Genomic DNA, 116,270 nt, shown 5'->3' with positions numbered 1-116,270 from the left:
CTTTGGACTTCAGGACTTGCCAAAGACTTGGAGATTTTTTTTTCTGTGAAGGGGTTGACAGCTCTTTCTTCATCCTGACATTCTAGAAATCAGGAAAACTAATTAGAGAACATCTACAGTAGCTTACCAGGGCTTCCCGTGCGCACAGCATCTTAGTATTTTATTTCAAAAAAGGAAATTGACTCTATGGACAGCACTTTTATCATTGATTTGGAGAAGACATCAGCTGTTCCCTTCCCCCATCCAAAACAAAAATGTTAGTGACAGAGCTGTTTACCTACCTGTACATGTAGTTTCTGACAGATGATGTTGCAGTCCGGTGTTTGTTCCCTCACTGTCTAATTTAATCTCAAGAAATTAAAGAAGATGAAAGACAAAGGCGTGCTGGCACTTCTTCGTTCATTGTCAGAGATAATGAAGGGGCAACCTGAGCATTGCTGTTTAACCTGATTGCTTTTTGTCGAAGGGGTGACATTTAATGTTGGAAGTGGGGGGGGGCTGTTTTCCGTGCGGAATGCTCCGGAGAACCAAACCGTAAGACGTGCATCAGTCAGTTTGTCAAACTATAAGTACTGGTACATGTATACATGTGTACCAATAGTTCCCGCTGTAAGCACAAAATAAAATTCTTCTGAATGAGTCTGATTCTGTTGCAATCGTGGACCCTTTGTAAACTACTCTTGCCACAAGCAAGTAGGCACAAAGCACCTTGCACAAAGCACCTTGCCAATCACTTTAGTCACAAGCAATGTAATGTTCTTGTGCCGACAAGTGATGAATAATTTTCTGCACACTTTATTACAGCCTGCAACCTTGACATTTCAAACAATCTGTTTTTAATTGGCCTGAAACATCACTGCTTTTTGTCGTTTTCATGAAAATCAAGGGTGACAAACTCTTTGGAGACCACAAAATGTAGAGCTGTAGCACTGTCAGTGAATGTATTGATTTTTTTTTCTCACACTTTATTGCAGCATGTAAGCTTGACAGTATTTTGAACAAATGAATTTTAAAAAGACTCCAGTTATCTTTTTGCCATTCTTATGCAAAACTTATCAACTTATGACATAAATTGGCATTCTGGATTATTTTGCCTCCTTTTTGCCATGGAAAAAAAGGAATAACATTGGCTGCATGAGGCCATGGGGATTTTGGGAAATAAACATTTATTGAGAGGAAAAATCCACTAAAGAAGTCTTGACATTATCCTGATCCCCCTTGGCAAATCTGCTGGAAAGTTTCCCTGTGTCTCTCGATGTGAGATACCGGTAGCCTCATGGCAGAGTCTGTGAAATTTCAAAGGATGCCAAGCTTGTGTGAATAAATAATGGCTAGGGTAGGTGATGCCTTCCTCATTCCTTTACTCTGCAGAGTGTTGATTTTGAAGGAATTGAGAGTGCTGCGGATGTGGCAGATGTACCAGTAATGGACCTTTCCCATGAAATATGCAAATAAGACAGGTGCTTGCGCATTACTACCACTGGTTGGCAAAGTTGCTTAAATCTATGAGGTAACAATACAAATCTCCATGCGCGCATCACTAAATTGCCGTTTCTGTGCTAGTATACATGTAGTTTGACATAAATACCAAACTTAAAGACAAGGAATTGTTACTTTCCAACTTCAGGACACTGAAAACTTCACTTAGTTTCGAGAAAAGCGTGCTCAAGTATGGGGCAAAGGCTGTACTACGGTTTTGATTGTCCTTCGACCCTCCAAGTTATGGTTTCTAGCAGTTCGCCTACACTGCTGACTGTGTTGACGGCTGCACTTGCCGACCAGTGGCAGTAGCGCGCATCCGCCCGTCTAATTTGCATATTTCATGGGAAAGGTCCATTCTGCACAACTGATGACTCTGAGATTGCACTTGGGAAAAAACTAGTTGGGAGCTAATTGGAACCTTCCTTTGTCTTTAATCCAAGAGCATAAAGGCCTCATGCCCATACTTTCATCCTTTTTCTCACTGTCCAAGTGTACCTGTACACTGCACCTATACTTATGAGGGGACAGAGGGAATGCCTTAAAGAGGACAGAAAATGACTGGTTTAAGAGAGGAGATGAAGGTTTGCCACAAGTCAACCAATTCTTTTAGGAATGTCATTCACTCACCCAAGAGAGCTTTACATGTACATGTACATGGTGCTACACAAACTTCATGGCTGGTACACTACATCCACCATACAAACTGTCCTTTATATTTGCTTTCAAGTACAGCCACATGTACCTGTCCATGTGCACATTCAGTACTGTGCTCTGGCATGGAGAACTCTCTGTACAAAGTACAGTCGCTGAATGTGGCTTCTCCATCTGACAGGGAACCGACTCCCCGTTCCTGCACTCCTTTCTCTCAATCTCATCCCCTGCAGTCTCTCAGCCCCATTTCACTGGTACCCAGAGGTCAGTGCTCACACAAGAAATGGTAAATGTTTTTCGCATGATGTTCATTTGTTGTAACACTTTGGTCACTATGGACAGTGTTTGTATTGGAAGAGACACCTTTTAATTTATGGACTGCAGTGGCATCTCGCTCGCGCTCTAATGTCGTACGCATTTGCACACTCAATCTAAGTTGCTCACTATTTAGCAAGTCACTATTCTGTGCTCGTCAAACAGGCATTTAATGTGCACAGACAGCCTGAGCATAAGTGCTCTACAGACCCCGTGCATGTACATGTAGGGGGAGAGCCTTTTTACAGGTTCCTGTGTTGAACAGGAATCAATTCCACACTTCAAAGAAAATTTAGTTTTGCCTTTCCAAAAATGCTCCTTAAAAACGTGTGGACACCAAAAATCATAAAAAATTTACTGACGTCCATACAGAAACCCACTAGTACACGTTTGTCTATGTTAGCAGTACCAGTAGGGAATAGAGGCACATGGATTCCATACACAGTCCCATTATTAATGTACTGGTATTTTATTTTGGTTGACCTTTCTGCTTTCGTTATCAAAGAGGATAGGAATGATTTGGAACTTGTTCTAAGCATTATCAGTTTGATGCTCTGGCACAGGCCAATTCCCATTAGCCTGTTTACATGCGAAGTATGTGGACACAATAGCAGGCCACCTCTGGTTTTGGTAAAAATGTTTTGTGTCACACAAGATTTACCCACATTAGATTGTACCCTACTATCATGTCATATTTCAAATAGGCTAATACACAGCCCTGTGTAGGAGGCCTCTGGGGCAGTGGTGGCTTCTGTAAGTCCCCAGCTCCAACAGCTTCAAGAATAAGGTGCCTCAATGTTTTCAGCTTTAATTTCTACCTTAATGGGAAAAACTGGTGAATATTGGTGCGCATTCAGGTGAAAAGTGGTCCGTGTACTAAATACATATACACTTATGTAAGTGTAAATTATGGAAGGGCCAGTTAAAGGGACATATGTTATTTGTGAGGGAAATTTACATGTACATTGCATTTCTGTAGGTTTGCTGGCAGTCTCATCTTGCCAAACAGGCAAACAGGCACTTGCACATGTAGTGCTTATAACAGGGAAGTACATGTATGTTACATGACCAACATTAAATTTACCTGAGCCAATACATTACTTAGAAGCCTCATATGTGTATTGTCGTTATTCTTACTTGTTCAAGACAGAAAGCAAGCCCCCTAAAGTGCTATTTTTTTCTGGAATTTTTTTTGGTATATTCATGGCATGGAGCCACAGAGAAATGTTTCAAACCTGTCTTTGGCACTTTGATATCAGATGAGTGCCCCTGGCCCATTTTGTGTCTGGCTACATAGACGCCGGATGAGAATTTGTTGCTTGGATTATTACTTCTGACCGTTTGAATTTGCCGAGCCTAACCTAACGGGCTTCATGCGCTTCGACTGTAGTTCAAGATTGGTGGATGACCTAATGGGCTTGGACTGTGGTGGTGTGTGGAGTGCTAGATTACAGGGTGAAAAGGTTTCTGATCCAAATTTCTAACTGATATGTCATGACTTGTAACCCTTTGCAGTTCTTTACTCGGAGCTTGCTAGGGTGTTGGATGGTGGTTTCAATATTTGTTGGAGTAGTTTTTATTTAGTCGAGAGGAAATTTAGAGGTTACATGCAATACAGTGTAGGACAGCTTTCTTGCAATGTCATCATGACTTTCTACCTCCTCAGTTAGTAGAAAAAAGAGGAAAATTTCAACATTTTGGATTTTTACTTATGAAAATTTCCATATTCATGGGTCAAAGCATGATGTCATTCAAGTAGTGTTTGCGTAGCTCTCTCTACAAATATATACCACACATTTCTACATTTTCTTGGAGTATGTTCCAGTTTTTACGTGCATATATTAACTCAAGCAGCTTGTTTAAATAATAGTAATCACCAATATTTCTTCACAATCTTGTTGGTGAGCAATTTGAAGGGAGAATTGTTGTACCTTTTCTTTCCTTCTCTTGACAAAGGAGTGCCTTGCAAAAGAAAAGTAGCATCCTCTATAAAGTGTTAATGAAAGGATTTTCTCAGAATGGAAAAACTACATGATACCCCCTTCGTCACATCCAGTGAAAAGAAGTACGTATAAACATGTAGATTTCGTTTGTATTGTAAAACGTATGAAAACAAGTTGAGCTAAATTTCAACTTCCCCTGAAAAAAGGGGGGGGGAACTGGGTTCCAAAGTACTGGATGACTGCCTTAAATGTTTTATGGAGTTCTTAAAGTAGTTGGAAGTGAATTTTTTGCTGTAGGGATAGGGGGGGCACATGTAAGCCTCGGAGAATGTTTTCCTGTTTGAGGTTCTTCCACTTATGGCTTCAGACTTGTTAGTTGACATTACTGTTTTTCTGATCTTGTGTTTTGTGAGAATGAATTGTATGTTACTCTTTCCATTTTTGGACAAAGTACAATGTAAGTGAACTTATATAAAGTGTTTTGTTTCGTACTCAAAATGTAAGGCCACAGTTTCAGGTCTGTTGATTGTCTGTCAACCTAAATAAGCAGTCCAACATGGGCCGTTTTACAATTCCCTGTTTGCCGAAACATGATCCTGTCATTGCCACATCTGCCTCTCGGCATCTATTGTGGCTGTAAAATCGCAGTCTCTTCGCTAATAAAACACCCTATTGAGGTGCCTGTCCCAGATTTAATATGACGGCAACGCAGGGCTGTCTATTGCTGAATTGTTGGTGCATGGCTTGCATTTCAGGCTCAATTCAGATGAAGTTATTAACACGGACAACAGTGAAGGAGCAAATGGTCTTGAATGTCGCACAGCTTGTATGGATGCAGTGCTCAGGAAGTCCCACTGTGCCTTTGTAAGGATGGATTAGAGTTGTCATCAGCCCTAAATTTGGTTGGATTAATGTGAGTAAAATCTGGTATACTGAGTAGTGAACGTAATATGAAGTCTCCATACTAAAGACACTCTTGCAATACCTTGTGATTTGGGGCAAGCTTTTCCTTAGTAAAGCCTGGTTTCCATATCGACGTACCTGTAAGAAACGGAGGAAACAATGCAGTCAAGACGCAAACTGTAACGCAGATATATGGAAATACATGTATATCAAATGGAAGTATTTTTGATAACTCAGACATACCGGTACGCGAACCAGCCCCAGGCAGATTGGCAAAGTTGAGCCCAGTTAAACATTGCCATCTCTTTGCGTTGAGTCGCTGAGTAGGCATACATGTACAAACAAGCATGCTGGCATGACGGGCGCACAACGATATTCCTCTCCCTTAGTACCACTCATTTTGTCCATTTTCTCCTTATTACTAGCATATGTATGCAGCCCCAATCGTCGACAAAATTGCTGACCAATAACAAATTACATCAAACTGGAGTATCAGTTTAGCTTCAAGAGGCAACATAGCTACCGGTACTAAAAAATGCATTTTTTGTGAAAAGTTTCCAAGTTTTGGATGCCATTTTGTTTAATTTTTTGGTGGAATGACGTGCAGCGTCTCTTCCACGACTATCTGTGTCTTGACGTCTTGCGTGTTGTCGTTGTTCGTTATGATGACCGTATGGAAACCAGGCTTTACTTTAGAGATGTCTTGCACCAATCGGTTTTCAACCGATAAGAAGGACATAAAGGAGCCAGTCCATTCCAGAGATGGTGATCACTATGCAAAAGCTTACCTCAAATCACGAGGTATAGAAACAGCGACTTAGGCTGGGGAATTCAAATAACTCAGTGTACCAGAGTTTATTCAAAATTAACTCGCAAAAGGCTTATTTGGGCCGGTGCCCAAAGCAACTTAAAAGCCTCAGACTTGCATCCACTTTTACTCTGCTATTTGTCAAGGTCAGCCGTCATGTACAATGTGTCATCCACTTTTGTCTAGACAAACAAGGTAATTGGACGTAAAATGTCTGATGTCTATCTGAAATTTCATCCTCTGGGTTTTGTTTTGACTAACTTGGCCTGGAGAAGAGTTTTGTCAGAAACCTGTCCTCTTTAAAAAATCTTGAAACAGAATTTTACAGCATTTGTGAAATGATATAATTTAGAGAAGTTTTTCTAACAAACAAAAGTGACATGCAAGTAAGCAGACTCTGCAGAACTGTCTCCCTGGTTCAGGATGGAAACTAACCGCTTGTGAGTGATTTATAACGGAATAATGCTGGACGTGTGGGTGTCAACTTATTGCAACAAAAAATTGGCACAGTTCCAGCTCATGCAAAACCAGCAATTCTGTGTTTTGTTTTTTGTTTTTTTTTTTCTTTGAAAATTGCGAACTGCAACACCCTCCCACGCATACACATGCGCTATTTTGGAGGAACACACATTGCAAGTGCCTGCATAAATCAGTTATCATGTGATCCATGTCAAAACCATAAAATAACAAAAATAAAACTGCCGAGGCCGTTTCTGGAGGCTGTTTTACTGGTGTGTAATTGTTCCTGAACAGTTGGTGTCGTAGATTACTGGGGTGGACAAGTGTATTGCTTCTCTTTGAGAAAAAGCGCCGTGCCCTGAATTGAGCCTGAATGCTATCATTGGTTGATCATGGGCACACTGGGCTATCTCCTTTGAAGTGCTCATGCATGTACATGCACTGTATATGACTGCCACAAAATTGTATATTTATGACATCCATAACTTTGAGAACTAATCTAGCAAACTAATCTAGAATCACTTCAGGAAATGTAAATGTTAAATTTGCATGGGAAAAAAGACAAAATACATGTGCATGTGAGAACCAAAATTAAAAAAGGAAAAGTGAAATTTTCATTTTCTATTGCACATTAATGTGTATTTTACCAGCACCTTGATGTGTAGGACATACATGGACATATGTTGAGATTCAGATTAACATACAGTACATTTATATCATGGTTTAAGAACTAGTTAAACTTTACTTCACAATGCCAGCAGTTTTACACTTGCTGTTTGGTAGGCTTCAATAAAGCCCTAAATGCGACTTATCCCCCGGGGCTTCCATTAAAGGACTTCCATTAAAGGTATTATTTTGGGCCTCAATCATTCTTGCCATAAGTCAGGTGATAAACACTTTAGACTGCAGCCATCTTGAGATGTTCCAGTGACTCTCTGTTGTCAAAACTCGAGTGTTAGGGAATCTGTTTAGAATTTTATAGGTTTAGGGGGCAGTGGAAGCCACTTCCCCCCCTTCCAAAAAAGGGCAAAACTTTTTTTTAACCCGTGTAATGAGAGAAAGGTGATCTTGGGGAACCCTTTCATTTCCCCTCCTTCGCAAAGCATGTACAAAGCCCCAAATTTATCCCTGTCCTGTAGGAAAGTTAAACTTTCAAATAAACTGTACCTTTGCACCCATATCATTTTATTAGAGGCCGATCTGAGGAAAATATACTTGCAAGTATGGCCCCAGGCTGTCATGACCTGAAGTACATGTATACCATTCACTGATCCTAAGCCACTAAAGTTCATTGGCGCCTCGCCGCCCATTGATTTACTTGGTCTGTTAATCCCTAAAGTGGCAGTCTCAAAGCCTGTTGCTCAGCTTTCAATCCCCCCAATTCAATGGCCTAGATGTCAGTCCCATTGGGCTTCATGTCCAGGGATCACCAATATCACCCATAATTGGGATAGGCAGATGCAATTGGATTGTGAAATAAGAGCTTGTGCTGTTTTCCAATACTCAACTTCGTGTCCCTTTCAGGCTTTGTTTCTGAAACCAATCCCCAATTGTGGGCCTGAAGTGTTTAAATTAAATTGAAGTACTGTAATGTTTGGCTCTTTTGCATCTTACTTGATGTTCTGTAGCACTATTGGACTTACTATTGCGCTTACAACCTCAAAGTCAGGTACCGGTACATATGTATGTATATTGCCATTTGCTGAAGGCCGAAGCAAGTCCAAGTGAGGTACCGGTATTGTGCTTCAGCATAGGCCTACCGGAACAGTAGTTTTGTTCAGTTTCATAGTGCATTTACCATGTTTCATTGGTATAGTTTGCAATTTGGAAATGGACTCGGGGCACCACTGGTTCTCAATAGCCTTGTCTAGTCATATTGAATGATTTACCTTATGATCAAGATTTATCAAAATTTTTGCACTGCTTTCAGAATAACTTGTTTTGGGCAAATAATGTGCAGTGTTTTCAAAATGCATTGTGACCTGCATGGGATGTTTCAACGTGTTCACGATTGTCTGGGCCATTTGATACTGTGCTCAGAGGACAACTTCTTTTAAGAAAGTCCAGACTAAGTTGTGAAGACCAAAAATGTGTCCCTGGCATTTGTGGTCCCCACAAAGTTTCAACACATGTGTTTTCCATACCATAGAACTATTATGTTGTAGTCGAGGGTTCAATTTCAAACCAAAACTATCCACTTTCAAGCAACAAAGAATCATTTAAGGAATAGCACCATAGAAAATTTCTTATTTCTGGGTGGGAGGGTGCAGTATACATGTACCTGGCCTACTGTTATACATGCATCTCATCCCAATCTGCAGGCCAAATCATTTTGCTGTGCACACGAGACACACACAAAACGTCTTGACCATTGTCAGTATCCAGCTTGGGCGTCTCGTTAATTAATTTGCAAATGGATCTCGGCCGGTTGTTCGGGAATCCAGTAACATGCTGGCAGGGCAGCCATCCCCAGCGTGTAGCCTGGGACTCTATGCATATGGTTAAACTGGTGTCATAGCTATTCTTCCCAAATTAAAATATATGTCTTGGCAGCCCGAGACACTATCCAGGCATGTAATGAGACCGAATAGACACCCACATTCAATTGAGGGGGAGAAGGGCACATGTTGTGAGTGGATCAACTTGTGCACGTCATTGCAGTGCCAGTATTTATGCGTATAAACCATACTACAGCAAATCACAACCCCAACAAAGTGATCAAGAAATCGGCAGAGTTACTTTTGCATTGCAAGCCCTCCGAACAGTTTTGCATAATGCCAGGAATTGTCCGTGTTTCACCAGATTTTTAAATGAATCCGAATGTATTCTGAACGATCAATTGAAGAAGATAAAAGAGGAGGATATTGTCAAAGAAACATCACCAGAAATCATACAAGAAACCTGAGTATGCTTCATATTGGCTAGCTGCAAAAATCCAGGCAAAGTAAATTTGGGACGAAATTTTTTTTGAAGCTTGGATGACTGTGCTTCATTTCATCTCATTAAAAAATCTGTGAACCACCCAAGAACAGTGATCACCTCGTTGAACATGCTCAAGCATATAAATTGGATGTGCCACATGGGGTTTAGTATGTCTCAAGTTGTTGCCTTGAAATGACTTTTTTATGGGATGAGATCCTAATCGCATCTCCCGGGGCACAAGGCTATGGTCAGTCCAAACTGTAAGTTTGAAAGACAGAAAGACTGGAGAAACTGAAAATACCAAGAAAGCTTCAAATTATCTATTGGGCGTATTGCAACCAGAGGAGGGCACGTTGCCCTCTTCAGGACACAGTATAAAGCCTTGCAAATAAGGGGGGGCTTACCGGTATGACTTTGTGGTTAGTGTTTGTTACTCCAGATCATGTGGTGGGGAGAGGGAGGTTCAAATCTAGCAGCTGGTAACACGTAACCTTGGGAAAGTCACTTCACCCCTGTCTTCCACTTGGTGTAAACATGGGTACTGTACATGTACATGTACCTGTAAGGACAGAGGCTGAATATGCACACATACTGTACATGCATGTACTAGTTGATACTGGTTGCAGAATGGTCTGGCATGATGGACAGTTTAATAGTTGTAACAAGTATGACGATTGTTTGTATGATGGACTGTGAGTATACATGTAACAGTTATTATTAGACCGAACTATTGCATCATCTGCTGCACTTGCCATTCACAGTGAACCATAGTTTTATATAGTACAGCAACTTGTACACATAAATTCTTACATTAGTGCAGTAGAAATTTTTATCAGGCTGCATGTAAGGCATGCACTCTGGCATAATTAGTTACGGGCCACTGGAGTATCCATCTGAACTAATAAAAATTGAAGCTACGTGTAGCAAGGCTTGAAAATGGTAGCCAATTGTTTAGCCAACGAAACGTTACCAGTGGGACTCAATGTCTTATCTGATGGTATCATTCATGAAGTCAGCTTGTTGTACATGTATACGCACTTGGGAGGAGTGAAGTTTCTCTCTGGGGGGGGGGATAGAAGGGGCCACACAACACATGGTAAAAACTGCCTTGAAGGGCATCGGGTTTGCTAGTGTTTTACTGCCTGGTTGAGTTTTTATTTTTGGAGGCCATCTTAGCTACATGTATGCTTTGGTGTGGTCTTTTGTTGTTTTTATTTGAGCCAAAATATGCCTTTGATGGTTTTTACCTTCTAGAGATGGGATTAGGCTTCTGTCACACCTTGAAAATACAGACTGCCTGTAGTGCCCTGTGTACAGGTGCCTTTCCATATGCGCATCAACACTTGCGCCAAGAGTTGCATATCCCAGGGCAATTTTGACAGCGAAACGCAACGCACATGTGTGTTACATGTATGTTATTGGCATCAATTTTTGTGTCTGTGAAAGTGAAACACATGAACGCATTGTGTACGCAATGCACCCAAAAACGTACATTACGGAAAGGTGCCTTACTGCAAGGTTCATATGAAGCAAACTATGGGACAGAGAGCACGCCCCCCACACCTTTGTGTTGGTCCTTGTTATACTGGTATCTCAGGAATTCTTTTCAGAGATCTAGGGGGGATTTAAGTAACAATAGGCTGGAGTGTGAATAGGGATGGGACTTGTTGGGGGGGACCCCTTGTAACATATCCGCCTATCGATATGTCAGTACCCTGCCAACAGATGGCGCTCTTTACCACACATTGCACTTCACGCTTCTTGAACCAAGACTAGGCGTCTCAACCCTCATGTCTCAATAAAACCACACTGCAGTCGAGTCCGAAAGAGTTTTCCTCTGTCCATCCATTTATTTTCTAAATTATACAGTCCCGCACACTTCACACCCCACTGTCTCATTTCGTGCCTGGTATAGCAGGGTTGCCCTGCTGTCTTTTGACTTATGAGAACAGTTAGTGCACTGAGGCGTGTGAAGGGGGTCGGTCGACAAAGAAACAGACGCAAAGATTCTGAGTGATGTTTGAAATATTTTTAATAGTTCAGCTGAGGAAACCCCAAAATTTGCCAAATCACTATGAAAACTGGGGAGATATTAAAGGAAACAAATTATATTTAAAACAATATCACTTGCGTACGTGTTCGGCTCTTCCATTAAATGAGAGGAGGCTGAAAGAGCCACCAGTCCTTAAATATACATCATGTATGACTGAATAAGTGAACTTGTAATTAGAACAAATAAAGGAGAGGATTAGGGATTAGGTAATTAATTACCATAAATAAAAGTAGAGACTTGATGTAAACAAACAGTCATCTGCAATCATGTGGAACCCATACTTATCCAAACAAAGTTTTAAATGGTGGACTTATACAAAGTGACCGTAAGAATATGTCTCACTTTTCATGCCTTGCAGCAGACCAGCTTGAGAACTCAGGCCTGATTAACGGGGGAAGAAAAAGAAAAGAAAAGAAAATGACTAGAGTCATTATGAAATGTGACAATGTCAATAAAACCAATGCTAAAGCGAACAGTATTTGTCATTCAAACAGAGCGTTTGATTGTATTCTACAAAATTATGATCTTAAAGGTCACACAAAGACCTCAAATTGATCGAACAATACCATTGTTGTAGTCGAGTCCTTTCATAAGTCCTCTCACAAGTCCAGTCACAAGTCCTCTCACAAGTCCAGTCACAAGTCCTCTCACAATGCCATTCATAAGAAACGGGGTGAACAATGACAAAGGAATGCTTTTGTTAAAGCTCATTTGAATATCTTGTTAATTGATGACTGAATGACTTGTGATGGACTTACGGGTACTTGTGGTAACTTGTGATGGACTTAGGGGTACTTGTGGTAACTTGTGATGGACTTAGGGGTACTTGTGGTAACTTGTGATGGACTTAGGGGTACTTGTGGTAACTTGTAATGGACTTAAATACAACACTGAATAATACAAAAGCTATCTTTTAGAACAAAAAAAATTGCATTTCCTCATCGAGAAAGACAGTAAGTGGCTCTATATGTTGTGTCTGGAGACTTCTGAAGTCAACTTCAAAGTGAGTTCAAACATGACTGAAATGAATGAAATGATATTACCGGTAGCACAAATGCCCCCCTGCATCTCAGAATGCACGGAGAACCTGCTCCACCCAAACTGCGCCTACCAGTAACATTGAAAAGTACAATGCTTGAAAATTCCACTTATTATGTGCAAGTCCTAGTCTGATACTTACAGAACAAGGGTCCTCTCTCTTTTTACTTTGACAAGAGCTGTAAATACATCTAAGTTTCATGTAGTTACATACATATTTTACAGTGTTATTTGTGTTTGTAATGTACGGTAACTTGGTTGGACTTGTGTCGTTGGCATAGGGAGATTATGTCATGATAGTGACTTTTGGGAACCTATCACCGTACAGGTAAGTTGCAGTTAATTGAGACTGCTTGATACAATCATACGTGCATGTAGCATCTGACTTCGGATTACAGTGTCAACACTGGATGGCAGTGTGTTGAAGGCTGAAGTTTCTAGTGTAATTTTATCCGAAGTCATCACATCAAGAAATAATGAGCCTTTGGAGCCGCACGGAGACGAGGGAAGGAAAAGATTGGGAGGAGGAGCAGGAAAAGAATGGAGATGTGGTCTGTGGAAAGCCACTCAGACAAGTAGCCCAGAGAAAAGTCATCTATGTGCAGCTGGCTTGAAACTTGAGACGACACTCCACTTTGATGTTGGGGAATAACAGTGGGTGGTGAGAGCGGCTGAGAGGGCTCTTCGTTCTGCTGGGATTCAATCAATGGCTCAGGGAGTTTGTAAATTTCTTCCTCCTTTGATTACTCGTTAGTTTGGAGGAGAGGAAAAAAATGGACAGAAAGGCCCAGAAGAGTTGTTTGAAATAGGCAGGTGCACTTTGAATTGGAAATAGTAGCAGTTTGTTCATATTGGGTCTCTGATGAGTGACTTTGTGTGACGCTGGATACAAACAAGAAAAGGAGATCTCAGATTTTTCTCGGAGTGTAATAAAAACTATTTGGATTACCAAGAAATTGTGCAGTTTGGGTTATTTATGCTACGTGCATGTATCAAAGTAATGCCAAATGTCAACCGGGGGGGGGCAGAATGTTTCTTCTTTATATTATTGTTCTGTAATGGTTGAACTAAAATACAGCACCAAGCTCCCTCCTTTCTGCTTGTGGTGAGTGGAGCATCATTATTATGTTGAGTATCCGTCAGACAGTGTTTGTACCAGTACGTGTATGTCACACTTTGTTTTTTACATGTATATCCCTACTGCATGAATTAAAGATAACTGGTGCCTCTGGACACTGGAAGGAGATGTGTAAATTAAGAGTGTTTTAATAAGTGGATAATCCCACTCTATAATTTGCCTTTCCAATATGAGCTGAGAATATACAGGTACTGTATATTTTGAAACCTTGAGTGTTATTTTGAGAATTATGCTCGTGCTTAGCGCATTAACTTCAACATGAGAAACGTGATCTCCCTCAAGGGGAAAATACAATGTGAGTGTCTGTATTGTCGTCAATTTTTCAAATTTTTTTTGGTTGCTTATGTTGTAGTTCATTGCCTTTCACTGATAGTATTTTTGTATCCACACATGTACCTGTGCTGTCATAGTTTTATTGCAGATGTGTCACTTAAGCTCAGCCTGTAAAGTGCCGGTACTTTCTTGTAACAGCCTTTTTCTTTCTCTGCTGTTCAATTTATTGACAGTGGGGAAAAACCCAGTAAACCCTGACAATTTATTTACTGACTTGCTGCATAATATGGCCCCCGACAAAGTGCCTGTTCGTATGCTCATCACTTACATTGTAAAAGTTTCTGTACGTGAGCATCCAGTTTGACCCATGTCCAAGACAGTCCAGCTTTCAAATTTTTTTGCAAACATCTTAGAGGCATTGAATATCCCACTTTGGCCGTCAGCTATCCAATCTGCTAGAAGTGAAGATCAGCAAGGGTAGAGAGCTTTGCTAATTCTCTAAATCAGAGTGCCTTTACTTTTGACTCTAAGGTTTTAGCTGAAGACACGGTTAGTAGTCAGAACACTAAGTCAGTTAATGCCTGTGAATGTTTCAAATCTGTGCTCCTGTAGCCCCCTCGACTTTAAATGAAGAGAGAGGCCACAGGGCGATCCCTTCAACTGGGTGCCTTGTGCCCACATGCATATCAGTTTGGTGGATCCAGGATTTACAAAACTTGAGCAGTACTCATAAAGAAAGAAAGGGGGTGCTTTGAAGGGGAGTGAACCCAGGTGCGGATCCTGGGGGGGGTTGAAAAAAAATGGTCTCAGCCAAAAAGTAAATTAAAGGTCAAAAATGGGGAAAATAATAAAAAATGAATGAAGTACATGTACATGTAAGTGCAACAATACCATGGGTAACAATGTGTGTCATATATAATATTACATCATCATTTTCACTTGGCTGCAAACAAGAGACATTAACCACCCCCCCCAAAAAAATTCCTGGATCTGCGCCTGGAGCCTGAATATGTGCAGGTCAGGTTTTTGTGAGAATGTCTTGTTTTGTTATTAAATAATCTATTGAGGGCAAGAGAAGAAATAGGCAAAATCACAAATGTTTCTTCCTCTAGTAAGTCCGATGCCTTGAACCTTTAGGTGCAGTGTGTTACCCGAAAGGACGTCATTGTGTGAATGCACCATGCACAGAACCCACAGCTGCTCTCTTCAATCTTTGTAAACCCTGACAATTTATTTGTTGCTCTCTTCAATCTTTGTGTCAAGTGTAAAATCTCCAGCGGAAAAATTCATTGTTCACAATTCAGCTGCCCCGACCATTGATGGTGGGGAAAACATTCGCTGACTTTGGTATCCACTTTCATATGAGGTTTCCCCTTTATTCCAGATGTGACGGAATGACATACAGCATGGAAATAGCAGGTGTCCCTTGTGAATGCTTCTCTTCTCACTGTTTCCATGTTCCTCCAGCGTCGTAGTGATACCATCAACTCACATCTGTAATGCCACACATGTAGAAATGTTTTAGTTTCTACCTCATTGCTTTTAATATCTCGAACCCGGGTGGAATTTTTTTGGTCACACACTCATTTGGTTTCAGCAGGTTACATAGTGCAAACAGTGACAGTGTTTCCCTTTTCAAGTCATGAAGAAGAGGCCCAATTGCCTACTTTCAAATTGAAAATGTCAATCCCAGTCTTATTTGCCCATTTTTCCCCTCTAATGAACAGGTGGTTGGGGTCCAGTATTTGATTAACCCACATTTTGGCATGCCTCCTCCTGTCTTGGTCTAGGCTGCTGCCTCTGTGCTATCTCATAATAACTCTAGGGCACGAGTGGGTTCATCTGTTGAAACCTGTGCAAAAACCTCTTTTGATTAGCCTGCCTTACTCGTTACCCTTGCTGTAATGTCATGCCCCCTTCTGCCTGTACAATATGCAGAATTATTCACAGTGAAGATGGACATCTGAGACATCACCAGGGGAACAGATTTCATGGGAGTTATTTTTATCTCCTTCAAATGAATCCCATTTTATGGCCAAAAAGGGAGGTCATTCCCAGTGTTACGAGGTGGAGGATCGTGGACTGGATGGAAAATTCTTGGCTGATATATTCAGCCTTTGTCAGGCTGATATGTAATTATAAGTTTGCCTCAGGTTCACTTTCTTGGCGGGAGTATACTCATCTGAGCATTTCAATTCTTGTAGCATCCATAACCTTAATTGCATGGTACCTCCTAAAGCTGAAATGATTGGTGAAGTCCAAGATCCAGAAAGGTGCCAATCACCATTTCCTGTGCCTATAAGCATGGCGATTCATGCATCTTGTTTCACTAGCATGGAGGTTGTCGGTAACTTGTGACTGCTGAGCGGTATAATGACACTTGATTTCAACGACGGTGTGAGAGAGGTACATGTACCTTGGGTTATGCTTCCCCCTTAAAATAAATGCCACTGAGACAACACAAGATGAATTGAGAGAGAAGTGACAAGACAAGAGACCAAGACAAAAAAAGATTACAGCTGTGCCTGATTCATTCCAGTGTTTTATTTTCATGAAAAGAGTTTTTTTTTTATTGTGGGAATGTCTGCAACATGCTCATACTTTGTATGCTGGAATAAATTCTCCCGTCCCACTCTAGCTTGAACGCTTTATGCTCTGGCCGGCATGACATCAAACAGAAAGCTCCCCCCTGCTCTCTTGCTGCTCTCAGTTCACATGCATCTTTCCCGCTATCTGCCCCGATCAGGACCAAGATGGGACGCATCCTTTCTAGCAACAGAGACTCCTTTGGTGGTAGCTCAAATTTGCAGGTTCACAAACGACTATGAAACGCAAGCATTACGGATGCCTCGCTACCGGCAAAATGAATACTCCCCACTAACATGGCTCTTTTCAAGGTGGGGGGGGTGCCCCTGCTCCAAGCAGATTGCTCATGTCAACCAGTTCTCCCTCACTGCGTGTTTTTGTACCTCTTGATCTCAGTCCACTCACCCACCGGTTGCACTAAATCACCTGACTCTTGAAAAAAAGGGACACACCACATTTAAAGAAAAAAGGAAAGCCCGAAAGTAAGAACACTGTACATGTACATCACTGACACTTGTTCAAACCTTCACAATGCCAGAAGGATCAAAGTGACAGCAGACAAGGGGGCATTCTGACAGAAAGGCTTCCCTGTTCACACACTCCGTGGCAGTGAGCATTTGCATATACTTCAAAGTTGTTGGTTTTTCCCATTGCGATAGTGACCTTTCAACGCCCTTTATCTTTTTTTTCCATCCTTGTGTAAATTAATTCTGAAGTGTCAAATTTTGCCTGAAGGACTTCTAATTTCCCAGTATTTTGTGCTTGTATTCATGAAAAGGCTGAATTCAAAATGAAAATCCTGCCTAAGTAATTGATACAGAGGTTTAGCTGGATATTTGATGACATCTGAAATGTGTTTGATTTTTGTTTCCTTTGAGATTTTCATCACAAAGTAATGCCATTAAAATTGGGTTTTTTTTTTTTGCTTTAATGCTGATGTTGTGGTTTTTAACAACTTGTACCGGTAAGTATCGAAAAAGAGATATGTCAGTTGAGGGCACACCAAACTGTGATGCTGGGGTTCTTATTCAACTCAATATCATGAAAAACCTGAACTATCGATATGTAAGTTCATTGAAGTTAATTTGAAACCATAGCTTAAAGTTAACCGCAAGATCTGTCATGCCCAATTTAATGTAATGAGATCTATGGATGTGTGACCAGATGAGATTTTTGGGGAGTAGTTTTAATTTGCACTGAGGATTTATTGCTTTTCAAAAGAATTCCTGCTAGAACATAGATGCGCCTTGAAATCCGCTAAGCCCCTCTGTACTCAGAACTGCAGGAAATAAGACCCAGTTCTCAATATGAGAGGGACGTCCAATTATAGTGGGGGAAACTGTCATATTTGAGCCATCCAGAATGCCAGGGACCCTGCACTCAACCAGTTAATTGGTTAATGGGTTTTAGACGCAATAATGAGATAATGGGCCATTTACTAGGCCCAACTGCTAATACCATCTGACCAGTGGGAGTGCCATGATCAGGTCAAGGGGGAGATTCTTAAGGCCAACCTGCTGAATGAGGAAGGAGAAATTTCCAAACTTGCTGAAGTCTGAAACAGTAAGATTTAAAACACGATTTTCCTGGTGATTAATACCGGTAATGGTGCCAAGAAAGGGGAAAATATTGCTCAACACTAAACAGCATTTGTCCTGCAGTGATATAAATATTGTAACTTAGGATGATGCCACGGTGGATCAGAAGTTTCTCGTTGATGTTTTGTTGGGAACTTAAGTAAAATATTTTTCAGTGAAGGATACATCCAATATCTTAAAATTTAAAAAAGTCACTCTTTTTCCCAAGATTATTGTACTCTAAATTCTTCTGATATATCACGTCTGTACGGTCCAAAATTGCAAGGTAGGGTGCATTTCTTTCGATCAGGTATACATGTAGGTAAGTACAAGAGTGTACGTTAACGCCCAAACCCGGAATTGACATTTCCAGTGAGGGACACCAGATCACATTTACAACAGAAGGCAGCGGAGAGCCCAGATAAGCCCTGTGTAAACTTAACCTTTAAACCGAATCACTTGAGAGAAAAAAAAATTAGGAGGCAGCCTGCTGTTTCATCAGTGAGTGAAAAGTGGGCAAACATCTAAAGGCCGCAGGAGCCTGCCTGGGCTATGTTTGCTTCAGGTCAGTATGCAAACTGCATGAACTGTTTTTAAAATCGACAGGTTAATTTCTCAGTTTGGAGGATATGGGAGGAGTGTGTGTTTATGCTTGAGGGCCCACCACTGTCTATTGCGCCAGTTATTATTAATTTATTCATGAATTAGAATAGATAGAGCGTAATTTAACACATTTGACTTTTCTTTTAAATGTATCAGGTATGGAATTAGAAAGGGGAGCTGGATAAATTCATAGGGGCCAATTTCATAGAGCTGCTTAAGCACAAATTTGCTTAAAGCGCAAAAAACCTTGCTTAAAAAAACAAAGGTTACCAGCTCAAAATCTATACGACTGTCATGCTAACCAAAAGACAGGTGAATACCATTCCAAAACAATATACATCACATGGAGTTTGGGCCGGTAACCTGATTTGTCAAGCAAGGCTTTTTCACGCTTAAGCAAATTTTGTGCTTAAGCAGCTCTATGAAATTAGCCCCATGGTGGAGCAGTTTATGGAACCTTATACTTAGATCCATTCTGGTAGTTTGTTTTAAATCTTGAGGATCAGGGAGTACAGAAGTTGACACCCATCCTGGCCTTGCACATAATTATTTGTGTAAAAGGCATTAGGGCAAGAACCAGCACATGAACCAACAGGTCTGTGTACTCCATTCGTTTGCATTACACTTAGTGGTTCAAACTGATGTCACACTTTGGTACTCTACAGGGCTGGCTTCGCAAAAGTGTGACTTTGCCTGTAGCCTCAACCAAAACAAAAAGGTCTGTGTACGTGTGTCAACCATGGCAACTAAGTTGTTTACAAACCTTGAAGTTTTCTTTAAGAGGGAAACAAAATCTGTCCCAATTTCAGCAGAGTATTGAAAGATTAAATGTTAAATGCAACTGGACTGTAACAGATTGTCATCCTTTTCGTACATGTACATGCATGCCACAGGCAAACTTGATCAAGGAAGCCATCCGTTATGAAAGCTGGCTAACTTATTTGAACCAGCTGAAACCCAGTTAACCTAGAATCAGAGTCCTATATTAATGTCACGAATGAAGTATTATGTCAGTGCTTCTTATAAGCTCTCTAGCCTTTACATGTAGGAATGCAGACTGTCGGGTCCAATAGTCAAAATTGCATCAGATTGCCAGCACATTCACATTGGCATCGTTCTACGAGATTTCCCTCATTTTTTTTTTTGCAGACTGAAATCTGTGTTGCTTCTCTTGAGTCGCAGAAGTAAATGAACGGTGCATGCATATGGAAATGGGAAAGGGGAACATCCTTAGATATGTTGGAATTCCTTCTCCCATCCCACCCCCTTCTCAATGGGCATGGGTGTCACTGGAACGGGCAAAGCACTTTGCGGGGGAGCCGTCGGGAAAGCACTAATCCTGAGGAATTTTTAAGCAAGCTGGTTATTTTTAGACATCTTCCCATCACCCTTTCCCTCTCTGTCCCCCTCTTTTCTGTTCTCATTAGTTTATTATCATGCACAGTAAATCACCGCAGGAAAAACACTAAGGCCGGTACAGTATTTAAAAAAAAGTGGCATTGGTTTTGTGCATAACATGGAGGTTTTTTCCCAGGATGACATCACAGTGTTTCTTCTGCATATGGACAGTTGGACACGTCAGTATAACGACTAACAATGAACATAAAATACACGTACCCTTTAACATAGCAAAAAAAAAAGGAAAATAAAAGTTAATTGAGACACAGCGGTACATACATTTTCAAGGGTTATATAAAAAAAAATTAATTGCTTGTAGACCCTTGAAGCAAGGTCATGGTGTCAGAACATGGAATTGTATACCAGCACTTGACCTTCTGCAATGAAAATTTGAATGCAGTGCCAACATTGGTTAATGTTACATGAACATCTGCCATGTGATTTGCCCCTGGCTTATTAAATGTACGTTTGGTTAAATATTTGATTAAATGTGTTCCCTCAAAGTGGTTGCACACTTTATTCTGTTTGTTGTTAAAGTTTTTAATATTCTATTTATTTTGCCCTGCACATAAACATTTGTAGCAAGGAGGTTTTGAAAGGTCATAGTTCAAGGCTTGGCCAACAGGGTAATCAGTTCTCATCGAGATTTTTTAGCTTCATGAATGTACACATGTACATGTCTTTTTACTGTAAAACATCCAAAGTTCTTTCAATTTCAGTTGATATTTACACATATCCTCAATTTAATTGGATTTTAAATTAGATAGGAAATATTTTGGGGATTGTGAACCACTCTGTTGTAAAATTTGTGGTACTAATTAAAAATGTTGTTCTCGCCTCCCTGTCGTTTGCAATAATAACAGGCAGACATATTGATCATTTGAAATGAAATTAAAGTACTCCAGTCTGTTTATTGTGGGTTGTCAATTGACTGCTTCTCAGCGGTCGGCCATTCACCACAGGCCCCCGTGAATTATTGATAAATGCAGTGGCACATTTTGCGCCTAAAATTTTAATCCTGTCCAAATTGCTCCGATGAAATTTGAGCGGGAGGCTGCCGTTGGACGGCAATTCGGAGTGCACGCGTAGGACCGATCCATCAAGATTTGGTGAAATGTGCATCTCCGGCAGGTTGAAGGAAGCCAAGTGTTTGTGACTGTGTGAGGCCTGCTTAAAAACTCTTGTTAGAGTTCTGTCCCCTGCCAAAACAACAGGGGAAGTGGACCTCAAATGTTGCAAGGGGTTTTGAGGTGTGCTTGTGGGTGCTCCCAAATGATGTGTGAGGATGAGGGTATCTTCGGCAGGGCTTCAAGTCAATTGCATTTGTGGACCTCCTTCCAAATTCACGTGGGATTTTTGGGGGGGATTGAGCATGGTACAGCACAGCCACATAGGAAAATCAAGTGCACGGAATGTGCCCTCGGCATCAAGCAGAGTGGTCAATTTGGACAATGCAAAAAATTAAGTTCCTAATGGGAAGGTTTTGGAATCTGAATTGGCATTTTTCAACATTATTTCATTTTTTAAATTAAAAGCCTGTCTTACTTTGGAACTTATTCTGGGTGCAACTGCCACAGTTGTACAGATGTAGCTCTGAGTCTGAGGTCAAGTCTGTATAAAAGGAAAATAAGTTGTAATTTTTCCCCCGATAAAATGTTTATGAAAGTTGTTTCTTGTGTGAATTTTTCAAAGAATCTCTATCAAAAGTGAATTTTCATGGCATTGAGTCTTCCTACTTGTGTGTACCAGTATGCATTCTCCACTGGTTGTGAATTTGAACTAATCCACCTTTTGGATATTCAATCTGAGGAGAATACTCACAAAATGGTTGTGATGACATGAAGCATCATCTAACCAAGCCCATAGCACACATACCACAGTCCAAAATGCCTCAGGGGACAAATCACATCACAGATAACAACTCCAGAAGAGCAACTGTGAAAATAGGGTGAGACAGAGATGAAATCCACCGATAGATAGCCACCCACATCCAAAGAGCACTGTCTGCATTTCCAACACCGCTCCGTCTCACCTGGGACTTTGTAAGAGGATGGAGATTGTACTTGTGGTCTCTGCATGTCTTTAGAATCATTTATCATGCAGGGATAGTGGCAACAGCAGAATTGGGTTACAGGGTAGAACTTAGTGTAAGGTGCAAGGAACCCCCCCCACCCATTCCCCTGCCCTCTCTTTTTGGTGAGTGGTGGAGAGTGTTTTCCACAATGTCTCAACAAGAATCAGTCAAAGTTACATGTATGCCATTTAACAGCATGTGTGCTCTCCATTCGACAAACTTAATTTACCCAAAAGTACCAACAAATGTTGGTACATACTTATGCATGTACATGTACATGTAGGCCCATGCATGTGAATCAAGTGCTCGTTCCTTGAACTGTTTTGCAAATCTTTCCTTTTGCTGTGCTGTGCTCTGCAGCCCTGTGCCAAACTTTGCCATGTCGTGCTGTGTTTCTTTGGCAGGACTGGATTATCCAATAGACACTCTCGACCTACAAAAAATTTGGAGCTTACAAATATACCAAGTATGCCATAAGACAGGAATGTTCGTCAATTTTGCAGTAACAATTGGACGTTGTAAATATTTGATGGTGTTAAAGTTCATGGAAATGTTGAGTTTACATGTATGTCCAAAAGGAAGGAGGCGAACTGTAGATTTTGTTGGGGGGGGGGCTGGTCACGCCTGGGCATATTCTCTGTCCCTCATCCCACCTACATGTATTCACTCCGAGCGTAACTAATTTATTCCGGAATGTATGGTTTTTGCGTACACAAGAACATGTTTGTAACATGCAAGAACCCATTTGTAACCACCTGTCTTTCTTTTGCTGATTGATGGTGCACTTCAACTCGGGGCGGATTAGGAGAAGCCAGTTTGTACATGTAACTATGAAATTCAGGAAGTATTTAAGAGATATGTGTGATTAGTACTGCAGTAATCTAAAGTGCTTTGAGGAGAGGGAATGGCATGGCCGAACTAATCTTTTGGTTTTGGAGTTTCAAGCATGCGTACGATGGAAATCGGTATTTTTTGACAAGGGGTTTGTCTTTAGTGGGAAAAAACTGAGAGTAAATTTAGGGAAGACAAGCAGAACAGACACTGATAGCAAACTATCAGTGAGGCTTTGTATAAAAGAAAGTTGAGTACTCTACCAATCCGTTTATTTGACAAAGAAAACCCTTCACTACACAAGTGGGTTTTGCTTGTGGTCTTCATGTCACCAGAAATGTCCCACATAAAGATACGGACTCACCACACAGAATAGCCCTAGTTACTGACGATATATCACTGTGTTTACCGCAGTGCATGATGGGAGAGACTAGGGGTCGTCATGTGCCGCAAGTAAAAGAAATAGTTTATGTCCAAGTTACATTTTATTGCAAGAAATTGAAAGATGCAGTCTTGCCATTTCCAGTTGTGGAGGATCATTTTTCGGGAAGATTCATAACAATGGTTACACAAAATAACTGCTTTTGAAATGGAGATACATGTAATTGTACTCGTGATAGAACCATGTACACCAGTGGCCTCCATTCTATCCCAGCAATGCATTACAGCAAGCACTGTGTTACATCATCAGCACATAGGACTATTTTGGATTATTGTTATTATTCAGTCTTCCTGGTAATGAAACCAAGGAGTCCTCAAAAGTGCCCTAGGCACTGTAGCTCATAGGCCTGAAAAAAAAACCTGTAGAGAGGAGACAGTGAGAAGCTGTTAATGTTTTAGTGGTGGGAGGAAAACCTCAAAAGTATATCCTGGGTAAAACCCACAAAACCAGGTAGGGACAGAAAACCCAATTCACATGTGGACCGAGCCAGGAACTGAACCCAGGCCGCAGAGGTGGAAGGTGAGGAAAGAACCACTACACCAACCTGACTCCCGCATCTAAATGAGGCATCTAATTTTGGATGATTGGACTGATGCATAATGCCGCTAATTTGTGTTGCTGTCACAATCTCTCCTCTCCAGTGCCGCCATTTTTCATAACAAACAGGGCCATGTACCCTGTCTATTAATATACTGTACCCTGAGATTACAATTTGACACCACCTGTATCTCCCACACCGATCTCAGCCACCTTACGCCTATTGCCTAACCCTAATTCTGCCTCATTTTGCTGGTCCAAACTGTCCGTATAAACCTGGTCCCGGGCAAGGATGAGATCGAGTGCTGTCGGGCTACACATGATGTATTGCAAGCACTGAGATTGGAATTGTGTAATAAATGATCTGCGTGAAGGCCAGAGAGGGTTTTTAGGGGGATGTGTTTGCTAATTTATATACTGGCTGATTGCCATTGACAAATAGTGTACATCATATTTGTAGCTGGATGGCCATTTCTTGTGCTAGTAAATGTCCAGCACATTAGTTTCCATACAGTGTATGGGAGCAAGTCAGTACTTGCAAATGGCAACTTGGGTTTTGTACACACTCTGCTAAAATCATCAATATGACGTGGTATCATGTGTCCCTAAGCAGGATATTTTACTCATCTTGCCTACATGGGAGAGCAAATCTGTTGGACCTGGGCAGATCTGAAACCAATAGTATTTGATGGTGGCTTTGTTGCTTACAATGTGGCAAAATTTTAGTTGTCACTCTTTTCTTTCAAAACAACCTTTCTTCAATTCCTTGGCAAACTTTCTCTTCTGTTTGACTTCGTAGTTTCCTTGGCATTTGACTTTCATGAATAATCAATTGCTGCGTACGTGTACCTTCTTTGTGGCACAGTGTACACATACAGTGTAACTGTACATGTTCATCATGCTTATGTTCTCGGTTGCATTTTTACTATATGTTGCATCATATACTGTAGGGCTTGACTGATTTTCTAGCATTTATTACATGAAAAGAGTGGACTAGATGGCAGACATTACTATACCAGGACTATCAATCAAACTTTGATAACTCATGTACATGTGTGCGCATACAACGCATGTGATATCAGTAACGAATGGCATTTACTTGCAAGGTCACTTATTTAGTAGACTGATATCTGTGGGTGTGATGGGCACATGTCGTCCACCGTAACTACTGTGATTCATGCAGTCCATATCTAGGGAACCTGGGTATGGGCTATTTTCAGTGAAATGTTCCGTGACCACACGCAGAGTGCGTTGTCACGGCTGGAACATCTTCAGAAAGACCGAATTGGGCATAATTGCGATGATGGGTGAGGATTGAGTGGCTATTTGAGTGACTCTCAGCAGCCAGACTTGAATCCAAGCCCTACCACCACTGGCAGCTTTTTGGGCTGATGGTGCTTGACAGTCCATTGCCCTCCTTTGACTGTCTCAGACTCTGCATTGTACTTGTATGGTCGCCTGAGCATTCTGTAATCCAGATCGTGACTTGGGGTCAGTTTTGCATCTACTGCATCTCCCTCCTCGGCTCCAACTTCAGGAATTTAGCTCACTCACTGAGTTGAGACCCTAAAGCTTAACTCAGCTCTATTTTCAACTCCAGAAATGTCCGGTTATCTGTGATCATGAGGTCAGGGATGTGTGGGTGTAATTATATGGGGATGTTTGGCCCTCCTCACCCTTCATGAGATAATAAAATAATTCAAAAATGAAAGACGGGGAAAAAGAGAAAAAAAAAGTGAAAGAAAAAAAGAGGAAAGGGGTTTAAAATCACCAATTTGTTTAAATATACATGTACCTCAGAATTGAACTCTTTCCACCGTTAATGGTTTGTCAGTTTGCTGCTGAAATGCATGTAAAACCTACCATTCCCGGGGGAATAAACCTGATGATTTGGAGTGATGTCCTGTGGTTTCAACAGTAAACATTTGAAAGTTACTATGAACCTCAAGGTGAAGCTGAAGACAAGCATGTTCATGTAGATGAAGTTGAGCTTTGGAAAAGGGCAGTACTATCAGTGTATCACATGTACACATGTACAAGGTGCAAGCCCTCTGTCATGCAAGCCCTAAAAAAAAACTGTATCAGACGGTTGTGTGTTTGCACTGTCACTCTCTTGTGTTAACACTGCACAGCTATCGATCTGCCCTATAATGGTTGGAATTGAAAGTATGATCATGACGTTAACTTACATTTAAACACCTTGCCATGTACTTCCTCACTTGAGAGCAACTCTCTCAGGGACAGACACCTTGAATTTGTGCACATTTAGTTGGAAATTGAACCATTGTGTCCCTCATTGGTTCGTAGGCTGTGCTGTGCCATCTAAGTTGAAGCACAAACTCTATAGTGTTGTCAATAGAGCTATGTAGGAGTCCTTTAAGTGCCAGTGTTGTAACTTTTGTATTGTCTCGTGTAAACCCTCTAAAAGAAAGGTTTTTCAACAGCATTTTCAAGATTAGGTATGTAATAACCGTAGTAATCTGTTAGATGGAACTGGGTAACAGTACATGTACCTGTACGTGTAGAAGTTTTCCAATGAGAATTTACAATGGGCAGAACCTCTGAAGTTGCATCTAAAGCAATAACTAACTAAAATCTGCCATTAGGTGCACAAGCTGTATTCAGCTGCCATTGGAAAAGCAGTTTGCTTAATGAACCTTTGCCACGGTGCACGTTCATTTGCGCTCGGGCCTTTTTTTCCTTCTTCTTTTTTTTGACCACTCCACATAATACATGTACCTTAGTAAGACTCTGGGGAGATAGAGGAAATCTGTGTTTGCCAAAACAAGAGGGATAAACAGGGCAATGAAATTTGGCTGTAAGATGCATTAGAGGAAGGCTAATGCATTTGGCAGTATGTGCCACGTATTATGCATGCTTCATTAATTGCTGCTGTAATTTTATAAGTGGCTGACAGGTAATATTTGTTGGTGGTGATGGAACAATTCCAAACTGAAGTAGTAGGTGTGAAAGGGGCATCTTCTCCGTGCCCTCTGGTTTTGCAGTTTGTTCTGACATCTGCAAACGGTCTGCTAGTTTGGGTCTAGGATGAGGGGTTGTGGAATTGAGGACAGAGTGTAGTCCTAGACCTTCTGATGGGGTTTAACAAAGTCTGTGAGCCATGGGCATCAGCCAGTGAGTCATGAATTGTTATCCCAGAGGTGAGAAACATTCGACCTGGATTCCAAGATGTCCCCGTTGAAAATCTGGATACGATCTACTCATGCAAAAAGGGCGAGAGTTGCATTTTCGTTTATATCTAATAAAAAGTTGATTGTAAATATTGGCAACATTTCTGTCATTGGAATATGAATCCCTTGATCTTACTAAAAATGGAAGCAGTATTTGTATTAAAGCTCCCAACATGATGGCCAGCAAAATTTATGTGCCTACAAACAAACTACAAACAGGAATTTCATCAGTAGTGTAAGATTTGAAAGGTGTCTTCCTGTTTTTGTTGTCTTTTACGTAGAAAACTAGAAGCCTAATAGTAGGCCTAACGGTACTTGTACTGCCATTGATTTCTTGTGAAACAAACCATATTCCGATGGGCTTTCTACAATATGGATCCCACACAGAGTCCTTCAAACACCTGTAGACATGTTTTCAGTTCAGTCTACTAACAAGGCTTTTTTGGTGGTATGTCGGCCTCAGCAAATGTTAGAGCACCAGCACACAAACTGAAAGTGGATTTTCTTGGAATCGAGTCTTTTGATTATGTTGGAACTTTCATTGAAACATCTGCAGGGCCTGTTTGTAAGCTGAGCCAACACATTCTTGTTCATGCTGCATGTGAAAATTTGAATTGTTGTCAAACTCATTTCAACCTATTTCTCCCTGGTAACAACAATATTTTAGAGTTTCTTCCTCATTTTTAGAGGGAAAGGAATGCATTTCCAGACCCATAAAAGCTATGGTTTACACTCTGTTATTAAAATTTTGCGCCTAATTGTCTTTTCAACCTCGCTAAGGGACAGTCTCCAGACAGCTTTGCTTGCAGAAAAAAAAAATCAGTGCTGAGACAGCAGCCATGAAATCCTGGGTACAATTTGACAGCACTTAATTAATTAATAGTATCCCAGCCATGCCACTGGAGGAGGGCTGGCTAAGGAAGCATGTCAGAGGTGACCCTGGTCTGACTTTGGGACAGTGGCCTAATGGACTGTCAGTCACTGAAAAAAATGCTTGGCAGCTCCCGCTGCCATTCTAGCCAAGGGTTAAGAAATCATCCTAGCAGGGGAGGAGTACCTTAATGGCTACATTGACACCATGGTTCAGGTCATTTGGACACAACCAGCAACAGAACAGATGTCATCGCTGCGGTCGATTACTCTCCTAGTGTGATGATGTTGACAAGTGGGTTAGGACATGTCCAGTCACATGCACTGTACACTGTCGCCAGGTAGTTAGCTTGTATGCCAGAGCTGGGATAATTCATGCATTAACAATCCATCAGTGCTGAAAACTCCATCAGGTCATTAATTGTGCATCCTTTCAGTTTTGAAGATTTCCCAGAGCTCCTGCCATACCAAAGTCCCAAGTCTACCATTCCACTTTATAGGTTAATAAACCATCTTTGGTGAAAAGGCTGCTCCAGTGCCATCAAGCTTGTCAAATTTCTCACAGGTGTAGAATTTCTTCAGAGTCAAGTTTGACAAGGTTTCCTGGTGTTACAGATTCTCAGCTATTTAATATAAAACATTGTTATGGTGATTACAAACATGGTTGATTAAAGAAAAAGACAGAAATTTTATCGGAGGAGTCAAATTAGTGATAGTATTAGCCATTGAAACTAAAGAATTTCTGATCCAGCGCCCCACCCTATCAAAAATCCCCTCACACTGAATGCCCGGATGTTAATATCATGACGTCACATAAAGAACAACCTAAGCTTGCCATGGGTCTCCATGCAACACGTACAACGTTTGCCTTTCTTCTTACAGACTTGAGGCAGCAATGGCAGATTTAGCACACTGATGAAGCGTGTAGAAGGCTGTTCAATAGAAATTTTGATGCTTCGTCTCGACTGATGTTCAGACAAATCTATTGCTGTGGCAACTCCAAATCACCGTGAAAACTGGTAACAAATAAGGGCAATTAAACTATCATTTAGACAACAATTGCTTACGCTCATCCATTTAATGAAAATTATCACAGGATTAACCAAAGAATTTGTAAGAATGTATCCATAATGTAAATTCTAAAAAATACTTGTGTGTCGAGTCATATTGCTTATGCCCTTGACCAGCATAGAATCCTTTTCCAGCCCTTGAACATCACTGTCTAATGCGCGTGTCTAAACAATTAACAGAATATAGCTCGAAAGCTCACTTAGGTGAAACTAATACATAAACCAGATAGAGCACGAATTGAATAGTTTTGTCAATTAAAGTGTGTAACCCATGAAACTCTACATACGATCTAAAGATACGACAACTTGAAAGTGATCTGATAATACAAATGATATCTTTAGTATATGGGATAAATTATTGATTGTATTTTCTTACCCAAATGATGTTAAATGGCCATATCATATCTAGAGACTTCGAAAGTCTATCTCGAAGTGAATTCAAACGGAATATCAAACAAACACTGTGATACATGCGCAAATGCAATTAGTCTTAGAACATGTGATAAAGAAACCAAAAAAAAATGAGCATGCTTAATTATTCAACAGGTACGTGTCCTAGTCCGACACAGCATATTCTGACGTTTCCAAGAGCGATTTTGAAGCTGATTTTTCGGAGGAAGAATTTAACAGCTCTGCTTTGGATTGCTGTATTTTTCAGCCGAGGTGCTTTCGGTATTCCAAACTCTGCGTAGGGCGTTTTCTTGTAGTCATCGGCTGTAAAATGGTCAGTGCACATGACACTTGTCGAGGACAGCCCGTCCCAGTTTGCCCTGGTCAAGCGCACTTTTGCTGTCCAGATTTTTTGTAATGCTGGGTCTTTGGGAACCTGTGCAGGCGTACACTGTCCTTTGGTGTATTGCTGCATCCTGCAACGACACATCTGGTCAGCTTTGTTGCTTGCTGTAGCCAAATTTTCAAGGATTTTTATCTGCACAATACCTCAACAGTAATTCGGTCAGTCCACGCGTAATGCCTTGTCAGTGGCCTCTAACTCAAAGATCAGTTTCTTTATGTGACGTCATCGCATCACGTGATGCATTACATCATTCATTCAGAGTTTTCAATGGGGAAAGTGGGGGGCACAAAATAATTGCTAAAAAATAATCAAAATCGGCTGAACTGATGGAAATAAACGAAAAACGGACACAGGTCTTGTGTTTGTATTCAGTACAGAGTACGTCTTTTACATTTTGAGGTTACTGGTATTTCCCATTCACCACAGCATTTTACCTTGTATTGGTTGCCAAGTGAAGTCAGCTTATATTTTTTTCCTAAGGAAATTTTCATCACATGACATTTTGGTTTTAAGTTATTCCGCAGATGAAGTTTGCTTTGAAGCCGTTTGACATAAAATGTCACCATTCAGAATGTACAAAAATAGTAGGGCCTGACGTTTGGATCCTAGCAGACGCTTTCTTAAAGGCAGACCATTTTTTTGGTTAGTGCTGTTTAGTATTGTGTTTCATATATGTAAGTGAGCCATAAGCAATGAAAAGACTACGCTTGGTTTGAGGGAAAGGTGAAAGGAGTAGAAGAAGTTTTTGTCCCTACTCCCTCTGACGAATTCATCTTAATTCCAAGTAGAAAAAAGGAAAACACTTCCTCAGAGTCCTCCAGATTTTTGATGACTTGAGATATAGATAAATAACCATGCAGCTGCAAGGGCGCAGCGCCGCAATCCCCACACGAGCCCCAGGTTTGATCGGTACTGCCTCGTTACCACACCTGCAAAATATGACGGCATTATACACACTTGCTCTCCTCTCAACCAAATAAGGAGAAATTTGACAATTTCAATTTAGTGGACCTGAGTTGCTCTGACAACCTAGTCGATTAGGCTCATCAACCCGTTTGGGTTTCTGTACACAGCATCAACCTTGGCAGAATTTGACTCGTGACCACCAGACTGTATTTTCAAAAACACCCTGCCCAGACTCACACAGGGGGCCAGCATGCTATCCAAACAGCCACCAGCTATGACAAGGGTTGAATTTTTATAAATCCTCTTGTAGAGAACTATGTAGAGGTCTTTTTGGTTTGTATTAACAGCAGTTGACCAGTATGGGCTCAGGATGGTTTGCGGGTAAAAAAAAAGAATGATAGCATTAGACTCCATCAATGCTGCATAAAAATGTTAGATGCCAAAAGTTATATTGACTTAAATAGATACTTGTTACATGCACTTACGTGTACATGTATGTCTCAGAATTGTGAAGTGTGCATAGACACACACCTGTAGAGTAACATGCTGGGAATAAAACCCTGTGCTTTGTAATAGAAATTAAGGTACACGTTATCCTACTGGTGCCATACTTTTTGCATTTAACCTTTAGAAAGTGCTTAATTCATGCATGCTTTTATTGCCTTCTTATTAACTGTTTCATTGATGATACACACCGCTGCATGGCCAAACAAGTTTTACTTTTGTATTTGGAACCCTGTCATCATACTACGTACAGCACACATACTTCTTTTTCGTTTCCTTTTTTGAGACTTAAGGTTTATGACCAACCTTTGGCAACTATACTCGTGGACATGTGATTTTGTACTGCTGTAAAAAGTGGAGACAGCTCAGTGGTCATCACGTACACATTCATGATACTTGGGAAATTGCTTGTCTTTTTTTCTTTCCACAGACATCAATTCCATCTGGTAAGTGCAGGAGCATGTAAAGCCATGCCTTTTGGGAATCGAGCATGTTTGCATTGCAGAGTGAACATTATGTACTAAGTACCTTACATACACATCTTGCACTCCTAAAATATCCAAATTTGAGAGAGGGAATACCGTGCTCAGACGTAAATAGGAAGATTGGAGTGTATTTCAGTGTAATATAGGGAAAGTTCTATAATAAACAGAGCTTAAGTCCCATTCTGATGTTGACATTCCTCTGTAACTTGTCATCCTCAGCAGAAAAGTGGACATGACAAAATTGGGAGGCTTATTTTTCACAGGATGAGGGATTGAAAGGAAAAGTCGGAGAATCTTGAGACAAACAGTTTGCTGGCTTTTTTTGCTGAAACATAAGATAGAAGTTCCACTCAAGTCTCACTTGAGACTTACAGCTGCTGGGAGGTTTTCTTGTAGTCATAACACTTTGCTGCCATCCTCTACAAATTATTTCTGGAAGCTATTGCCTCATCAAAAAACTTACAGATCTCAAGTGGATGGGAAAAGCTTTTATAAAAGGACAAGCTTGGCATTTGAAGGTGCGAATGACGTCTGGACCCCCATTGGCAACACTCACATTTGGCAAGGCATCACTCCCAAGGTTCCTCTGTTTCTGGCGATTGCAGGTTTTTTTAACCAAGCCCTAGGTCCCCTAAGAAATCATTTCTCCCACCGAGGGTTTCCGGTCCAGGGTTGTCCATAATGAAACCCCGAGCTCCAGGGTAATAACACGGCTCAGAATTAACTAGAGTTGAAAGCTTGTAACCTATGAAATCCCAGTGCTAGCTTGAATGCACATCGTAGGCTTGGCTTACATCCAAATCTTTGGTAAAAACACCTACATGTAGGCCTACCCTGAAAAATGGTCATTTTTTTTTAATATACGTAACCCTATAATGTGGGATGTATTTGTTGGGGGAGGGGGGGTTACACATACACAAAACACCATAGTTGACAATATCTTGCTGGCTACCAGTACATGTAGGGTAGTTAACAACAGTGAGAGGGCCTTTATTTGTGCTTGTACATGCGATTGGCAAGCCACGTGTATGTATAAACTAGTTTACTTGTTTCAGTTCCTGATTTAATTTTCTCGTTGCCTGCTTCGTGCGCATTGAGAGATGCCCTCTCACTCGTGACAAACACATGTAGGAAGGCTGGTGTGACATTAAAATGCCAACAGCATGTTGTGCCAGGTACCCACAAGAATATGCCACAGATTTGAGAGCTCTTTCATACGCTTCATTGACTTGTGACAAGCAAATGCCAGTACTTGTACTGTAGAAATTGCCCAATGACAAGATTTTTGCATGGTAAAAGCTCCCTCGATCTCTCTTGTTTTGAATGTTTTCTCAATGGGAATGGTTGTATTGTGGTTGTACAGTGATAGTCTGAAATCATCATTTTACTTTGTAATATTACCTTTGTGCATGCACCATCAAAAATACCCATGTACTTCAGCTTTGTTCCTTCCTAACCAGTTAAATATTTGGCAGAGAACTTGGTTCTAGAAAAGTACTTGATTACAATGCTTGTAAGAGAGTGTGAAATTAGAAATTCCTGATATTCCTTTAGGTTTATGCTGTTACTTTGACTAACAAGGAAGTAGGCCTACATGCATTTCCCCACTTCACATCGACATAATTTGATCAAATATCGGTTTGGACAAAGTTTGATATTTGAGTGATCTTGTCCTTGGGTCTGTTTAGCCCTCCTGGTTTGTGTACATGTACATGTTGGTGGTGCCTGGATATCCTATAGACTTTAGTGCATAATTGTGCTGTCTTTTTTTCTCTGATTTTGAAGGGCAGCAGTTACATGTAAGGCTGAAAGTCTGGAATGACAACAGCTCCAAGGTGTCATTGAGAAGCCATTGAACTGCCTTGAATCATTGTTGTGGGACTAATTATTTTCCTGTGGACTCACCGCCAAGGCCTGCTTGCCTCGTCACTGGATTCGTTCATTAATCATGACAGACTCATTACCGGTTAGTCACTATGCACTCTCCTGACACCCCCGACGGGAACCCTAGACGGACCAGCAATGAGCTTGGCAGATGCGGCTTTTTATTTTCTGTAGCATTTTAGCATCGATGGTTTTACTCTCTACTGTGGTGCGAAAAAGATTCAGTCTGGTATTTCACATTGATCTTTCATTATATATTCTTACATTCTAATTACTGACAATTCCTTGACCAGGGCACCGTTTACCTCTTTAGTTGGTTTCCACCATAGACTTAGTACCCATCTGCTTATACACAGCACGGTAAAAAATCATCAAGGGGCCCTGTTTTACCAGTTCAAATCCGCAACAGAAAGAATGGGCTTTCTCGTCCTGACTGATGACCCGGTGTTTCCCATATCCCAATTGAAGCTTTCAAGGGTGTTTTCTTAATGAACAATGCAGACATATGGGAAACTGAACATGAATTTTTTTATATTTTAGATGTGATATTTATTGGGTGAAATTTTGTTTTGGAATTCATTTTTGTGCCCCAACCCCCGCTATGTGTGTCCTAGCATTTTTCAACAGATTTGCTGTTTCATGGTGCCCTGTACCACAGATTTTCAAGATTCCAATTGTTTGAGTTTGCCGTGATAAGGACAGATTCAGAACGCGTTCAACATGTTATCACTCGGTTGAAATTGTGTTTTTTGCCATAGTTCAAAACTGTTGAAAGCTTTACCGTACCTTCTGCAGGGAATAAAAATCAATTCAATTGTAAGGATAATCCTAGAAACTATTTTGGCTCGTGGGAGTCCATTCACGTTGTCAGTGTGGACATGTTTCATGTTTGTGTTGTAGGCAGTTGAATTTGAGGGTACTGGGCATACATGTACATGTAACTGATGCCTGCAAACTCAACCTTTGTGAGTCGTGTGTTCGAAACAAGCCATACCAGACAAACAAGAATCCAATAATAGCATAATGGTCACCTCCCCAGAAACATTTTTGTCAAAATCTTATCTTCCATCCTGTCAAAATGTCTGCAAATCAGAATTTAATTTTTGAAAAAAAACGGAGGCTGACAGGGCCATTGTCTGAATTGGTGGGATGGGTTGATGTCGAATGACTCACAATCGGTGCCAGCATATGCTACGGATTTGCGTCACTGCCCAGCCCTGCTTCTAGGGGTACTAGGCTTCCTAGTAATTATGAAACCTGGATTCCTTGTTCTCTTGCATCAGATAATCCACCCGCATTTTGTACGTGCTTCAGTTCACTCTGCACTGCTGTGTGAAAAATAGGCTCTCGATCAAAATGTCATCTGCAGCACCCAGGTGGAACTAGGTGCTGCATTGGATGGGGGATGGGTAATTTTTAAAATGTACTGTTAAAGGTGCAGCAGCCGATCTGTGTTGTAGAGGTCTTTTGATTTGAAGGGGGGGTGTTTGGTCCTATGCTTTTTCCATGTGGTGTTAGAAATCTTGAGAATTGAAACATTACATGACGCCGCACTGATATTCCATGCTTCAGAAGATAAGCCAAGCTTTTTTTGGAGTAAAAGTGGGTAGCATCAAGGTGATATTTTTTTGTGGTTTATACCAGTAGATTTGTTGCAGTGAAGATGCGCTTTTTTCCCTTTTAAGCTTGACTATTCAGCACAACTTCCTCTGATTTTGTCAATGAGTTACTCGTAACAAATAGACTCTCTTTGTGTCTAATAAACGTGCTCTCAAAGTTAAATTGTCACATTACTGCTTGTCCACAGGTTCGATTTGCCAAAAGCCTGCCCGGTAATGAAAATTGAAAATTGAACACAGTTTAGTTCAGACAATTAAATTGGCAAATAAATAGAACAGACTGTTGTTTTCTCCATACATGTAATGAACATGTAGTCATGTTTTTCCCGACCACCTGCCCAACTTTTTTTGGGTTGTTACACATTATTGTATGTTCTATCAATTTCTAATGATTTCCTGGGCTCTATCAATGAATATCTTATTGGTCATGGTGCTCTTTTTCCTGGTGATTGTTAGAGAGGCCTACATGTAGTTTCCGAGCAAGAATTTCTGTAACTGAAGGACTTATGGGCTCACCATTTGTAACTTAGGGCTCCAGACCAGTTTCTTTGGCATTGTGTGGTGTTTTTGGAGTTTTATTGTTACTATTGTTTCCTTTTTTTTTTAATTTCAGATTGGATGGGTGAATGGGATGCATTGATAAGTACTTGAATTGTTGGGGCAGAACACGACGCAGCACATATTGCTGTGGTGGATGAATGATAGCCACTGGAGCTGTGATCAAACTTTCATGTTGCAAAGAGTTCAGAGATGACATGAAGAAATGCTAACATTTTGGCCCACCCACCACTTACACTCTGTAGACTTCAGCCTACTCTTGTGCTTCGGGGGGAAGGTCTCAAATAATCTCACAGTTATTGAAGGAGGTGGCAAAAATTAGTCCAGTGTACATGCATCATGCATATGTATGAGCCAGCACCTGGAGCTTGCTTTAGAATGAGCTCAGTTCCCAATATATCTGAATGTCCACACTTTACATTCACGTACACTTAGACCAGCAAAAGCATTAGTCATTAATGATCAATCCCATATCCAAGTACTGGAAAGCTTTGTGCCTGAAAACATACCAGTAAATTTTTAATAAGGGAAAAAATATGTGCTTGGCATCATCAACATCCACGCTCCTGGTCTGGTGTCAAATGAATGTTTAAGACTTAAGGGGCATATACACCTGTACTTATTCCCTTACTAAATAATTGATTGCAACATTACTGGGGTTTGGGTTAATTTTTAAAAAAATTTTTTTAGCTTGTGAGTTTGTCAGGCCTAGTCACACAATGGAACTTCTCAACACAAACTGCATTTTGGGGGGTTAAGTAATACCAGTGACATTGCCAGTGAGGTCAATTTGATTGGGGGGGGGAGTGTAGAAAGTGGGAATGTAGTATTTACACAAATGTACCAACGGCGGCGAAACAATTGTCAAAGTTGGGGGGGAGGACAGTTGATAGACAGTCAGGCATCAGCCATTAATAGGCCCCATCCCATTCTAGGACCTGCAAAATGTGGGGGCCCCGCAATCAAAAAAGTGGCCCCCTCCACATTGCTGACAATGGCATCTACACTGTTCAAAGCAGACAGTATTTGACAAGAGGTGGCACGTTCTTCATGACGGCACAACTTTTGCGCGATGTTGTTTAAGTGCACTCCTGACAAACAGGGCACTCGTGACAAAAAGGGCACCAGTTGAAAAGAGTGCCCTTATTACTTCATTGGGAGAAAATATCCCCTCCCCTTATATCCCGCCTCCTGAATACCACTTGAGTGGTGGAGTCTGCTTGTGCTTACAAAATTGATATGATCCTGTCTCCTCAGAAAGACAGAGCCAATTTTGAAAATTGTGATGCAGTGCCAGTCAGGCCAAAGATTTAAGTTGATAGCTGTTGAGTCCAGTTGCAGTCCAAAAGTGGTACCTTCCATAAAGAGATCCTGATTATTTTTCTGAAGAACTCTCTTCATTCCAGCACAGGAAGAAAGCACAGAAAATCGTGCATGATGTGCACAGTTTTAAAGACAAAGTATTATACATTTAGTTACTGTCTATTAGTACCTGCTACGGGACAAATGACTTGTAATGTGTCAGGGTTTTTGGTGACATTTTGGCTCACGGAAGGCATCAACAGTGCATGCAGTGCTCCCCATCAAGACCGTGAAGTCACGCATAATCAGTTGTGGAATCTGGCTGAGTGTACGGCAAACCTCCGTGCCATTGCTCAAGTCCCATTCATGGTGCGAATGCTTGCATATATGCACCTCATGTTTCCACTCATTGACTTCATCACAGTGAACTTGGGAGCACTCGTCTTACATGTAACCTGTGGCAAGGTTCGTAATAGGGTGATGGTGACTACAAAACGTCACGGTGTCGCATTAAAGTGACAGATCATTTCAATGCTCAGTTAACCCGGTATAATTCAAGACTGTGAAATGGTGAAAATCCTGTTATTCGTATTTGTTGTTATGCTATTTGTATTTCGTAACAGTTCATTATTTCATTGATTAGAAAGTATATGTATCACATGTACATGTACATGTACGTGTATACAGTATTTCAGAGGGATTAGTACATGTACATTTTCTAGGAGTACATCAAGTCAGCCAGTTTCCCTGTCATGAAGATTTGCACCTGGGACGTTGGTATATGTGATAACCGAAGGTTAGGTTTCTCGGATGGGAGGGGGAAAAAAGGCTGATGTGTAAGAGAGTGTGCAACATGCAGAAGTCCCTCCCCCTCCCCCCAATTATTGATGGAGAAAGAGGTTGACAAAGAGAAATGCTGCCTGCAGTTAAATTACATGCAATGCATGCTGCCGCAGTAAAAATTGCTTCCAGAAACAAGGCCATGTCCAAATAATCTGCATTGTGAGTTGCAAATTTGCATTTTGCAAGCAGGAAATGCTGTTATGAAAACAAAGGACATCTCTTTCAATTCTATTATTTGATTTCACTTTTAGAGTACCTTTTAAAGATAGTACCTACGATCCTTTGTTTCAGGGCTTCTATTTTAAAATTTAATCTGTATTTACGCTGAAAAACTATTCTTTCTTTCTAGGGTTTGTGTTTATTTATACAGCCCATTGTATTTCGTGAAATGAAATAATTATTAACATTTTGAGTGACAGAATACATCCTGTAGATACATGTACCAGTCCCTTCAAGAACAACAAAAAGCTTAAAACCCCTGCAATGTTTGTATAGCCGGCGAGAAATGTAATGTAGCCCACACTGAGTCAGATGCTTACCTATATGGCGCCTCTTTAAGATTTTAATTTGAGGTTCAGATGGATGGCATCCTCCCCCACTTAAAAATGTCACAGAGCAGGAAAACGGGGCTGGTGGTTAAAACGCGCAGCTAGCACTGTCGTGCAGCAGTCAGATGCCGAAGGGAACATCTGGGCTGCCTAGGTAAAAAACAAATCTGAGATAAGAGGCACCAACCCATGTAATTCATCGGATGAGGGGGACCGGCTGGGAGGTGTTGAAGGCAGAAGGACCCAGCCGTACGGAGAGAAAGTCCCCTTGGCGGAATGTTGTAAAAGGGGAGAGGGAGTAGGGATCGTACTAATTCAGACTTAACGAGCTCCAAGACTGGAGGCCCTGGAAAGTGTTGAAAATGTTGCACTCGTACAGGATACAAGCTGCCATCACAGAAATTAAAAAGGTGCTGAAAAAGGACCATGTTTGATTGTTTATGTATGTCATTCCTTTTGTCAAGGGCAAATTCTTCCATGCAGTAGACTGATTCAGTTGGGGGCTGGCTTTGATTGATAGGAAAGAAGAGGGGAGAATCTCAACATTGTACAGTACATGTGATGGGAAAGAAGAAAAGACATCTTTTCAGTAACTTGTAGGAGATTATATCTCAGTTTTACAGGTTAGTATTCAGTGGTCTTAGAAAATATAATGAAAATTATGTGGAAATATTCCTTATCAGAACGTGAAAGAGTTTGGAGGCATTTATTGAAATGAGATGTTAGTGAAGATCCTCTGTCAGTGGCAATGTTGCTGTCATTCCTCCATACTCGGGTGGATTGCTGTTTTTCAGAGTTGCTGTTTGTGTGCATTTACTTAGAACTTGAATCTGCACGCTCCGTGCCACTTGGACATTAATGTCTTGCGTGGTCATAGTGCCGTTCACTTGTTGGCTCTCGTGAGAAGTCAACTCGGTAAGAATGTCACTTCCTGCACTGACGCCACAGACAGAAAGGAGGAACATATGGTAGCTCGTCCAAGCTACAGTGCTGAGTGTCATCGTAAAACATTGCCGGGCAGGTTCAAGACAGGTTTCAGAAAACGGTGTGCACTTTGCTAATTGATTGAACCCTGTTTAATGACTAATGGTGTAGAACATTGTGTCATTCAGTCTCTCATTTCAAACCACTGCACTGTCTTAGCCTCTCTACTCAAATCATTAAATCACGGGCTCTGTCTCTAGCGGTCTGGTGGAGATTCATCGTGCATTTATAAGCATTCCCAAATGCCCCGGGCACCAATCCAGAGGGAGAGAAAACACTTCGGCAGTTAATAACCTGTATCTTGCAGGATCATGAGAGGTTCACGTGGAGGCAGTCAAAAAAGTAAAAAAGAAAATCCCGTCTGGCTTTCCTGTTATCATCTATTTTGTCCAGGCATGAAAAAAAAAAGGAAAAGCAAATGACTTGTTAACAGAATTATAGCTTTGTTGATGGATAACCTGAACCTCCCAAGTACTTTAAATTTGTCACGAACGTTGGCTGATCAGCTGTGACTGGGAATAGGTAACCCACAGTTTCATGAACCCCCCCTTTCAAAATAGTGGTTGCTTAAACAAAGGACATGAAGCATGCTTGTAGCCGTACATGAATATTTGCATGCAGAGGTACATGTTCACATCTTCCAAATGGCAATCAGATGTTCGGACTGTTTTTTTTTGTCTAATCTCCAATTCGCCTGTTAGGATTGGCTTGCAGCATTTGTTTTCTTTTGAAAGTCATTGCCTGTAAAAACAGCAGGAATTGACTTCATTTAAAAAGGGTTGTAAAACTTTTTCCGCCTTTTTTCCTAGAAGAGATCTTTTTGAAATACATGTGATGTACCACACATGGCTTAGAAAACTTTGGAAATTGTTGAAAAGTGTGTGGTGAAGTGCCAAAATGTCCTTGTAAGTGTCTTCAAAATTATACATGCCACCCTTGGTAAAAGAAGTGTGAAATCTGTTATTTGTTCATGTTTGTTAAGAAAGGCCCCCCAAGTATGCTGACCCCACTTTGGTCACTTTTTATCTTACCAATAGCAAATATGGTTTAATGGGATTTTCTGAAGAGAAAAATGAACAAAGCCAGAAAATCTGAGAGAAGATGAACAAAATTGCATCCGTGGACATTTTCAATGGCCCTTGCTGCCAAGGCCATTTGTGCACATGCATGCATAATTATGTAATTATGAACTTATTAGTGACAAGATCTATTCACTTCGAGATGATCTGATCTCGTACATATTCATGAAGGAAAGCAAAATCGTACAAATTCCTAGTATTGGCTGTGTGATACCTTGACAATTCTCCTTTAGTCTGATTGGCATAGCCTGAAGAAGAATAGTCATATGACATAGGTCCTGATGACAATGACAATGACATATTGCCATTTTCAGACTCTGTAGAGATTAGTATTTGGGGAAGTTTTGGACGAGCCAAACTATCCTGGTACTCTTGTTTATTGGCTGTATCGTGTATCAACATGGACAGTAAATTTATCTTTACTGTTCCTTCCGTTTCTTGTCTCTCAGTGTGAACACGTCAGCGCAATATCATCAACCTGCATGTAATCTTTGAAGTAAATATTAGACTTGCTAATCTTGGTAGATCCTCGTCAAAGCAAAGAAAAACAATAATTCTGCCCTCTTTAAAATGATTACATATATGAATAGTTTTTATTTTGTTTGTTTTGATTATTGGCATTTTTTGTTGCCGGTACCGGTATATCTTTTTGCCAAGGCTTCAATAGTTTTCCAAATAAACAGGGAAGATTCTGAGGAAGAAGAGTAAATAAATGAAATAACATCTGTCATAATAATCAAACAAGATTTCATCCTGTAGGGTATTTGCATAGAAGTAACAATTCAATGTGTGATTTACTAGTACACTTGTGTGTCTGTCTGTCCACAAGAGTTGGACTTACAAAAAAATCTGAAGTGCCCGATATCCCCCATCCCGCCAGAAAAATTCCTGGATCCACCCCCCGACCAAACTTCTCCTTGCATTCAACACTAAGATCCCCTAGTTGACATCCAAGCCAGCATAGGGATCACCCTGAGAATTTCAGACTATTGCTTGCATCAGTGCAGGCCGGTTGCCAACTTGGGGGATGTGGGGGGGGGTCACAGTAGCAGCCAGTTTGACACATCACAAGAACGGTAGATTTTGTTGATGCTGATGGTTTTCGCCAATGGGGAAGGAGGCAGGTGTTTGCCGGGACACCCCATTGGCGACAGGCCTGGATCAGTGTGAAAGAGCTGATATATTTGAGATAGATAGGAATGATATTGTTGCAACATGGAATTGGTGATCATTTGTGAAGGTGTTGTAGTGAAGCTCGAAGGTTTGCATCTCTTGAAGTGTGACTTCACTTTTGTTCGCACTTCAGAACAAAGTTTCTTTAAGCCTTGCCAACCCACAAAAGTGATGGCCCACTTGATGTCAATTATGTAGATCTACTCTTAGTGTGTTGTAGTTGGTGTTGGCTTAATGACTACAGCTGTTCATCATTTTGAAGGGGGTCAATTTTTAATCCTTCCTTGCCAGAATAAATTTCCTTCGGGTGCTAAAGTCATCCACTGAGGTGTCTGTTAGGATGCCTTCACACTGCTGCCATTTTTTTTTGGTTGACATTCCCTAAAGTGCTTTGGATGATTTGGCTTGACTTGTGAGGTTTTGAGTTGAATGACCCCAGAAGTCAATGTGTATACTACATTTACATGTAGCTGGGGGGGACGTTATTTGTACTTCGTTGTGCTTTCTCCAGAGTATGAGTCTACAGAATTCGTGAAGGGATGCTGCAATCAATTTTGTGATGCAGTCTTTCTTCATTCACATTTGTGCCCAACTCAATGTATTTTTAAATTTCAGTTTGTCATTATTTTATGCCTTTTGGGTTTCCATGGTAATGCATTTGCAAATAGTATGCATGTTTGCAAATATGCAAATTAATATGCAAATTTGCATAATAACCTGTAAAAGTTTGATGTCATTCTAGTAATAACCCTCAATCTTAGAGTTATTTTGGCACCAAAATTTGCCAGAATTTTAGAATATTTTGCTGTATTAAATTTCTGGTAATGCCCCCTTTGTTTTAGTTTCTGTCAGCGGGTGAATAAGCACATTTTTGTCAATACACATGTATGTTTTCTACAAGGGTAATTCCAGAAATTAGGGGTCCATTTTTGTGTGTGTCCCTGTCACATTTGACGTATGATTTTTTAAGTTCAGAACACATTTTCTAATTTCCAAGAGTGATGAATTAATGCAAATTACCTGCCAAACAAATAGTAATTATTAGAACTCAATTCCAATTATATTTTGATGTCAAATAACAAAAGTCAGATGTAACAGGGACATAAAAATGTCCCACTTTGGAACCCCTAATTTCTTGAATTACCCACAAGCTACTTTTGGGGTCACAATTCGAACAGATAACCCCTGCAATGAACAGTGTCCACCTGAAAAGACATTACAGTAACCATGCCCTCATTTGTCAAGAAAAGCATGGACAATTTTAAATCTTTACAAAATTAAACTTATCTGTGACATTGCGTAGAATTTTTGTTCATTAAACTGTAGTAGCAGGTTTCCCAAACAACTTCTTTAGTAAAATTTATGCCTTAGGTCCTTTCAAGTAAAAACGTTTGCTTGCATGGTCAATGGTTACTCTGTATTTCAAAAAGAAAAAGAATGTTGCAAACCAGTAGACTACATGTTATGTTGAATCCCTTGCTTTTTCCACCGAAGAAGAAGCTGAACTTCATCCTAGGTTTTAGCAGCCAATTGAAAAATATTAGTTCCTATATTTCAGCTTCTTCTAACTTATAAGTTACTCTCTCGCTGCATTCCAGTGAGTGGTATTGTTACTGATTCTTGGGGTTGAGAATGCCTTCTAGCATACATGTACTCATGTATCGATATATCTGCTTTAAGAAACAATGTTCTTGGTCTTACAGTCCATCAATATGGGCAATTCACAATAGCCGTGCGAAATTTGTCGACCCTTTCCAAACACGCATTGGGTCAACAAATTTCACACACTGTGATTGGCTAACACATTGAAACTCTTGGTGGCGCACTATTGTGAAAAGGCCGTATTAAAGAATTGTCTTAGTTTTTTTCATTCTGTGTTCTTTTCAACTCAATTTTGTTCTCGAAATGGAAATAGCTACAATTACATGTAAATGGAAGAATGTTAAATGCCAGAGTATGAATTACTATGGACGTCTGCATGTGCTTTCCATAGATACAAAATCATCTGTCATTAGCAGATGCAGGTGCGTAAAATTGCATTGGAAACTGTCACGGTTGTAATGAATAATTGTGGAACTCTTAGTCGTCAGTGCATTAACCTCCGTCTTGGTGCTTTCCGTTGTGGCAACCAGGAGACATACTTGTACATGAGATGCATATGACAAATGCTATTACATTCATACATCCCAACCTTTTTTCTGCTTTGATAATCAAATTGCAGCAATTCCTGTCATATTTACACTGTACATGTCATTCGATGTTACATTATTCGTTAATCTCCATGTAATTGGATTCCTTCCTTCACAAGTACGGTAAGTGATTACTTAAACTTAAAAACAACCCCAGTGAACTGACATTTATAAATGCCAGGGCATATGTTAGTTACATTCCAAAAAATTGCTGTCATGTTGATACCACTTGCAGCAACATACATTAAGGATGTACCTTGTAGTGGTAGATGAATAACAAAGACAGTCACGGAAATGACGTTGTTAGCCAGTGGCCACATGAAAATGTGTTCCAAACGTGCATGCGCCAAGGGCAAAAGCAGTTACCTTGGGGCATGCCTATGGTTCGTGTTTACCATCTCTTAGTACTAAAACAGGGTGTCCTACCGGTACATTTAGGGAGGGTTGAGCTTTGAGAATACATTGCCATAGCCATTGCCCTGAAAGCCAATTTTGGAATTGGCTACAAAGGTCTTATACGCACAACACATGTATAATGCTGCTGCTGCGATAACAGTCCATCAAACTTTTCCATTGCTTTATAAGGACAGGAAATAGATATGTGGACCATATTATTTGTTTTTGATTGTTGTAGCCTTTAACTTTTAATCAGCAGCGTATCGAGCTTTTGCTTTGGGGGGGGGAATTCAAAAGTGCATGCAGCTTCGGGCTCATTCAACTTGATACTTTGGGGAGAAAAAAATTCCAAAGCCTTACTCTCGGTTCCGACATCCCAACTTTTATTAGCTGGAGTTGTTTTCTCATGGTTTTAGTGCTAATATTTTTCTTACCTCCTCACCTACGAAGGATTCTTTGTAAAAAAAAAATTGTCAGGGGCAAGTTGCCGCCAGCCCCCCGCATGCCACTGCTTTTAGTGTGAGAATTCCCCTCAGCATAATGAAAATAACCTGAAATGATTGAGTCTTATTTTCATTGACCGAGAAATCATCAGCCCCGTAATAAATATTAAAAATGCCCTGTACCAACAAGATTAGTAATATGGGTAATTAGGGGGTCCATTTTTTGTTAGTCCCTGTCACATCTGACATATTATTTTGTAAGTTCAGAACACATTTTCTAATTTCCATAAGTGATGAGTTAATGCAAATTATCTGCCAAACAAACAATGATAGTTTGAAATCAATTCTGGTGATATTTCCATGTCAAATAACAAAGGTCAGATTTAACAGGGACACCAAAAAGTCACACTTTTGGACCACCTAATTCCTGGAATTACCTATATACTGTACATGTATATGTATGTCAGTATAAGGTCATGCTATAGCTTACTTTATACAGGTCGGCCTATAACATATACATGTACATGTACGTTGGGTGAGGACAAAACCTGTAATTACAAAATGTAACATCTCCCCAATGCAAAGTACATTTTGAACATAGAATAAGTATTGTTCTGAAATGGGGAAATGTTTTATTCCAAAGTGTTCATAATGACATCTTTGAGAATCTGATTTGGTAAAATTCCTTCTGGTACCATCTTGAGATCCCATTCTGATTTAAAATTGAAATTTAAAATTGACTCTCTTTTTCAATATTAGATAGCTTTTTCCCAAAAGTCAAGTCTGGTGAACATCCCCCTTCACCGTTCCCACAGTTACCTTCACTTTCCACTGACTGTGGCCGAGCTCTAAGGCACATCTGCATTTTTTGGGTACCTGTGGGAAATTGATGTTGTCTCGAGAGGCATGTAATCCTGAACATGTGTTGAATTTGACACAGACTCATTACATGATGAAAGCCTTGGTTCTTCGGCCACAGCTGGTCAAACGATTACCCATTTTTTTCCCCTCTATTTGAAATGATGAAATAATTGATTGTGTCCTTCGTAGCAATGTTGTTAAACATTAACACAGGAGTTTGGCCCACAGCAATTTGGATGAATGGAAAAAACACAGCTGGAATGACAACCGTTTGTGATACGCATAACCAGCGATGTATGTCATTGCCAAGGCCACACTCTGGATAATTTAAAAATAAGAAGGGCACTTCATTAAGGTGAAAGTTTTCGGATTGAGGATTCTTTTCATCGTAGAGCAAGGAACAGGTCCTTGCTCTGTTTTCATGAACACGGCAGGGTAGAAACAAGGACCTGATTCCCCAACCCCCTCCCCCCTCGTCTTTCCAGCTGTCACGAGGACAGGCCAAAATTATTCATTGCTGGCCCTAGTTTTTTTCTGAATCTTAAGTACTGGTGAAGACATCTTTATAGTAGGCCTAAAACATAATCACATCTTGCTTTGTTTGCATGTTTGCTTTCCTACGACGTCTTGATGGATCGTACGTGTCCAACCTCACAGCCATGAGAAAGCGCTTTTGTGAACAAAGTGTGATGTACCATAACCAACCAGAGTACTTGGCAGAGTTTGAAAATGGGCTTAGATAGCTCTGAGGGGGTAACCTTTCAAAACGTCTGCTGGGAGTGGACAGACGGTCTTTAAAACTGCACAAGAAATGGCTGGTAGATATTTTAATCCTAGATGAAACCCTCTCACCTCTTATAATATTGGGGCATTGTAATGGAGTATAACTACATAAAGTGGAGTGTATTTACGAGAATCTAATTTCTGAATCACACATAGAACGTTTCGTAAGCAGTTTCCCTGAATTCTGAAACATCAATTAATTACGTACACAGAGTTTATGTTTACATGATGCATTAGTCTGTATGGGGTCTGCTCATTTGACATCACAATCAGGTTTTTCCTACAAATGGCTGCTAAACATATGGTTGGCTGCCGGTACAAAGGTACAAGCATTATTTACCAAGTGTTAAAACACCCGCTCAGCTATCATAGTACCAGATAATAATAAACGCATTCTAAAGTTGATATTTATGCAAACTTTGGCCACCCATACAAGTTGTGGGCAAAATGCGAGTGGTCTATACAGTTTGTCAGTTAAGTAAAAAAAATTTACCTATGTAATGTAATTTTTGTTGTTGTCCTGCACATCAGTAGTACTCATTGTAGGATCGGTATTTTTAACATGGATGTCAGGTGACCATGCACGGCATCAGGGAATTAATTTATTTTTTTCTAATTGAATGTGCATGCCTACCAGTCATGTCCATTTGGTGGAACTGGTATGGTTTTTAAGTTTCCCAATTTTCGTGATGAATTCAAAGAATAAATACCCTTGCTGTAAAACAGAAAGGTGGAAGAAGATTGGTGTCACTGCTACCATAAAATTATTGTTCTGAAATCCAAGAGGGAATTGTGGTATATGATGATAAGTTGCAGACAGGGATAGTGCAGTACGTGTGAGTTTTCATTAATTCACTGCTAAACAGATAGACTGCAGTAACATAATGGCAGTAGGCTTTGTTTACATGTGTGCCTTCCGTTGACAGTTGGGTAGGACGTGATCCATCAAGTCCCCGCAGGAAAGCACACATGTAAACAAAGCGTGACGTCATTATGTTTTAGATGTGCTGGTATTGAGTGCTCAGTGCAGCGGGTTTGCATTAAAAAATCATTGTAATTAGTACACTAATGCTGTTGTTCCAATAATGAAAGATTGCTTGCCTTGCTGCCTTGTGTGTATGCATTAATTGGCCTTGCTTTAAGTGCAAGCCATGTAGGTACAATCCGTGTCCAAGTCACGAGTCATTGATGTGAAGGATGTGGTGCTGTCACGAAGTCAGTCACTCAGCCCCAAAATTAATTCATCGAAAGAACGATATGCAAACTCTTCAATTTACCTGTAGCTCTTTGCTTGGTTCTGTCCTTTTGTTCGTGCTTGCAGCAATAACCAGGGGTCAATTTTATAGCACTGCTTCAGCGAAAAATTTGTTTAAGCTTGTAAAAAAACCTTGTTTTAACAAATCAGGTTACCAGTCAAAAGTTCTTGTGATGTGTATTATTTTGGAATAGTATTTACATTTCTTTTGAAACAAATCATATAGGGAAACTGACTATGAATTATTGTAAAGATGAACAAAGAAATTGACTGGAGCGGGATGTGAACCTGCGACCTCCGGTGCCATGCTGGTGCTCTACCAACTGAGCTATCCAGCCATATGTTGGTGGCTCTTCCCTTTTGTCAATTTCTCTGTTCGGGGGGCACTAGCCAGAAGCCATTAAACCTGAAACACCATGTAGCCAGGGAACACCCCAATTACATGATACAACCTGGGAAGTGGTGAATAGGGATCACTCAAAGAGATATACAGCTTTTTGAACATAAATCATGAAACAAATACGAATTATTATAAAGATTATTATAAAAGATTGTTATAAAGATTATTATGTTGACAAATGGGGAAGAGCCACCAACATAGGACTGGATAGCTCAGTTGGTGGAGCACTGGTATGGTATTCCAGGGAGGGAGCTTCAGCAGAAGTCCCAGCACAACTTGAGTCAAAGAGCCCTTAGGGCTGATCCATTAGAGTAATTCACTATTTGAATATTCAACCTTCAATTTGATCGTATATCTGAATATTTGGCCGTACCAAGTGGCAGATTATTAATGAATAGTCCATGTACAAAATAAGTTGCAATAACGCACACAATTGTACATTGTAATCACAATAATAGCTTCTCACATTTAGGAGTATCTCCAGCCATGATTTTGCAAGATTTAGAGACAAACAATAAATCTTGTAATTTTGTAATGAACAAATTACTTTTTGAATTGTTGGAAGATTTCTGTCACTTTTCATTTGAATCTGCTTGAAACAAGCCTCCACAGCGCAATTTTTTTCATTTAAAACAAAAGAAAGTTTTCCCTTCATTTTTATGAATTTTGCATTCAAATCTTTGAATTCGGAAAAAATATTCAAATATTTGATACACGATCAAATATCCGGATACTTGGATATTCGGCACAACCCTATGGGCCTTTTTGTAGGTCGGGCAAAGGTTTTGACCGTATATATATAGTTAGGATGTGACACTCGGCTATTTCATATCCAATTCAGGATATACACATCTGGTGGTATTGACCTGCTCATTTATAAATTGATCAAATGATTCAACATTATAAGAAGATGTTCATTAATCTGTCTTTTTCTGTATTGTTTTCTCTGCAGATTTAGCACTGTATTAGCCTGTTTAATCTTCAGCGTCCTGTCCACAATACCTTCCTGTAAATTTGCCGAAGGAGTCTTGTTTTACATGGTCAGTACACATTCCTCCTAAAATTTAGTATGGAATATTGTATTATACTAAAATGTCGGTGTAAGTGCAAAACCCATGATTAAAAAACAGCTGTGCTATCATTCTGTTGTTTGCATGGTTTTTAGTTATGTACATGTACAGTACATGTTCATCAAGCTGCATTCACTTTATTACTGTACTCTGTACATGTACATGTATGTATTTGAGTTTATCATGACTGCTGAGCGGTGTCTCATCGTGTCTGTTTGTCTGTGTATCTCCAGTTGTCTGTCTGTCCACACGGACATTCTTTTCAAACACAGCAATCCAAAGCAGCTGTGACTTGTGGCTTCCTCTCCTCCATGACTTAGGCCCCTTGGATAAATACTTTTGTATGCATGCTGACCAGTTTATCCGCATTGAGGACACTGGGTAAATTTCTGGTTGGGGGGGATGCTGATGCAGTCTCGTCTCCATCATAACTTGGTGCAACATCCTTAAAGACGCTTTATCGCGGGTGTTCTTTCACATTTTTCGAATAGCACCATCCAGCGAATGTAGTGTACTTAAATGCAACCTCATTCCCATGGATACGACCTTGCTCCGCCATGTTGGTTCCTGCGCCATGCCCTTCCTAATCTTAAAGGAACGCGCTTGCAGCCCTTGGAGTCGAGGTTGAATTGAGTGACCTTATGAGGTCAGCGTCTAAAAGTGCATTAGGAAGCAAACCAGTATGACAAGATTGTCTTTAAATATTGTTGTTCTTGTTTTGTTGTTGAAGGCTTTACTGGGCATTCTGTCATGGGGAATGCAGTGTTTATGAGATATTTTCCTGAAATTGTGTCCAAATGTCCAAAAATAGAAACATAGTAAAAAAATTAGACTTTTTTACAGTAACTCTGTTTGTTTACAGCAACTTGCACTTATTTGTAACTTCTTTATTGGTGTATTTTCCTTCTCAAATTACATAATTTGCTTGTAAGTTACACATATTACTTCCTTCTCTTTTCTGTCAATGATTTGTAGTTGAATATCACTCGCTTTTGAAGTTTAATTTCAAGGGGTTTCAAAGGTTAAACACATTTTATTATTCAAAATTACTAATACAGGGGTTTTAACTGGGAGGAGCAGGTGAATTGAGGGATATTCGGTACTGTAGCTCGCAGTATCTCCAATTGCCTATTGATCGTTGGAAACATGGCCTTCTACGTTGGGTGGGCCCACAAGCCACACCATTGTCAGTAACCCCAGCTGATGGCTCTACTGTACATGTATCTGGTCTCGTTTCCTTCACCAGACTTTCATCTTTCTACACTATATTCAAGTGTTTCTCACTCCGATTTGTGTGAGATTTAGGCTGCACTTGAAGTGGAAACATTATTTTCTTTTCATGAGGTTTTTTACGTCAATCTTTCATTGATCTTCCAACAGAAGATGCAAGGTAATTTTTGGAGTTTAAGCGCAACGCTATCAAAACCATCAACTTTCACAGAAATTCCAAACTCCTTTTCTCACTCAGTTTACTTTTCTGGGTGACAAGCGTTCACCTGTGGTTTTCCTGTCCTATAAAAGGCTCCGTCAAGGTACATATACCCCCCACCATCGACTTGTTTGTCTGTTGATGCGTACACTAATCAATAAAATCCTCTTAATGAAAAGATGACATTTACATGTACCCGCAGGTGGTGTTAAGTGAACAAAATGCACTTTGTGTTTGATATTCTGATAAAAGCAGACCTGGCATTTTGTTGTGTATTTTCCTGTTATCTAAGGGAATAGTACGTGAACATTCTACCTCCATGTACACGTCCTTGTGTATGCGTGTGTATGACTTTCAGAAGTTTGTAGCATATTTCTTGTGCAGGAATATCTCTGGTGTGAAGTGATGGAATTGGTAGACATATTGGGGCTTGGAATTTGAAGGCTGGAGGTGGGGATGGGAGGCTGCCACAGATGATGCAGTGTCCTGAGACATTTTGCTGTTGGGGTTGTTCAAGGGGTGCCAAATACCAACCGCGATGTCTTTTGACATATATGCAATTTCCATAATTCACATCACCCTATTTTTAAGTTGTAGAGATCAATTCGTTATGTGCCAAATAAAAGGACGTAAGCGGCCCAAACATGTAACTGTTACTTTTTGAGGCAATCAAGTTCCAAGGATTTTGTGCTCCCATTTGTTAATTTAAAATGAAATTTAGACTGATGAAATTTCATTAATAATTAAAAGAATGGACTGCAGTTTAATGTTAAAAAAGCTTAATTTGTAAAGTAATTGACATTTTAGGCTCACAACATTTTGCCCACTATGTGCACTGAAGCAGCATGTTCTATTCTAATGACCTTCTGCTGTGAATAAACTTTGCTTTACATCCGCACTTCAGTATTGGTACTTGGTATTATGCTAATGCCCTATTTTGGGCAATAACATGTACCTTAGAGTGACATTGCCCTTTCAATGAGAAATATATCATTGCTCTATCGATTTCCCCAAAAACCTGAGTTTGATCTTTGACCCTGTCTCACCCTGACAGCTTTCCAGGCACCTGTCTACACAACCTGAAATTTTTAGAAGTCTCTTGAATGAAACTTGTCACACAGCTAGAAATACATGTTGGTCATTGCCAACGAGGAATATGGAAACATTATTTCCTTTTAATACAAGCTTTTTACAATGTATATGTACCTTAGAAATAATTAATTGGTGCTGGAAGAAGGATGGCATATGGACCAAACCGTCAGGCAAATTTTATGAGACCTGCTTCAAAACTTGGTTTGTACCTAAAGCCATCCTCCAGGCTGGAAAAGAGTTCATCCTTTTAATATCAAGAAGTACTGGAGTGTAATAAGGGTCTTGTCTACCTCTCATGAACCTGATTCCTTCTGCTAGCCATCAGATATAATCCGTCGTTGAACTTTGCACAGAGCCTAGGATTAACCTGTGGTCAGACATGGCGAGTGCACTTGTTTGAAGTCTAGAATTCCCTCTCTTTTATGGGTACATCTAGCTGTGCAGGGAAAAATAAGATTAATTTTGACCTGTGGAAGCTTTGAGTACTTGAGCGTGGCAGGAGGGCGCAGATGCGGAAATGGCTTGTTTTTTTATCATGATTTATTTCATGAAAGTCTTGTTTATTCATGATTGCCTTATTAGTTTTTTGTTGATGGTATAAAGTCCCTCAAAGGCTTCAGGCTTGAACTGAAGAAGAAAAAAATCACATTTCGAGAAAGACCATGCACAAACCCATAAGAACAATTTTGGGGTGGAAAACCCAATCAGTTAGGTAAGGACTTGTCTTGGGAAGAGTGGAAAGATTCAACAGTCAATCTGACCAAATTTTCCTTTCCGTGGGGATGAAGTGGGAGTGTAGAGTTGGTTGTAGGAGGATGGAGTTCCTATGAGCCTGGAGCTGGACCGAGAGAGGGCGCAATTTTCTCAGCAATGGAGGCTCCTGTGGTTGGAACTGAACTTAGCTGGTTTACGAATGCCAAACTAACTCATTCGTTACAGTCCCATGACTACCAAGCACTCCTGACCAATATGGCTCCGTTCAACCTATGAGGGGGTAGTTCTGCTTGAGGTAGATATCACTATAGGTAGTGTTATTCTCTACAAAAACCCTGAATTTGTGTTTCTACTGGTTAACAGTTGCCCCTAGTCAGAATATGGAGGGATCACTTATTTTCATCAATTTGTGAGCAACATTTTGATCAGATTTTTACACTGTTTGACAACTAGTTAATTTTCTTTTTGCCCTAGGGGGTGTAATCAACTCATCTGATTGTTGCTTTTGAGAATAAATTGTCTTTTGGCCTTGGAGGCATGCTGGTGCCAGCTTAATGTTATCTTTTCCCTGATGAATTTATTGGTCAGAACATTTATATGAACTGTTTAAAGATGTCATCTTTTTTCCTCCAAAGAGCAGCAACTATGTAAGAACTCACTCTTTGCTTGTTGGAATTAATGTGCAAGCAGTACATCACGATTTAAATTTAACACTGTGAATTGGGGCAGGAAATTTTGTGAAGAGAGTTTAACATTTGCACTCACATTTCACCGGGCATGAAAATGATTTTCTGCCCGTGTGAAAATGTGTCAAAATCTTTTCCCATTTGTGTGAAAATCCATTACAATTCTTTCCCCGCTTGTGGGAAAATCTGTGGAAATCTTTTTTCCACTTTGAGATTAACTTTGGCAATAAATTTGAAAACCTGCAAAGTTTCTGAGAAATCCATTGCTTTAATTAACATTTTCTACCAATAATGTGCAAGTATGATCCATTCTTTTTTCATTAATACGTCCCCCTTGGGGCATCCATTTTGCTCTTGTTTGTACAGGAAATCATTCTAGTGATGTTCTTCAGCTGTGAGTACCTCATCCGTATGTGGTCGGCAGGCTGCCGCCAACAGTACCAGGGCCTAAGGGGGCGATTCAAGTTTGCTAGAAAGCCCATCTTAATAATAGGTAAGGAGTACTGGATGTGTCATTGAATCTCACTGCAACATATTCATCTCCATGCATCCATGTACGTAGATCCTGAAGGTATTGTAGGGGCATTGCAAGATCACTGTTGTACTGTGTAATGTACATGTAGATGGGAATGCTGCCTGTTAGTAAGGGTTGGTGACTTGCAATCAGAGGGTCAAGGGTTCAAATCCAGTTACTGGTCATGTGATGCAGCCCTGAGGAAGTCCCCTTACCCTCACTTGCCCTTCTTCTCCTCTTGAGAGTGTGAATAGCTACCGGTGGTCAATGGGCAGTGGAATCGTTCTCAATTGTTCCATGCACAGGAAACAAGAAAAAAGAAATCTGGCCCGATATGAACCATATGATTGGCTCCAGATAGATTTTTACTTTTATATTGCACAGAGATCCAAATGTCTGGCATTATGTTTACATTGGAGGCTGTGGCACCATCAGGATGGTTTTAAAACACCAAGTGCTCGAATTATTCAGGCGATTAGCTAATTGGTCGCCTTCAAGAGATTCTGTGTTTCGGTTGCAGTGCACACATACAATATGTATAAGCATCAAGGGCTTAATTTTCCCAGGGAAGAATTTCTTTAACGTGTGGCACAGCATTGCTTTATCTTAGGGCAAAAAGGCAAAATCTCATGAGTACGCGTACACGTTGCTTTGTGCAGTCAGTAAAGATCTAGGAAAGTGGCATGCATAGAAAATAAACATGTACATGAAGTTTGAAAGGCTAATTGAAAGTAGAACTGAATTATCTACAGTTTGCACCATAGTTTACCATTGCCACCCAAAGTAGTCATTCTAATGTATGATTCTTCCTAAAATGTGCTGTACAAATACCCAAATTTAATGTACACATCTCATTTCATGTTCATCTCCAATCATGGTGAGACTAGTCTCATACCAATTAAGATTTGTTATCACTTTTTCCCAGCATCTGTTTGGGTAAAGCCTTGGGACATTCTCAATTACTCAAGAAAAACAGGGATGTCACACATTATACATGTGCCTTCCCATCCAACTAATTGGGTGAAGTCCCCTGTCCCACCGTCCACAAACTTAGACCCTTTTTCCCAATATGAAAACACGCGCCAGACATCAGACAGAGAAGGCCGAGTCATTTCGTACCCAATCAATGCCCAATCAATTACATGCACAATGAACCGGACAACCACCCACTGAAAGAAAAACACCATTACATGATTAAGGCATTTAAGGTTACATATTAGGTGTAACCTTGCCTCCACTTTAAGAGCGTAACAAGCGCTTATATGGACACAGCGCAAGCTGATTCAATTTTGTTACGGGTGATGCAACCACTGCCTGGTTGGGAAGTCAGTACGTACTGGGGAGGGCTACGGTAGGTTGGGTGTGGAAATTCATTTCTGTGCATAATAAGGAAGTCCAACTTTAAATTTCACAGTTGTTCCAGTTTTACACATTCGAGATAAAAGAGCAACAATATCAAAACAACAATATCCTGACATCCCATGAATTTTATCAATTAATCCACAGAAGCCAGTCTTTCAATGTACCGACAAGTGTGAGACTTGGCCATTGCACACTCGTGTACACTTAAACATTCTCATACAAAGCAGACATTTTCATTATTTTTTCTCCTGTGTTCTAAGAAAAAAATGCCAATGTCATTCTTAGCTACAGATCCATGCTGTTTGGGCAATGAAAACCGTTTGCTGGGGCAGCTTTGTTGCAGATACTGCCAATGTCTCCTCATGAACTGACAGGCATTTTGTCACCTGTGCGCACACTGCAAACAAAATTTTTAACTCTCACTTTTGAGCCAATGTTTGTAATGCAGTTAACCTTTGCTAAATGTCACGGTCAAAGGAAACTAACATCTGTTACGATCTCACAGAGATATGATTAGAGCAAATAGACTAATGCCTATGTTAAATAATAAACATTGACTTTGCCTACGACAGTCAGATTTCTGGAAGAGAGTTCAGAGGAGATAGAGATATCCCCTACAGTACATTGACTCTGTCTCACAAATGAGGAACAAATCCAATAAGTTTATATTTGATATGTGAGACGATAGCATTAAATGTTCAAATGGCAACAGGGATTGAGTGACTTGGACTGAAGAAGCAGTATGGAGGCTGGTTTGATTGATGAGCCCTTTAAGTTAATAGAAAAACTCAATACTCTTGCAAACCTGACATTGCTGTGGAGCCCTCTCCGGACCATCGGAGGATGGGAAAAAAAGACACAGCAAAGAATCCTTGTCTATAGGTCATGGCAGTGCCGATCTAGCTGAGCCTGGGGTCAAGCCTGATGCTGGTCTCTCTGTGCGCACCAAGAAGAAAGAGAAAAGCAGAATCAGTGGCATCAGCATTGGAAGTAATCAAAGTTTTTGATATGATTGAATTCTTCAAGGAGGAAAGAATGAATGAACCAAGTCATGTCAGTTAGACTCTGCCCCGAATAAACACCACATTGCATGATAGTTTCTCCATACTTACCAGTCCACATCAAGGTACTTACTGAAACAATTTAACCAAGAGTGTGTGAGTCCTCATTTTTCAAAGTACACAAAGCATTGAAGTTGAGGCTCTGAGCCTGCAACTGTTTTATCACTTCAAGGCCTTCATTACTAGTTATTGTCCACATTGTAGTGGACTATGGCCCAGCAAGTTTGTCTGTAGTATTCACATGATGACAGTGCATGCGATTGTTCATATAGTGATTGTTCATAATTATGTACATGTGCCTGCATGTACACCCCGCACGATTTGTGACAGGACACCCCCATATCCCAGTCCCTCCCCAAAGAGTTCCTTTATATTTGCTTGGATATTTGAAATATACTGGAAACATGGTGGTTGAAGCTCCCCAGTGTCATATATCTTGAAACAAAAGACGTCCAAAAGAATTACATCGTACCGACGTGAAAAGAATAGCTTCCTTTTTTCAGTTTTCCGGAAAAGTGATGTTGTAGCTTGGATACCAACAACAGAATGTTGATCGAAACCCTCTAAAATGCTCATCTGGAAATAAACATGTACCCTGAAGTATGAATACAATTCTAACTTTGAATTTAGCTATATTCACAGCATTTGGCATCTCAATGGGAAAGTTTTATAGACACAGGAAATAAGTTGAAAACGTGGCCCGATGTAAATGTACTCTTATTAAAAGAATATACATACAGTTGCACCTAAGACAATGCAGCTACTAGGTGTCTACCACGGACTAGCAGGGAGCTCCCTGGAAATCTGCAACTGGTCCATATAAATTTGTGCTTGGCATCACCATCTCCATGAGTATCATGAAATAAAAGTTTTTAAAGTTGTGATGCTCGTTGCAAGCTTCTATAATCCCCCCCATTTTGTAGGGGTATGGCAGCTGCTGATTGCCCACCAACACACAGGGATTGTCACCAAAGTTCCTCCATTTCAGAGCAATGTTTCCTTTTTGTGCCTTTCATCACCAGGGAAGTGGCATGTGACACGTCTCAAATGTTGTTAATGATTGTTTATTTGGCATGAGATGAACAGTACGTCTGAAACGGGCCAAACTGTCCTGAAGAGATGTGAAAAGAGAAGACAATGAAGAGCCTGTTTGTTTCACTCAGACCTGGATCTTGATCAGTTATCCAAAAGCTGGTTCACCATTAGGCGGGTTTTGGTGTCAGTAAACCAACATCGGATCACTGATCCTGATCCTGATCTGTGTGAAACAAACTGGCCCGTCGATTGAAGAAACATCCAGTTTAAGCTGGTTCACCATTAGGCGGGTTTTGGTGTCAGTAAACCAACATCGTATCACTGATTCTGATCTGGATCTGTGTGAAACAAACTGGCCCGTCGATTGAAGAAACATCCAGTATAAGCTGGTTCACCCATTAGGCGGGTTTTGGTGTCAGTAAACCAACATCGGATCACTGATCCTGATCCGGATCTGTGTGAAACAAACTGGCCCGTCGATTGAAGAAACGTCCAGTTTAAGCTGGTTCACCATTAGGCAGGTTTTGGTGTCAGTAAACCAACATCGGATCACTGATCCTGATCCGGATCTGTGTGAAACAAACTGGCCCGTCGATTGAAGAAACGTCCAGTTTAAGCTGGTTCACCATTAGGCAGGTTTTGGTGTCAGTAAACCAACATCGGATCACTGATCCTGATCCGGATCTGTGTGAAACAAACTGGCCCGTCGATTGAAGAAACGTCCAGTTTTACTTACATTCAGCACAAAACATTAAGACTGTGAGAGTGCTTTTGTTGAACTCTTGTACGGTTCTTCAAACAACTGTCTTGTTTGTGTGGGATGGAGCATGCAGCGGAAGCTCCAAATGAAACACAAGTGGGACTGTACTGTGGGGGGAGGAAGGCCTTGCTACCTCAGCACATCCTTGAGCTTGATCACCCTGCAATTTCAAAGCAATCTGGCGGGGCGGACATCCCAGAGAGCACTGTAGAGCACTTGGCATTCTAAATCACTCATCAGGGATGCAAAACAAAAAACTCCAGCAAGCAGACGAGATGAAATGAGACAAGAAAATACAGAGATCAGCAGTGGTCCGAAGACCTGTAGGTCTGTCTGGTTTCTTCATTTGCCCAAACAAGTGAATTTTTCCATTAATCAGCTGGGGGGCACAGATGTGTCATGTGGAATTGAAATTGATGGAGAATGGCGTGCGTTTGGGTGTGAAGGAAGAAAAACCTCTCATCAAAATACAGAACACTGTGATTTCTCCATCTCTGTGTTACTGTACAGTTGCAATCTGTTTGGCTACCTCATGTAGATTACGCCATCATGGTATGGGTTGCTACTAAATTTTCATGTTGGCAAGCTTGATGAGGTGGTCGATGTCCAGAGTATGTACCTGCAGATGAGACAAAGATTCCATTCTGTGAGCGAAGATAGTTGTTAAGTTTGTATCGTGCTGTAAATAAGTAGTGTCTAGCTAGTCAAGTGTTTGATGATTGTAACAGATAGGTTTTATTAATAGTGCCATTGGTTTCATTTTAGATGTAGAAAGTACATGTACAGAGACTAGCTCTGGTTCCTTTGTGGTCCAGTGCTGCACTGGGCTTCTTGTGTAGTCATGGTGCACCAACCACCCACTGGCCTTTGGGTCTTTTCAATATTTCCTGTGCCTTTTAGCCATCAGTGTATTGGTGCTGGTTTGATTGAACATGAGGACATAAGGACATGAGGACAAGCACAGTTGTTATCCCATCTGTGTACATGGCTTCTTGTCCATTTGTCTTTTTTTTTGGTGGGGGGAGGGTCCTGGATCAGTCAAATTTTTGTTAAAATTTAAACAGCTCAGCCGTTCTGTGGCATTCATATAGTACACATACCGGTAGCTCCCGACTTTGTCACTTTAAATGCTCTACTGCATTGCCATCAGTGTTTGTGCAGTTTAATTGACTTTAAAAGGTTGCAAGGCGTTGTCTTTAAACGCTGGGAGTTAATGGAACATTTGACAGATTCTGCAGGATGTCAAAAAGTCATTGCATGGCAATTGGTTAGCTGATTGAACATTTTGAGTAAGAAAAGGCAGTTGCATGCGTACAAGTTCTATAATTTAGGCCATTCTGACAATAATCTTGCTGGATAGAGGACTGGTATGCAGGAAATCAGAATGATGTGCAACACCAATTCTTTAGTAGCCTGGAAATGTTAAAAAATGAAACAAAAACAGACCATTTGGGACCATTATGAATGTGTAGGCCTGTTCTGGTTAAACAGCATGCTGTGTTTGTTCCAGAAATGTAAAAAACAAACAAGAACTGCTTCAAACTGCTTGTTGTCAATAAACTGGAATAGTTGAGAAGGCCTGCTACTGGACATTTCAGTCGTAGCTGGGTCTGCTCAATGGCCTTCGAGAAAGATTCTGCCAGGATTGAGTCTTCAGGCTTTCTTAGCTGTTCTCTAGTATCGTTTTCAGGACCAGAGGTGACTTAAATGCAGAAGTAACTATGCTGATTAAAACTGACTGGTTCTTGTTATAGCGGGCAATATTTCTTCCCAGTAGAGATAGATTATTGCGAGTTAAAAGTGTTTTGTTCTCTTTGTCCAACAGCAGGCATATGTTCTCTTCCCCATCCAGTTTCATGGTTAACACGTCATTTTGCAAATAATGATATTGAGTATCATCTCTGCCTGCGTGTGGGACCTCTCGGCTGGATTTTATCAATGGGATGGGATGGCGTTGAATGTATACTGTTTGTTCATCTTGAGCCTGAAAAGTATCATGCACAGTCAGTCATTAATATGCATGTTCCGGTGGGGGGAGGGATTAAATCCAAGACATTCTAACCTAGCGAACTTTTGATCCCTGAGGGACCCCACATTACATGTATCTGACAAGTTAAGAATCAGTGTCTCCACTGCCCGCCCTGGAGTCTGGTCATGTCTGCCTCAGGTCATGTGGAGATAAGATATCGTGTCCAGATAAAAAACAGGACAGTGCACCATCGTGGCCATGTCATTTCTCCTCTTCATTTTCACATCACGATGGAATACGATGTATTGGGTTATACCGTGAGTTGCTTGGCAGTTAACAACTGTTGCCTGCAGTGTAGGGGTCTATGGTGATTTGTACTCCCGAGGGTGCCATTTGTCCCCAAGGGTGTACGAAACCCATGGATCCCGTCACCACAGGCAACAATTGCTTTGTTATACCATAGTCATAGATTATACTGGAACAGTCTTATGTGTAATATATGCATATTTGATTGCACGACAAATTAAAACACTTTGACAAATTGAAACACTTGAACAGCAAGTTAGATATCAAATCACAAGGAAAATTAATGATTGTGATGTCCTTTGTTGACCTGTGTTTTTTGGGGGGGATGAAGGAGAAATCTAGGATTATAACGAACTGGTTAATTAGAGAAATCAGGATTCATACAGCACTGGAGGTTTTGTCAACTGGTTCAATTTCAAGACATTTTGTACACCAAATTCCTCGGAGAAATATTGACAAGATTGAAGAGCAGATGAAAAGAGACAATGGTATGAGAGTTTTATGTAAACAGCCATGGTGATGCAGCAGAGACAGTGATCAGAGCACACACTGTGTTCCATGAGTATAGCTGGGCGCCCAAACAGAAGCTTAATAGCCAAGGGGGCTCTGTTATGGTCTGAGCGAAGAGAGTAGCACATGCGAATGCACACCGTGCTTCAATGTCCCCCACACAGAGCACATCTCCTACAATAAGTATTGCATAATTCCACCACGGCTATCCACCCTCATACCCAAGATTACACAATTACATGTACAACGCAGTAGACACGATGTATCAACTGTGGGAAAGATCACCATTATCCATCATTTTTGTGGCCTGACAACATCACCAGTGCACTCGACACGTGAATGATACATGTGCGCTTGTAGCATATCACGTTATCAATTCGTAACCAATGAAAATTCACTATACATTCACATCTATAATCGTGGTATAACATTTTAGAATATTATCTGGTCCCTAACCATGTGGAACAATTTTATGAATATGTGGTTGACAGATTTTCTTTTAAAGAGTGATCAATGTTACATTCACTTTTTGGGTGTTCAAAGAATTATCATTACTTCAAAGGCTTATCCTTTGTCAGACATTAAAGTGGTTTAACTAACAGCCAACCAGTGACCTTTTAAAGGTTTGGTGTTTGTTTTTATTCAGTTTAGAACTCCATTTGTCTTAATGACCTGTAGTTTTTCTTTTACACCAGACACATGGATAGCCAACCAACAGCCTGTGCATTTTAGACAAGTTTTCCTTTTTCACAATTTAACTGGAGCAACTCAAACTGATAGTGCCCCTTGTATCTGACCTACTAGCACATGGCGTCTACAGTGATAAATAGATGCATTTATATTCATCAAAAAGCGGTGTGCTTGTTACGGGGAGGGACGTATACACTGATGAATACAAAGTACTTTCAATTTCAGCTTGGATGGAAAACTGTAGCAAGGATCTTCCTGTTTTTTAGCACATGTGACTAACAGCAGCTAGGATTATTTCGTTTCAGCTATAGGAGTCTCCGCAGTCACACCGTGTGGGATTGACAAGGTCCTGTGCCCAATTTCATTGTGCAGCTTAGCACATGATTTCATGCTTACAGAGGCTCCACGTATTTCATGAAGCCTGTAAGCAGTAAGCACAGCCAAAGGCATGCTAACGTCAGAGGAAAAATTCGCTTAAACTTAGTGATGTAACAATAGAAATCCCTGTGTGTGTACAACTGGTAGCACAACGACGCCAAGCACCGCACTGAAATAGTTCTTAAGGTTAGCAAATTTTTTGCTTAAGTTAGCACGACTTTTCTGCTAACTATTAAGCAGCTCCGTGAAATTGGGTCCGGGGGGGGGTCGGGTGCTGTGGCTGATTGAAAACAACCACTCCTTGAGATAATGCTTAAGTTTATTCTTTTTGATTTTTTTACTTTTTCACATTTTTGTGCATACTCTTCGTCCGCCAGCTAGAGAGGGTCCGTCAAGAAAATTGTGATCATGACGTCATCAGGTGTCACGTGACAGGGCATTTAATGATGCAAACTTTGAAGCCCTATATCTCCTGAAGTAAATATCCCATTGATATGAAACTTTGCAAATATCTGATGTATGATAGACGAAAATTGACCTCATGGGAGGATGGCATCATCAGTTGACAAGTCACGAGACATGAAAGGTGCATCCTTTAAAGCCCTTTATCTCCAAAAGTACATGTCCCAGCAGGTTGAAACTTTGCAGATATGCAATCATGACGATGGCATTTTCATTGAAAAGCTCGGAAATGTGAAAAAGCCCTATGTTATGTTGCAAACAGACAAAGAAGCTCTTGTTTCAGCTTCCTTTCTTCTCCGGATTTTATGACCTCTCTTGTGTATATGTTTTTCCATAAACTGTTGTTTTGTATAGATGTAAGTGTAACACTGCAAGTTTATTTACATGTACGCTCCCAGTGAAACAAAAATTAAATATACTGGTCGTATCAAACTCATTTATGCTTTCAAGCAGCAAAATCTCTTGTACTTGGCAACCTTTTTAGTCTGAATGTGTTATTTAATTGCATTCTTGATCTCTCCAGAGTGGTCCGTGCTTGAAATCCAACACAGACAAGTCCTGTATTTTCGTGCTGTGTATTATGCTGTTCAGTTGAAAAGCACCCTAATCAACTGCATACACTGAAATGTGAACGAGAAACCTCTCCAGCAGTGGATTGGTGCACCGTCATTACGGAAATTGTCGTTACCCTGGAGGTTTCAAATCACCTCGTTGTGAAAATTGGAGGCCATAGTGGGATGACTATAATGACATTACCAGTGATGGAGTCAGCCATCATCAACTAGGGCCAATTTTTTTTTAATTATTAGGGAGGGGATAGATGTTGACCAGAGTGTCCATGTCTCCAGTTTCTTTTCCTGTGTGTTCCCTCCCCAATCACACCATTGCACGGATAGCTATTTTGAACCAGTTTTCACAGATCGGCTGATGGTTTGTTTTGGGATAACAGTTTGCACCTACAATCCTGGACAAAATTGTTGGGACACTTGGCAGTAGCCGTACACTCTCCAGCCCCCTTCCTCACTCCCCCGGTCAATGTTGTCATGTCCAGCCGGAGCGTAGACCACTCGCATAGACCCAACAATGAATGGGAGTCTGGGAGTTGGAGGCCCAACGAGATTTGTCCAAGATTGTCTGAATTGGTTCATAGTTGAGCATGTGCATACCATGCCATTCAGGGGGTGTGTTATGTGGCGTCGTTTTCAGAACACAAAGGTTGAAAATATGAAGATATATTATGGCTGCATCATACAATTAAAAAAGGGAGTATCAATATCTAGTTTTGTGCTGTGTAACCACAGCAAAGTGTGCTGTCAGGGTAGACAAGTCTTATGGGGAAAACAATCTAGGCATTTCAGGGGTACAATTTCATGGCATGATGTATGCTTTACAGAGTATATGTTTGTAGGAGTGTATCGTATACGATACACCATAGCATTTTGCGGGTTTTTTGTACAAAATAGATTTCTCCTATAAACACAGACTGTCCATTTAGGACTGGACACACCATTAAATTGTATGACATTTCTTATTTTTAGTTATTCAATCAATTTGTTGAGAAATGCAATGATGATCCATGAAAACCGAAAAAAAAAGAGACAGGGAGAGACTCAAGTTCTTTAATATGTTTTGTGGCTCAATGTTGGAAATGTGCCTTTTGTGTATTGCACGTGCATGCCCTGTTATTTTAGAGCGTGCTAAGTGCTCTATTGGGTGAGGGTAGAGAAAGTTACACGATCATGACTAGTGCTTGTGATGTTTTGAGGGTGAATTCAGCACGTTTGATGTTCATTTTAAGTTAACGTTAATTCCAATCGGCCAAAGCAGGAATTTTTTTCGCACACTCTATGTGACCGGACCCTCCCCACACAAACAGGCATGGGTAAACCCAGACTCCCCTGCTGGACAAAATTGTTGGGACACTTGGCAGTAGCCATACGCTCTGCAGCCCCCTTCCCACTATGCCCACTCCCCCAGTCAATATTGTCTTGTCCAGCCGGAGCGCAGACCGCGTGCATAAACCCAACATTGAAGGGGGTCTGGGGGTTGGAGGCCCAACGAGATCTGTTCGATAGCTGCTGGCTCTGAATTGCCCATTTAATCAGCAAGGTAGGTTTGATAGGACCAGCTCTCTATAATCAAAGGCCAACTCATACTCCAAAGACCAGGTGATAGACACCCTCCTAATAATCTAGTCCAGCTTACGTACCAGTCTTGATCATGGATTGGAGAGAACATCTGTTTCTCTTTGAGTTTTTGATCTTAATCTCAAATTAATTATCATGCTTATGAATATGTTTGTATGTCTGCAGAAAGTACAAACAGTTTTGAAAAAAATGAGCTCTTTTTTATTTAATGGAAAATTCAGAATAACCAAATGAATATGCTAGAAAGAGTAACAGAACATATATGTAAATCCATACCAATAGACCACAAGTAACGAGACAAACACAAACAATGGGCAAATTTCACTCATTGAACATGCAAGACTATATATTGGTGTATCTGACATTGTTACCAATGGCAGAAAATCCCTTAAAGAGGAATGTTCTAATGCTGGCAAAGAGCTTTTAATGAACTCACTAAAACCTTTCGTAAGGGTTCTCTAGATTTATCCACTAAACATGTGCTCAGGAATGTTACTAATTTCACTTTGGAAATTTCCCATCATTGTTCAGGCACACTGTGTGTATGTTTCATGTATTCACTTCTGTTGGCACAGAAGAAAGTGGACTTTTTAAGCCTTGGTCTAAAGTGTATCAACCACTATCACGATAATTTCTCTGACAAGCTGCGTCTTGCCCTTTAATTCACTTAAACATCAGTCAGGGCTCACGGCAGCATTTGTCAGGTCGTGTATCACACTCTTTGGAATTGCTCAGGGCCATATCAGACATTTGCATGCCGCCTTTGAACTCATGACAACCGATCGGTTATTTCTCTGTGTAGGTTGGACGTCTATCCAGTTCCTTTGGTAGTAGGTAGCCAAGGGGCTTTGTGGAGTCTATATGGTTTGCCGCTATCGTTGCTCAGGGATGACATACAGTATAACTATATCATATGGCAGGCTTATTTAAGTGCCCAGATAAAGCTGGAAGTACATACATTTATTTATTTATTGCCTGCTTGCTCAAGTAGAGTGGATGTGGATTGAATATAGTAAAATATACCATCAGATTGTGGAACTGTTAAATTTCTATTCAGTGCCGATATTTCAGTCATATATCATTCGCTTTATTGCTTCCTTTTGGTTTTGGGGGTTGTTAATTTGACAAAGTTTAAGGAGTGGAAGTAGAATTATATTAATTTGTTTTTTTTGGAGTTGTGAAAGCAGTGAATTTTTTGGCTGGCAGTCATGATGTAGTTCTGTGGAAAAAAATATGTTAGCCTGCTTGAAGTATGGCGGACACAATAGGAGGCCCTATTTAGTTTGGGCAAAATCTCTTAGGTTTGCTCCAAATTTAATCCACTTTGAATTGTGCCCGCGTATTAGCCCATTGTACTTTAGAGAAGCTAATTCTGGCTGGAAGACTATAATTGTCTTTTTGAGCACTGTAGGGGTTTTATGGGAGAAATTTATACTCTTGAATTGGTGTTGAAAGTGAGCAAGATTTTTCCATCTTTCAATGAAGTGAAAGAGAACTTTTAAAAGTTACAACACAACTTTGAAATGTGTCCTGCGAATTAACTCATGTGGCTAGAAGCCACATTCAGGAAGGATGGTTGAGTTTCATTGCAGTGTCAAATCCTTGCTGTCAGGTCAGATTCTTGCTCACTAAAGATCTGCCCCTCTCCATCTCTAGCTGCTGCCATCATTTCTAAATGCTGACTAACCAGCGTACATTTAGAGCTTTGGTTGAAACGTGGATGTTGACAGTCCATGTGGCCCTCTGTCAAATGGCAAGAGTAATTGGTTTGCCCTGTTCGCATATTTCTCTGTTGGTTCATGTCACTGTTGTAAGCTGTTCACAGTTTATGCTGCCTGTAATTGCCCACTGGCCAGACATTTGAACCTCATCAAGTGGAAACATTCAGGTCTTAAAGGGCCATGTAATGAAATATTTTACTAAATCCTCAAAATTACGCCTGTATGTTCAGCTTTTGTTTTGCTATTTTTATCTGTTTTAGGGACCTTTTGGGGGGTTTATTCTAATGTGAATTTGCATATTCATGAGCAAAGTGTGGTGTAATAAGAGGCACTGAACCTCAATGTTGCATTGATTTATGCTGAAAATTGCCAGATTTTTTTTACTGTTGTATTAGTATATGGCAACAAGCAAGTGAGCAAGGCTTTCTCAGAAGTGCTTTCAAAGAGCAAATTTGGGTTAAAAATTTGAACATCAGTGAAAACATGCAAAGTTAACAGTGTCCCCCTGGATTTCATCACTCTAACAGTGCCCTCACTTGTCTGGAAAAGCTCAATTTTTCATGTTTAGAAAGGTCACTTTATAGTTTACGTTTCTTCAAACAGATTTCATGCATTGACGAAGAGTTTCAACATGAACAAAAAGGGATTCTAAGAAAAATTCATTGCATTGATTCTTTATTGTGCCAGCCTCTACAATTAAACAGCAAGGAATGCCGATTGAACTCTGAAGCTCTGGTAAACTTCTGCACTTGGTGGTTTGTATGCCGATCTTTATTTGGGGCTGTTGAAAGTCTCATAACTTGGCACGGTTTTATAGTGAGATAAGGAAGTTAAACCCAATGCAGTTCCAGCTAGCTCCCACTGCATCCCCCAAACTTGCAAGGCCTTTCTTTTCATGATCAGTATATTGGCTAAGAACTTCTCAATTTTGCACCTGTAAAAAGGTCTCAGATCAAGTCCCCATCTGTGCGTATGTCTGCCAGTAACACAGAGAAAGACTCCCCTTTAAACTCTAAATGGGTTCATTCTGATTGCACTGGAAAGTAACGAGGAAGAATCGTTAACTAGCAAAATCAAAGACATCAAAACAAACCTGAAACGAAGAAGCGGGTCTCACAAAATTGGTCAGGGGTCAGGACTGCTTTTGCTGGTATTGAAAAGCTCTTGCTAATAGTGCACACCTGTACTGTTCTTGTAGGAAAAATAATGCGCAATGGAGATCTGCCCTCATTGATGAAGGCAAGCCATACCCTGGCTTTTGAGTTTAAATTTGTTGCTGTGAGTCCCAACAATTTCACCTTTCTTGCAGCCTTGTGGAAATCTTACATGTATGTGGGCCATGTGAAAATTTAATTGGTCAACCTCCCCGTCTGAAGACATATGCATGTATTATGGCTAGCTGTGCGTGTCTTGTCTGACATATGGGCATTGCTGATATGGGGGGAGGGGTACAAAAGAGGACAAGTGAACAGTGCCACCTTGTGTTACATTACAATGTCCAGTGCTGTCCACTTTGAACAGTGCCCTCTTGTGACAGATGATATCCCCCATTCTTCAAATCCCGGTTGTCAGCAAAATTTTAGGATGTTTTCCCACGATATTTTGTATTTCTATTTTTCAGTGTTGCGGTCACCCCTTCACCCATCCAAATTGGTCTGGTTGGTAAATTCCCTTTGGCTTTAAACTCAGTATCTGAGGTACTCAGCGTTTGTTGTACAGTAGCAGACGATCTTTCTGAGCCATTAAACCACATACTCACCCTAATTTAGAATATAACGTCAATAGCTATTCTTGGTAGTCTAAACCCTGACCTTTTCAGGTGCCACTTTTGTCTTAAAATTAGTTGACTGAAAGGTTCTCTTTCTCTCACGTTGCTGTTTGTGGGGATCCATATTGAATTTGATCCTAGTCATTCCATTAAAGATGCACGTGACATTTTAGTGCATCTCTCGGGAAATGCAACCCATCCAGGCGCCACAAAATAAATGATGGAATGCGAAACCCCTGACACTAGAAACCCAACTCTAGAACATCCAACACTGCTCAGGAAGGGGTACAATCCTCGAAATGCGATATGGAGCAAACATGGGTCTTCCGGTACAGGATGAATGTTATCATGGAGGACCAGGGAGCGCATCTCTGCTCAGATATATATCTCTCTGGTTGCTGGGTTATTTTGTGCCTTTGTGTTTTGGGATACGGATCATTAGAAACGCACTTCAAAGAGTGCACTGGGTACGCTTTGAGTGGGAAGTTGAAATGATTTTGACAACTTCCTAATGAGATCGTGGATAACGTTTCACCAGGGGGGGGGCATCTTAGGTGCATTAGCAGTATTCCAGTTGTTGAGGCAAGAGGGAACAAAGTGCCATTTGAGTCACCCCAAAGCAGCTTAATGGACATTCATAAATATCTCAGACAGTCTCCCTATTCAACAACCTGCAACTTGACCGGGTATTAACATTTGATAATGCCTGCTGTGTAAAACACGCGCTGGCACCTGGATATGAGACAGTTTAATCGATTCTGATTGGTCAAGAGTCTGTGTGCATGTGGCTCGCCACACATGCACCAAGTCCATATAAGGAGATTCTTTTGGACAACTTGCTCAAGGAATATATCATGAAATGGACGGGGTGTTTGGGAAAATGAAAGTAACATTCTAGAACAAAATCATTGGAAATCCACCATATATTGACTTCTTTTGACTCTCTAACCGAAAAGGTATTTATGAATGGAAATAAATATGTGCTGAGCTGGTCTTAAAGTAGTATTTAAGATTGGCTTAGGAGACTGAATGATGCCTTCATTTGCGGCTTGGGCATTAGTTTGCATCTATTCTCCTGAGGTGGTCTTAAACGCAGATTAGCACTTTTCATGTTTTTTTCAGTTACTGAAATCAATCAACGAAAAGAAAACGAATTTCAAATGTGAATGTCTTGGACTGGGGAAAAGTACATGTACGACAGGGCTGTCTAACTGCACCATGTATCAGTAACAACTTTGCTACTCTTGGTTAATAATTTTGGGGTCCACTTTTTGTTTGGACCCAAGCAAGAGGTCACTGCGATCGCAAGTCAAGAGGGCCCATAATGCATTTTGCCATTTGTTGTACGAAAATACCTGGCCCTTGGTCGTTCTGTTGAACTGAGGGCCTGCATAGTTCTATTTCCGTACAGTGCTTTCGTGGCTGAATTGATTGGTACGTGTATAGTTCGTGATCAGTTGAATAAGAGCTCATTATGCAAGCAGTGTGACCTAAACAGTAACAGGTTGATGATGTATGAGATATAAGTGGAATCTCTGCTAAACTGTATTCAAAGAATTCATTTCTTGCAAACGAAGGGGGATGGGGGAATGACAGAATGGTGGCATTTTTTTACCCTGTATCCCCCAGTGGTGTCTATTTCGGATGATTTGTTTAGAAGTCAGTGGTAATTATCAAACATTTGTTTCTTTTTTTCCCCTTGTCAGATTTAATAGTGGTTGTTGCATCTGCCGCTGTGCTTTGTTTTGGTTCTGAGGGCCAGGTCTTTGCTGCCTCAGCTATAAGGTGAGAGGTGATTACCGGGCATTGTGATTGGATGGTTGTGGTGACTGCATTTGCCTACTGGTACACGATTGGGCAGTTGCTGAGTTTGCATCTAGGAGAGATGATTAGACACTTGTGTTCATACATATACCTACACATGTCAACCTCACACATTTATAAAGTGCAGATTGAAGTTGTGATGTATAACTTTATGTCAAGTTATTTCAGCTTTTATAGTTGACCAGAGTTTAAAGATAGTTGAGCTACATTCTTCAATGAAACATGAATTTTTTAAAAATGTGCATGCGGTCCAGTTTCAAAAAGCAAATGTGGTTTGTTCAACGCTTGTAAATGGTAGTGTTTTAAGTGTGTAGCATTTTTGGCAGATTGGCAAAGTGTTGAGGTTTTGAAAACAGTCCATGGAATATTAACTAAACATTAAATTATTTAAAAGTACTGAATTAACAAAACCTTGAATGGTTTATAACACCAACATATGGACTACACCATACCCAAAGCACTGCCATAAATTGTTGACATTTATTTAAGGCCTTTTGCTTTTATCCCTGAATGCATATAAATTTGTAAATACCTGGTCATCGTAAATTAAGGGGGGTGGTTGATGTGTTATCTCCAAGTGAGGAGTTTGAAATGTTTCAAAATCCAAAGACATTTTAGATGAAAATTGGTAATGTTGAACATCCTGTATCTACAGCATAAATCTTAGGAAACTTATTTATTACTGCATATAAATTTGCCCTTTTGGGGGAGGGGGATGGAGGAGGGGAGGGATAGGTCAACAACTACATTCCCCATGTTTTGAAGTTATTAGTTACACTTGAAAGGGCACATCTTGCATTGGAATTGGCCTTGACTGTAGCATTTAATCCATTAACAACGGCCTTGCTGTTTCTGTTCTTCAGTAACTGTCACAAACTGGGTCACTGCGCTTCTTCTCCTTTGTTACTTCTGGTATCCCAGAACCAATTCCATGTATCGTAATTGATCCATGTTCCAGTTTGCCCATTTACATCTGCAAATTTGTGGGTAATTGGAATTTTTTGTTCCTGGTACATCACAATCTCTTTGGGCCCGAATACCGACTTTTCTCAAAGTCTCACCTTTTCTTGGTACCTTCATTTTCTGATATTATGTTCTGTGTTATAGGGTTAGGAATTCCCAAACAGGTTTGGGCCATTGTTAATATACATGTATTGCCGGGAGTTTTAATATTTTGTCTACCTATTGTACAAAATATGCGTACATCCTCTGAGCAAGATTATGGCTGTCCAAGAAGATTTGAATTGAATATCTTCCTTGTTCACATTTTCCCAGAGGTGTTCGCTGTCTGCAGATTCTGCGCATGTTACACATGGACCGGCAGGGAGGCACTTGGAAGCTTCTTGGCTCGGTGGTCTTCATACACAGACAGGTAGAAGAGCTTGGCTTTGACCACAGACTCACGAAAAATTGTTTGCCATTACCATTAAAAATTCACGCTGTGTGGATACAGAGAGAGTCGATCGTGACATTTGAATGCAGCGCAGTCACACGGAGCGGCTGCACAAATTACACTCATTGTAGTGCACTTTTATGAGGGGTAATGGCCCTGGAAATGTCAACCCTGAGACATGTTGAACTCAAAACTGCATGTACCGGTACTCGACTAAGATTTGTGGAGGAGCAAAACAAGTTGTACCATAGATGTCAGAAGCAGGCTTGTGTTTGTTTTTTTAGTCATTGTCATGGAATTATTCATTCTATTAAAGGACGACAATTTGACAATCACCATTTAAGAGAAAATTGTACACTTGTGCATGGTAGGCACAGATGAAACTCCTTACAGTCAAAGAACACTGTACTTCATGTGCAAGTGGTAGGCATGTTTGCCGTTAGTGAAGCTCATCTAATTGGTGAAAAATTTCACGCTAGGCTGAAAAGCCAAATTGTGACCTTTACGTGAAGAGGATTTACTCAGGCATTGTGTAACAACAAGTGATGAATGTTTCACTTTTATACAAGAAGAAAATTAATTTCATTTTGGGGACAAGATCAAACATTCTGTCCCACTCAGCTGATTGTTCTATCCACTCATAATCCTTCATCATTCGTATTCTGGCAATCTGTACAAACAATGATTATCATAGTAATCCTCTCAAAGCCTTGCAGTCTTCCAGCCCTGGTGATGCGTGGCTTCCCCACCGTGCCACAAGGTGTCAGTATTGAAGCCTAGCCAGTAATAATATACTGTAGACTTAATGAGATAATGCAGAGCCTGCCGAGACAATATTTGTTGATGAATAAGCACCTTTTTGTTTTTTTTTCCAATCGGACAGGAGCTAATAACCACCTTGTACATCGGCTTCCTGATGCTGATCTTCGTGTCGTATTTTGTCTATCTGGCGGAGCGCGACAACCAGGACGAGAGAGGGCGAAAGCAATTTGAAACCTATGCAGATGCCCTTTGGTGGGGTGTGGTAAGTCATTGTAGTAGTGCCCTCCCCCTCCTATTTCCCACTTCCTGCTATAGAACAAGCTCAAATTCATCTCACCAAACTCTGTGCTCCACTAACAAGCTCAGATGTGCAGACCCATGGCAAGTGGTGATCCCTAGTCTCCTGTGGGAAAAAGGTGAATCGTTAATTGCAGGTAAGCAAGGATGCCATCGTCACGTTGTACCCACATTCATTTGCATTCCACTCAAACAGAGGCTCTATGTGACAGGGTGATACAAATTGATCCTAAGCTAGCTATTTATCCCCCTGTAATTTTGTTTTAGTGTGGAGTCTGTGGACCAGAAAGAGCAAACTGAGCTCTTGCTTTTGATAAATCACTCAGTCTGGCATCCTGATGAAACTGGGCATTTTGTGGGTGAAAACTGCTGAGGGTTCCTGATGATTTACATTGTGCAAGACTCTTTTTTGAGGCCTCTGACTCAAAAGCGGCTCTGGCGACCTCTGACCCATATTGTTAAGGCTGGATTAAATATCTGAAATGGAATTCCAGAGCTTCCTTGATTTGTGCTGTCTGCAGTTGTCTGTATTTGCTTCTGGTAAAGACCTAGACTTGACCCTTACATCAATTATTGGAGCCCAGCCAACAAAGCAGTTGGTTTCACATCTGCTAAGCAGTACAGAGTGACCTTCCTCGGTTTTCTACCTGAGCAAGCCACAGTGTGTCAGTGTCATCCTTGCATGGCCGCCTCATTGCAGGAAGCTGTCCTGGTTGATTAAGCATTGTTGCTGTGCTGACTTAAAGAAGGCCCCACCTGTAGACAGCCTTTTGCTGAGATGACCTGAGCATAGAACAAGCCATTTGTTGAATCTACTCATTCGATTCTGTCGTATCCAGTGGTCAGTAAGGTTGCACACATCATTATTACTGGATACAGTGGAATACTAATAAGGGAAGGGGTTGGAGTTTAAGTATTTCATTTTAAAAATCGCTTTTCACTAAATTACGCATTTTTAATAGAGACAATTGGTCATGTCGGATCAGAGTAGTAGAGTGAATCTGTTTTCCTCCTATTTCTGTTTTTCTGTTTTTCACTGCAGGTAACGTTAACAACAATTGGCTATGGTGATAAAGTGCCCATTACATGGCTGGGGAAAATTATTGCCTCATGTTTTTCAATATTTTCCATATCCTTCTTTGCGCTTCCCTCAGTAAGTATAAAGTTAACGTAATCTTTACTCACTTTGTTCTTTGAGCCAAGTTTGTAATTTGATCATGTCAAATTCAAGTAAGTTTAGCCGACATACATTTGTAACTTGCTGCCAAGATTCTCTATCGTTAACATTGCCAGTCCCCGTTGTGTGTGGTTATAAGTTCTACTTTGGATGAGTTTCTTTTGTTACTATGACATAATGTTTTGTTTGGCTGAAAACCAATCAAGCAAAGTTTATTTGTGATCATCTGTACTACTTGACTTTGCACAGTTTTAGCCTCTTTTTACACCTTTAGATATTTCAGATATTTTTAACACTAATAATTTAAAACACACCATCAAGAGAAACGCTTTATATATCACGTACTTGGATTTGGATGATTTAAAGGTCTTTGAAAGGAGAGGTTTATAAAATAATTTTAAGAAGAGGACAGCTGGTAGGCTCAGCTATCTTTGTACAGGTAATTGCAGGGTATAGACACATTTGTGGCACAGGTTTTAAGCTTCTCTAATATGGAGAAGTTTTGTTGGCTAAAGCGCTGTTCTTTTGGAGGGGACAGGGGTAAAACTCCAGCCATGCATGTGATCAATTCCTGATATACTGCTTGTGCTGGTGTAACCATTCATTGATTGTTCTGTTCTTGCAGGGTATTCTAGGGTCTGGATTTGCCTTAAAGGTGCAACACAAGCAACGGCAGAAGCATTTCAGCCGTCAGATTCCCGCCGCTGCCAGATTAATACAGGTGTGCTGCCAGTTTTATTTTTGGCTTTACTTGTACGGACCACAACATTTTAGGGAGAATTGGAGGGGCTTTCTGCCCATGTGCCAAGCAGCTATTACAGGCCCACTGGTCATTGTGGTGTAACCTGATGATTGACTGAGCCTGAAGGACTGCAGTTACCTTTGCCTGTGATTCACTTTTCAGTTACATCCTGGAAGTGCTGTTATCAAGCAAATTGCCGGTTACGTTTGGTTGCACTTCTGAATCATTACAGATCCACTTGACATAAGAACTGATTCTGCATCAGTTCAAGTTCTGATTGTTAATCAGTTTTGGTACGGGGTTGGTCCAGGGTTGGTACAGGGTTGGAGTAATTGATGCGTGAAGGCTTGAATGCTATTAAAGCTAATTGTCTTTTCATGGTTATGACCTTTTCAAAATAGAAAGTCCAGTGTACCGTACGAGTATGTTTATGTTTGTTGACATTTTCAGAAATTTTAAGGTGGTTGGCCGAGGTGTTGAAGTTAAGAAGTTTGTAGACATTTCTGAGAGGAGGTGTTAGATACGTTATTTCTTGTGTGGACATGGGAACAAAAGCAGTCCACTGAGTGTAGGAAGAGAAGATTTGTGGACTTGCCTTGGCCCACACAATGTTTCCTTCTTCTTGAAAACAGTTTTAACCATACTGTTAGTTTGAAATTACCTGTTGCAAAATGAAGAGGGACATTTAACAAATGCACAGTCAAACATTTGGGTTAGAAGAGGACTCACCTAAGGAATAAAGGGAGTATTTTTGGCTGGTTTTCTTCACATGAAAACAAAGGAATGTTGACACAAGGTAAACCTAAAGTGTGTAGGGTAACTGGAGTTCTGGAGTCAAGGTACATGTACATGTATAGAGTGCCAAAAGGGCAATAATTTGATTTACATTGTTGTGTAATGTTACTTCTGGAAAGGACCTCTTTTGATGGAAGACATTTGTGGCTGGTCTCTCAAAGTGTCTGTTGATGGATAGCCACTTCTTCACCCGTGGATGCAGAGTGTATTGCAGTCTGCTTCTGCTAGATTCAGTCTTGTGGACATGAATATTTGCATATTAAACACAAAGTTATCATTTGTCTCGATGCATCCCAGCACTCAATCTCACAGATACTTCACGAAGCAGATTAGAAGTATGGCATATGCATGGAAGTCACATCCAAACTGAATTACCTCCTTGAGATTCTCCTTTTCGCCCAGTGTGCGTGGAGGTGTCACGCCGCTGAGAACACCACAGGCTTCGTGTCGGAGGCCACCTGGAAGATCCACATTGCCCCATCCCCGGCCGCCACGGGCGCAGGCAGCGCCGCCAACTCCACGGCTCCCAGCACCCCAGCCTTTGCCAACAAGACACACCTGCTGAAGAAGCGGAAGAACTCCAAGCTCAAGGAGGCCCTTGTGCAGTCCACCCTGCTGGAGTTCATCCCCACCAAGTCGTCACCCGAGAGGACGGCAGGAGTCAGCGACACAGTCTTCAGCGATGATCCCTCATGTAAGTTGGGAAAAGTTCAAGTGATACCAGGCAGGGGCATCAACTGCTTCTCAGAAGTGTTTGGGGGTGGGGTCTGGGGACCTTTGAAGAAAGCTAACCAACTTCTTTTAATTGTTTACTTTTAATTATTAGCGGATGGTAATTCTCTCTATAGTTTTGTATAAGTGAAACATGCATAACTTTCATACATTCACTCTCTGTTTCTAAAAAACAAAGCTCACGTTCATTACCATGGATGATTTTTCCAATTTCTGATGCATTCTATATTTAATCCTCTCCAAACCCAAGCTGCTTTTTACCTGAAGCAGATACTGAAGTTATAGCAATTGAAAGGTGAACAGAAAAAAATGGGTACACTAAATTGAAACTACAGCTTTCCTACTAATTAAGACTCACTTAGGCAAGAGAGTTGGGCTTTCAACATTCTGTTTTCATAATAAGGATTAAACATAAAATATTCAAAAAACTTAAACCTGTCCATAGCTTTTTTAAAATAACCTTCCTCTGGTAAGGTGTATTTGAGAGGCTCAACAAGAGGCGTGTGGAGGGTGACCGCGAGCCCAGCGACAGGTACCGGCCGCTCCAGCGACTCTCGGAGATGTTCTCCATGGACCTGCCTGATCCCGAGGGGGACATTTTCAGCTTTGCCTATGTTCCTGAAACAGTCACTAGGTGAGAAATCCCACGTGGTCACCCCAGATGCTATTTTGGAGTATACGATATTGCTTGGCACTCAGCTGAAACATTGTGGTAACCATAGCAGAAGAATTACGCCTTCTGCCAGAAAATTTCACGAACCTGTCGGAGGTTAGTGACAGTCAGCCCATGGAGGTTTCTGCTGTTGCTTCACTGTGTCAGGAAATTTTAGAAAAAATCCTGTGCTTTAAACCGTTACCCTGAACTTCGGCTCAGTTCTGGGAATTCGTAATTTTGTTAGAACCAACAGTGTGAGGCAGTTTCTTTTTATCTTGATCAAGTATTAATAGCCTATTTAATATTGGAACTTTTGGTTGATTTGAGTTTGAACCTCATTTTTCTTGCCAGCCACATTTGATCACCTTTTGGTTGTTGACATCACAAACTTATGCTACCCCATGGTCGTCTGAGTTTCTGAATTTAAAAGAAGTGTCATTAAGAGGGATTACAGCTCCTTACTTAGAGTTACCGACGCTGATTAAAAATTAAAACAAATTACTCTAGAGGTCGGAGCTCTGGCACGCACCCTACATCATGCATCACTGCACAGCGTCTCAATTATTGAAGTACTGTGGTAATTGACCCAAACATGTTGGTTTTCCTCCTTACATGCAGCCTGACGCCGATTCACAAAATTGCCATCCGAGCAATTCGGCGCATTCAGTACTTGGTAGCCCGCAAAAAATTCCAGGTGAGCGGGTTAGATCTGTCTCAAACGTATTGTCCTAAGAATCACAAAAATATCAACCCATAATAACAGCGATAACAACGAGCTGAGATGAATAAATATATATTTCAAATAGGTTGTCTTCTCTGTAGGTGAAGACTTGGTGTGACAAAAACAGTTTTAAAGACAGGTCAATTTAAGTCAAGGGAATTTTGGGCAGGTCAGTGACTTGCATTTTAAACTTCCTTTTGACATTCTTAGTTTTTCTTTTGAAATTCACTGCTACACTGTTGTGAATAACTGGCAAAATAATAGCCAAATGTTGAGAGGTAGGGGCTGTCTTTTTTTATCAATGACCTGTCTGGTATATGGTGGGCATGTCCATTTCACTGTCAGGTACTTCAGTTCCCTTTAATAACCAGAAAAAAGTAAATTTAGAAAATTTGGGAATGGGACCTGACCAAATGGGTGTAATTTTGGTGTACGGAAGAACTTCCCTGAAACGAGAATTTGGTACTTTTTAATTTTCTAGAATAAGAAATTTCTAAATACATATAAGGCTTTAGGTTTAGTCCCAATCTTATTTATTTGTTTATGATCTTTAGAAATTGCTAGGTTTCCAAGAATGCATTAAAGTACATTGAGCTTGAAAGTTTACCAATGGAAAATAGTGAAAATAATCAGTAAATAAAAGGGTTGTCAAGCGACCGTAACCTTGTTTCCTGGTGCCAGTCTTTGTAACTTTAATGAGGAAGAAAAACTTGATGCGTTCCTTTGCATTAAATCATCTTTGGGAGGATTTCTTGATATGTCATCAAAAATAAATTATCTGGTCTCATCTCCTTGCAATAATAGCAAGCCAAAAAGCCGATCGATGTCCGAGATGTCATCGAGCAATATTCTCAGGGACACATGAACATGATGGTGCGCATCAAGGAACTGCAGCGACGACTCGACCAGACTGTCGGCAAACCTGGTGCATACCTCACAAGTATGACATGTGGCCGTCGCGTCCACGCAAATCCTGGCAATTTCACAAGACAGTGCCTGGAGGGAAGGAATGTCAAAAGGGAAGGAGAACATGCAGAAAGCAGGGATGGTCCAGGGATTGTCTTGAAACATGTTCCCTGCATGATGGGATCTTCTACCGTTATGCTTTATACTGAGCTTTGTGGGCCCCTTGCTGGAATCTTGGGGATGTTGTGCAACTAGTGAGAACCAAGGGAGACCACTTCCTTGGCACTTAGTGGTGCATGAAATCCTCATGTGAAGCCCTCACACACTTCAGAAGGGGACACGTAGCCTTAAATTTGTCTTTTTGTGGGGTATTTCCTTTGTTCTTATGTACTATAAATATTAGTGTGAAGCACAGTTTCCAAGTTGCTCCCATTTTAACCAGACTGTCTTTCCTTGGTTGATATTTTGACCAAGTGTTCCTTATGTAAAATACTTCAATTTGTTTCAGTTAAGTACACCTTGGAAATTTCTCCTTTTTCAGTAATTCCAAAAATGAAATGCTCATAGGGTACCATTTAAGTACCCCTCACAAGGGCAAGGAATGTTCCTCGTGGGCTCCTTCCTATTGTTCTGTTACCCAACAAATGCACAAAATGGCCAAGTGTTTACTGGGGTGACGGCTTATGGCTTTTGTTTTGTTTTATTTATTTTGAAGTGAAGGTGAAAAAATTAAGTCGGGGGAAGGGATAGAAAACTTGTTAAAAAACACTTACGGCTTGTTTGAGAAGAAAGCATGTCAATCTGGGCAAGCGGGAAAATGGCATGAAGTGGCACTACCTCAGTGTCATGCTACGCCATTTAGTTCATCAAGAAAGGGGCCATAGGGATAACAAAAGGAGCCTGCCTCAACTGTGTGGGTTTTTTTTTTTTCGTTTTTTTTTTTTTTAGCACCAGCTATGAATCATCAGGCTACGGAACTTGCAGAATCTGCAGACATTCAGGTTCAGAGGTTTTTTTTTTCAATCTAGGGTACATTTTCTTTCCGTCCTTGGCCCTCTCGGTTTCGTCGTATTTACACACAGACCATCTGCAGATCACATCCACTTTCCGCATTATTGCCTGGGACACTGCACGTGTGGCATCAGAATACCTTGTGGATGTAGCAGATGTGAGAATGAAATGGCAAAGAGATTGAGACCCGCTCGATTCAGGTTGTTACGAGTTGGAGGCAAGGGTGTAAAACCAACCTCTGTTAATACCCTCCCTCCTATTCTTATCCATTTTACTCTGTGATTATGATGTAGCATTTGTTCTTTTTTTTGCAGTTGACAAGCGGAAACAGACCATTTTAGCACGGATGTCCATAATGGAAAATCAGGTACAATACTTCGCCCTTCATCACCGCAAACATAAACCTGCCTCATACTCAAACTGTTTGTCTCTGCAATAGAAGTTTTAAAAGAAATTGGGGTCGGTTTCAATTGTTACACCATCCATAACTCAGGCAGAATTTTCTTCCTTTTATGCACTTGCAGATGTACGTCATGGATTCCAAACTCGACGGTTGCTTGAAACTTCTCAGTGCGCTCACGAAAAGGCTCGACGAACAGAACAAGGGACAGGATAGTTCACCGTTCGAGCCAGCGCAATCTCACATCTAGAGTCTTTTTGCTGAAATCATTACTTGTATTCCAAAGGACGAGAAACGATTCGAGAACTTCTGATATAAATATCACTCCTCAGGTTATGTTACCACTGTTGGACATACAAACAGAAAAAAAACATTGCTAAAGAGAACTGTACAAATTTTAACAGACTGGTAACTTGACAGTTAGACAAACACACTACATTTGGTGACAGTCAAGGGGTAAGATGCAGTGTTAAGGGACAAATTAGACAATGAGGTAGACATCACAGTTGTCATCAAAGCAGTCTATTTTGACTTTCCCTATAGTGAGTTACACAGCTGAAGTTGAAGTGTGAGACTTCATCAAAATAGAACAGACAGCGAATGTGGAGATGAGACATAGACTCACAGAATAACTAACTGATTGACAGACTAGCTGACTTATACAGACCAAGTAACTGACAGACAACTGATTGATTGATGTTCTAATAGACTGATTGATGACGAAAACATATATTGGTACCCGACATGATAAAAATGAGAAGTCTTCTTCATGGGTGTCAATCAGTGGGGGGGGGGGGGACTGGTACTGGGGTGGTATGTCTCCTCCACTTTTTAAAAGTGGGGGCAAGATGTATTGTACCGCCCGCTTTTTCCCAACCATACAGTTTTGAAAAAGAAAGGTTGTTCTAGCATGAAGTAAAACATGCAAAAGCATGTGCTGAATGTGCTTAAAGTGTTTGCAAGTGTTTAAAGTGGTCTGAAATTGTCTTAGATTGCGCCACAGAGCATTCTAGAATTTCCTTGGACCCTCAACCGCTTTGTGCCAGGCCCATTTATCCATGTTGATTTGGCTGGGATGGGTGATTTGTTATTTTTTTATTTTTTCAAAATTCTTTAAAAATTCATAATTTCATTTAATACTAGACGTTTACACCCACACAAATGACTATCTGGTGGCTACTCTAATCTGACAGTTATCTACTGACGCCCGAGTATTTCAGCCAGACCTGCCTTGTAAAAAGAGCCCAGATTGTGGGGTGTTACCTAATTTTCTTTTGTTCCTGACACTGTCACAGTGCGCTGCTGGCATCTGTTCAATACGGGCCAGATTAGCGTGCAGCGGTATTGTATCACTCATCACTAGAGCCATTTTGTCCCCAGTGGTAATCCACTCTTGCTGAATTCCACAGAAAGTGGTATCATCTTTCAAAACAATCATGGATTTCGTCTGCCATTGACAACTGAAAAAATGTTGGAAATTCCCAGCAGCTCGGTCTTTTGTTCCGAGTACAGTCTTGTTACAAGGCCCAGCTCTTCTGTCCAGTTTCCGGCAGCCCAGCATTAGGTATAAAGAAAACGAACCCGAAACCGGGTCCCCCGGCAGCAAGTGGTTAAGCACGGTGGGCCCTGGACCCCATCACACTGGTTGGGCTTTTTAGCTTTATGCTTGCATTGGTTCAACGTTACCCCCCCCCCACTTTTAAGAGGTGATTGACACACATGTTCATCCTCGGTCATTCACAAGATGAACTAGATCACAGGTAGTAAGGCCACTAGCAGGTGGTAAACTGACCACTTACGGATCAGTGGACTGGACGTAGACAGTGTGTGTTCATTTGTAATTCATCTAATGATTTGGGAGTCATAGACACAATGCAAAGACAGTATTTTGACATACCAACGTTGGATTCGGCTCAAACAGGAGAAGCGACTTACACTGTCCCTTGGGAAAGTTGTCTCTTCTCAAGCTACAAGAAACTTCAAGTAACTCCTTGGACAAGCTTGCATCCTGCAATGTGACAGTACATACCGAGGCTGTATGAAGATGATAGAGACACAATCATGACAACCAACAATTATCCCCTTCCATTGTTCATAATTCCTCGGAGATTTTTTAAACCTAGAATTTATATATGCATTTACCAGCAGTATTTATCATAAAAATTGTATATAGTGTCTTTTTAACGTTGGGCTGTTTTTGTTTTTTGGGGGATAGGGAGATATTAGCGGTGTTTGATGATATAATTTAAAAGTCACTAAAGAAACCGGCTTCTTTATCTCTTGTGGCATTATATAGAGTGATTTTATATTTATTTCAAAAATATTTATGTGTTCAACTGGCTGTTGATTTATGTGTTGTTTGTTCTTTTTTGGAATTGTGTTAGTCTCAATAAATGTTAGTTTTAACAATTATGGCGCCAGTAACCTACAATAATGTTTCTTGTAATGTGCCTTATTTTGAAAACATCACTTATTGTGGTTGGAGAAATCCGCATTTAGACAGGTTAAATTTGAAAGGATAATCTGCCATCTGCATATGAGTGCTTCAGTCATACAGTATCCTCTGTACATCTTAGATTTTGCTACAAGTATGAAGAATCACTCTGGTTTATGCAAAAATCTCCAGTTTCATTATGAAAGGAAACGGTCGTAAATTTGTAATTTTTTTCCCGGTATTTTCTGTTCTTTCCTCAGTATTTCCTCTTTAGTATTGACAGAATTGTGAAAATTCAGCTTGGCTTTCACTCCAAATCATTTATCTTTTTGCTGTCCTCTGTGTCTCTTCCTTGAATAGTTGCAAAAATCGTGTTCACCAAGATCTTTGAAGCAAATGATTCATTTCCCAGCAGCAGAAAGTTTGTCCAATTCTTGAATGTTTTTCTCTAATAATTTCCCATTGAAGCCTTGAAATTATATAATAAAGAGGTTTTTACGAAATTTGTGCAATCACTAACGTACTCTAATGACTAATTGAAATTTGAATTCAAAGTAGTGCCTTGAACGAAGGCTAAGTTTAGAACAAGTCAATGGGTAAGTCAGTAGGCAATCTCATACTGATTAAAACTAGAGGTTGTAGCCACACAAAGCCACCTTAAATTGGGAGAAAGTGAACTGAGCTGTTCCGCACAGCATGTAATTCTATTCAAATGTATGGGTAAATTGTAATGATGACATAGTTTGTACAGCATTGGAAACAACTCAAGGAAGATACCCGAGTAACTGTGATCTTTCAGCCACAGACGGGTAAGTTACTGCTGACTGGGCCTGTTGGAAGACTAGCAAAGTCTGTAACCTTGACTTAAATCATATCTTACCTACTTCTTGGTGACATCTTGGGCTGCAGTGGCATAACTAAGCCTTGATGAGTTCATGTGTTTCTTACGCTGTCAAGCTGGTCTCCATTCAGGCCCAGGGACCTTAAACTTTCAACGAGTGAGTTTTGCGACAGGGTTGAATTATGAGTGGATTATGAAAGTACTCAATGGAATTTTGAACTGAGCTCAGTGATCATCAGCACCAAAGGTGCTGCCGAGCATACCGAGGCTCCCACGTACGTGGATTAAACTGAAATGCATAGCTGCTTGCTTGAATTAGTGTACATGCGACAAAATGAGGACCTACAACAGCTGCCATCTTGGAGATGTTACTTAAGCACATGATAAATGCACCAACACTGATTACTATGGAACAGAAGTGCACCGCTGCAACATTTACTGCCATGCAAAGAATCTCTTCAGTTCCAGGAGAAACTTTCAACATTTAAGAGGTCAAGGTTTGCAAATGAGCAATGAGGATACAAAACTTGACTGGCGCCGACTGTTGGCATCCGACTTTGGCGGTCGAGGCTGCATTCAAACTCTTGTTGTGGTTGGCAATGGAAAGAACCTTGCCAGTGGAAAGTGGATGTAGTCACTAACTGGCCTCCAGTTAATGACTGCATCTTCCAGCCACGGGCTAGACTTAACTACCAACCTTAGGCAAGATGTTTATATGCACTCCGAGGCTATGCGTGAAACGGGCTTCAGAGCTCGGGCAACATCTTTTTGTCAGTGTAGGTCTGTGTACATGTATTTGAAAACTGACAAAAACCCGAAGCTCTGGAATCGTGATTTGGACATGACCTCCAAAAGCCTGGCTTCTAGACACCAGAGGTGGCTTCCAGTGGCATATGCTTACATGTTGCAGCACCAGGCTGCAGGTAACACTTGCTCAATGACAACACATCTTCCTATTTTGACTTCTATTCTGTATTAATGCTTCAACTGCTTCTGACATGTAACCATTGGAATTTTACTTGCTCACAATAAAATGTTTTTAATGATGACAAATACGGAACAAATAAATGCCACAAACCTGAGGAGACCTGTGCTTTCTTGTCAAGTATATACATGACCTTTATTCAATACCCATGTGTGGACCTTGCAGCTCATGAACTGTTTCGTAAACATCAATGGAGGTACATTGCTTCCCTGTGGGATACAGCAATGAATACATTATGCCAAATTCTTGGTAACAGTTGTGACATGCAAGACGCTGCTTCCAGCACAAATGTGCAGCAGATCGACTCATGGAATATTCAAAATCTTATACACCTTGATGTGAGAAACTTGCTGCAATGAGCCAGTTCAGTATTTCACAAAGGCAAGGTCATTCAAGACCAAAGAATGTGTACCAGTCCGCCTGTGGCTGCGGTTGATTAGGCAGACTTTGTGCATATGTATTGCTGTTACACAGAATGATCTGGGACACACTTCATTCTGGGCATGCACTGTTAGAATACCGAGCTGGCTCATCAGGAAATAATGTCCAGTGAACTGTACTGGATTACACAAGACTACGTCACTTTCACAGTAACGTATTCCATGCTGCCTATTTTGGTGACAGCTTCTTGATTCAATGATTTGCTTGGCCATATCTAGCACTGTAGACGTCTATCATGGGGCAGCCATCTTGCTTTTCTACCATTCAAAGTAATGTAAACCAAACTAAGGCTGCATCCGAATCTGTTGTCTAGAGCTAGGTCTAGGTCTTAGCTCCATTAGAAATGCGTGGAAACGCACAGACAATAGACCTAGCCGTAGCTCTGGAAGCCCGTTTCAGACACGGCCTTAGGCTGGATGGAAAAACAGTCTGCTCCCTTTTATCAGTATGTGTGGTTGTATTACTATTGCCAAAGGGTCTACAAGGAACAAGACAAACATGACAGCATCATGATAAAGGTCTACACACATGCCCGTGGGCAGTGTGCATTCAGCCACTTTCCACAGGCACAACTGTTGTGGCCAGCCCTAGCCATGTGATTCATACACAGGCTGAAGCTGCACTAGGCTTGGTTCCAAGACGTTCTTTGCAGTCATTCCTAGTGTAACCGTAACTATATCGGGCATGCTGTGTGCATGCTGCATAATTACTGACAATAGAAAGCATTCTCAACAATGAATGATTGGCACTAGCGGCTGGTACGCGTCAAAAGAGGGCGCTGTCACAGTGGAATGGCATGAAACACCACACACTGCACACAGTGCCCTTGGGCCCAAGACTAAAGCTACGCCTGAATTACATGGCTATGGCTAGGATCATGACAAGCCACTGCCATAAAGTCAGGCACAGCTGAAATTGAAGGGGTTGTTAGGATGCATGCATTGCAAAAATGTATTTTTAGGCAAACAGTTAAAGACGGGATCGCCTTTCTCTGAATTTTTCTGAGTTTTGCTTTACTTAAGTTTCAACAGAGAAGAACTGATTCATAAAACTTAATAATTTATATATCTCACTCACATGCCTCTCTAGCGCTTGCAAAAAACCGAATCAAATAGGATACTTCCTAATCACACCATCAAATTAAAATTACGGAAAAAGTACTTGGAACTTGTTTTTTACTGCCAATGTATACAAATCCAGTACACATGTTAATGAGGCTAATGAGGTTAGTTTACTTGAGAGTTGAAACCACCACTTCCCTTGAATCTGATCATTGAAATGTTATTCACCTGCAAATTTGACAGTATCTAACGAGAGGAAATTCATACTTGAAGTACCCTACACACACCACAGTAAAAACACTAGCACAAAGCAAGGTGAAACCGAACTAACAGCCAGCTTATAACTGTCATTAATGCTACCAATCTCTGTGATAAGAATACATTCAGATTGCTGAGAGTTCATTCCTTATATCAGAATTGCACTTGTTGGAATCAATAAATATTTTTTACATAGATCAAAATAAATTTGTGACCATACACTAGCATCGCACGATGCTGAAATTAAATAGATTTTAAAAACTTGAGATCATCTTCCTGCCATAATCACTACTTGAATATAGAAAGTAATATGAAAATAATGAAACTGAAAAGGAATGAAAAAATAAGTAGCAAAACAAAATTCAAGAAGAACTAATCGAGTAACTACCAAAACACCAAACACCGTACATGTAGGTCACGCTTCTATAAAATGTACAGACTATAAAGAGCCAACATGTACATGCAACTAAACCTTGCATTGAATACACTATACAAATGGATGTCCACCAAATGGTTTGCCTACAACTTAATACACAAGCTTAAGTCGCCTTCATTTTTAATGTTAAGTAAATCTTGCTTGATACACTAAAAGGCAAGTAAGCTTTGCATCAGACGACTAAAATACGCATTAAAGTTCCGAATTCTCCATCAAGAAATACGGACACAGTGATAAGAAACTCAACTGTAGATGCCTTTAAAGAATAGACAACTGTGAAACGCATTTCAGAATTTCAGAAAAAGTCACGGCATACTTCACATGACTATGAGGGCATGTGTGGAAAGAAACCATGGCCTCAGTATACGTGCACATGTAAGTTGTCAACATTACTAAGGTTTGAGTTGATTCTGTGTCTGTCAAAAACCTGATAACTGTTTATCTGCTTTAAACATGAATAAATGCAGGTGTTGACTTTGTGGTTGTAAAATTTGAGGAAAACAGACATGAAGGCCACAGTCTTGACATTGGAATTTCGACAAAAAGGAAGGCCATGAATCTTTTCAATTGCTGGACAAAAATATTCACGCCCTGTGATAACTGCCACAAACCTAGAAAGATCACCTCTGACTCTTCTGTTAACTGGTAACCAGTCTAGTTGTACATTCCATTAATGAGATAGTCCACCTTGGAGTAGTGCCTGCGTTGGTATGCCTCATACCAGTGCTTACCGAGCAGGACCACGACAGCAAGAAGAAAGATGACTCCGAAGCACAACGCAGCTATTAAGGCTCCTGCCATAAACAATAGGGCCGAGTCAGTTCCAATAATTCATTCCAACGGCCCAGTTTGGTATTCAAACAGCACAAAATTAAGTGTGTCCAAGGTCCTTCTGGAACAGCGGTAGGCATGCACAATAAGCTGCACTATCAGTGAGACCATACGTGGACTTGCTCACTTGCTTTGTTCTCCAATGACCTTGCCTTTTCAAAATACGGAGCTGGCTTATTCATATTTGACTTTCCATTCAATCAAATAGTCAAGGATACCAGATTCCCACTGAAGTGGAATCTGGAAGGGGACTCATTGAAAACATCTGGGAAAATAGCAAAATAGTTTCTGGAAGTGCCTGTTACAGATTGGAAAACAGTCATTAACCCTAACCATCCTTAATCCCTCAAAATCCTCCAGGAGGTTTTGGAGGATTGCGGAGGATTGAGGCTGCATGGCAAAATTGCATTGCTGATTGCAAAGGAAGCATTGTCTCAAGGTTGTGGGTTAGACCTTGTATTGTTTATGTTCGGCCGTACATAAATTCATGCCCACATTATATTGGAAATCCTCCATACTGCTCCAAGATGCCATTCACACTGCCTCAATGTAATGAGAGGAATTGCCGCAGGATTTTGAAGGATTGAGGCAGTGGGCACCCTCTGATGTACATATTCAAAACATATCCGAGGATAAATATTCAAATATTGATGAAAACAAATATTCATAAAATGTAAAACAGGTATTCTGAAAAAACATTCCTGTTGATGTTCCAATGTTCATATATCCAGCACAAGTCTAAGACACAATCATTTCAGTTTCGTTTCTCAGGGTAATAAGTCTTCTGTTATTAAGAGACTGTGTACAGATCTCTTCAACATTATTTGATGCAAGTCCTCCCAAACCCCAGAGAGGACAAAATATCTCAAGTTTTCTCAACATCACATTCGTGAGATGGGCAGTTTTCAATTCCTTTCCAACAATCCTGTAAGAACCACTCCAGTTTCCCATCATCGTAATTACCAACATCTCGTAGAAATTCTATGGTGCGCATCAACAATCTAAGGGGTTCAAGTGAAGGTCGCTGTTTATTGCCACTAGTCTGAGTAACTACAAATATAATGAGTTGGACCAGAAAAGAATTACTTGTTGAAAATGTTCTGCATGTTAATAACACATGCACAGTGGGAAAGCTCCCGTCAGAATAGGAAAAAATGTGGGAATGTTACCATTTGAGGCAATGATGCTTTTCGTTGATGAATCGTCTTCATCCTCGGAGTCTTGCTGGTCAGCAGCTGAAAGCTGAAACACAGAAATGATACCAACAATTCGAAGAGTTTAATGCCACAACGCACAAATTTTTCTAAAATGTTCAATTAATTTGCCAATGCATAGAATGGGCCAATGTACTGATGATGTTACACTTTGTTCACGAGCACACTTTCTTATGGACCGATCCGCTGACGCCATTACGTGCGGAGACCCCATCACTCCGGTGCGCATTCCAAAGCTTGAAGCGTGCATGATTTGGGTTAGCAGTGCGCTCCCATTGGCTAAGGAAGTGTTTCAATGCACATCTCATCTGTACACGCACGTGGGGACGACGCAGTAATGACTCCTGATTCAAGTCTCTGAATCAGTCTATAAAGCCATTGGGGGCCTAGAGTCCAGCGATCACCACAGGTAAACTAAGTATGGCCTCATCAATACTATGGATCCTGACTAAAATGAGTTAAGTCATATGTGACCCGCTCCAGGAAAAGGTGATATAAATTACCCCTCCCCCCAAAAAAATCAAGTTCAGTACATGACTGGAGAGCCCGCATTGTAAGCTTTCATTTGGTATATGATAGAGCTCCGTAGCCTTTCCTGTTCCGGAGTTGTGACATATTTGCATATTGATTACATGTAGTTCCAGGCAATTGAAATTGCAAAACCGAGAAAACAGGCTTTGAAATATGATGTGGGTTGTAGGCATTTAAATCTTACTTAGCAACCAACATGTTCTTACGTTACAACCACCTTCAGAATTCGCAAAAGGACTAAGGAATTAGTATTTTCAATGATTTTGTCGGAAAAAAGGAATTTTTGAATCCAACGTTAAGCGGGTCATTGGTCGTAAATGCATAGTGTAACTTATATCACCTTTTCCTGGAGCGGGTGACATATACACTTTCTTCTCTTGAGGAATATGCCAGGCTACGTTATCACTGCTTGATAATGAGTGCAGGGACATTCTTTGCCTTAAACACCTGTATACATCATGCATGTAGAACCACACAAGGACCCAACACACATTCAAAGATGACAAGCGCGTACTTCACACCAAATACGCCGATAAGCATGTGCATGTAATGTCTCGGCCCCTAAAAATGTCTCTTGGCAAAGGTTCCATCTCTTGGCTGGGTGGTCCTACGTATATCCATGTACAAATGGGTTCTTCTTCTGTTCAAATCCCAAACTCCAAAGTCATTTCCCAGTGTGGTAGAAGACTATTCCTTGTGGGTCTACCAAATGAGTACCATTTCCTCTTCCCGCCAGGAATCCTTGAACGAGAACAAGGAGCCTGTATTCTGTACACTTCTTATTTGCATGACAGTATACACAATGCATTACTCGTTGGCTGTCGTCCCCAAAGGAGAATGTTTGTGTGAGCCTAGCCAAAATACTATTTCTCCATTTACTGAGTCAGAGATTTACACAGGTGCCAAGGTAACGAACTTTCTGGCCTTGATAAGCTCATTTTCAGAGTCAAGCTGCACATACAGCACAGGCTGTCAGTGCCATGCCTAGGGCCCACTTCTGAGTTGTGGTATAGTTGAGTCCATCACAAGTCCAGTCACAAGTCCTTTCACGAGTCCAGTCGCAGTAACTGGATGACCTGTGGTTTTGCAGGGGACTTGTGATGGACTTAAAAACACTCTTTCTGTTTCTGCACAATTTGGCAACACCTGAAGGAGAGTGGCCACGATGCATGGCAACCAATAATGCCTCAAAAGCTTTGGGATTATGGCCTGTTTATTTCATGCAGTTGGTTATTCTCCAGTCTAGTTCACTACGTGCCCGACCAAACTGATGAAGAGAGAGCTTACATTGGTCTGGTTGAGTGCAGAATTTTCCCCAAGGAAATCCATGGGGGATGATGGAACCAGATCTTTAGAGCTGTTGGTTGAAATGGATGAAGTTGACTCGGAAGACGCGTCATCGGGACTTGGAGTTGGCTCTCTTGTACTCAAAGGCAGGGTTGAATTGATCTCGGGAAGAAGCGTGGATGCCTCTGTGGTTTCTGTGTTTGTCACAAAGAACAGAATTATACTTGCAATGACAATTAGTGCTGGTGATAACGACGTTTATTATAGTTGATATTTCATAGCGATATTGCTGATAGTTTCAAAATTGTCCTCAATATTGTGTATGGTTGAAACTCCTTAATACAGTAAAAAGTAAATGCATAAACAATACAGCTTGGAAAAGCAGCTTTTACCAACTACTACCTGGACCAGATTGCTGCATTTCTTGTGTTACCCGATAAAAAAATATTTCTGATTTCCTCAAAAATCAGTCACCATTTAACATCTGCGGCATTGGCGCTGCAAACCACATGGAAACTGTCCGTTAACACGACACACTGCAAAAACGCATGGTTGGAAGTTTTAACTATCAAACTTGGGCAGATATAAAAAAAAGTATGATCATCATCCAAAGTGGCTTTCCCTCTGGTGCATGAACAAAGTTTGGATTTCCAATTTAAGATGTATTAGTGCAATGGCAAAAATAAAGATCCATTCTTTTGGTATGTCACAGGGACACACTCTAGGTACTGTAGGCATGATTGAAACACGTTGCCATGTCCATGTACAAGGCAGTGCTGAAATCTAGGCATGTGTGTAATGTTCTGGTAAACTACTTGTTCCAAGCAATATCCACCCCGAGTGGAAGTGCACCTCCATACGCCAAAAGACAGATAAATGGTTGTAAATTTTCCATGCGGGTTCTTGCACGCGTTCTGCGTGTATGCAAAGACCATACATTACGGAACACATTCGTTGCGCAAATTCAGCGTGCTCTATGTCAAACGCGCCATTGATCCCATAACAGACGCGTGCCTATGCGGTGAGTACTAATAAAAAACATGTCCTCTTTTGTTCTGCTTGGAGTGGATAGAGCATGAGGGAAATATGGTCCATTTCAGGCTTGTTAAAATGTTCGGTATTTGATGTTTTCTTTGGAATCCTTGTGAGATTCGGGTTTTGACACCTTAGGAACAAAATGCAGCAAAACAAGCTTAGTTTTGCTTAGTTAATGGAAGTTTTGGGGGAAACAAAACAAACATCTTTTTGTTTTTCAGAAAACGTGCGTTGACAAAAAAAATTGTTGATGTAGAAATGTTATCGTTGATATCCTGATATTTTTCCCAAAGCAGGTAATACAAATATTGTTTTAAAGACAATTCGTATTTTGACAATGAAATCTTGATACTGTCTACTCTAATGACAAATAAACACAAAGCTAGCAAGGAGAAACACATGCAAGTAACATGCCTGGAACTGGGCTCAATTTCATAGAGCTGCCAAGCAGAATATACTGCTTAGTTAATTGAAGTTCTGAACACAAATCTCTGGGAACCAGTCAAAAGATATGTAGAATGCAGATTTTGGTTGGTAACCTGTTTTTGTCAAGTAGAATTTTCTTTGTTAGCAGGATTCTGTGCTTAACAGCTCTGCGAACTAGACTTTGTGATTTGCTTAGGATATCATGCACACAGATTTGAAGCAGCTCATGTTACAGTTTGAAGTGCCCGAGTACTAAGGGTCAACCGTAAGACTGAGACTAGCCACTTAGAAGTTATTACAAGTAGATGATCATTCACGATGAGAGACGGCAGATAGGACGTGAGAAGATCAATTTTTCTTTACATGGCAATTTGAGATGAGTGGCATCATTATGTTTTTTACACCAAAAAAAAAACATACATTTTCAGAGGGCAAATGAATTTTAAGAAAACATCTCTAGTGAATGATTTAATGGAGAAAGCAATCTGAGTGGCAGCATTCCCAAATTTATCAAAATATTAAAAAGGCCTATACTCAGATTTCATTGGATTTAGTGTAGTTCAGGTCAAAGAGAAAAACCACTGATGCATTGAAAATCAACAGATAGCATGCAGTGATGAAAACTTCAAGCAAGACAAAAACCGCAACCAAAGACTTCACAATTCAATAAACTCACCGGCGCCCTGACCAGTGGGCAGGCCAACATCCATTACAGTGTGAGATTGGTTGGTAACAGGGAGTTTGGGGGCTGTGGGTGATGCAGGATGTGATTGGTCAGTGACAGCAGGGGAAGGTGAAGGAGGGACTGAGACAAACTGTGCAGGGGAGTTGGAGGTGGTGATGGATGGTGGTGTGGGTGGAGGTGGTTGTGGTGACGTGTTTTGAGGCGGCGAATTGTTCACAGCTTTGGACTGTAAAAGGGACTGTACGGCCACCTGAGGTTTTGTTTGTTGGTTATTTTCCACTGATGGCTCAGTGGTTACACTGTAATTGCTCGGCGTTGATGGAGGGGAAGTCGCATAGGCTTTGTTAACGCTGCTGCTAGAGTGCAAAGCTGTGTCATCACTGAGTGGCTCAGTGGATGAAGAAGTCACAGGCTCTGTGCGGGATGGTTCAGAAGCCCTGGAGTCAGAAGACCCAGATGAGGGAACCTCGGTACTTGGAGGGGAGGTTACTTGGTGCTGAGTGGTACCCTGGAGATGGGCAAGTGTGGTGGATTGAGGGTTTCCAGAGGGGCTGGTGCCAAGAACAAGATGAGGGGTTGTATTACCCGAGGAAGTGGATTTGGCAAGCAGGGGAGAGATAGCTGGGTTGGTGGAAGCTTGAGTCAAGACAGGCATCTGAGGAGTAGACAGTGGCCTGGTAGACCCTTGCATCCCGGCTGATCGCGCACTGGTTGGAGTTCCTTCTTTTGGACTAGGAGAGGTCATCTTCAGTTTGGGAGATTCTGTTTGAGAGCTTTGGGTAGTAGTCTGTTTAGCAGCGGGACTGTGAGTGGTGACTTTGACGAGGGGAGCTGTGGCAGATGAAGATGTGGTTTGCTGAGGTTTCTTGCCCGTCGTTTCTACGGAAATTTTCGGTGTGGTGATGAGCTTGGGTTTCTTCTTTGCGGCCTTTGCCCTTTTCTGCATGGTGCCAAGAGCATCCTGAGCCAGTGCGCTCAGGAGGTTCCCCTCCTGCAAAGCCACCTGCTTGTCGGCCTGGCTGGATGAGGACCCAGCTCCTGCATCCACAAGCTTCTTGGCAGTTTCCAAGAGTGTCTCGGCCTGTTTGGCGGCACCGCCCTTACTAGACCCAGGCTTCCCGTCGGCATGACTTCTCCTGAATAACTTATGGGAGTTGATGGGTGGGGAATCGGGGCGGTAGAACTTGGGGCGGGGAGGCTGGTTAGACAAGACTGGGAATGTGTTGGGGTTTAGATGGGGTTGAGGGTGGGTTTGAATCAGTGTGATTAATTGAGCTGTTGGTATTTAGACATAATTTGTTCATATGACAGATTGTGTTAAAATGATAACATGTTAGAAGTCCACTTCCAGAAAACCTGAATAATGATGTTTATGTATGCTGCTGTTTAATTCAAGGGTTTCTCGTTTTAGGATGAAATGTTTGGTTGATTCTAATGAAATGGATACAACTTGTAAGAAGCAACACCTACATGAAGTAGTGAAAAAGAGTATCTTGTTATTTTTGCACAACTCTAAGAGAGGAGGTCTTGAATGTCACTCAAGACAATAGCTCAATGACTACTGGCAATGTAACCTAAATGTCCAAGCTGCTATGTGGAAGTTAATAATTCCCGCCGCACTAGTCCTTTTCTTTGTGTGCACTGCTCCTAATACTCTGGCATAAAGTCTGGCAAAGAATCACACATATTGGACTGTGAGAAGAGGACTGGTGTTTCTGAGCTTCCAAAACAAGTGAAACACAAATAGAGATCAGCTTCTAACAAATTTCAGGTCAAAGTTCAAATACTGGATGATGCACACTTTTGCTATTTCATGGATGAAGAGGTTTGCTTTCCACAGTAGATGTTGTGATGCGGCACAGGTAACAAACACACATTTTATGTTTACTGAGCAGTGAAAGGCCCACCTTCATAATCTGCCATTGGTGTTGTATCTACCGCAAATCAATGCAAAATTACTAGTTACTGAAAAACTGCACCAAATTGGACGAACAGTGGAACAGCGTATGCATCCTTTGGACATTGAAGAGGTTAAAGGTTATCTAGTTGTTTGTTTTCTATTAATGCGAATCAAAAGCTATCCCACAACTTCCCTCCCCTCAAAAAATTACATAAAAGAAAGAACAAAAACAGAAAATCAAACCAAAACAAAACCAAAAAAAGCAAGCAAAATTCAATTGTATGCTATTTCAATCAGCTAACGCAAAAATTCAAAGACAAAGCTTCAGCATTTTCTTCAGTAAATGTATATCACATGGGCAGATCAGATGAATGGCACTCAGGAACTTCATGTGCAAAAATCAATCTTTCTTGTTTTAATGAAAGTTACGCATTATCAGTATTTCACCACTGGCCTCAAATTTTGCTTTGAGCATTTTGCACCCTAAACAGCCCAAATAAATGAGTTTGTGTTGGTGCTTATATACAGGTAGCTCAATGTGAAAGTGCAACATGAATTGGCATCGCGTATCTGAGACATGAAAGTAATATGAATCCTGGGCTTGTTAATAACTGCTCACCTTCTGGGTCAGTTGTCTCTGGGACCTGTGCTGTTAAAGCAAATCACCACACTAACTGGTTAGTGTATTAAGCCTTGTTGAGTGCAGTAAGTTAAAGTTCAAATCAGACGAGATGTTCTTTTCTAGATTGGATTTTTAGTGCATTAAAATACAGCTGTGTCTTAATTACTTGGCTACGGCTCGTAATAACATATAAGTCTAAGGGAATTGGCTGTAGCCGCTTGTTTGCAACTTCCATAGGTTCACATGTCATGTCTAGCCGTAGCCTTGTGATACTGTCATGACCTGAGCTAGACCTTAATAACAATGGTGACAATTACTCATTTTGTGTCCCCAAGGTCTCCCACGAAAAAGGGCAAAATGTGGCTGTCTGCATGGGGTTGGGAGAATCACTTTCCAATTCCATAAGTGAAAATCTACCCTACATGTACATGTGCACCAAAGACAGACTTACTGTGTGTCACATAGCTGGAAGTGAAACCTTTCACCCTGGTCAGATGGCAGGAGTTTTTGGACGGACAGAAGACCAGGAAACAGTTTTTGGATTTACTCTGTATCTCACTGCTGCTGTGGAAGACTGCTAAATTGCATCTGGCTAGGCTTCCGTCATCTAGTGTGTCTGCAAAGAACAATGCCTTTGATACAGATGGTGCTCGTAAAAAGTATCCTCTTTTGCTTCAAGTTGTTTACCTGAGTTTTTCAGGAGACCTGATTTCGAAGGATGCCAAATGTGAAGGTCGTGAATTAGACTTTATGCTGTTTGTGCTTAGTCAAGCACAAATTCAGCCCGATATTTCTTTTGCATCAACTGCACAGCTCCAGAGTGCCATTTGCACTGCCTCAACTTAATGACAGGAATTGCCGGCGGATTTCGAAGGATTTGGGCAGTTAGGCACACCTCTAAATGACATTTCCAAGAAATTTTGGAGGATTTTGGAGGATTTGGGGTGAATGCAATTTTTTGATGTTGAAAATTGGAGGGTTTCGGAGGATTTTGGACAGTTCCTAGTAAAAGGGCCTAGGGGGTTAGGGTTAAGTTGCTTACCCAAGTTTTTTCAAGTAACCTATACCTCTGAAAACTTGGAGCAGATAAAGTATGAACTGATTTTGTCAATGCCGAGCAAAACAAGGTGTTTGTCATCTTTGAATGAACCCAAGTAATTCCCATGAGAGACAGAGACACTCTGCCAATAATACCTTCTTCTAAGTTGCAGCAAGCATTTTGGCAGCTTTCTTTAGTCAACGTTTTGGCATCAGACATAAAAACAGCACCGTTCTTCTCTGAGGTGTGGACATCGATGATGTAACCTTCTTTGTCTTCATGGCTACATTCTTGACAAGTTGCCAAGGCAACCAAGACAGCCAAGATGACTGCTCTGAGGACGAATTTTGGATGCATCAAACTCGGTACTGCAGTAAATAAAAGCAAAAGTTGGGAATATTAGGTGCAACATGCCAAATTTCATGAGGTACGCATTGCAATTCCTAAACAGTGTACAGAATAAATTTTGTGTTATTAAATCATGACACAAAACTAAGCCAAAGTGTTGACTAATCTGAGCGGTGACTTGCACTGTTACGTGAGAGCCAATTTTTATGTACATGTTAACTTCTCCAGAAATCCCTGCATGTGAAATCACAGGGTTGCATGTGCATCCCTGAAATCACATGCATGTAACCTCGGGGATACGCTACTCAGAACATGATAAAATGTACTCCCAATTGGCACAAACAATGCATGGGACATGTGGGAGCATTCTGCAGCATTATACATGGGGACTAATACGATTAGATGTCATAACCGCAGTGGCACCGAACCCACATGCACGTTCTTCAGCTTGACGTGTGCGTGCAGTTGGCAAATCACAACACCCTATTGGTCAAAGAGGAATGTAACACGCACATGCGTGTACCACCTGTCCACGAGTGCTGTGCCATCGCAGTAATGGCTTCAAATTCTGGTTGTCAAGTTACATTTTACCAGTACTGTACATGTACGAGGACTGTCAAAGTGATGGCAGAATGGAGGACAAAATATGGGCAGAAGTCAATTATCTAAACATATCTATCTGATAATAGTTTGAGATAAATAGGAAAAGACTATTAATGAAAACAAAATGAAAAATGAACCTAACACATTCTGTGGGGACATTTGAAAATGGGGACTGGTGCACAGCAACAGGGTTAACCTAGACGCTCCTCGTTCTCAAGGAAAACCTCAGGTTCCATGCAGAAACGTTTGTTATATTTTCCCATTTTCATGTAGAGTGTACTTGAGCTGTACATCTCAATACTCTAATATCATGAAATAAAGTGTGATCTACAACATGTGTTTCCTCTTCCAAATTAAAGTGTTATTTTAATGTTAGTTGCCAAAAATATGTCCATGTACCCGTAAATCTCCATTTATGTAAACTTTCAGTGAAGAACAATTTCTTCTTTGACGGGAGTGATTTTTTTTTTACTCCAAGGTCAAATTCCCAATACATTTGTAGTTATCAATAGACATCAATTGTTAACAGACACTGCATTCATCACTGGTTCACCTGGCACGACCAATGCACTGTGTATTGTCAAAGAATTATTTTCACACCAGTTAACATTTGTGCAACGTCCAAAGCACTGAATGGGGGATTTTGAAGCTGTAGCACCCCATCTGTCACCAGGTCATTTGAATATTGATCATGACGAATCAGGATTTGGGTTTGATCAGTGAAACGTTAACATTACCTAATTAACGACAGGAATCTTATACACTGACTGCAGTGGCCATCCCTATCATCAGTAAAAATCAGTCCTGAACTCGTCAAGTGCAAATGAAGTATTTATAATCCCAAAATAAAGTCATGACTAAAGGGGTTAACAGAATAAAGTAATTCTTTTTGCTATTTTGATAAGTTGCACAGTTTACATGTAACCCTAACTTCCTAGGCATTCCCACTGGGAAACTTCCTGGATTCTCCCCTGATCCTCCACTGTGCAGGAAACCAATACCATATTCTGTGCATATTCAACACTGAGAACCATCAAGCACCATGTGAAGTAATGGTGCCTAAGTTCTTCTTCCCTCAATCATATACTCAACCATGAACCATTTCACCAAGATGGTACACATGCCAAATCTGGATAAAGTGGAAGACAATTCTGTTGGTCCAACCCTTAGCGAGTTGCAGTAAGTAAGATTTTACTTTGGAAACATTGCCAGGTGTGAGCTTGGGTTACCCGAGGCTACCAATTTATAAATTCTACACATGTTGAAGGAAAATATGATCTTTAGCATCGCAGCAACATGGTGCCTGTTTCATCACAGATAATGAAAAAGAAGTGTCCACTTGTCCCATTGTGTACGTGTAAACAAAAAACTTATGCCAATAGAGCCACGTACAATGAATGTTCACACATGCACCAGGAGGTCAAGACTGGCGCCTTGCAAATAGACTGGTATTCCCCATATGAAGTCCATGTGAAAATAATGGCATTATAATGAGATACCAGCTACCGGTACGGCAGCCCACTCAAGGCTGCGCACGGCAGCAATTGTACTGTCCTGTCTATTCTACGTGTAGGTTGAAGAAAACCTGGCAAGCATTCACACTGCCGAAGGTAACCCAGAGAATTGTCGCAAGATTGCCATTAACCCCGAGATTGGTGGGTTAACCCACCTTGAGGGTCAAAAATTACCTGGGTAAAAGGCATTTTGAGGCAGTTAATCCAGAGAATTTCTAACCCCGAGAAGTGCAGTGTGAAGTTATGCTCAATCCCAATTACCCGAGTAATTTTGAGGTTAAATTTTTCAATAACCCTGAGATAACCTGGGCAATACAGGTAGCATTGCATAAAACCTGCTTGAGTCTTGAAGTTGAAAACCATTTCTGGGACCAAGATTTAATCATCAACTTGTGAGGGACTGGTGGACTGGATTCTTCTGGCTTCAACGCAGATATGTTGCTACTTTGGTCATTAGTCAACAAAGTCAACCAGTGGTGGGACCAGGCTACATGTAGTTGATTTCTCTGTGGTGCTCTTGGAGGCCAGCTTCCAGGTCAGGAAGCTTTAATTGCCAAAGCTCTGCTGGTGGGATGCCAGACAGATTTGGTTGGCATTCACCAAGTGTGGATGGAAGGGCTCCACCGCACGCCCTGGCTGTTATTTTCAATACTCTTATTCCCCAAATGGCTCATCTCAACCAATCGGAGATCGGCTTTCTAATTGAAGTATGTTTTTTTACAATATCGCCATTTATTTTTTTCAGCGGATGCAAGCGTGCCCAGTCTGTTTGATGTTGTCGTTTTTCCCCATGATTTCCCTCAAAAATCAAACCCTGCCTTCTTTCTACAAAAATAACCCTGGAGTTTGACAAAATGATGTCATTGCCATCTGGTTAGGTGAGTCTGAAAGCTTAAATCTAATTCTTCCTTCTACACAGGAAAGGGGTCCCAAAATTTACAAACGCCAGCATGACTAGCCACCACACGCCTGCGACACATTATTAATATCCCAACAGCGGAGATTGTTTGCATTCAACAGAAGACTTGACAATTGGCATGGTTGAGAATTTCGTGCCCTATTTCTAGATATAGGAGTAATTATTGCAGAATACCCCACCACGCGAACATATCCCTAAAAATCCAATGGCTAGGTAGACTAGTCGAATGGAGGTTGTTCAACTTCCGGGTTATCCTTGCTGCGTCAAGGTACGTGTTGTGTACGGTGCTGAAGTCAGTTTTGAGAACAAAGCACTCACTTGAATTACATCCAACTCACTAGCAGAAGATTAAAATTCTTATTGGTCCAATATGGGTCCTGGGGAGCGGCTATGCGGATACGAAGTAGGTCTTGTGCGTCCTGCAACGCAAAGTGAATGGGGAAGGCAGAAGAATATACTAAGTCCAATGAGGGTCATGGGGAGCGGCTATGTGGATACGAAGTGGGCCTTGTGCGTCCTGCAACGCAAAGTGAATGGGGAAGGCAGAAGAATATACTAAGTCCAATGAGGGTCATGGGGAGCGGCTATGCGGATACATGTACGGGGATACGAAGTGGGCCTTGTGCATCCTGCAACACAAAGTGAATGGGGAAGGCAGAAGAATATACTAAGTCCAATGAGGGTCATGGGGAGCGGCTATGTGGATACGAAGTGGGCCTTGTGCGTCCTGCAACGCAAAGTGAATTGGGAAGGCAGAAGAATATACTAAGTCCAATGAGGGTCATGGGGAGCGGCTATGCGGATACATGTACGGGGATACGAAGTGGGCCTTGTGCATCCTGCAACGCAAAGTGAATGGGGAAGGCAGAAGAATATACTAAGTCCAATGAGGGTCATGGGGAGCGGCTATGTGGATACGAAGTGGGCCTTGTGCGTCCTGCAACACAAAGTGAATTGGGAAGGCAGAAGAATATACTAAGTCCAATGTGGGTCCTGGGAAGCGGCTATGCGGATACGAAGTGGGCCTTGTGGGAGCGTGACTCCATGTCCACGGCTTCGAGGTGGGCAAGGTGAGTGGCGGAGACCGGGGTATTCTGCAATTGTGCCCAGACATCACCTCTTTGATTGTGGGCTGACATTTTCATACAATTTGTAATCATTTGTTTGCCTTTACTGACAAGAATAACGTTGAACTTTGAGGCCCAGCTAGTACTGAGTGGAGTGTTAGTATTCTTCTTTTTCGAGTTTGGATGGGATCGTCATACAAATGCTCCATGCCATTACATATAGTAATGTGACAACAATTCTCCAAAAATTCTAGACTCACCAAAAATACCTTTTTCACCACCTACTGGCTTTCTAAATGCCAAAGGAAAACTTTTGGGGCTTTAGTGATATTTCTGACTTCAAAATCTGTCAAAATCCCACCGTTTTCACTCAAAACACGCACGACACTTAAACTTTTCGCCACCCTATGGGACGTTATTAGGAATCATGGACTGGGTTGTCATTTTTATGCAGATGACACTCAGTTGTACTTGTCAGCACAGCCAACCACCAGTAACATACAGCAACAAATGTCAGTTTTAGAAAAATGCTGTGATGACATCAGATGTTGGATGGCGATTAATTTTTTGAAGCTAAATGATGATAAGACAGATCTGCTTATCATTGGATCGCATACTTGTATGTCGTTGAGCAGAATTCCTAGAACTGTTGTAAATATTGGAAATCACAATACATGTATTACCGCGGTCTTTGAAGTCAAGAGCCAGGGTGTGATCTTGACAACAAAATGGTCGAATCTCTCTTTCTGCCCTGGACTCGTCTAAGCTTACTCTTCCAAAAATTAGGCTGTCTTCTGCTGGTGAGAAGATGTTTTCTTCAACTGGTCCCCATTTCTGGAACCAGCTTGAAGTTCATCTTAGAGAGTCTAGGAAGGGGAGAGTTTTAAGACCGAGCTGAAGATGCAACTTTTCATACAAGCATTTTTAGTTTCTTAGTACTGATTTTAATTATGGTAAATGTAGGTTTTATTTATTTATTTATATTTTGATGTACAGCGCCTGGGAGCAGCTTAATGGATTGGGCGCTTTATAAATGTCAATTATTATTATTTATGACTGGACAAGGGCAAAGAGTAGAAGAATAAGCCATAACATTTCTTGCAGAAACTCCCTCGACCGGTGCAGAAATATTAGTCCTTCCCCCCTACCATGCCTGCATTATGCATATGCCAGCCCAGCATACCACGCGTACGTACCTAGCCCAGGTGGACTCCCTGACCGTACTACGGAGTCATAGTGAAATGAAGACAACGTCCAACCGGGGCTACAAGCGTACCGTCATGACTGTGCCCACACCCACCAAGTAACGTTAATTAAGAAAAATTGTGCTAGCGCGTAGCTTTACATTCGCCACTGTCTGACTATAGCCTAGGCCTAGTTAGGCGTAATTAATAATAGGTTGTGTGTAAAACAGTTACATTTACCTGTGATTTACAAGTAACAGAAGACAAACAGGAATAAGAAACCTCCAGAATCCAGACATCTGGTGAATGAGCAACAAGCAACAACACAAGTTTAGCTGGCAATCGTAATTGCTGGGAGAAGTTACGTGTTTTGCACTGCATTGGGCTGGAACTTGCACTTGGAAGCCATTTTGCGACAAGTTGTCGCTCGATTCAGATTTGTTCCCAGGTTTAATTACAGACCCACACAGACGACCCCGATCGACAACTACCGAGAGCGAGGTTGTCGAATTCATATACTTACATGACGTCATGCTGATGGGTGCAACAGGTGTTTGATCGATTGATCAATATCGGTTTATCATGTACATGTACGAGGCGGAGGCAAACTTAACACGGCTGGAACATTCGGAGAAACGCTAGACCATGGAGAGCAAAGCAGATGCTGTCGTGGTTTTGCTTGTTTTTTTTTTCCAAATGACTGCCTCATTCACTGTCACAGTTGTGTGAGCTACCAGGGATATATGATCATACTTCGGTTTGGAAAGATGTATTCACTCACTAAAAAGCACAATAGCGCTAGGCCAATAACTACCAATACTACGGTAGACTGAAAAGAAAGGGTCTTTCACCGTACCAGTCAGTCGACAGACGGGCTTTTACAGTTGATGTAATGAAATGAATGTACTTTCAATTTTAATGTAAAAACCGAGAAATCGGGTTGGCGTGGTGGTTCTTTCCTCGCCTTCCACCTCTACCATGTCTGCGGTCCGAGTTGGACTCCTGGCTCGGTCCACATAGGCCTATGGGTTGGGTTTTCAGTCTCTACTTGACTCCGTGGGTTTTACCCACAACATTCCTCTGGGGTTTTCCTCCTACCTGTAACTGCTTCTAATTTCATTGTGCCTGAGTAATTAAATATTTGAAGTTGGCGCATCTCGAGGAAGAAGAAGACCGAAGGAGAACCTAATTGCAGGATGTTTTGATAATTTAAATTTGTTATTTCCAAGGACTATGCATATGCATACCCAACGTCATTGAATTATGCAAATATACCTCGTGACTAGCATGTTTCGCAGATCGATCACACATGACATCTATAAATAACCTATAAAACTAATTATAATTGCCTACGACCATACTACGTTGAATACACCGGTTCTCGTCCGATCACCGAAGTTAAGCAACGTCGGGCCCGGTCAGTACTTGGATGGGAGACCGCCTGGGAATACCGAGTGTCGTAGGCTTTTTTTTAATCTTTTACTTTCTCCCTCTCTCTCTCATCCTTTCCTCCCTCACTTCTAAGGGTATTTTCAAGAGAACCCAAGGTAGAACTGGTTTGTTTAGTTCCTAATTAAAAGATAGCGTGGATTGTTCTGTCACAGTTCAGAACTGGACAACTGGGATAATGTACACACAACTGAGGCATCAAAACACGTTATTTTCTTTGTATGAATTCTTGTTTACAACTTGCTTCCAACCTTAAAATACAAAATAAAATATGAGGTTTTAATAGTCAGATTTCAATGTTAGAAAAAAATTAGAGTAAATATTGAATTTCTTCTAATCACAAATACCTCAAATTGACAGGACATATACATGTTTTTACTGAAAACTGGAAAATTACCGCCAGATCTTAGTCTTAGCCAATCAAAAAAACCCAGATTTGAGTGTTTCAGTTGTATCACAATTGATATTTCTTATCGACAATTTGAGTGAACCAGCGAGGACTTCAACATAAAATGTCTACAGTTTTCACGATGCCTGGCGTAACAAAAAGTAGAAGTTTCTGTTTTTTACTGAGTTAGCCCTACATTTACTTGGACTAGAACACAATCTCTAAAATTTAAACTGAACGTCAATCAAATGTGATAGGTAGTTCCGACCGGTCCTTGGCAAACGAGGTCTTGAGTCTCTACAGTAGTTCTGTTCTTCTGTAGTAGTTACTCAGTCCTCACTTTCAAACTCGGGTAGTTACAGGGTGTCTTCAATACCCAAATTGATGATCACCTAAACATTAATAGATATATAAATGACCCAAAACCTGCTAATATTGTGACGCCGCGCCACTCCGACGAAAGCGAGGGCGCCCTCCTCCTCGAGGCGCGTCGGCGCGGACGGCACGCCGGAGAGTCCCTGAGCAGCTAGGCTAGGTGACTTTAACCCTTTCACACGATTTTCGACCCTTACCTCCGGATCATGTTAGCCCTTGATATCAGGACGACTAGGCCTAGCCTGCGCGCGCCTTTTATAGCCTTCGTGCTGCTGTGACCACGCCCGCGCTCACGTGACCAAGCAGTGATTTCCGCTGCCCTATCGCACAACATACAAGGCGGAGCCTATGCGTCGCGCTTGCTTAACACACAGCTTTGGGCGCCTAACATCTGCCTCTGTTACTGTTCAGATTAAAATCTGAACTTCGACTTGTTCGTCATTTTTAAACACACTACAATAACATTTGGACATTTAACACAAGGGACATTTAACACCAGGTAATCCTTTGTTAACTCTAGCACAAGCAGCAATAAATTTTCAAACCAAATACATCGGTATCAACGAATAACTTGCAGTTAATATTCTCTTGCTTCACTTAGAGTCTTCGCCCAGCTTGGTCTAGAAATGCTCCACTCAGAATGCCAAAGTGGCATAAAAGCATTGCCGAAACTGGCACAAAATTTCACACAGAAATTTGGCTACGATGCACACAGCACAAAATTATGATCTGAGAGCAGACGTGCAGCTCAACTTGCATGTCAGCACAAAGCATCAGCTTCACTCTGGAACACAGGCAACTACTAACTATACCAGGCAAGATATGGGACGGAGGGTGCAATGATCAACACAAAGGCGCGGGGGGGGGTTCTCTCCGTCCCATATCTTACTTCAAATGGGCCTACTTTTGGAAAGCTGATTCGAAAAGATGTGCTGTATCCTCAGTAGCAATGCTTTCTAAGAGAAAGACGCAAAAAAAATTCACTTGGCTTTTTCTGGGCTAATTTAGCGATCTGCCGCCACAGTCCCTTCCCAACTTATCCTGATAGGTATTATAGCGGCTGTGCGAGGCGGTTCTTTGTTCCACAAAGAAGCCTCATCTGTGCCAATATACCCCGTGGGACGAAGACACTGGCCTGTTACGTGAAAGCCGTGCAAACCCTCTACAGGCAACATCTGAAGCAAGATATGGGTCGGAGAGAATCCCCCCACCCTTGTGTTAGTCATTGTTTGATCGGAATCTCAGGAATTCTTTACAGACTTCTGGGGGGATGTGTTAGGTAACAATAGTCTAGAGTGTGTATAGGGATTGAACAGGTAAGGGGGTACCCCTCCGTCCCATATCTTGCGTGGTATAACAGTCAAAGCTTTGGTTAAGGATTCTTCAAAAAAGTCTCAAGTGACTTAATTGTGACAGACCACCTTTTTACAGCAAAATTTATATAACACAGACCCACACCGCAATCTGTAAAGCGATAAATGTTTATTGCGTGGTTTTGCGCATACATATGTCTGCAGCGAAACAGAAAAAACGTGCACTGAAATCCCAAGTGCATAGAACCAGCTCATTCTTACACTGTAACTACAAAACAAAAGCAGCAGAAATTCATTAATCGAACTCGATCTCCATGCAAGTAAAACATATATGTACAGCTCTGTGTGGTTTAATATATGTATACACTGTATTGTTCGTAAGAGGTTGAGCGCAAGGACGAATATAACAAATGGCACGAATAAATATCTATAAATTTACGATGTAACTTGCATGCTGTACATTTGGAAAGATGATATTTTTGAGACGTATCGGCTCAGGAGAGACTCGAACCCTGGTCATCAGTGGCAACACATCGATAGATATAGCAAATGCTTGCAAAATATTTGTCTTAATTCCTCAAGGATATCATGATTTCAGTTCACCCTTAGAGGTGAAAATTTTAAGTACATGTATAGTAATAAGCGATTTTTAGCAAATTTCGTTGAAGCCTTTTAGTATCAATTTTGTGTCAAATGCGTAATGTTCCGTGCAGTTTATAGGAAGCAACGCTCACTTTGATTAATTTTTATTGTCTGAGTTTTAATATTTGTTATTTTAGCTCAGGAATTTAAGTGTAAACAAGGCATAACAATTCGTTTGCATACATGTTTACAAACCAATCAAGGTAGGTTTCTGCATTCTTTATGTCCATTCATTGTTCTTCGTTTACTGTGCAAATATACCTCGAAAAGGTTTAATGGAATGTTGTCGAACACCCACTAAACTGAGGTCGGGTTTAGTAATTGATGTTTGCCTGTATGACCATTTCAACTGTTAAACATTTTCTGCATCTGTGAACAAAATATGAGTACCCATCGTATCCTTTCCAGAATTTTCGATCATCGGTATTGAAACGGCATGGCGTTAGATAGCAGTCATTTCACAAACTGGATATTCCATTTACGGCTGTATGTCCACTTGCACAGAAACTTCATCCATTTCCGGACACTTTGTTTCGACCGCATCGATGGCACCGTGGTTGTCGACACCAGCGTCATCAGCCCGTAAATCCTCTCTCGCGCGTCGCCTTCGTTCCCACGGACAGCTGCCTTCCGTCCAGCACGCCACCTTCTGCTGGATGTTTTCTGGTATCAACATGATGAGGAACCCAACTATGACTAACACCGACCCGCCGATTTTGAAGTTGCTGAAATCCTTGCCACGGAAAATCAAGTCGACGACTATTGGTATGAGAATAAATAACAGACATTGATAATGCTATTTTCACAGACGCAGCCTCATTGTAGGCACAAATTCTGCAACTAGGCCTCCTGTGGCAACATCCGGCAATGTTGACGAAGGCCGTGTCCTGCGGCCTGAAATTACGCACAAGCCTATGGTAGTTGCAACAGCCAGTTCCCATAGAGCAGTGCATAATTTCAAGTCACAGCCAAAGGGATTCGGACCCTGCTCATCTAGGGCGATGACGTAGTGAACTGATGACGTAATAAGTTCATATGACACCTACACTCTTAAAACAACCTAGTCAAAATGTTGACTGATTTTCCTAGTTGTTAAAGATTGACTACGGTTTCAATCAAACACCTACGCTGACGTTGGCAAATCATGCTTTCTGACAAGATTCCTACTCGATGCCTTTTGAAACGTCAATGAAATGACTGAAAAAAATCTAGTCTGATTGACTAATTTCCAGTTGCACCCAGCTGACCCTGAAGAGCCAGTCAAATTTTACGGAATTCTAGTCAGATTTGACTGATCCTTTTTAGAGTGTAATATTTTTCACTTTGAATTAAGATACGGAAAGCCTTCTCTTCGGTTGTTACTGTTATTCTGAGCATTTTTTCAGCATTCTACGCACCTGCATTCAGAGGAATACCAACAACGGTGCCGAGGGCGATAAACAGTGGAAACGTCAGAGCTATGCCGAAGTTAATCAGGAAGTTGAAAGCTATTGGAATAGGAAAAAGGCATCAGCAACATCAGAACGAGTATTAACAGGTTGCAAGAAGCTATGCTACCAAAAGTTAAGTCGTCTTGATGGAAACCGCTGGACTGTGCATTTTATAGCTCGTAGACTGGTCTCCATCCGTGTCTAAAATGTACACTTTAAAGCGAACTGAATTGAAAATTTACTCTGACAACTGACAAATTTAAGTTAGATTTTTTTTAAGAAGGAACAGTCAAACTCACCGACGCTCAGTGCGGCACTGCCGCAGAGATAATCCCAGGGTATCTTGTCGAAGCTCCAAGTCTCCACGTCCGTGTAATAAAAGATAATAATAAAGGGCCACAGGAAGAGGATGTTAAAGATGCCCAGCACGCTGAGAAAGAGGGAGACCTGCCCAGAAGAGGCGTTGCCGACGTACCGCTTAAACAACACCTGCGAAGGTGATCAGTTGCTGGTAATTTGCATATGAAAAATAACAACTTTTACCTCTGAGGACAACACTCCCACGCTGGTTCTATCGCAAATATAAGACATTGCTTAAGTGGAAAGTTGTGACGAGATATTGTCTAAATATTTACAGATCTCCCTTGATTTTTTTTGTAATTGGCGCTTGTTGCTATTTTTCATTGGAATATGCTTTGCGGTACTGACGATCCTATACTGGACACGATCCCGGGACAGTTACAATTCGTTTGGGAAATGACTATTACCGAATAAAATACATCTGAGCCAGTGGCAAAAATCACATCCAAGTAGTTTTGAATTCAAAGGCTGTGAAAAAAACCTCGTTGCGTGATCATGGTATTGATGTTATGATGCTTTCGATGATCATCGCAAACCCGAAAGAAACGAATATACAATCTATTGTGCTCGGAGCAAATCCAGCTCAAGTAACTACTTTTCGCAAATTCAGTTTCTATCTCTGGTTGCATCGCACCTTGTAAACAGCGGAGCCGATCGCTGAGCCAATGGAGAAGCTGATTCCAAGCGCCGTTGGCCCTTCAAATCCATCGGCATACGAGATAAGGACCATGCCGCCAATGGACATCAGAACGGAAACACTCTGAAACGAGAGAGGGAAATGTCAGCCAGCCCTCGTTGTAACTGTTGCGAACCCTCAGTATTCACTTCGACCATATCCGTAACTTGAAACAGTACATGCAATTTTACCCACGTATACAGCACAAATGTGTGGCCATAGGTCAGGAAATTCTGTGCTGGTCAGGAAATCACTGCTCGTGTGCTTGATCATTGACACAGATTCATACAAACTGGCACAAGAAAGTTCATAGCGTCTTGATGGAATTAATTTATTCCTAGAAGTTTTGAAATCAAAATTCTAATGCGGAAGGAACAATACGCATTTTGTAGAATCCACTGAGGGTATATATACGTCATAAATGTCTAATGGACTGGGTTTTTTTCGACATGATATGAAACTCCTCTTTCATGGCTTTCATCACAAACAACAATATGCATATCTAATTCCCTCAGTACATTTGATAAAGATGGGGTCAACATTACCCTAGCAGGCAGCAAAACGAGCCGTTCGTGGAGCCACAGCCACGAGAAGATGTAGATGAAGGCTGTATTGGAGGAGAAGAGAGCGGTCACATCGGCTGCGGCTATCTTACCGAGGGCATAGACGTACAGATAGTTGGTGACGGCCCAACAGGCAGCGAATGGCACTGTAAGGGTGGCGAATGTGCGCAGGCAGAGACCCCGTCTACCAAACACGGCCTCGGAATCGCTGCGGGACAAATTCACAGCGAGTATTTAAAACCCGTTTCAGCAAAAACGTAGAGCACGCATCGTTCGCCAAAACGTACAAATATCCATTTAAATCATCTTTGTAAATTTTCAACACCCGGAAAGAGTTACATTGAGATAATGGACGGAAGTATTAAGTATCAACAGATATGTATACTGTATTAATCACTTCCTTCATAATTGTGTCATAAATAAACCATTCCTTAGTAGTTTCTACGACCGTTGGTCCCTGGCATAGTTCCACCGCATCACATTTCCCCTTTCAGCGTGAATCTTTGTCATTCCCTTGCAAATCCACTCAGCAAAAATTGTATGTTGAGAAAAGAACACCAACAAGGTCAGGCGAAGGCACAAAGTTTACAATTAGCCCACCTGTACAGATTTTTGAAGCCCTCCACACTTCGACTCCGCGGCAGAAACACTAAAGCGCCGAGAACGTAAACTGGATAGCAGACTAGCATCCACGATGTCGAAAACCAAACATTCACCGAAGCAGAAGAGAAATCCGGGGAATACGTGCTCTGAGTAAACTGTGTCGCTCCAACCCACGACACGGCAATTCCGATCACTATGATTAAACCGAAGACGGTTTTCCGGATGTTCTCGGAAAATCTCGTCCCTCGTCCGGAAACGTCCGATTGCGGGACTCCGTCTCCAGTCGCCTCTTGAGCGTCAATTTCATCCGACGTCGCCGCCACGTCCAGGAGATTAGCCTTGGCGGTATCCTGGTCGCCCTTCGTCATTATGCCGTTTTTATTCTCAGCTGCAATCGCACAATTTTCAACAAGCGTGCATTACAAATATTGCTCTATTCGGCTGACAATATGTTTTCACTGAACCTTGACACGTTTTGTTGCCAGCATCGTGGCACTCATGGCGGTAGCCCAAGTGCAAAGAACGGTACCAGACAGAAATACAACGTGTATTTCGTACAGATAGGAAAACAATTCAGGAGCCACTTTAGTTTGGGATTAAGGCGATTAATGTACAATCGTTGGCAAGTAAATTGGTAGTCCAAAGGCTACACATCAGGCTTCAAAACAGATTCACACCGCAATTACTGTGCACATTCCCGTACAATCGTGACACGATAAGCCGACACGTCTTCAGTAAGAAGCAGCGAAGCAGTCAACGTTTGCGGTCACGACTCAACAAGAACGTGCTCGAAAGCATAGCGCGCCGTGTATGACAAAATCTAAATTTGAATGTTTGCCCGCCTGCAACTGATGTTCACTATGTGTCAATCAATTCATTACCTTGGCTTGAAAACGATGTTTCGATGACAGCCTTTCCATGGCTAAGGTTGTCTTTGGACTTGAACTCCGAATCTACAGTTGGCACCGATAATTCCGTCGATTTTTCGTCTTCCATCACCGTAGCGCGGTCCTGCGGTGACCTGTGCTTCTGTGAGGGGGAGAAAAAGGAAGAGAAAATAAAACTATGTACACAAAACCCTTCACTGATTAGTCAACAGTTAACTTTTGCTTAAAAATTGTAAGTACCCTCGACCTCTTGCTTGAAAGAAAGCGTTGGTGATGGTATCTCATGTTGTAGATCTTTCAAGCCAGTAAATTCAGAGCGCGACGGTCCTTGCATCTTTTAGATTTGTCAATATGAGCGTTTGTTAAGTGATAACAACCGGCTAAATAAACTTTATGAAGATAAGACTACTGTAGTTTCCATGAATAGGCAGAAAAGTCAGAAGATGATATGATGGTCAAAAGTGGTCGACGTCATTTAAACGCGTGTTTTAGTGGTGAGTTTTGTAAGATGCAGTTGCATCTATCATTTAGGTCTTAAAATTAAATAGGCCTTGAATTCCCTTCACCTAAATCCAAATTCGCATATCCTTAATTTCTCTTTTAAATTAAAGAGTCGAAGAACCAGTATGACAGGGTTAGTGGGCACTATTTTAATACCTGTGAGGTGATCTGAAGCTGAACTGGACTGTGAGCGTGCAGTGCTGGAGCTCTTGGATGAAATGAGCTCCCTTTTTAAATCTCTTTTACACTTTTTGAGATGATCACTAATGACTTGGGGGTGACATGAATGTGGAAATCACTAGGGGGTCGTGTCTCCGTCGCTGATGGATCCAAGAGGCAGGGGGGCGGGGCCTTTTCCCAAAGGGTCAAAATATAAAGATATATTTTTTGACATATAATGAGATAAAGGCAATTCGGGGGATGCTTTTATTTCATTTCCTTCTCAAAGCCACAAAATGTTGTCTCACACCACTCAGAAAGGCAATGAAAGGCAGTTAAGAAATTCCCAACACTTTTTTGGCGTCCCCTACGTAAAAATTGGTTTACCCCAAAAATTAGGTTCTGGAATTGTCTTTAACCCCCGTGCCGCCCCTTCGCTCCCCATAGATTCAGCAAGAACATACAGTACATGTTTTTGTCACCAAACTTTATTAACAAAAAGGGACGTCGGAACACTGACTGTTGCCAATGACCTAAAATCTAGACTTTATGTATTACAGAAACATCTCTGTTGCGGAACTTTACTTGGGACAGTCAATGAAGAAAATACAAAGGGAACTCAGGTCAGACAATTATGAATGACAATTTCGTTAGAATTAATCAATTTACACTCTATGCGTCATTAGAACAAAATCAGTGATTCATTTAACTTCCAGAGCAGGGGTTCTTGAGGAGTTTATGCTACTTGTACGGGGAACTTAGTCTATTTTGACCGTGCCAATTTACAAAATCAGTAGTTTCACCGTGGGCTTCACGATGGTTCACCTACCTTCGTTCTGCAAACGCAAAAACACTCAACGTTTCGGTTGGCCGTGTGTAGCAGACCTGTTCACCCGGACGCCCAGGGCATTCCACTCCATGCAAACTGACACGAATGTTTGAGGTACTTTCTGTAGTCTTCGTTGAACTGCGTAACACTGCAATTCCTCCAGAGATAGCGATTAACCCATACCGTTGTTTACTCTTCTAAGAGATATAGATACTGCTTGTCATCGTAACCCGAAAAACCTAGGGCCTACTGTACATGTATGTGAGAGAGCAAAGTTTGAAAAGTTCAAAACCTACACCAAAACTGCCTACCCCGCGGCGTGTGATTTATCGCAGGCACAACCGATGGTGAGGTAGTTGAATTAAAGATGTTCCCCTGGACCCGACTTCGAATTCGAATCCAAGTTAACCGAAACCCAGCTCGGATCGAATCAGATTGGATTTAACGTGGATTCAGTGGGATTAGGATCGGCTCGATGCAGTACATCGTTGGATCGGATCGGATTGAGGATCTTTTACACGCAATCCGACAAAATCTGACTTTGCTTTCGAGTTGTTTAAATTACATATTAAAGCTCGTCTGTCGTCACTAGTATTTTCTGTTTTTAACGTAATGTGTTAGCAATAAGGTACGTGTTGAACATTTCCATTTTTCCGTATAAGGTAACACCCCGAGCTGACGTTGATTATCCCTTTTTTATCACTTCAGTAGGCCTTAAGTTGGGGGAAGGGGGCGTGGCATGGCAAAGCGTCGCCACAAGTCCAGTATTTTTATTTACACTGTAAAAACAGCATTTCGAGTTTAAACACTTTTTGCCTCAACCTTTTTAACACACAAACATGTCGTGGGTTAAACTTGTCAAAAACGTGCGTACAAAAAAGTGTTTAAACTCCGAGCATTTCTTTTTTCAGTGTAAACGTCCAAACTATTTAACCGCCCCGATCGTTGTACACGTATGATTGTACTTTCTTAACATTTTACGTGGTACAATGCATGAAGTCTGAGAAAAGGATTAAAGGTGAACCTCCAATCGGAGTATAGGTTTGTTGAAATCCCCAGTTGTCCTTGCTGTGAAATTAAACAGTCATTGACACCGCGCGATAAGAGGAAATATGCGTTAACGCATCCTCGCAGGTAAGAGCTCCATATCAATGGGACAAGCTCGAGTAGTAAACTTTTTGTGCATTCGTTGTAACTAAATTAAAATGACAAAAGCAGCCTCTGAGACACCATGGAGACGCCGGAAACGCATAAACTCTATTAGAGTACCGCTCACGAAAGGAGATAAGCAATGCGTGATTCATGTACAAAGTCCGATGCCAGCAAATGACCGGCCTCTTAGCCTATAAAACGCCACACATAGGTGAAGTCATCCGACATAAAGATTAGGGCTGGCGTGATAAATAAAGCAAACACAGCGAAACCATCAATGGGCGTCACGGAATATTTTTCTAGGTGAAGGGGTAGGAGTGGGAAAGGGGTTGTAATCAGGACTGTGTTTGCCAAACACTGAAAGCGGGCAAATGGCCACCTAAAAGAGTCGGCATTTATGTTGTTGTTTGTTTGTTTGTTTATTTATTTATTTTAAACAAAAAGTTACTTGGCTGCGGCTAGAAGAACCTATTCTAGTTGTTACAGCCAGTTCCTGTTATGTAATAGCACGATACAGCGAAGTGATTCACTCGGTCTGAGTCTTCTGCTGTTATAGACAGCGCCCTCTCCACTCCAAATACTTTCCGTTCAACTACAACACATTCGTGCTGAACAAGTTCGACTGATTTGAAATGCAATGACAGAACTACGGAAACACTGAGCTTTTCTATAGCTTAGAAGGAAATCTTGAACTGTTTCCCAAGCACTCAGTAGTGTGTCTGAGGGCCAAAAAAGAACCAAACTTTTGCTTTTAGGTGCATAAATAGGGAAGGGCAAAAACATGAAGGTTACTAGATGGCTTAGTGAGGGGGTAAATGCCTGGGGGCGTGGCTCCCATTTTCAATCTCCTCTCGGATCCGCCATTGCGTCGACATCATCAGGTCAAGTTACTGAAGTTTCCAGGATATTTTATATTGAACGATGGAGGAGGTTTGGGTAGTTATTCGTTTACAAAATGGTATGCATGCATGGGCATGTAACGATATTCACTCAAACCACGGTGATTCAAGACAAAAACGTGTGAAGTAGCCTGGATTTGACGGGCAAATATTCGGTCATTTGAAAATGCTGTTTTGCTGGGAATTTCTTTTTCTTCTCAGAACGTCCGTGGTCACATGCTTCGGAGGATGCTGCATACAATCTACATGTATGATTTATGTTTATTTTTTTCAGTTTGCTGTTTCCTCAAAATCGTCAAACTCTTTCAGAGCTCACACATTCAAGAGGACTCACATGTATTAAACATGGACGTTGAAAGCTCCTCGTGGATACATTCACCCATGGTCCACACATCCCGTTAGTTATACGCATGCTCATTGTTTGTACACCACGCTCCAGGAAAAATCAACACGGTTGTCAAAGCATCCGTCCAACGCATGGGCCTAGCCCGTTACATGAGCGTGACTCTGGTTCGGAGAAAACGACGTGCAAAACAAAATTCTGCTACTCATATTTCTTGGGTTAATTTTGTACAGATATAAGGTGACGTTAAAACTTGTACGTTAACCAACCTTCAGCTTTCCTTGTGAAGGACGTAGGAAATCAGAACATGCCAGAAAGTCTGATAAAACGCCTGACCCCGGAAACCTTTGATTTCCTGTCACTATGGTTACTGGAAACTTTATATTTCCTGGGTGCACCTGCTACTGGTGAATAAACCTATTTTCTCGAAATGGCGAAGTAACTTTACACTTCATGTTAATTTTTCTTCACATTTTAAATAGTTGTGTAACATAGTTTCAAACCAATGGCAAAGCCTTTTCGAACATAATAAAATTGACTTTTTATACACTTTGAGAGATTTTTGCTTGTCGCCGATCATTCCTTTAGGATGGGATGGGATTTCCAACTTCGCCAATAATACTGAAAACAGAAATGTATTTGAAAAAAGCTCAAGCCTAGGTAGTGAAAACTTGTGCTACAACCATCATAATCTAATCATTCCAGTCAGATGCACAAACACGCTGCCATTTTTCCACTGCCCGCACAACACATGTCCAAATATAGGAAATGGATGGATCCAACGACCCATATTTCTTGCTATCGCAAATAAACAGTGCTGTGTTTGTAAACGACACCGCCACTCCCCGCTGGTCGTCTGCGCATCTCCTGGATGCACAGCTGGACTCGGATGTCATACATAGCCTACCCCCACGAGATGGATTCTACCTGGACAGGATGGGTTCTCAGCAGGAGCATGCCAGGGCAAAAGATGAGGATGCATGTGAAGATGGGAGCTGTCGCGGACACATCGCTGGCTCATTCGAAATTTATCATTTGATTTATTTGCCCAATAAATTTTGTGTGAGCAAATAACATCTACACTCTTCCCACCGACTATATAAATTTATTTATAGGCTCCTTTGATTTGCTTACTGTGAACATGACCATTTACGTGTTAGTATAATATCTAGGTGATATGAAAGCAACATGGATCCTTAAACGTTTTAACCATTCGTCTATGTCCGCCCCCAATTAAAACTTGTAAGCAAGTCTCAGAAATCAAAATGTTCCATTTCCCGAATTCTTCAATTTCATTGAGGGCAAGAAAAACTTACAATCAGTTCAGGCCCCTTCTACTTTCCATGTGCCATTCAAAAATATTTCAAAAGTACATCCTGACATATTTCAATCTTCACAAACACTGAGTTTATCGAGAACTCAGCCTTGAAAACCGATAGTGTAAACGCATGGAAATTCCTGTAAACGAAAATTCGGGGTGTTTTGGCACTGAGATGTGTAGGGCTATTCCTCATAACAGCCAACACTTAACAGATACCATTAGGGCAAATCCTGCTAAAAGTAAATCCCTACATACTTGTGTTGTGACAAGAATTGACGAAGCGTTACTATGTTCTGGGGTCACGACTTTGACCTTCTTTTATCAGCTAGCTCAACAACACATTCTAGAACTCGCCGTGTAGTACATGTACACGAGTCGTCATCAGGAATGCACCTCTGCATAATGAAAATTGAAATGTGCCTCACAAGTGCAGCAGTGTTGAGCTGTATGAATGCCATTGAAGCTGAATAATAAACAACGCATGATTTATGGAATACACTCTAAGTTAAGTGAATAGCGTGCGTCTAGTACGATAACCTGTACCTGTAACAGTGAAGCTTGTGGAACTTCATAGATTGAGCAAATTCACATAATATGCCCATGATAAACCTTCGTGAAAATGTACACATTATAACAATTGAAACCGAAGCTAAAGCGCCAACAGACTGTTGTTTTCAGTCAAAATGTAACGACTTGTTTTCAGTGAAAGGATTGCTAATGCTGTGCTGGGCCAACCAACTGTGATACTCTTGTTACAAGCGAAAATGGAGAACAGTACGGAGGTGTCCTATTATCATATGTACGTCGGCTAGTTGGCCATAATTAAACTGTGAATTCAATTGTGGCTCTTTTAAGGCCTGGAATATAAATCATAAATCTCACACTGAATGTGTATGTACAAGATTTTATCTTAGACTACACTCGAGGATTATTGTTTCCTTTTGTTGGAATCAGGAAACGCTATGGCAATGCTGAGGGTATTTTGCTCTGTCATTTTGCTGCCGATGCTGATTTTAGTTGGCATTCAACCACGGCAAGTTACTTCGGATTTTCCCTCCCGGCCGGATCTGGCCACCGACGGTCTATTTACATCGCTGCTACACCTTCCCCATTCTCTTTACGGAATTTCCTTATTATTTTTTTCTAGTAACACACATTTCTTCACACACCATGCTGCTTAATAAAGCTGTATATGCATGGAAAGGTACTGCTGGCTAGATATCCACTACCGCGTCGTTTGAGTTGGTGACCACAGTGTCGACTTATGAACAATTCCACAAAAGAACATCAACAATGATCGATAACCCTTATCGGCTGCACTGAGACGGCAGACAGAGGGGTAACGGGGGGCCATGCCCCTCTAAAAGTGAGCCAAAATCCCCCTCCCCTAAAGGCCTCCCCCTGAAAATATGGTTTTTGATCTGCAATGGATTGCTTCAAGGAAAAAGAGAAAACTTA

General features: G+C 41.1%; 3 protein-coding genes and 1 non-coding gene across 7 annotated transcripts; 2 read left to right on the top strand and 2 right to left on the bottom strand.

The window, feature by feature from the left end:
• The first annotated feature begins 28,974 nt into the window (after positions 1–28,974).
• LOC110973118 (potassium voltage-gated channel subfamily KQT member 1-like) lies at positions 28,975–83,623 on the top strand. 3 transcript variants are annotated; one of them, XM_087134904.1, is made up of 14 exons: positions 28,975–29,113; positions 49,125–49,212; positions 53,530–53,656; positions 69,553–69,631; positions 70,946–71,042; positions 71,947–72,087; positions 73,165–73,275; positions 73,925–74,020; positions 75,239–75,530; positions 76,043–76,202; positions 76,842–76,917; positions 77,749–77,884; positions 79,176–79,228; positions 79,386–83,623. In XM_087134904.1, exons 2-14 carry the CDS (start codon positions 49,210–49,212, stop codon positions 79,509–79,511), a joined length of 1,497 nt encoding a protein of 498 aa, XP_086991030.1. In that variant the 5' UTR covers positions 28,975–29,113; positions 49,125–49,209; the 3' UTR covers positions 79,512–83,623. The 3 variants fall into 3 exon arrangements, with proteins under 3 accessions (XP_086991030.1, XP_086991031.1, XP_086991029.1); XM_087134905.1 differs by lacking the exon at positions 28,975–29,113 and adding an exon at positions 33,639–33,821 and having other exon boundaries at positions 77,749–77,869; XM_087134903.1 differs by lacking the exon at positions 28,975–29,113 and adding an exon at positions 33,643–33,821.
• A 2-nt stretch (positions 83,624–83,625) lies between these two features.
• On the bottom strand, positions 83,626–101,600 carry LOC110973121 (uncharacterized). 2 transcript variants are annotated; one of them, XM_087134906.1, is made up of 8 exons: positions 101,446–101,600; positions 95,443–95,655; positions 94,700–94,864; positions 94,246–94,275; positions 92,312–92,938; positions 89,581–89,774; positions 87,718–87,790; positions 83,626–86,511 (listed from the first exon to the last, which is right to left on the bottom strand). In XM_087134906.1, exons 1-8 carry the CDS (start codon positions 101,453–101,455, stop codon positions 86,372–86,374), a joined length of 1,452 nt encoding a protein of 483 aa, XP_086991032.1. In that variant the 5' UTR covers positions 101,456–101,600; the 3' UTR covers positions 83,626–86,371. The 2 variants fall into 2 exon arrangements, with proteins under 2 accessions (XP_086991032.1, XP_086991033.1); XM_087134907.1 differs by lacking the exon at positions 101,446–101,600 and adding an exon at positions 101,163–101,378.
• A 669-nt stretch (positions 101,601–102,269) lies between these two features.
• LOC147799724 (5S ribosomal RNA) lies at positions 102,270–102,388 on the top strand. The gene has a single exon (XR_015424957.1). It is a non-coding gene; the product is annotated as a 5S ribosomal RNA (ribosomal RNA).
• Positions 102,389–104,599: 2,211 nt separating this feature from the next.
• On the bottom strand, positions 104,600–111,393 carry LOC110973103 (solute carrier family 35 member F3-like). The gene is made up of 8 exons (XM_022223614.2): positions 111,098–111,393; positions 109,603–109,750; positions 108,719–109,109; positions 108,101–108,326; positions 107,514–107,639; positions 106,819–107,008; positions 106,487–106,576; positions 104,600–105,848 (listed from the first exon to the last, which is right to left on the bottom strand). The coding sequence occupies exons 2-8, from the start codon at positions 109,715–109,717 to the stop codon at positions 105,568–105,570; spliced, it is 1,419 nt and encodes a 472-aa protein (XP_022079306.2). The 5' UTR covers positions 109,718–109,750; positions 111,098–111,393; the 3' UTR covers positions 104,600–105,567.
• Positions 111,394–116,270: the final 4,877 nt, after the last annotated feature.

This window comes from Acanthaster planci, linkage group LG03, assembly GCF_054643075.1.
Source record: "Acanthaster planci isolate LZ-2023a linkage group LG03, COTS_SCS, whole genome shotgun sequence".
Classification (NCBI taxonomy): Eukaryota; Metazoa; Echinodermata; class Asteroidea; order Valvatida; family Acanthasteridae; genus Acanthaster; species Acanthaster planci.
Note: the sequence above shows the minus strand (reverse complement) of the source record. Positions and strands in the feature narration are given on the sequence as shown.

Excerpts from the sequence above, each read along its gene's own strand:
- LOC110973103 (XM_022223614.2), bottom strand. The coding sequence starts at position 109,717 with ATGGAAGACGAAAAATCGACGGAATTATCGGTGCCAACTGTAGATTCG. Across the intron at positions 107,009-107,513 it reads TCGGCTCCGCTGTTTACAAG|GTGTTGTTTAAGCGGTACGT; the intron begins GTGCGATGCAAC and ends TCACCTTCGCAG. Across the intron at positions 105,849-106,486 it reads TGGTATTCCTCTGAATGCAG|TCGTCGACTTGATTTTCCGT; the intron begins GTGCGTAGAATG and ends TCATACCAATAG.
- LOC110973121 (XM_087134906.1), bottom strand. Across the intron at positions 94,865-95,442 it reads TTGCTGCAACTTAGAAGAAG|ACACACTAGATGACGGAAGC; the intron begins GTATTATTGGCA and ends TGTTCTTTGCAG. Across the intron at positions 92,939-94,245 it reads AGAGACAACTGACCCAGAAG|TCTTGTCTAACCAGCCTCCC; the intron begins GTGAGCAGTTAT and ends ACACATTCCCAG.
- LOC110973118 (XM_087134904.1), top strand. Across the intron at positions 53,657-69,552 it reads AAAGCCCATCTTAATAATAG|ATTTAATAGTGGTTGTTGCA; the intron begins GTAAGGAGTACT and ends TCCCCTTGTCAG. Across the intron at positions 77,885-79,175 it reads ACCTGGTGCATACCTCACAA|TTGACAAGCGGAAACAGACC; the intron begins GTATGACATGTG and ends TTTTTTTTGCAG.